The 144,179-nt window shown below is 40.2% G+C and overlaps 1 protein-coding gene and 2 non-coding genes across 5 annotated transcripts; 1 reads left to right on the forward strand and 2 right to left on the reverse strand.

The window, feature by feature from the left end:
- Positions 1 to 5,535: 5,535 nt before the first annotated feature.
- On the reverse strand, positions 5,536 to 68,960 carry SPOPL (speckle type BTB/POZ protein like). 3 transcript variants are annotated; one of them, XM_070423069.1, is made up of 12 exons: positions 68,738 to 68,960; positions 26,942 to 27,079; positions 26,640 to 26,761; positions 26,244 to 26,395; positions 23,437 to 23,564; positions 21,640 to 21,735; positions 18,039 to 18,216; positions 17,903 to 17,958; positions 16,138 to 16,260; positions 11,879 to 12,021; positions 11,740 to 11,793; positions 5,536 to 8,567 (listed from the first exon to the last, which is right to left on the reverse strand). In XM_070423069.1, the coding sequence occupies exons 2-12, from the start codon at positions 27,017 to 27,019 to the stop codon at positions 8,423 to 8,425; spliced, it is 1,275 nt and encodes a 424-aa protein (XP_070279170.1). In that variant the 5' UTR covers positions 27,020 to 27,079; positions 68,738 to 68,960; the 3' UTR covers positions 5,536 to 8,422. The 3 variants fall into 3 exon arrangements, with proteins under 3 accessions (XP_070279170.1, XP_070279171.1, XP_070279172.1); XM_070423070.1 differs by lacking the exon at positions 68,738 to 68,960 and adding an exon at positions 37,862 to 37,917; XM_070423071.1 differs by lacking the exon at positions 21,640 to 21,735 and having other exon boundaries at positions 68,738 to 68,958.
- On the forward strand, positions 54,145 to 54,329 carry LOC139015939 (U2 spliceosomal RNA). Its single transcript, XR_011472583.1, has one exon. It is a non-coding gene; the product is annotated as a U2 spliceosomal RNA (small nuclear RNA).
- On the reverse strand, positions 61,437 to 61,551 carry LOC139015889 (small nucleolar RNA SNORA13). Its single transcript, XR_011472539.1, has one exon. It is a non-coding gene; the product is annotated as a small nucleolar RNA SNORA13 (small nucleolar RNA).
- Positions 68,961 to 144,179: the final 75,219 nt, after the last annotated feature.

Raw genomic sequence — 144,179 nt, forward strand, 5'->3', positions numbered from 1 at the left:
AGTAGCCCATTTCACCAGCAACAAATGCAAAAAATAAAAATATTCATGTCCTAGCCAGTTTTCTCAGTGATTAGAGCATTGGCCTGAGGACTGAAGGGTCATGGGTTCAATTCCTGTCAAGGGCACATACCTAGGTTTCAGGCTCTATCCCCGGACCCGGTCGGGGTGTGTGTGGGAGACAACCAATCAATGTGTTTCTCTCACATCGATGTTTCTCTCTCTCTTCCCTTCCCTTCCACTCTCTCTAAAAATAAATGGTGAGGATTAACAAAACAAAATATTCACAGCACAATTTCCTGAGATAATAATGCAATGTTTAGCAGTAAAATGATTCATACTGGCACATTCTCTCCTTTGTGGCCTGAGAGATGCTTATTTTCAGGCTGTTTGAGCATGAAAGGGTTGTCAGGCCCAGAACTGAATTGTTCCAGATGGGAAACATTTGAGACTCAAGGTTTAACAGTAGTTACTTTTTCTTGGAACAAATGTAATTTTAAAAGTTAGTAGCAAACGTTTTTCTCATTTGCAATTTATACTGGTTTAATAGCATCATATAGCCTTCATCTAAAACAGGGTTTCTCAATCTTAGGTCTATTGATGTCTGAGACTAGGTAATCCTTTGTTTTATGGGTCTACCCTGTAGATTGTATAATGTTTAGTGGAATCTCTCCCTTTATCTGCCAATACCAGTAACACCCTCCTCCTCAGTTTGACAACCAAAACATTTCTAAACATTGCCAACTGTCCCCTGGGAGAAAGGGAGGAGTAAAAGCACCCCAGGTTGAGAAACACTTATCTAACCAAACCTATTTGGAAAAATGGCACCTCATTTTATTTTTTTTAAAGTTGGGTTTAAAAGAATATTTTGGAAACAAACTTTTAAAAATGCAGTTCAGTAATAAACATACCCTCGTAGAGATCCATGAACCCACAAACCCAGTGAAAGTCAGTGGTTATTATGCCAGTAATGATGTATGCTATTAAGTTATGTTGAAGAGCCTAATCTTCCTGCTGAGTATTGTGGTTGGACTGCCTAACCAAGATGGGCTTTCTTCACACAATTAATACTTTTGTTATTTTTTGGTAGGTATCGAAAAAACCACACTAATACTTTATACCTGATCATTATGTTGATATCTTTTGATGTCATTTATGTCAAGGAAATTCAGACTAAATATTAGTAGGAGCGTATATTTCAGAATATGACTCAGATATTCTGGTTCTGTACCTGTATAGACTACTTTTGAGTGACAGCAGGAGTCAGAATTTTATGAACATCGTGACTAAGTCATAATCACTGGAAACTGCATATTATTACTATTCCTAATATGATGTTCTTAGGTACCATTGAGTTTCGAACATTGGAAACCAAACTATAGCTATGTAAAACCTGAAAATTATTATTTAAAAAATATTGATCCCAGCTCTCCAAACATGCCAAGCTTAGTTTATCAACAGGTTTCAAAGACCAATTTCCCATTCCAGATGTCAGTTAGCTTTCTTACTAGCTTAAGAGAATATTGATCAAAGCGGGGGGGGGGGGGGGGGGGGGGGCGGGGAGAGGTAGAAGAGGGTAAAGTGGGGATAGATTGTGAAGAAAGGAGACTTGACTTCAAGTGGTGGACACACAATACAGTATAGAAATGATGTATTATAGTTACTAGAGGCCCGGTGCACAAAATTTGTGCACTGGGGCGGCGGGGGGGGGGGGGGGGGGGGATCCCTCAGCCCTGCCTGCGCCCTCTTGCAGTCTGGGAGCCCTCGGGAGATGTCTGACTGATGGCTTAGGACCTCTTCCTGCGGGGAGTGGGACTAAGCTGGCAGTCGGACATCCTTAGTGCTGCCACAGAGGTGGGAGAGGCTCCAACCACCACCGCTGCACTTGCCAGCCTTGAGCCCAGCTTCTGGCTGAGAGGTGCTTCCCCTGTGGAAGTGCACTAACCACCAGGGGGCAGCTCCTGTGTTGAGTGTCTGGCCCCTGGTGGTGTGTGTCATAGTGACCGGTCATTCTGCCATTTGGTCAATCTGAATATTACCCTTTTATTATATAGGACTAGTGGCCCGGTGCACGGATTCGCGCACATTGAAAGAATTAGAAGAAATATTTTAATATCACTATTCGCCCCTTCTCGATAATAGAAGTGTCAACCAAATTCGAAATCAACGACAGATTGTAACACACACGTGTGAATGACACCAGCAAGAGTTTTCTATGTATTGCACATGTACAAATCAACTTAGTGTTTTATATTTATAGAACAGACTTGCTTAATTAGACCTGCTTTCTGACTTAAACTTTTTCCAGCCCAATGAAGCACCACAACTTCTCTTTCAGGTAATTGTCAGCAACACAGCAATAAATATCAACACAAAGCAGATTATTATTGTAGATCACGCAGGGAGAACAAAGGGTAAAATATTTAACTGCAGCAGTGTTTGACTACATTCTGCGCAGTGAGAAAACCTGAAGTCATTTTCAAGGTCCACCATTTCTTACTTCTTTTCAGTTGGGTCAAGTTTCTAAACTTTCTAAATCTCCATTTTCTGGCTAATGAAAAAAAAAAAAGGATTCTGCAGAGACTCCTATCTACTTACTCCAGGACTTCTGTGAGGATCAAATGAGATGAGGCACAGGAAAACGCTTCACAGACATTCGGTTAATGTAAAATGTTTGCACCTGGCTATAAAGCAAGTCACGTTCCTGGGCTGAAAAAACTCCAACGGGGCTACTCACTAGGAGAGGAAGCTGGGCATTGATATGTGACATTACCCAGCGCCCACAGTGAGTGTTGCGGGGCTGGACTGCGTTTTGTGCTATGGGGTGTTGGCAGCGTTGGCTGCGATTTGGTGGGGTGTTGCTCCGGGGTGATGGCAGGGCCTGTGTCTCACTGGAGGGAAGCTGAGTGTTGCTTTGTCGGCGCCAGGTCTGTGGTGCCGTTTGTTTGTAAATGGCCAGTGTGAGTCACATCAACTCCTGTGTTGAGCGTCTGCCCCCTGATGGTCAGTGCATGTCATAGTGACCGGTTGGACAGTCAGAGGGACACTTAGCATATTAGCCTTTTATATATATACACCGGAAACCCATAGTTATATTAACCACTGTCACCCAATAAACTCAATTTTTTAAAAAACAAGAAAATATTGACCAAAGCATATTGCAAAACAGAAGCAGGTTGTAGTGATGGGCTACTTTTGCTGCAAAGACGATAGAGATGTATTATCCTTTACATGTGTCTATTGCTAACTTTGTGGATACACGTCTCTAAGGTTGTAGAAAAGATACTTACTGCTTCAGGAGAATTGGACTCACTTCCTCATCTATGATTTTGCAGTCTGTTTAATCTTCTTTTGGGGGACTATGGGCCCTCTTTGAAGGACTTATGAACATTAATAATTCCACTTTAATTATTATTATACAATGCTCTGCTTTGGTTGAGGTAGGTAGGAGTTTAGGATACAGACAGTGCCATTAAGTTGGGCCAGAAAGTTAGGGCCCTCCTATTCGCTGTCATACTATTGAACCTGCATGACTAGACCAGGCCCACCACTACACTGACTGCCATTTCCCTAGTTCAGTGATGGCGAACCTATGACACGCGTGTCAGAGGTGACACGCAAACTCGTTTTTTTGGGTTGATTTTTCTGTTAAATGGCATTTAAATATATAAAATAAATATCAAAAATATAAATCTTTGTTTTACTATGTTTGCAAATATCAAAAAATTTCTATATGTGACACGGCACCAGAGTTAAGTTAGGGTTTTTCAAAATGCTGACACGCCGAGCTCAAAAGGTTCGCCATCACTGCCCTAGTTCATCACATATTATATCTGGTCTGCGACTTCCCTTCTATCAGTTCCTGTGTTAACATTTGAATTTGTAAACTCTGCCAGGACAAAGCTTAGGCTAGCATTCCACACTATAAATGAATATTCTCCAGTAAAATTTTCTTATTTTTTTAGAAGAAATCCATTTGAGGTATCAGTGTTTGCCTCATGTGCTTTTTTTTTTTAAGATCTGAGAAATGAATATATACATATTCATTTACATATATGATCTGAGCCAAATTCCCCATCCTCATCATAACTAAGGAATGACATTGATAATGTGCCATTTCACAGTCCTTCCTGTTACCTCTGATTAAGGAAAGCTATACTGTCCAGATGGAGTTACAGGCACTAGATTTATCCCCCCACTTGTAATAACCAAAACCAAACGAAACCAAAAACAGATAAAATACATGAAACAATGGTTTTCATGATAAAATATGAGTTTATATTTTCAAATAAACACAAAATAGACCAATTAATTCTGAATAAGTAGTAACAACTTTATTTTAACACAAAGTGCTGAAATGCCAAAAATATTTTCAGCAACAAGATACCAAAAGTATGTATCTCATCAACATGAGCTGATTAAAAATGAGGCTGAAAAGTTCGATATAAGTCTTTATACATTTGAAACTTGAAAATCAATTTCCCCCAGAACTAATATTTAAATAATTTTAGCAGAATTTTATCTTCAAAAGTGGGACTCACTTAAGTTTTATCTTCATTCTAAAAACCTGAATGCACAATTAACTGGGTTACAGTATACAATGATAAACTCTAACAACAGAAAAAAATTTAAATATAAGAATTCCTTTTCAAACATTAAGTCCATATACTGCAAGCAGAAAACACGGTGTGATGATTTAATTCCTAGTGAAAAGGAAGTCTTGCATATGGTAGGCACTCTATATTTATTCAAATGGACCTAAAATTTACATCATTCCATGAACACTTAAATAAAGTAGAGCTCATAATCTGTATAAAAGAGGTTTGCAAAATACTCTTATTTGTGTGTGAAAGTGCTGTCTTTATAATCTGAAAACACTAAACCCACCCGCCCACCTTATTTTGCAAGAATATATTGAATATTTTTATTTTATTCACCAAAGAGCATGGAAGTCCAACTTGGAATAATTCAATACTTGAAGTATACTTGGCTATGAAAAAAGCTTGTGAGTTTAACAAAACAACTTACTGAAGTCCCCAGTGTTATATTTTAGTACACTGGGTAGCATCTATGATTCACAATTTTATAAAGAATTCTGCTTAGGTTTTAAAACTTATGCACAAAACTTAAATGGGTAAGTAAATTAGTAATTATACTTTTGGCAATTTAAGCTCTAACTTAGGTATAGTTTTTTAAAAGCCAATAATGTTCATGACAACATTTTAAGAGATCGTTAATATTTTAAACTTAATTTTAGAATTAATGATGTCCTAAAAAGGCACTGTTTGTCATGCAGTAAATTAGTCACATTTTTGAGAATTATAATTTCCTCTATCAATCAACTGTCCCAAGTAAAGCACATTTAAATGGTATATTTCAACTAGCCTGAACTTTCAATGTTTAACTGAGTCCTATTTTTAGAAATTAACTCTTTTGAATATATCACACACAAGTCCAAGTGAAAACAAGTACATGTACACTCACACACACACATGCACGCAAACGTGCACACAGATGCCTAAATAACCACATAATACATGCAAGGTTCTCCAATTACTATTTTAAGACAATGACACACAAATATTCAAGGAGGTAACAATGGCAGCCATAATATTATGGCACCTTCATATTTGTGCTCCAAATACCAATACACATTAAAATTCAAAAACAAAAAAGGCACAAATATAGTGTTTCCCTATCTGAATCTAAAGAACAGTTTTCCAATGGTTACTTTTGTATTTATGTAATGTTTAAAACCAGTCACTACTTTTTAAGAAAAGTTCTGTTTAGGTGACAAAAGAGAAACAGGAGCAGGCTGATAATCAAAAGGCAAGACTGCTCTAGACAGAATCTGTGCCTACTCAAAACAATGAATTTTAAAAACAAAAGAAGGCTATTAGAGCACTTATTTCAGAACACATTAACAGTTTTCTATCACAGCCTCAAGAACCCACACAATACCAAAAATATACATAATAAATAAAAAAAATAAATCAGTTACCATATGGTTCTGTTAGTATAAAGGTAGGCATTATATTATCTGAAAAGTGGACATTTCTACAAACATGGATCTTCTTACAGCACAGTGTTTGACGTTTTTGGTACAAAATGTACTACCAAACTAAAATAATACTTATAATAAAACCCTTAAGATTTGCAATAAACATGAAAACAAGTAAGTGAGGGAAATCTGAAATGTTCATTATATGGTGTTATTAGTGAAGTCACTATAGTTAGAAATGTAGATTCAAGCAGTGAATTAATTCACAATGTGCCTCTGTGCATTTGATATACATGGGTTCACCAGCGTTTTGTTTTTTTTATATATATATGACAACAAAATTCTATAGCCCGAGGAAGGAGTTTTTGTTTTCTTATAAGACCCAGGCAAAATTTAAATTAAAATCTTAGTATATATGTATGTGAGCATGTATTTTTTTAATTGTACATTACAAATTTAATTAATTCAATCTTATGGCGAAGTTAAGAAAGTGAATTTCTGCTCACTATAGCACTGATGGAGTCCACTAATATTTAAGAATCTTTCCTTTATCCCAAAGTATTCTTCCAATTTAAAACTTAAGTTAACATAACAAAGACTCAATGAAATTACAAAGAGCAAAATGAAGATATCTGAAAAAATAAGGTCTTTTAAACTCGTTTGTTATGGATAACAAATGTGTATTTGACAGTGTTGTTCAATGTAAATATGAATCACTCTTGATGTATTAGAATTGCTCAGGGAGTATCTAACAAAGAAATACAAAAAAAACCTATTTTAAGACCTCAGGCTTAATTATTTTCCTTTTGTACTAAATTAAAAACTAAATAAACAAATTATATAAATTTTAATCTGGAGAATAGTTATGTATGCAAATATATAGGTATGTGCATTTTTTTCCAGTGACACACTTTTCCCCTTGTGGTCCAACATCAATCTTGCCTAAGAAGCATGCTGTCCCTATTTCAGGAAACCAGATGCAGAACAGACCTCCACTGTGAACAGAGCTATCCAACACTGAGCATGTGTATGTGTTTAAAGCTGAAATTCATTTATAATAAAGAACTGGCCCATGAAAAGCAGTTTATAAAGTTTATCCTGTTCACATTATGCAGAATTTCAGTATAATCCACAATGTTAGTACAGTAACTGAAACAGAAAGGAAAAACCTAAGGGGATGGGGAAGGTTCAGAATGTGGCCCAACAAGTTTCTGAGGGTTCTCAGGAAAGGAGAGACTTTAGTCTGCAAATAATATCAGTTTGTTGTTTTTAGGAGAGTAGACCGTCCAGGATTCACTTATTGTTCAGATGCCTTCTCCAATGTGTGATAAAAAAAAGAGTGAATTTAATAATGATTAACTGAAATGGAAACAAATTTAACTATAATGAAGGATATCTTTCTTATCTATTATCACAAACAGCCAGTTACCTCCATCTGCCTTAAAAAATTATTTCAAAAGTTAAGACACAATTAACTATACCTTATTAATTCCCTCAAAAGCAAAAAAATATATGTACCATTCAGCATACAAAAGTTACACATTAAAAGTGCATATATATCTCTCTTAATTGGCCCACTCATTAAATTTACATTTGGTCATCCTTACTTTTAACATGTACAGAATTCTTCATATAAATGTAGGCCACTATAAATTAAAAAAAATTATTTCAGCACAAAACATGCTTTCTTATTGAAATCTTATCCTCAATCAGTTCTCAATAATTGTAAACTTGGATAAACCCACAAAGAAACACAAGCAAAGGTTTGTTATGCTTCTTAGTTTTCTGGACAGTTAACATATAAACATCACAAATTCTACTAAAAATCTGGACCAACTCATTGCATAATTGCCCCTGAAATGAAAAATAAATTAGAACTGAAGCAGTGTATTGCCATAACTTACCTTGAAGGCAAGCAGGTTCTCCTGTATTTATAGAACTTAGACTGGAGACATTAACAGTTATCTCCAATACAAGTGCTTTTAAGAACCTAGTCTTAAACTTTGAGATAGCATAGCACAAACCCTAGAAAATTAGTTTTGCTTTTCTGAAGCTAATGGAAGATCCTTTTGAAACTTAATATCTTCAGTTGTCAATATTACAGCATTATGGAGCTAGTGCAATCCTGCATAGCCTTGGTCAAAATGACAAGGCACAATAAAAAAATTAAAGTATCATATGAACAAGAGAAGTCACTGGAGATAATTTAAGGCCTTGAAGTGAATTAGAGTATAGTCAGTCTAATTTAAAGCTGAAGAATAAACCATAAATTATCCACCTGAAATGCAAGCCATACGCTTTTTCAGCTTCTGCTCTGTAGACAAGACAACAGAAACAACTCTTGCTTATGGTTTGTCTATTAGAATCCTTCTGGACCTGGAAGAATAAAAGTCAATTCCATTTTTCTACAGTTCATGGAAGATTTCAGGACTGTTTTAGCCGTTTGCGTGGAATGCCAAACTGTGGACACTGTGCAGATGCTAGTGCTCGGAAGGCTTCTGCTACTAAATGAGGGTGAGACTGAATCATGGACTTCCACCCTGATGTTTCCATTATGTCCGTTGCTTGGCTGAAAAATAAAATTAAGAGATGTTTGTTAAAGAATACTTTTCAAAATGCATTGTTGTATTGTCAATTTTTTTAAATATATGGATTTCATAATGTTTTGAACACTCTGCCTCTATATGTATTCAAACCACTTGAATTCATTAAAATATCATTCACAAAATACCTTAGTAGTATTTCAGTAACAAATGAAACTATTAGAATTTTCTGGAAATTCTATTCTCCTGAAGCATGTGACACTTGTCCCCATAGTTTAACTTTCAAGAGCTCTTTTCCCTGGCTTACACTCAGGTTTTTTCTCAAGTGGCAACTTTTGCCCTCTACTCTTTTAACATTCATTATTCATCCTATCTCATCCATTCTTCATAATTTTAGCTATCATATTCAATGATGACAACTATTGATTTGCTAAATCCTAAGCCTCCTAACAAGGTTCATTCCCAAACAATTGTTCCCTTTACTTGGATGCGTTTCAAGTTCCATAAATTCAGCATTGTTAGATAAGAAGAACTCAACATATCTCCCCAAACCTCAAATTCTTCCTCCCTTATTTCCAGTCAGCTAATGCTTCCACCATCATCCAGTGATTCAAGTCAGAAACCTGGGTATCATCCTAGACCAGTGATGGCAAACCTTTTGAGCTCAGAGTGTCAGCATTTTGAAAAACACTAACTTAACTCTGGTGCCGTGTCACATATAGAATTTTGATATTTGCAACCATAGTAAAACAAAGATTTATATTTTTGATATTTATTTTATATATTTAAATGCCATTTAACAAAGAAAAATCAACCAAAAAAATGAGTTCGCGTGTCACCTGACACGCATGTCATAGGTTTGCCATCACTGTCCTAGACCCTTTTCTTTTCAATCAAAAATCAAAGCTCTGATGATTAATAAAAACACAAACCTGATAGGGGCCTGGCCCAGGCTGCAATCTTTTATTGGATTAATCTTTGAGTAATGTCTTAAAAAGCCCTTAAAGTTAATTTATATGGCTTCCCAGGATCTTACCCTACCTGCTTTCTCTAGCTCAGCTTCTCATAACCTCTCTCTCACTCTATACTGTTGTTTCTTTTCACCCAATCTTTGCATACCTGATCCCCTTTTTCTGAGATACACTTTTCTACCTCTTCCCTCTTCTTTATCAAGGTAACTCCTACTAATGCTTTAGGTCTTTATTTTTACAATTCCTTGAAAAGGCTTTCTCTGACCCCTAGATTAGGTTAGGTTCCTTTGCTATATGCTCAGATGGGTATGCTATACTTTACCTATCATCACACTTTACTTCAAATACTTGTTTAATTACTATTTATCTCCTGCTAAACCACAGACTCTGGGAAGCCAGGGAAAACATTTATCATGTTCATTATTATATTCTTGATGTTGAGCACAGTGCCTTGGGCCATATTTACTGAATAAATATAAATACCTGTAAAATGAATGATCAATTACTGCCTTTAGGTTTCTGTACTTTAAGTTATCCTTTCTGTCTGCAATGCCTGTTATTTCTTTTTTAGTTCCTCTAATTCATCTTCATATTTTAAGACACATCTGTCATCTCCAGTAAGCCATCCCTAAACCTCCAGCACATACCTTCTTTTATCATACTGCTTACCATATTATAAAAAATAACATATTCATGTATTTGTTTCTTTCATTAAATTTCCATCTACATATGAATGACATATTCATATATTTGTTTCTTTCATTAGATACATTTCTATCTATATATAAATGACATATTCATATATTTGTTTGTTTTATTAAACAAATTTCTCAAGAATAGGGACTTTTCCTCATAACTGTTTTTAAAGGCAGCACATTAGCATGGTGCTTGAGTCACAGTAGATATGAGGTACACGTTTGTTAAACTAAACAGTAGCTAATAATAAAACTACCTTATTTGCCTGACATCAGAGTAACCGATGTGTTTATAATTTCAACTATAGTTGTTCAGAATCACACAGATATCTCTTAATATACCTGACATTTTCACTTATTTAACAAATATCTACTGAAGGTCTGTACATACAACAGCTTCTTCAGGGGATATTAAAATACTCTTGATATTTTTTGACATTGAAAAAGTTAAAAATGTAAAATATTTTCTTAACAGAATAAAACTAGAGCTTGTAAGTGGCTAAGTACAAAGGATTATAAATTGTCATTTGCTGCATACACATTATGTTTTAAGTTTAAACTGATTTTTGTCTAGATCACATACCATAACATATTGTCACACTGATCAATATTCAGAAAAACCAATAAACTAAAAAGAGAACTCACAAACTGACAGGAATTCAGTTAATTCACACATAGCAAAACAAGTTAAAACAATAGGAAATAATTAAGTAAAAAAACATTAATTTTATTGTCTCTAACACTGACTTCTCTGACTTTCTTTTATTCACTTGTCTTTTTTGACATACTTATATCAACTTCTGAAAACTTGCAAAAATGGAATTTAAGGGTTTACAAGCAGAAACGAATCAAAAGATGCAACTTTCAACCTATCAACTCTTTATCCTTTTTTATTTTGAATAATTATAAAGAATAGAAAATTCTCCCTAAAAATGAGAGAAGAAAACAAAGGAATAATAAGTTCTAATATTCAGAAAGTCTGGACTTAGAAAAGATATAAGAACTATGCTACCTCTTACAGTTTTACCAGGAAAAGTAAAGATCAAATTACTCCCATTTTTAGAATACTAGGCAGCTGAATTAATAAAGCATTCAATGCAAAGTACTTGGCTAACCTAAGAAGCAATGGGTTAGCATTCAAATGTGAAGACGTTTAGGGCAAATATGAAGGGTACATTCCTCAGAGAATAAAATGAACATTTTCCATATTCTCAGAAAGGCTTTCTGAAGGGACAGGAAAAGGATCTCCAGTTGCCATTGAAATACCTGGACTCAGGTACATACTAAGTGAGCATATAAGCTTCAGAAATGAGGGCATTCATCTCAGTTCACATTAGCAGCTGATCTACAAGGGGGCATAGCCTCAAGAATCCACTAAGTTAGTCAAATTTATTTTTTTTAAATAACCAGCAGTTTACTCCATATAAATAATATCTCGATTCCTACTTATTGTAAATGAACAAAAGGCCTATGCAAACACTTAATTCTATGTAGGCAGATCAACTTTGAGTCAGAAACTGATGTCATCTTACTTGCTGTTCCAGTTTTTCCCATCTTTACACCCAAGCTGTCGAAGTACACTGCACCTGCATTGAAGATTTAAACACACTTAAAAAAGTTCGGTGACAAACGCTGAAGGTGTCATGCCGCTGAAATATAAGCATAGCTTACCTATTAATAAAGTCTATGGCTTGTGCTTTCAACTGTTCTGCACTGTGCAAATCTGCAAGGACAAGGGTATCAGCAACATTTTCCACTGAGAGGTTACTACACAAAGCTTCTTCACACAGGACCTTCAGTCGTTCCAGTGCATACTATTCAAAAGGAAAACATAACCATTAAACATTCACTGAAAATACCAAGTTTTTAAATACACGAGAGTTGGACTTAGGAAATAAAGTTAAAGCACGTTATACTTTGAACAAAGTATATTTTAAAAGTCTCTAAATTATTTTTAACCTAATATGAAGAAAATATTAATGAATATATTCAAGAGAAAGACCAATTTTCTTTAGGAAATTTCAATTTCCATAGTGTAAAATACTATATTTTAAAAATAGGGTTTTATTCTTAAAAAACACACACACCTTATTACTTAATACTTTTAATGAGTACAGTTCTCTTATCTATTATGAACACTAGAGGCCTGGTGCATGAAATTCGTGCATGGAGGGTGGGGTCGGGGGGGTCCCCTCAGCCCAGCCTGCACCCTCTTCAATCCAGGACCTCTCGGGGGATGTCTGACTGCCGGTTTAGGCCCGATCCCGGGGACTGGGCCTAAACTGGCAGTCGGACATCCTTCTCACAATCCGGGACCGCTGGCTCCTAATGGCTCACCTGCCTGCCAGCCTGATCACCCCTAACCGCCTCTGCCGGCCTGATCGCCCCTAACTGCTCCTGCCCCCCCTGCCGGCCTGGTCAACCCTACTCCCCCCCGCCAGCCTGGTTGCCCCTACTGTCCCCCCTACCGGCCTGGTCACCCCTTACTGCCCCCCTGCTGGCCTGGTCGCCCCCAACTGCCCCCCTGCTGGCCTGGTCACCCCCAACTGCTCCCCTCTGCTGGCCTGGTCGCCTCCAACTGCACCCCCGCTGGCCTGGTTGCCCCCAACTGCCACCCCTGCCCGCCTGGTCACCCACGCAGCCTGTTCGGTCGTCCGTCTGGTTGTTTTGGTTGTGACAGCCCCTGGCTTTTTATATATTAGGATGAATGTACCAACCAGTACAATCACTGCATGTTGTCACAATCCAATGCATGTAATTCTTGAAGAATGAATTACAAAGCTAAAGAAATCATATTCATAACCACTAAAAATCTTTAGTGTATATGTTATAACATCTTCAGTAGCTTTACTGAGGACTAATTAACATATAATAAACTGTACTTATTAAAGTTTATACTTTGATAAGTTTATAGACATATAATCACCATTAAATCAAGATAGTGAACATATTCATCATCCCCAAGTTTCCTCCTACACCTCTGTAATCCTTCTCTTTCACCAAATCCCAAGCCAATGGCTCATATGCTCTCTACTGCTAAAATTTTATTCACAAAATATAATTATTTTGAGATTCACGCCTGTTGTTGCCTGTGCATCAAAAGGTCAATGCTTTTTATTGCTGAGTAATATTCCATTGTATATAAACACGCCACAATTTGTTTATCCATTCATCTGTTAATGAACATTTGGGTGCTTCCAGTTTTTAGCTATTACAAAGAAAGCTTCTATAAACCTTCATATATTAAGTCATTATATGGGCATATGCTTTCTTTTCTTTTCTCTTGGATAAAAACCTGAAAGTGGGTTCATTGGGTCATATGGCAAGTGTAAATGTTTTAGGGAACAGCCAGTCTTTCAAAATAGTTGTACCACTTTATATTCCCATCAGCAGTGTATGACAGTCCTAATTCTTCCACAGCTTTTGGTCTTGTAATTTCTAGTTATTATGGTATGTGTGTAAAACAATCTTGTGGTAATTTTAATTTACATTTCTCTAATGGCTAATGATGTTGAGCATCTTCTGACATTGATTGACATTATTTTGGAAAAAGGCTGTTCAAATATTTTCTATTTTTAGAAATAACACTGCTTTTTTTTAATTGAGTTTTGAGAGTTCTTTATATAATCTGAAATAAAAGTCCCTTATCAGATATTTTCTGAATAAAAGGCATTCATCAAATATATACCGTGCAAATATTTTCTTTCAATCTGTTGCTAGTCTTTTTATTTTCCTGTTTCTTTTGATGAAAAAAAGTTTTCAATTGTATTGAAGTCTAATATCAAATTTTTAATTTTATGTAGTGCTAGGGGCCCAGTGCACGAATTCGTGAACCTTGAAAGAAACTGTGGGCCACGAGGCTGCGGTGGGCACAGGGGTGGGTTTCGGTACATCCTCCCCGCCCCTGCCTGGCCCCTCCCGTCATGGCCTCCAGTCCTCTGCTGGAAGCCCCGCTCCCACTGCCATCGCTCCCTCGTGCTGATGGCGCCGGCCCCGCTTGCACCCACTGATGGCGCGGAGCTATTGGGGCCAGCTCCAGCAGCGGGTGCGAGTGGGGCCGGTGACAGCAGTGGGTGCAAGAAGTAGCTGCTGGCACCGATCACCCCTCAGGAGCAGGGGGAGATGGAGAAGCCCTGAGGGGCGATTGGGGCCTGCAGCTGCCACTCACACCCACTGACAGCGTCAAGTGATTGGGCCTGGCACCAGACACCAGCAGCAGGTGCGAGCGGCAGCTCCGGCGCCAGCAGCGGGTGTGAGCAGTGGCACTGGCGCAGGACTGTGGCGCGCAGGAGCCCCACCTTGGTCTGGTGCCCTCATTCACCTGCCCCACCATCCCACCGTGGCCAACGCCCACCATGTTCCACGCCCTGCCACCTGCTGCCAATGCCCACCATGTTCCACGCGCACCTCCTGTTGGTCAACACACGTCATAATGGCCAGTTGTTCGGTTGTTCTGCTGTTCAGTCTATTTGCATATTAGGGTTTTATATATATAGATGTTTTTGGTGTCATAGTTAAGAAGTCTTTGCCTAACACAAGATCACAAAGACTTTTTCCTATGCTTTCTTTAAGAAGTTTTAGATTTTTAGGTTTATAATCCCATTTTGCATATATTTTTATATATGATGAAGTTCATCTACAAAGGTCACTTTTTCAAATGAGTTCAATCAAAGTTCACTTTGGGGGGCATTTGAGTATCTGACTTTTCCAGCACCATTTGTTGAAAAGACTGTCTTTTCTCCACTGTGTTATTCTTGCACTTTTATTAAAAATTAAGATATTCATATATGTGACAGTCTATTACTGTACTCTCTCTTCTGTTCCAGTGAATTATTTGTCCATGTTGTCACCAATAAAACACTGTCTTAAATACTGAGGCATTATAATAAGTCTTGCTGTCAGACAGTGATAGTCTTTTAATTTGATCTTCTTTTTCAGTTCTTGATTATAGGTCCTTGTCAATTTACTGGGGGGAAAAAAGCCCATTAGGACATGTTAATTCTCCTAATTAATTTTAAGGAGAATTGAAATTTTAATAATATTCAGACTTCCAGTCCATAAACAAAATTTATCTCTCCATTTATTTTGGCCTGCCTGCATTTCATTTAACAATTCATTGTAATTTTCTGTATACATATCTTGAACATTTTTTGTCTACGTATTTATTTATGCCTATGTATTTAATATAGTTGATGCTAATGTAAATAGCATTTTTAATTTAAATTTTTATTGAGATAGTTATAGATTCATGTGCAGTTGTACGACATAATAGATTCTATATACATTTGGCTCAGTTCCCCTCAATGTTAACATTCCGCAAAACAAGTGTAATAGCACTTTACATATATATATATGTATGTATATATATACACACACACATACACATATACATTCACATATGCATATACATGGATGAAAGTCACATGACAATACTTTTGGAGAAAGCTCCCAATGTGCTCTCAGGATTGAAAACTACTGGCTTTAAGATTTTTTGGTATTTTTGCACTGTTTCCCTATATTAAAAAAATCACCATCATAAAAGAGCATAAAATTATCATTATTTTCTCTTTCTACACTATTAAATTAAAAAAATCAATCTATAAACAGAGAATTAAATTAGTCAATATAAAAAATTTTCAATTATATTTAATATTGTGTGTGTTCTTATAAAACAGTAAAGATACACTCAAAACTATTGAATTTATAATTTAATCTCCCATAAAAATGTACTTTCATATAAAGATATTTTTGTCTTATTGACTAAAAAAATCTCACTGTATGCTATTTTTTAATACTTTCAAAAGCCATCTACAAATAGTATAAATTAATCCAGTATTTCAAGTTATTTGGGGTTTTCATTTGATGACAGCATTCTTGATATATCAAAGGCTTGAGGACATTTTTCAGCTCTTTAAGACCTAATTACTTACTTTGTCTGCAGCTGCCAACAAGTTGTCAGCCATTTTGTCAAGGTTTGGTGCTTTCCCTGTGTAAATGAATCTCATCATTTCTTTAAAAACCTCGGGGTCTACATCGTTTATTTCCACTCGATTCTGATATTGAAAACAACACAAAAGAGTTATACTTAAAGAACGCAGACACACAAACAAACCAAGGAGAAACTTTGACAGTAATTTAAAAGCCCCAAATCTGTACAACTCAAATATAGATTAAACTCTATTTTAAAATTTATCTTCGGTAAGCTACACAGGCAAAGTGAAACAGGCAGGTCTAAAAGGAAAGTATATGCACCAAAAACTACCATGTAGAAATATAAATCAAATTTCTTAATTTAAAAGAGTAAAACAAAAATCTATAGGCCAAACGAAATACATCTGCATGCAGTTTCTGACCTCTATCTTAGAGAAAGATGTCTATTAAGTTTTTCTTTGCAGAATTCCTAAGCTGTACTACAATGCCTAAGATCCTGTAACCACCTTTAAGCAAAAGAATGGCCAGGTATATGAGATAATTCCAGAGCACCCATTCCATCTCAGAACTCTCCCTTTTGCAAAATGGCAAGTACTATTATCTATGGCACCTCACCTCTTTGCTTAACACATGCTCAAGTCCAAAGAGGACTAGTTCCTTTTTTATTCCTATATCTTTGTAAATTTGGTTTCTCTCCTGGGATTAATCAAGCTAAATATCAAACAATAAACAACAGTAAACTTTTCTGACCCTTTGCTGACAATAGCACTTGACACATCATTGATGTCTGCTTACTTGGAAGTGATCGGAAAGTTGATTATAGTACCTGCCCAGACCAACAATCAAAGGAAAGGAAGCAGCTATTTTGTTGCAGCCTCTAGTTCTGCAGAAAGAATAAAGCTGAACCCACATAAACCCTGGAGTCGTCCAATTGGAGCACTAAGAATCAATCACATGTAATGATGCAACCAGCAAAGAATCAACCTCTGAGCTTTAATCTGACATTTCAAGATGACAGGTGACAGAGAAACACCTGGGAAAACCAAATAGGTAATATCTTGATTATAGCTAATTTATAATAATGTAATTTATGCCATTTTTTGTTAAATCTAATAAATAGCAACTTATTTTAGTGGTTAAAATGTAGGCATTATTTTTGCTCTAGAAAACAAATTCCAAAATCTACTCATAAAATCTAGAAAGGAGAAATATACTTCTTTTTTAAATAATATGTTTTTATTGCTTTTTAGAGAGAAAGAGGGAGAGAGATACAGAAATAGAAACATTGATGAGAGTGAGAGAGAGAGAGAGAGATATTGATTGGCTGCCTCCTGCCCACCCCCTACTGGGGGTCTAGCCCACAATCTAGGCATGTGCCCTGACCAGGAATAGAACCAGGAACCTCTTGGTTCATGGGCTGATGCTCAACCAGTGACCCACCCCGGCTGGGCGAGAAATATACTTCTTAATCAGAGAACTCCCAAATAGCTATGGCCAAGAACAGCCCTTGGATAACTACCCTTCTGTATCAGAATTACCTACTTATTTTTCTACCAAATGGGCACCCAAATAGCTGTTATTTGGAATATTCACCCACTTTAGGTTACATCGACTGTTCTACTAGAGAACCCATTTTTCCCATCTTTCTATTCTTTTCTAAAATCATAGTATAACAATTGAGAACATGCACTGTTACTTTAAAAATATACAGTCCACTATTCTACTTTTGCACAAATTTATTGTTAACCCTTAAACTATGGTTACCTTTTTGCTTTCTTCCATTTCATGTTCAAACATTGCATTAAAAACTGGGGATCGAGCTGTAACAAGATTAAGCATCATTATTTAATGCACACATTTATAAGAGAAATGTACTATATTACCCAAAAGTAGAAAGTACCTGCAAGTACAGATTTATGAGCTCTAAATTCGTGTCCTCTCACAAAAAAACTGCAATCTGTAAATCTTGTGTTTTCCCAGAGATTACCTAAATCTTCTGCTAGTCGACATTCAGGAACCTTCAAAGTATTTGTATTAGTATGCCCTGATATATTTACTGAATCTTGGACCACACTCACCTAATAAAAAAGGGACAGTAAGAAAAACACTTTTACAATTTAATATCAATAATTAGTTACTAAGACTATACTTAAATACCTTATCATTAAAATTATTTGAATAATTAAATGCACTCCTGATAAAGATGCTAATACCTGATCATTGAATTTAAGGATACAATTTAAAGGTTATAAAACTACAGTCTATGATTTGCAATTTGGGAAGTATTTTAAGTGCTATTCCTACATGTTTCAACTCTGGTAAAACTGACTTAAATATATAGTTAAACTGATTTAAATTTTAAAGTATAAGAATTCTCACAAAAGCAACTGTAGTTATTAAAAGTTCATGGGATCTTTTATTTTTTTTAAATCAACAGTAAGAATACAAATATGATTTAGTTTTTCAGACCTTTTATTTACTTAATTCACTAATCAATAAAAACTGATATAATCTCAACATTGCTTTTATACAAACTCAAATTTAAAATATGGATTAAATTATTACTCAATGGAGATGACCACTGTCTACTGAATATAATCTTAGAACACTATTAAGTCTTGTACACCACTTTAAAAGAATTCTACTATAAGAAATTTCAAATTATGTTTAATAAACTGAAGAAAATACTACCTCAACAAGTAAAGCATATGTTTTAGAGTAAACAAATCATTTTTTACAAAACTGCTATGTTAGTTAGCCATTGTTTTTAAGCTTTTAAGTTTTGTGGTCATCTTTTTTTCTTTAAACCCTCATCTGAGGATATTTTTTCCATTGATTTCTAGAGAGAGTAGAAGGGAAGAGAGAGAGATAAAAGGGAGGGAAGACAAAGAGAGAGAGAAACATCAATGTAAGAGAGACACATTGATTGGCTGCCTCCTGCACATGCCCCTACTGGGGCTGGGGACCCTGCAACTGAGGTATGTACCCTTGACCAGGAATTGAACCTATGACCCTTCCAAGGTCTACGCCAACGCTCTATATATTGAGCAACCGGCCAGAGCTGTGATCGTTTCTTATGCAGCAATAGATATCTATGTTCATTTGAAAACATTTCATGTGGCTTTTATTAAATAAGAATAGGTATAAATAAGGACACATATAAATACAGTAAACTATGTAGAAAATGTAAATTACAAATAGGTAAATTGGACCAAATTACTAACATGCTAACACGAAAAGTATAATAATAATCTAGTATAAAATATCTGGAGAATATTAAATCTTGGAAGTTCTCATTCATCTAGATGTATGAGCATGTATCTCACTTATGTGAATGGGCACTTCTAAAGAAAAAATTTATTGAGGTATTTTTAATTAATCATTTTGTTTTTCCAACTTGCATTATTAACCTTTTGGAATCATATGTCATAGAAATCATCTAATCAATCACCTTATTTGGTAAAAGTTTTCACAGTGAGAGCAAGAGAAGATAACCAAAATGTCCTAAATCACACTGCTGGTCAATATCACAGGGAGACTAGACCTACATTCCCAGATTCCATTTTTTCAGCACTCTTTGTACTGCACAATATTTGTTTAGATATATGTTTTTTAAATTAGTCGTACTACTTTAGTGCAATTATGATTCAGAAAGGATTTATCACAACACTCTTTTGAGATGCTTTCCTAAATACAAGTGCCAAAATAGTGTGTATATAAAGATTCTCCTATTAAGTTTTTAATTATCCAAATAGTTTCTAAAATTTTAATAACTACAAAATAGAAAAAAGCATCATCAATCTTTACTTGATTGCCCTGTTACACCATTATAACTTAATGATACATAAACCAAATATGCTGGTGTTAATACTCAAGATTTAGTTAGGGATCAGTTTTTTATCACATAGTATTTATTTGTTCATAGAAAGCATTTCTCTTGAGATTTCTAGACAGCAGGAACTCTATCAGTTCAATTGCTTGCATAATGTATGCTGTGGAGTTATAAAAATGTAATGATATATTTAATTTAGGAATAGATTTCTTAAATTCTACACATTGCCTATTATCCTAACTCAAAATAACACATTTAATGTAAAGATTTGGCAAAAATCTGGTAACTGAAGAAATAAAAGCATCAAAAAATAAAGCCATTATTATCAGGCTAGAACGTGATGTTACATTTGTATTTTGCATATGTAATTATAATTCAAAAGAATTTATATTATTGACATACATATCTATTGTCATAGCAACCACAAATTTTAATTAAGACATTCCATTCTCCAAAGGGTATTCAAAGGACTATTTATTAGCAGAAGTTAATAATCTAATTAAAAATTGATATGCATTAAATTCTGATAATTATTTTCTTGATACCTATATTAAGAAGTTAGTTAAAATTTTAGTTTGTCCCTGGTACATATTCAAATACGGGTAATAAAACATTCTTATTGAATGGAACCTAGAGTAAAAAATTCAGAAAAAAGGCTGAGATTCTTTCCTGAGGTTAAATTGTTGTTCTTTCAAAATAAAAGGGCAAATGCACAATACTCAAAATTGACTAAATACTGCAAAGCAAAACCTCAAACTCATTTGACAGCTCTTTCCCAAATTTGTTTTTGGCTCAACTCTGAGACTACTATTCAGAATAAAAAGAAACATGTGCAGGCTCTTCTCAACTGTAAGTACTCTGAAAATCTGGGTCTCCTCAAGTGTGGAATTAGGTGACGGCTGGTTCCAATTTTTAAAAAAATCTCAATTCTCTAAATTAATTCTGAGAGCTAGGAATTTACAAAGGTGTATAGGACTACAAATTTTTCTGCTCTAGTTAACTACCTAACCATCCCTCACACTGGTTCCAAAGTAAGAAAGTTTTAACAGTGTGATTTCACAACATCTTATAGAATAGTGGGTCTTAGATTTTTTTATTTTCCTAATAAGTGGTATCCTGTTTTGAAATCTGGGTGAGAGAAACAATGTTGTCAACTTTTCATTTTGCTATGAAAGAGCTTTTTAGAGAATAAAAGCCAATGTTACAAGTATTTTAAAACTGAAACAATATCTTGGCAACAGAAAAAATAGGATGGGAAAAAGGTATCTTTCTAAATGAAATAAGTTAATTTTATGAAAAACTCATATATATGTGTGTGTGTGTGTGTGTGTGTGTGTGTGTGTATACATATATAATATATATATATATATATATAAAATAAACCCACTCCCCCCCCCGAATATATATAATAGAATGGCATGGGTCTGTAGACTACAAGGTTATTTAAAATCTTTTGGATTTAAAAAGATGAATTAACCTAAACAATTTTCTATTTTTCGTATTTTTCTACTTATTCCTCAATTCCTGCCCTTTGTACCACTTTGGGAGAGAAGGCATAGAGCTGTTTACACAGTTAGGAATTTCTACCCCTGGCTACTTGATTTACAGTATGGAACTTGCAAGATTAAATTATGTCTTGCACAAAAAGGGTAGCACCAAACTGCCTTACCTGTCTACAGCACCACTTGCAGGGGAGGGGGAGGAGGCAGTTCTTTACGTGGGCAGTGCAATGCTTCCTCCTCTTCTGCAAGCAGTGCTGGAGATGCTGTAGAAGGAAGGGCAGCAATGAGAGGTGTGAAGAAATAAATGGTGGAGGGCATGAGGAATGTTTGTTCAAAGTACTTTTTGCCTTCCTATGCCTAATATGGTGCCCAGGGTATAAATGTCTACATTGATAAAAGGGTACTTAATTACAGTATCCAAACTGAATCTGATCAAAGCCAACTTAAAATGTAAATCCCTGTGGGCTCTATTTTAAGGTCACTAGCGTGCACAATCTAGCAGATAAAAAGTATACCTCAAAAAAGTGTATTTTCAATTTCAGCCTTTATTCTGAATTTCTTGATTGTCTAGGTTCCAATAAAACATGCTTAAGAACATATCTGTAAATATTTCAATTCTAAAAAAAAAATACTACCTTAAAAAGTTAAAATTAAAATAGTAAAAGTCTTTACAAATAGACTTTTAGCTACAGTAGTTTTTAATTGGATTACATAGCTTTTAAGATTTTTTAAAACACTAAGATTTAAAAAAAAATTAACATGCTAAAATTTAAGATAACTACTAAAATTCTTGGAAATGTTATATTAAGAATACTAAAATTTTAAAACAATATGACATATTTATTTAGAATACTTCTTAGAATCTCTATTGATAACAAATGTTTAGTTATTTTTAAAAAAATTATTTAATAATCATTTATGCTCAAGATATTTGTGTTATGTACTTTATCAACCAAATAATTGTATTTATAACAAACTCATCATACAGTTCATTTAACTTGTCTAAGTAAAAATAAGATGTACTATATTTGCACTATATCGTCTCTGGGGCCATGTTTCAATTATTCTTCTAACAGCACAATGGAATACAATTAGTTTGTAATCTTGCCAAGAAATTTTCCACATTTTCTACAAAGAAATCAAAGCTAACTTAGTAGTAATTAAGGAAGTTACTAAGTTTCCAAAACACTCATCTGTCTACAATAACCTATTGAAATATATTTAACACTGAGTTTATCTGATTATATCCTATTAACTGGCACTCCTTTGAAAATTATCAACAACTTTAAAATTTTTCAATAAAACTATGTAACTGATGCATAGTCTTTATAGTAAACTATACTGGTAACATAATTCTTGAATTCACTCCAAAGCTGAATCTCAACAATTTGTATACATAAAACTACATGATAACATGCAGACATGGGCATACTTAAAAATTTGAGAAACTATTGCTAAAAACATTATTTTATTAAATGAACCCAACTACTTGAATGAATAAAAAGCTTCCCAATCTTTTTCAGGCAGTGCACTGTTCAAATATGGTTTCAAACTGGTAAACTACTAATAATGTCTTATGTTTAATATGTTCAATTTGAATATGACAAAAAGTATTCAGTATCTACGTCAGAATTATCCAGAATGATGAAGATATTTACATTTTTCAAATAAAGATATACACACCCATAGTCTTCATAAAAGAAAGGAATGTTCAGTATGTGTTAGTGTAACTGCATATATAACTTACAAGTAGAAATATGACCAGATTTTTTCATAGTGGGCTACTATACTGATTTCTAAGACAATCTAGTCAACTTTTATTAGTAAAATATTTTCAAATGAAACCTTATCAATTATCCCAGTTATTATTTTTTATAATATACCCAATATTGTTGTTGTTTATAATTTTGCTCCATTGCTAAATATAACCACGAAGTCCCTTGAAATAAAAAAAATGTACCCACCTCACAAAATAATGTAAGCTTGTCATCTGGTAAAAGACCATTAGCTTCATCAAGCAAAAAATCCCTTCGAATGAATTTTTTAAAACCCCAGTCCTTCCCTTGTACAAATCGATATGCTCTTTGGCTTTCTGGTGGGAAACAGAATACAAGTTTAAATAAAACAAGTATCCAAAAAACATTTTTGTAAATGATAACACAGTTAAGTGAATATGAAAAAATAGTAAGAAGTACAGATATTTGTATTCATAAATAAAATGTGTCATCAGAGTTATATCAGGTAGAGCCAGATCATTCCCCAGCACTACTCAAATTTTGGCCATCAAATGAGCTCACTTTCAGATTCCTGAATCTCTAGGTAGAAGAAAATGCAGATCAAATCTCATGGAGAAGAAAGATCTAGGCCCTATAATAATAAAGTAAGATCAAAATACACTGGCATGGGCATATTGTTCATCATCTACCATCAGCACCTGATTACAAACACAACTCTCATTTCCTTCTTCTCTCTTTAAAAGCAGATGCTCTAAGTCATCAGGAAATCCTTTAAGCTTAAGCTTTCCTGGGACATCCATCCCACTGACAAGTTTTACTGAACCAGAAGACAGAAGACACCCATTAACTGGTGAAAAACCTAAATAATGTCACTTATCATTCCCAGGTCTTTAGACATAATCCCCTAAAAACAATTTTCGTAAAAGTCTGAAAGACGGTTTTTAGTATAATTTAATTTAATAGATAAATGTCTGAAGTAAACTGTATACTATGAAATAAACAACATCCTCTACAATTAAGTATTCCCTGTCTGTTACACAAAAAATTATTTGGAGGTGGAACCAGTAGTGAATCTAATTGCAACACACTATGTTATGGACTAAATGTGTATATCCCATCAAAATTCTTATGTGGAAACCATACTGTTACAGGATTCCAGGGCAGGAAGAACAGGGAAAGAGAAAAAAAGTTAAAACAAGGCCAATTTTGCAGCCAGCTTGTAACTAATAAGCCATTATCTTCCCCAGCCAAGGACAGGCGAGCAAATGGTTTAAAAAAAAAAAAAATCCTCCCTAAGGAGAGAATACAGAAGGGGGCGGGGGGAGAGGCAGGGAAGGAAGGGAAAGGAAACAAGGGCAGTTTTACTCCCTAAGTGGAGAAGCCAGCGGTCTCAAGGCTTGGCAAGAAAAAGTTGCCTGGTGCTACTCATGATTTCTGGGAAGGCCACAATAAAGAAAAAATGGGACTTTGAGAATTAACCAGTATCAAAATATTCAGCAAAGGAATTTTGAAACCTATAAACAAGAAGGCATATAAAGCCTCAGACTCCCTCCCAACTCACTCTTCAGAATAGCTGAGAACCCATCTGTGCTTCATAACCAGATGTACAGTTTGCTTGCTTTGCTTCTTTAATAAAGGTGCATGCTTTAATAAATGGGCTTTCCACAATATAGTTAAGGTCTCTCGTATAAATTCATTTATATGAGAAGATAAGGATTGAGGTTGGGAACAGCCTTCTCCCACTGACTCAGGGCACTGTCCTGGAACACCTCTCTGGAGTTGGTGAGAGGTGCCTATAACAATACCTTCCAATGTGATGGTATAGACAGTGATGGCGAACCTATGACACGCGTGTCAGAGGTGACACGTGAACTCATTTTTTTGGTTGATTTTTCTTAAATGGCATTTAAATATATAAAATAAATATCAAAAATATAACTTTGTTTTACTATGGTTGCAAATATCAAAAAATTTCTATATGTGACACGGCACCAGCGTTAAGTTAGGGTTTTTCAAAATGCTGACACGCCGAGCTCAAAAGGTTCGCCATCACTGGTATAAGAGGTCAGTGATTGGGACTAGATAAGTTCATGAGGGTGGAGTCCTCATGAATGGGAATGTTGCTTTTATAAAAGACCTCACTAAGCTCCCTAACCACTTCCACCATGTGAAAACATGAGTAGTTAGTCCACAACCCCAAAAAAGGATCTTCATCAGAATCTGACCATGGTAGCACCCTGATTTTGGACTTCCTAGCTTCTAGGGTCAGTGAGAAATAAATTTCTGTTGTTTCTAAGCCATCCAGTCTGTGGTATGTTGTCATGGCAGCCTGGACTAAGACACTCCACTGTCTTAAATGCCAGATAATGTGAAACTGTATTACTTTGGCAATAAAAGATAATATTAAATAGTATGTATTTAGAGGAGGTTATTTTGTGATGTTAACTTGATTCTGTGAAAACACTTAAAATTTAATGCAGCAGTTATGATATACTGTCCTACTATGCACATTATACATCTTCTTTTGAAACTCCAGGTTACATGATTTCAGCAGGTTACATATGGGAACAAGTCTTAATGCTAAGAAAAACTGACTTCCTTTCAGTCAATGTTCTGGTCTATTATTTAAATAAAATTTTAGGGACAAAATAAGAAATTAAAAATCTTTCCAATATTCTTCAGATTTTATCTAACAAAAATAGCAAGAGAGAAGAGAAATATTTCCTGAGCACCTATTACATATGCCAGGCATGGGACCAGCAACTGTGTTTTCAAGTGACAAGTGAATGTCATTTTAGAACATGAGAAAATTAAGTTTTAGTATTATTTTAAATAATTTTACATGTCTATGAAGTCTAAAACTTACTACAAAAACTATAGCTCTACACAGGTGTTTAAAATTAATTAATAGCCAAATTAAATGTTTTAGGTTAAGCGGACTTTAGTGGGAAAATATATCCTAAGCTTTGTAGGCAAACATGCAGAAGTCACAGCAAGTAGTTACAGAGTCTTCAGTTAGTTTGCAAATCACTTACCCATTGCTTTTGTTTCTTCTCTTTTAGCGTTCAGAAGGGAAAATTTGAATTTTGCTCGAACTTCACTTTTTGGGCAGCTGACTAAAAGCAAATATAAGGACAAGTAGTCTTTACTTTCATCATCTAATCCTTTTGGATTTACCCTCAGGCACCTAAAATAAAACAAAACAACAGGCTCACATGGAGGAATATGATACTTGAAACATTCAGAAAAGAGAGGCAATACCAAAATCATTTGTTAATATCCCCTCAATCCCCTCCTAGTTCTTTACAATTCTCTATACTATTCTTAGAAATCTAAGGTAAAATAGACTATTATCTGTTCAGGTACAGTAACAACAAAACAATAAAGTAGCCAATGGTAACATCTAAACTCTAAGCAAACAAAAATCTTACCATTTCATTTTGTCACTTGGGCTAGATGAGAACGTTGAACTTTTTAACACTTCACCCATTTCTTCTCGACAAAAACTGAAGTTATTAATGGTCCACATGTAGGAAAATTTTACAACTTTAACCTAAGAGATTCAAAAAAACACTTTCATAATGAACTTTATGCTTTTAACCTGTCACATGTTAAACATCCTATGACCCAGTCTTTTAACATTTCTAATAACTATACCAAAGTACTTCATAATACTCTCAAATACGGTAAAATTTGTAAGTAAAATAAAGTGAGGCATTTCTACGACATGTACCTGTGTATAACACCAGCTTTCTGCTATAGGAGCAGTAGACATATCTCCAGGGAGAGGTGGGGTGGGTTCCCGAGACATTGCCGATTTATTTGCAGTCTTCCAAGGTTTATGCACTATCCCATACAGTTGAGTACTTTACTAAAAGGAAAAAAGTTTCATTTATTGATCAAAAAGCTTAACTGACTAAATTCAGGGAAGAAATATTTAAAAAATCATAAAACAATTATATGGGAACATGTGTTTCATTATTTTTATAATTTTAAAGAAATCAGCCTTTGTAATATAACTCTAGAAACATAAACAAACCTAATACTTGTAGATAAGACATTATTTTATAAAGGTAGATTTACCAAAATACTATGAATCAAAAATTACATAGCTTAATAGTATGATCATAAACACAAAATAATATAGAAACAATATTTGATTCACCTTCCTTCATCTTTTTATTGACTATTTGCAAAAATCCAAGGGGTTCTAAAGTCAGAAGAGCTTTGGAAATTACAAATATTGGTCACTCATATGGTAGATCCCAAAATTTTGACCAATGAAACACAAATGGGACCTAACTGTAATGCTGTGCAGTAAGAAATACATAGATTTCCACAAAAGTCTAATTTTATCTCACAATAAAACTCCATCCCTATCAGTTTGTTCCCTATTAAAGACTATGTGTCATGCGAAAAACCAAGATGACCGTATAGGTAAACACCGGAAATTGCTTCCTCGCACAACCACTTCAAAAATACAACTAAAAGACAAATCGGACATCATCCAGAACCACAGGAAGGCTGGCTGCGTGGAAATTCTACAACTAGAAGGAAAAGAGAAAAGCACACTGAGACTCAGAGGAGGTGCGGAAGTAAAGTGCAGAGGTACGGAGGCACACGTGGAAAGGGTTGGTAACTGAGGGCGCGGTTCTCTTTTTCAATCGGGAGGGAGTCTCAAGCTCCTGACGGCTCTCAACTCCAGTTACGGGAGAGTCTCAGGGGACCCAGACTCATACGGGGAGAAACTGGACTGTCTGGCATCGGTCGGAACTTGAGGGTGGCTTTCTCTCAGAGGTGCTTGCAGCGATTACCAGGACACTGAGACATGGGGCCTCTTAGGGTAGGACTGAGGATCAGCCATAGCTGTTTGCCCCACCCTGTTGATTCCCTGAGACCCCACCCCACCCAAGCTGTGTGCAGAGGTTTCTGCATATGAAAGGCCTGGCCCTTTGCAATCTGAAAATTACCTAACAAACTGCAGCTGGGTCAGAGAGACCCAGAACTTCCAAAAGAAGGCCCAGAGCAGCTTGCATTGCTTCACAGCTGGGCCTCATCTAGGCACTTCCAAACCCCAAACAAAGAAGAGGAATCTGCAGATCTCTCCATAGCTCGTGCTGGGTAGCCTCAGGCAGAGGCTAAATTAGCACGTCCTTAGAGATCCAAGAGCCAGTGTACCCAGTGGTCAGAGTGGGACCATCCAGATTACAACTCCTCAGATCCATAAGGGACACACTCAGGGGGCAGACTCAGTGAGCACCAAAGCCCCACTGAAGCAAGTCTTGCCCCAGAAGGGTGTCTCCAGCACAGAAATTCTCCCGCTGTGATTCTCACAGCCAATTGGCCTGGAGGTCAATTCCTCCCAGTGATACCTTCAACAATCAAGGCTTAACTACAACAAGGCTGTGCACAAAGCCCACAAAGGGGTGCACCAAGAGTGTCCACCTCAGGTAATTGGGGAGGCTGAGCCACTAGACCCTATAGGACACCTAGCACATAAAGCTACTCTATCAACACAGGGAAGCATAAAAAATGCAGAGACAAAGAAACAGGTCACAAATGACAGAAATGGAGGAAAGCAAACTACAGGATATAAAGTTCAAAACCACACTTATAGGTTTTTCAAGAATTTTCTAGAAACCGCCAATAAATTTAGTGAGACCCTCAAGAAATCTAGTGAGACCCTCGAGGTTATGAAAAAGGACCAACTAGAAATTAAGCATACACTGACTGAAATAAAGAATATTATACAGAGTTCCAACAGCAGACTAGGGGATCCCAAGAATCAAGTCAAAGATTTGAAATACGAAGAAGCAAAAAAACACCCAACCGGAAAAACAAAAAGAAAAAAGAATCCAAAAATATGAAGATAGTGTAAGGAGCCTCTGGGACAACTTCATGTGTACCAACATCCGAATTATGGGAGTACCAGAAGAAGAGAGAGAGCAAGATATTGAAAACCTATTTGAAGAAATAATGACAGAAAACTTCCCCTACCTGGTCAAACAAAATAGACTTCCAAGTCCAGAAAACGCAGAGAACCCCAAACAAAAGGAATCCAAAGAAGACCACACCAAGACACATCATAATTAAAATGCCAAGAAGAAAAGACAAAGAGAGAATCTTAAAAGCAACAAGAGAAAGACAGTCAGTTACCTACAAGGGAATACCCATACGACTGTCAGCTGATTTCTCAACAGAAACTATGCAGGCCAGAAGGGAGTGGCAAGAAATATTCAAAGTGATGCATACCAAGAACCTACAACCAAGATTACTTTACCCAGCAAAGCTATCATTCAGAATTGAAGGTCTGATAAAGAGCTTCACAGATAAGAAAAAGCTAAAGGAGTTCATCCCCACCAAACCAGTATTATATGAAATGCTGAAAGGTATCCTTTAAGAAGAGGAAGAAGAAGAAAAAGGTAAAGATACAAATTATGAACAACAAATACACATCTATCAACAAGTGAATCTAAAAATCAAGTGAATAAAAAATCTTGATGAACAGAATAAACTGGTGAATATAATAGAATCAGGGGCATAGAAAGGGAATGGACTGACTATTCTTGGGGGGTGGGGAGAAGGGGTGTGGGGGGTGCGGGAAGAGACTGGACAAAAGTCGTATACCTATGGATGAGGACAGTGGGGGGGAAGGGGGTAAGGGCAGAGGGTGGGGTGGGAACCGGGTGGAGGGGAGCTACGGGGGGAAAAAAGAGGAACAACTGTAATAATCTGAACAATAAAGATTTAATTTAAAAATAATAATAATTAAAAAAATAAAAGTTTAAAAAAATATATATATATAGACGTAGGTATATAATTTATATGTAGAAATAGTATGTCTTATACAGCACATCATTATAAAAAAAAAACCAAAACCTTATAGTAGTAGTGTCTTGACTGGTGCCTCTGGAACAGAACTAGAAGCAATACTCTAGGGTCACTATTTACTCACTGCTGTCCACTCAATGAAACAAGCAACCTGTTCATTATTATTAAAAGGTAATCAGATCATCTGAGTAAGAGAAAGCAGCTTGCAAAGAGGAATGGAGTCCAAACAGGAAATGGCAAGAAGTCTTCTGAAAACATCATCTATTTTCTAAGGACAAAATTGCTACATCAAATGGGATTGTCACTTTATAATACATCTTGTGGCTTCCATGTGGAAGAAGTAAAAAGAAAACTTCCACAGTTTCCTGGGAGAATCCAGTGACCTTCGGAAGGAACACAATGGCATTGGCTTTTCTTACTATGAACAATCCAAGTACAAGGAATGACTTCTTAGGTGTTAACTTTCTCCTCAGGATCTGATCTGAAAGCAATAAAAGTACTAGGAACCCCCCCCCCCAAAAAAAAAACAAAACAAAAAAAAAACAACTATGTGTCATATCATAAAATTTCCTCCCAGTTAGCTGTTCTCATACTATATCCATTTGGATGCATAATTATTTCCTGATAATCTGGCCACGATATTAATGTCTAGATGATTATGCTTCGTAACTTGGAAAGTCAATGAAAGAGTTGCATATGTAGCTTTGCAGTGGTAAAGGTGGGGGTGTGTGTGACGATTACATTCCAATATAGGAACTCAAATCTGGAGAACCCTCTTTTCATTTAAGAATAATTAATAAGGCCGAAACCGGTTTGGCTCAGTGGATAGAGCGTCGGCTTGCGGACTGAAAGGTCCCAGGTTCGGTTCCGGTCAAGGGCATGTACCTGGGTTGCGGGCACATCCCCAGTGGGAGATGTGCAGGAGGCAGCTGATCGATGTTTCTCTCTCATCGATGTTTCTGACTCTCTCTCTCTCCCTTCCTCTCTGTAAAAAATCAATAAAATATATTTTAAAAAAAAGAATAATTAATAAGGAAAGAAAACCTCACGAGTCCTATATAAAGAAACTACTCGGGGGGAGGGGGGGGAAGCGAGCATTTCATTTGCTATATGTCTATACCCAGTGAAATAACAGCATAAAATGAGAAAACAAAGACTGAAGAAAGCCATCTGAAATATACATAGAATCAGGTGGCTGGCTCAGTTGTTGAGTGTCAACCTATGAACCAGGAGGTCATGGTTCAATTCCCAGTCAGGGTACACGCTTGGGTTGTGGGCTCAATCTCCAGTGGGGTCTCTCATCGTGATATTTCTTTCTCTCTCTCCCTTCCTCTCTCTGAAATCAATCAATCAATATATGTGTACCATCATATATATATATATATATATATATATATATATATATCTCCAAAAAAGACATATGAAAGGTATGAAAACATTTTAAACTACAAATGAAAAAGTATGTTAAAAATGTGCACTAGACTTGAAGCTGTGGCCTCGTGTAGCAGATGAACCTTGTTGAACCCTGCCCGATCTCTTGATATCGCTCAAACCTTTGTGCTTGTCCAAGGAGCCTATTATTTTAAAACTAGAGGCCCGCTGCACAAAATTCATACACAGGTGGGGGGTGTCCCTCAGCCTGGCCTGCACCATCTCCAATCCCTGTGGGATCGGGCCTAAACCGGCAGTCAGACATTCCTCTCACAATCCAGGACCACTGGCTCCTAACCACTCACCTGCCTGCCTGCCTAATGCCACCAACTGCCCTCCCCTGCAGGCCTGGTAGCCCCCAGCTGCCCTCCCCTATAGGCCTGGTCACCCCCAACTGCCCTCCCCTGCCAGCCTGATCTCCCCCATAACTGTTCGCCCCTGCCGGCCTGATCGCCCCTAACTGCCTCTGCTTTGGCCGCTACCACCATGGCTTTGTCCAGAAGGAAGTCAGACCTCTGGAAGATGGCCAGTCAACCTGGTCTAATTAGCATATTACCCTTTTATTAGTATAGATAGCTCCCAGTAGTAAAATATATACCAGTACTTGTCAGTGTCCCAAATGGGGGGATGTAAGAACCTAGATACAGGATGATTGGCAGCCATGCTCTCAAGAAGCAGCTTTTAAAAGTATGCAAATATGTATACAGTCTGTGGGACCCTGCTACCCACCAGAGCCAGGTGATCTGGAGGTGTCCCCTGGTGGCAATTGCAAAAATAAGGGCTCCAGATGCATATAAATGCTTTTTTTCTGGAGCAAGGCAGAGGGAGAGCACCAAAAGGTGTTCAGAGCCTATAATCCTTAAGAACAGCTATTTAGGACACTAGACTTGTGCCAAGCATAAGGCCTGCCCCCCAGGTCACAGCTCCAAGACAAGCAAAAAGGTCGTGCCTGGTCAGCAAAGCTGCTGGCTGTCTGTCCTCTTTCCTTCAGACTCGGTTTGCTACTTTTAGCTGACAAAGCCATAAGTTCCCTAACAGCAGACCCAAATCCAATTCAACTATCGGGCAGCAAAGATACTTGGTTTTCCTGCCTAGCCCCAGGATGGTGAAACTGTGCTGGGGATGAAAATAGGAGTAGAAATACGAGTTGGATAGTTCTCTTAAGGAAATTCATCCTATCTAATGAAAGAGAAACATGGTAATTAGCCGTACAGCCGCTACCCTTCCCATTGGCTAATCAGGGAGAAATGCAAATTAACTGCGAGCCAAGATGGCGGCCGGCAGCCATGCACTGAAGCGAACAGGGAGGCTTGCTTGCTCCAGTGACTGCGGACTCCAATGTTCCCCGCCTGCCTTGCCGGCCTCTCAGCTGCAACTCTAAGCAACCATGTGGCAAATACAGAAGCTAAACAAAACCCCAGAAACCAGCTTTAGTCAGCCGGGCTTCAGCCAGCCGGACCGCAACATTGTATCAAATACAGAAGGTAAACAAAGGCCAGAAACCTGCTTTCAGCAGCCGAGGCCTCAGAGCTAAAGCTGGCCCAGAATAAAAAAAAGAAAAGAAAAAAAGGAGCGGTTGGGAGCTTCAGTCACCCGCCAGCCTGAAAACGGCCCTCAGCCCCTCAGCCAGACTGGCCAGGCACCCCAGTAGGGACCCCCACCCTGATCCAGGACACCCTTCAGGGCAAACCAGCCGGCCCCCACCCATGCACCAGGCCTCTATTCTATATAGTAAAAGGGTAATATGCCTCCCGGCACCAGGATCAGCGGAGCCGTGAGGCCTCCAGGCACCAGGATCAGCGTGACAGGGGGCAGTGCCCAAACCCCCTGATCGCCCTGAGGCTCTGTGTGTGACAGAGGGCGGAGCCACAACATCTCTATACGCCCTGCTCTGTTCGTGACAAGGGAAGGCGCCCCAACCCCCTGATCAGCCCTGCTCTGTGCCTGATAGGGGGGAGCTCCCCAACCCCCTGACCGCCCTGTGGCTGTGTGCGTGACAGGGTGCAGCGCCCCAACCCCGTGACCCCCTGATCAGCCCTGCTCTGTGGGTGATAGAGGGCGGCGTCCTAACCCCCTGATCGGCCCTGCTCTGTGGGTGATAGAGGGCGGCGCCCCAAACAGCCCCCCCCACACACGGGCCCTGCTCTATGTGTGACAGGGTAGAGCTATAACCTCGCCATCGGCCCTGCCCTGAGTGTGACAGTGGCGGCGCCCCAACCCCATGATTGGCCCTACTCTGTGTGTGACAGGGTGCGGTGCCCCAACTCCCTCCCCCCCCCCACAGGCCCTGTTCTGTGTGTGACTGGGTAGAGCCATAACCTCCCCATCGGCCCTGCCCTGAGTGAGAGTGGCGGCGCCCCAACCCCCTGATCGTCCGTGCTCTGTGTGTGGCAGGGTGCGGTGCCCCAACTCCCCTATCGGCCCTACTCTGTGAGTGACAGGGGGGAGCTCCTCAACCCCCTGATGGACCCTGCTCTGTGCGTGACAGGGGGGAGCTCCCCAACCCCCTGATGGGCCCTGCTCTATGCATGACAGGGGGCAGCGCCCCAACCCCCTGATGGACCCTGCTCTGTGCGTGACAGGGGGCAGCGCCCCAACCCCCTGATGGACCCTGCTCTGTGCGTGACAGGGGGCGGTGCCCCAACTCCCCTTATCGGCCCTACTCTGTGAGTGACGGGGGGAGCTCCTCAACCCCCTGATGGGCCCTGCTCTGTGCATGACAGGGGGCAACGCCCCAACCCCCTGATCGGCCCTGCTATGTGCGTGACAGGGGGTGGCGCCACAACTTCCCTATCGACCCTGCCCTGAGTGTGACAGGGGGCGGTGACCCAACCTCCCAATCGGCCCTACCCTGAGCGTGACTGAGGGTGGCATCGCAACCTCCCGATCCGCCCTGCTCTGTGCATGACAGGGGGCAGCGCCCCAACTCCCCAATCGGCCCTGCTCTGAGCCCGACCAGGGGCTGCACCTAGGGATTGGGCCTGCCCTCTGCCACCCAGGAGCAGGTCTAAGCCAGCAGGTCATTATCTCCTGAGGGGTCCCAGACTGCAAGAGGGCACAGGATGGGCTGAGGGACCCCCTCTCTCCCCTGAGTGCACAAATTTTTGTGCACCGGGCCTCTAGTTCTATATAATAAAAGGCTAATATGCAAATCGGCCAAACGACCAGTCACTATGACGTGCACTGACCACCAGGGGGCAAATGCTCAACGCAGGAGCTGCCCCCTGGTGGTCAGTGCACTCCCACAGGGGGAGTGCTGCTCAGCCAGAAGCTGGGCTCATGGCTGGCGAGTGTAGCAGTGGTGGCGGGAGCCTCTCCTGCCTCCGCTGCAGGCGGGCAGTAAGGAGCAAGGGGTCCCAGACTGTGAGAGGACGCAGGCCGGGCTGAGGAACCCCCACCCCCCTAGTGCATGAATGTGGTGCACTGGGCCTCTAGTAGCTAATAAATATACTGAAAGAGTAATGATTCTCAGACTTAACAGTTAGAAATATGTGAAAGGGTCTTACGCAATACTTCTGCCAGTGACTCTGCACCATGACCAATTTCAAAACAATAAACCAAGAGAAGTATTTGCAATGCATATAACACATAAAGAGTTCATTTCCCTAATATATAAAGAATTCCTAAAAACTATAAAGAAAAAGTAGACTATGAAACACACAGAAAAAGAACCTGACTCATAATTAGACAACTACAAATTAAAACTAAATTAAGACACAATTTTTTAGCCTATCAGACAAGCAATGATCCAAAAGATTGGTGAGAGTATAAGCACAGGCACTCTCATACATTTATAGTGGGAACATAAATTTAAAGTTGTTTTAATAATTTCCCTTTTTACTTTTTATGATGAAATTCCTGGCAAAATAGGAAGAAAATGATAATGTATAGCTAATTTTATATAAAAATGCCGACAGAATATTTGATGTCCACGAAAACCATCCTATCTAATAAAGAGGGAATATGCTAATTGACCCTCACACCGTTGCAAAGATGGTGGCGCCCAAAGCCAATAAGGAGTGAATATGCTAAATGCTGCCCCACCCTCAAAGATGGCAGCACCCACAGCCAATAAGGAGTGAATATGCTAATTGACTGCCATGCCCTCAAAGATGGCGGCCCCACAACCAATAAGGAAGGAATATGCTAATTGACTGCCACACCCTCAAATATGGTGGTGCCTACAGCCACAAGATGGTGGCGCCCAGTCTCCCCCCAGCCACCCAGGGCTGGCCCGAAGGACCACCAAATGACTGAACAGCAGGCTGCGTGGGGTGACCAGGCTGGCAGGAGGGCAGTAAGAGGCGCCCAGGCTGGATGGGGGGGCAGTTGGGGGTGGCCAGGCCGGCTGGGGGGGTGCAGTTGGGGGCAACCAGGACAGCAGGGGGGGCAGTTGGGGGCGATTAGGCTGGCGGGGGGGCAGTGAGGGGTGACTAGGCCGGCGGGGGGAGGGGGGGCAATTAGGAGCAACCTGGTTGACAGGGAGGGGGCAGTTGGGGGCGACCTGGCCAGCAGCGGGGGGCAGCTAGGGGTGACCAGGCCGGCACACAGAGGCAGTGAGGGGCGATAAGTCCAGCGGGGAAGGGGGCAATTAGGGGCGACCAGGCAGGCAGACCAGTGAGCGATTAGGAGCCAGCGGTCCAGGATTGTGAGAGGGATGTTCGACTGCTGGTCTAGACCAGCAGTCAGACATCCCCTGAGGAGTCCCGGACTGGAGAGGGTGCAGGCTGGGCAGAGGGCCCCCCCTCCGTGCACGAATTTAATGCACCGGGCCTCTGGTTTATATATAGTTCCTGACAACTAAGAATGCTTTCAGAAACATTCATAAAAAGGTAATTTATAAGAAAATAACTACAAAAGGAAGAAAAATCTTAACCTCATTTGTAATCAATGAAATACAAAAAGAACCCATACCATTTTTCAACAAGAGTATCATCAAAGATTCTTTTAAACTGTTAATCCCTACAGTCAACAAAATTGCAGACATTATTGGTAAGACTTTTCTGCAGGACAATTTTACAATTCGTATCAACAAAAATTCTTTCTCAGAGTCATCCTAGAAATTTATCCTGGAGAAATGTTACAACTGTGGGGAAAACATTGTTAGCTATAAACATAGTATGTGTTGGGATATATTTATACATGAAGAACTATGAAACCACTAAGAGTGTATTGACAGGGTAAATATGTAAGATATGCTATATATTTAAAAAATCAAAGAGTACGTATGCCTGAAAGGACCTCACTTTTAAGTAGAGATTGAGAGATGTTAGGTCAAAGAGGATGGTAAGTCAAAGAAAACTTTTATAAGACTCTAGTTAATTTAATACTAATAAAATACTTAAATAAGTTTTAAAAACCTGAAGAGTAAAGAAGAAAAAGTTCTTTAATACCTGTGTAGGAGTTATTACCTTCCTAAGTGTAACTCACAAAATAATCCTATATAAGAAAAGGCTAATATGCAAATAGACCGAATGGTGCTGAACAACAGAACCGCTCTCTCTGATGTGCGCTGACCACCAGGGGGCACGTGCAGAACATGGTGGGTGTCAGCAGCAGGTGGCAGAGTGCAGAAAATGGCAGGCGTTGGCCGCGGTGGGATGGTAGAGCAGGTGAGCAAGGGCGCCAGACCAAGGCGGGGAGCCGGTTGCTGTCATTGGGGAGGTTACTGAATTCTTTGTTCCTGCATGCCATGGTCCCACCCAGCACTCGCACCCACTGCTGGCACTGGCCCCAATCCCTCCGCGCCATCAGCAGATGCGAGTGGGGCTAGTGCCGTCAGCGCATGGGAGCAGCGGCGGCAGGAGTGGGGCTGCTGGCAGACAGGGGACTAGGGGCTGCAACAGGGGCACCAAGGATGGGCCGAGACCTGCCCCTGTGCTCACCACAGCCTTGCGGCCCACAGTTCCTTTCAAGGTGCACGAATTTGTGCACTGGGCCCCCCAGTTCATATATAAAAGCAAACTAAATAAAAGGTAAAAAAATTTCTGTTTTCATTCCAGGTACTCCTTCAAATGATATAGTTGTGGGATGGAGATATTGAGAATGCTGGTGAGCAGATTGCATTGGTTAGGACTTACAAGACATTCTGTACCAACACTGTTTATTCTTCAGCAACTCTATGAGATGGGGTAGTAATAATCTCATCTTAACCATGAGAAAATTATTAGATTGGCTAGATAGCTTACTTTACACTTTAAGTAACCAGAAAGTAACTGAACACAAATTTATCTGGCTCCAAACTCTATACTCTTTCCACAGAATCATGCTAAACCTCCTGATATTATAGAGCTATTTTAAGCCCTTAACTATCTGGTGCCACTCTTAATTAAGAGATGAGGATCAAGAAGAAAAATAGGTTAGACTAGAAAAATAAACTGTCCATGCTTACACTTAGATAATTAGAAGAAAAAGATGTCCCAATATTCATTTTAGTGCTATTTCCAGTATTCTATGTTTTCCTTCTCTTCAAAAAGAAAAAAAAAATAAGATAGTTGAATATCCACTACATTGAAGATGCTCAAGACTTACTATTCTTGTTCCTGCAGAAAAGCTTGAAGAAAGAGAGAGAACCAAAATAAGATCTAGAGAATATAAAACAAGCAATCTACACCAATTACCAATTAAGTAAAGCATTCTTCCATGTAATTTTTTATTTTAACAAAATATTTGCATGTCAGAATTAATGTTCTATATGCACATCATAGACACATCCACAGCTACAGAAATTATAAAGTATTTCAAATATTCAGAAAACATAAAGAATGTCAAACAACCATCTTTTCACCATCCTTGTGTATCCATCCCCGCCACTATCATCAAATCTTTTCCCCTACCAGAAGTTATCTGTATCCTGAATTTGTTACACCAATGAATTTCTTCACATTCTTATTTTTCTGTGAATCCTACACTGTAGAGAAAGAAGTTCACAGATATGTTATAAAGTATATGCACATACATGTCACTAAAAATGGCAAAGTGGGGAATTCTAAAACTCCATCCTTCCACAAAAGCAATGAATAAGCTGACAGTAACTATCAGAATCAGTTTTTTGGAACTCTGGAATCAAGTCAACAGTTACAATCTGGGTATTGCTTAATGAAGAATGCAGCTTCAGAATTTTAGGGGAAACTGGCATTTTAACATACTCACTTACCATGCCCCACTCCCCAATTCGGCAGCAGTCATGAAGACATCAGCCTGGTGCAGACTGCTGGTACCAGAGCGAACTACATATTAGACCTATTCGTAAAGAACTGTGTGGTTGTGTGCTTTGTCCAGTTTGGTAAGTCCCTAAAGATTCAGTTCAAGGTCTTAGCTTTGTTTCACCTTCCCTGGAGCTTCCCCAGGGGAGAATCATTTCTGGACAGCAGTATTTGTCAAAAGCATTTAAAGGCAAATGTATTAGCACAAAGAGTAAGAGTTGGGACTAGCAATAGCCAAACAGGAAAGCCTGGAAAGAAAGAAGCTGAGAAATATATTTGGGAAAAAGGGGATTTGAAAAGTTCCCATACTAGAAAAACTAGAAGGCTATGTGTATACCTGGGACCTAATACATGCTTGAAAAATATGTGAGAAGAACCTCAACTATCAACTTGGGTGACTATTAAAATGCCAAGCAAACAGAAAATGAAGACTAATGGGCAAAACTATAACTGGCCTAAGAGTTGAAAGAGTGTCCCAAAATAGAACCAATCTCTACAAATACAAACAGCAGAAAAAGAGCAAGTGGCGATCACCAGGTTAATAATTTTAGAAACAGCATTTGGGCTACCTGAGAAAAGTAGGGCCCTCTTCTCCCCTCCCCCAAGCATGGCAGTTGTGGCTTTTACCATCATACCAAAGCCCAAGAATTGTCCTCTAAAGGAACTGGGCCATCTGACTTTATAATTCTGGAGTGGGCAAATTTTTCTTAAGCAATACATATAGTAAGAGTACATGCAAGTTCTTCCCAACTGCACAGAACACATTTACCCAAACTGATCAGATGTATTATTGCAAGATAAAGAAAACCTTGCAAACAAATTTCAGATCACTGAAGAAATCACAGTGGAACTAAAAAATAAGCAAAAGATAACAAGAAAATACCCAAGTCTCCAGAATTAAACAATAGCTTACTAAATAATCTTGGGTAAAAAATTAAATCACATGGGAATCAGAAAATATTTTGAACTTAATGATATTAAAGATAAGAAATTTCCAAACTTGTAAAACATAAAATTTTATTTTATAACTATAGGCCCAGTGCACAAAATTTGTGCACTCAGGCGGGGGGAGGGATGGGGTGTCCCTCAGCCCGGCCTGTGCCTTCTCGCAGTCCGGGAGCCCTCGGGGGATGTCCGACTGATGGCTTAGGCCTAAGCCGTCAGTCAGACATCCTTAGCGCTGCTGCGGAGGTGGGAGAGGCTCCCACCACTCCTGCTGCGCTCGCCATCATGAGCCCGGCTTCTGGATAAGCAGTGCTCCCCCTGTGGGAGTGCACTGACCACCGGGGGGAAGCTCCTGCATTGAGCATCTGCTCCCTGGTGGTCAATGCACATCATAGCGACTAGTTGTTCTGCCGTTCGGTTGAATTGCATATTAGCCTTTTATTATATAGGATAAGCTACTGCATAAACAATATTGCAGAAACTTATCTGTTCTGTAAGAAAAGAGCTATCTAAAATGTATAACATTTTTCTGAATAGAAGCAATTTAATAAGACCAAGAGTAGATACGTTTTAAAGACTTTCTATATGCCAGGCTTAAGTATAATTTGATTCCCAAAATAACTCTATGAAGGTTATAAGTGCTTCTGCCAATACTATAGATGCGTAAATTAGCATACAAAAGGCTATGTAACCTGCCCAAGATTATAACGTTAAAATATGGCAATGCCTGCCTGGATTTCAGCCTAAGCTTACACTAAAGACATGTATGTTATTAAAGACACCCTTTCCAGCACATTAGTAACCCCCACCGGCCAAAAACACACACAAAACACTTCATTTTAAAAAAACCATAACAAGGGGGATTATTCATTCTTCCAAACTCATATGAGAAACACACACACACACACACACACACACACACACACACATCTGGATCAGATATTGTACTGAAGATGGAACTTTGAAAACAGTCCATTGCTCAAGGCACAGAAGTGAGAACACTTACGTTTCTTTTATTTCCCCAACATAACAATGAGATGACGATGAACATTTACAAAAGAATGAAGGTGCCCAGCCGGCGTGGCTTAGTGGTTGAACATCAATCTATGAACCAGGTCACAGTTCAATTCTCGGTCAGGGCACATGCCAGGGTTGCAGGCTTGATCCTCAGTGTGGGAAGTGCAGGAGGCAGCCAATCAATGATTCTCTCTCATCATTGTTGTTTCTCTCTCATCTTTCTCCCTTCCTCTCTGAAATCAATAAAAATATCTTTTTAAAAAAGAATGAAGGCATAAAAAGGTTGGAATATAAGAAAGGGTGATATTGGTGATCAGAAATTGAGAAATTCAAGGCAGGTATATGGAAACAAATTAGCAGAGAAATCAATCAGATGGGAGCAAATTAGCAGAGAAATTAAGAGAGAAAATCACAAACCAAGATAAGATAGGTATCTCTCCACATTTTTTTCACGGAGGCCGAAAGAAGAACCACCTCTTCATCAAATATAAACAACAGAAAAAGGGCAAGTGGCAATCATCAGGTTAATAATTTTAGAAACAGCATGTGGTTCCCAACCTACCCACAACCTACATTGAGTAATCACTACATTGAAACACTTTGCCTACTTATGCTGAATGCATCCATAGCCCCTTCCCTTTTAAGGGAGAGGCCTGCCCCAGGTCTACTTAACTTTAGAGAAAACCAAGCCAGATACCATTACTTATTAACTTAATTCTTCATCTCAAAATATTAATGGAAAACCAAAGGCAACAGATATTTGGGAAAAGATCCAAAGAAAAGAAAATAAACCAATTCAAGTAACCCTGGTAGAAATGGAGACAATTAAGGGTCAAAATGGTATACTTAAAGTAACCTGAATAAAACAAGAACAAGATGCTTTAAAAAAAAAAGGTCAGAAAACAAGAAAGGATTCTTGTTAATTCTCATTACTTATTAATAACTTATATACAAGGTCCAATAAAATATAAGCCTATCTAAATCTATATTAATAGCCATATCTACTTAAAATATATAAAGCAAATATTTCTCATTTTTAAAGGAGGCTGTTTATAGAAATCTTATAAAGACAGTATAGGGATTTTTGAAACATCAACTTTATTTAGTTGGTATGACAGTTTATAACTATGGTTAATAAATCTCAGGAGGTAAGATTTCAAATTATAGTAATGTATAAACTGTGGTGAATTAAAAAGGGGAGAGACTATAGCAGTCAGGAGACTACTCAATATATGGACAAGTTTCAAGACCTCTCTGATTCTTTCTTTTCAACCATTCATTCATTCATTTATTCTCTTTCTTTTTCTCTTATTCACTGACCCATCTGAATATTTTGGGAGAACCCACACTGAGGCAGGCCCTGTGAAAACAAAGGACAAGAGAAAGGCAACACCTGATCTCATAATTTGAACTAGATCTCAGAAGTCCTGTGGATAAAATCCTATGTAATAAAAGGCTAATATGCAAAAAGACTGAACGGCGAACAACCGAACAACCAGTCGCTATGATGTGCGCTGACCACCAGGGGGCGAGCATGGAAAAAGGCAGGTGTCGACTGTGGTGGGATGGTGGAGCAGGTGAGCAAGAGCACCAGACCAAGGAGTGTGCCGGTCGCTGCCATCGGGGCGAACCTCTGGTGGTTACTGAAAATTCTTTGCTCCTGCACGCTCCCACCTGCTGCTGGCGCTGGAGCCGCCACTCATACCCACTGCTGGCGCTGGCCCCAATCGCTTGGTGCCGTCAGCGGGTGTGAGCAGGGTAGGTGCCATCAGCACATGGGAGTGGCGGCAGTGGGAGCAGGGCTGCCAGCACACAGGGGACTGGGGTCCGCGGTAGGAGGGGCCAAGCAGGGGGGTGGAGGATGGGCCAAGACCCATCCCTATGCCCACCACAGTCTCGTGGCCCACAGTTCCTTTCAAGGTGCACTATGGGCCCCTAGTCTTCTATAACTTCAAATGTGCTTAAGAGAATAAACAACAGCAAAAGCCTGGTACCTTTTCTGATAAAAATTTCAAATAGCCGAAACCAGCCCTTCCTCTCCCATTCAAGCTCTAATCTACACTAATAAAAGAGAAACATGGTAATTGGCGTACGACCGCTACCCTTCCCATTGGCTAATCAGCGTATCCTTATGCAAATTAACTGTCAGCCAAGATGGCGGCCGGCAGCCATGCACTGAAGCGAACAGGGAGGTTTGCTTCCTCCAGGGACTGCAGACTCCAACATTCCCCGCCTCACTTGCAGGACTCTCAACTGCAACGCTAAGCAACTATTACTATGTTGCAAATAAGAAGCTAAACAAAACTGGCTTTCAGTCAGCCCGGGACCACAACATTGTATCCATGTTTTCAGCAGCGAGGCCTCAGAGCTAAAGCTGGCCCAGAATAAAAAAAAAAAAAAGAAAACAAGGAGCGGTTGGGAGCTTTTAGTCAACTGCCAGCAGGAAAACACCCCTCAGCCCCTCAGCCAGCCTGGCCAGGCACCCCAGTGGGGACCCCCACCCTGATCCGGGACACCCTTCAGGGCAAACCAGCCAGCCCCCACCCATGCACCAGGCCTCTATCCTATATAGTAAAAGGGTAATATGCCTCCCGGCACCGGGATCAGCGTGACAGGGGGCAGCGCCCAAACCCCCTGATCAGCCCTGCTCTGTGCCTGATAGGGGGGGAGCTCCCCAATCCCCCGATTGCCCTGCGGCTCTGTGTGTGACAGGGTAGAGCCATACCCTCTCCATTGGCCCTGCCCTGAGTGTGACAGTGGCGGCACCCCAACCCCCTGATCGGCCCTGTTCTGTGGGTGATAGAGGGTGGCGCCCCAACCCCCCTCCACGGGCCTTGCTCTGTGTGTGACAGGGTAGAGCCATAACCTCCCCATTGGCCCTGCCCTGAGTGTGACAGGGTGCAGCGCCCCAACCCCCTGATCCGCCCTGCTCTGTGTGTGACAGGGGGCGGTGCCCCAACTCCCCTATTGGCCCTACTCTGTGAGTGACAGGGGGGAGCTCCTCAACCCCCTGATGGGCCCTGCTCTGTGAGTGACAGGGGGCAGTGCCCCAACCCCCCTGATGGACCCTGCTCTGTTAGTGACAGGGGGCAGCGCCCCAACCCCCTGATTGGCCCTGCTCTGTGAGTGACAGGGGGCAGCGCCCCAACCCCTTGATCGGCCCTGCTCTGTGCGTGACGGGGGTGGCACCGCAACCTCCCCATCGACCCTGCCTTGAGTGTAACAGGGGGCGGTGCCCCAACCCCCCAATCAGTCTACCCTGAGCGTGACTGAGGGTGGCATTGCAACCTCCCGATCCGCCCTGCTCTGTGCATGAGGGGGCGGCGCCCCAACTCCCCAATCAGCCCTGCTCTGAGCCTGACCAGGGGCTGCACCTAGGGATTGGGCCTGCCCTCTGCCACCCTGGAGCAGACCTAAGCCAGCAGGTCGTTATCTCCCGAGGGGTCCCAGACTGGGAGAGGGCACAGGCCGGGCTGGGGGACCCCCCCCCCCCCCGAGTGCACCAATTTTTGTGCACCGGGCCTCTAGTCTACACTAATAAAGGAGAAACATGCAAATTGGTGTTACTTTGCTACGCCCACCAGCCAATCAGGAGAGTATGCAAATTAACCCAATAAAGATGGTGGTTAATTTGCATACGCAGACCCGGAGCGAAGACTGAAGACTGAAGGCGACTGAAGACTAAAGAAGCTTGGCTTCTCCGCTGTAGCAAGAGCAAAGGCCTGGGTCCTGGGTGCCGGAGGAAAATCGGTGCCGGCAGCCAGGGGAAGGATGGCCTATTGCACGAATCTCTTTGTGCAGTGGGCCTCTAGTTTATAAATAAGGTAATGCCCTTATCCAAAGCAGAGCAGTAAGTTATCTCAATTAACAAATCATAATTTAATCTTATCCCTTCTTCAAACACCAACACTGTATTGGAATCTGCCCACCTTTTTTTAAAAAAAATATTCAACTATAGTTCATATTAAATATTATATTGATTTCAGGTGAACAACATAGTGGTTAGACAAAGTCATGTACCCACCTGACACCACATACCATTATTACAATATTGTTGACTATAATCCCTACGCTATACTATAAATCTCAGTGATGATTTTGTAACTGCCAATTTGTACTTAGTATAATCCCTTCACCTTTTTCATCCAGTCCCCTAACCTCTCCTCCCATCTGGCAACCATAAGTTTGTTCTCTGTATCTGAGTTTGTTTTCTGTTTTATTTGTTCATTTATTTTGTTTAGATTCCACATAAAAGTAAAATCATATGGTATTTTTCTTTCTCTGACTTATTTCACCAGCATAATACCCTCCAGGTCCATCCATTTTGTCACAAATAGTTAAGGTTTCATTCATTTTTATGGCCCAGTAATATTCCATTGTAAATATGTGCCAGTTCTTCTTTATCAATTAATCTTTCAACTAAAACATTTAATCCATTTACATTTAAGTGATTATTGCCCTAGACCAGCAGTTCTCAACCTGTGGGTCGCAATCTCTTTGGGGGTTGAACGACCCTTTCACAGGGGTCCCTAAGACCACTGGAAAACACATATCTAATTACATATTGTTTTTGTGATTAATCACTATGCTTTAATTATGTTTAATTTGTAACAATGAAAATACATCCTGCATATCAGATATTTACATTACAATTCATAACAGTAGCAAAATTACAGTTATGAAGTAGCAAAGAAAATAACTTTATGGTTGGGGGTCACCACATGGTGAACTGTATTAAAGGGTCACAGCATTAGGAAGGTTGAGAACCACTGCCCTAGACGTTTTGTTTCAGTGGATAGAGCATTGGCCCCCAGAGGGTTTCCAGGTTTGATTCTGGTCAAGGGCACAATCCTCGGTTACAGGCTCTGGGGCATGTGCAGGAGACAACCAATAGATCTCTCTCACATCAATGTTTCTCTGTCTCTCCCCCTCCCCTTCCAGTCTCTCTAAAAATCAATGGAAAAATATCCTTGGGTGAGGATTAATAACAAAGAAGTTATTATTGATAGGTATGTAACTATTGCCATTTTATCGTTTTCTAATTATTTTTGTAATTCTCTGTTCCTTTTCTTATCTCTTCCTCTCTTCTCTTGTATGGTGATAATTTCTGTAGTGTTGTTTGGATTCTTCTCTTGCTTTCTTGTATAGCTCTTGTAGACTTTTGGTTTGTGGTTACCAGGTGCTTCATATACAAGCTATGTTTATAGCAGTCTATATTAAGTTGACAATCGCTTAAATTCCAACACATTCTAAAATCACTACCATTTTTATTCACCCCTTCCACATTTATGTTTTTGTCATTACTTTTTACTTCTTCTGTGTTTGTGTATAACCCTTAATTTATTGTTGTAATTACACATGATCTTCTTAATTTTGCCTTTTGACCTTTGTGTGTTAGTTGACTGCCTTTGTCGGTAAATTTTTTCTTCTCTTCTCTTAAAGAAGTCTCTTTAACATTTCTAGTAATACTGGGTTTTTCTTGTTTTGTCTTTTTTTAAAAAATATATTTTTATTTATTTCAGAGAGGGAGGGAGAGGGAGAAAGAGAATTGTTGATCTGCTGCCTCCTGCATGCCCCCCACTGGGGAGTGAGCCCGAAACCTGGGCATGTGCCCTTGAATGGAATCAAACTCAGGACCCTTCAGTCTGCAGGCTGACACCCTATCTACTGAGCCAAACCAGCTAGGGCTAGTAATACTGTTTTGATGGTGATGAACTCCTTCAGCTTTTTCCTGCCTGGGAAGCTCTTTATCTCTCCTGCTATTCTAAATGATAGCTTTGCTGGGTAATCTTGGTTGTAGGTCCTTGCTTTTCATCAATTTGAATATTTTGTACCAATTCCTTTGGCCTGCAAAGTTTTTGGAGAGAAATCAGTTAACAGTCTTATGAGAGCACCTATAAGTTATTAGGTAACTAACTACTTTTCTCTTGCTGCTTTTAAGATTCTTTGTCTTTAACCTTTGGCATTTTAATTATAATGACTGGGCCTCTTTAGGTTCATGTTGTTTGGAACTCTGCACTTTCAGTTCCTCCCTTTATGTCCAGGGCACTTTTCCAGCTGCAGTCTCTTCACTGTAGCTTAGGGTGAGTGTTTCTGAGCAGTGATTCTATGCACTATGCACAGAGGGCTGTCCTTTAAGAAGACGCCTGGGTCTGCAGCCCTCTGTCTCACCCAGACTGAGTTCCTGCTGATTTTCGGAGACAATTATTATGAGGACTCCTCTTTCCAGCAAAACTGCTCCAGACTAGGGAGCCTGGTGTGGGACTGAAACCCCTCGTTCCTTAGAGAGGATCTCCGTAGCCTCCTGATTCTTTTTTTTTTTTTTAAATATATTTTCATTGATTTCAGAGAAGAAGAGAGAGATAGAAATATCAATGATGAGATTCCAATATTACTAGAAATGTTAAAGAGACTTTTTTAAGAGAAGAGAAGAAAAAATTTACCAACAAAGGCAGTCAACTAACACACAAAGGTCAAAAGGCACACCTCCCACTGGGGATCAAGCCCATAACCCAGGCATGTGCCCTGACCGGGAATCAAACCCTGATGTCCTGGTTCATAGATCGATGCTCAACCACTGAACCATGCTGGCTGGGCCCTCCCAATTCTTAACCACCACAGGTGAATGTGGGTTAAGCCGCCCATCTGTGTCTCTGCCCCTTTTACCCATCTCAACATAGCTTCTTCTCTATATACTTAGTATAAGACTTCTGTTCAGCTAGTCTTCAGTTAGTTTTCAGGGGTGGTTGTTCTGTAATTCAGTTGTAATTTTAATGTGATCATGGGAGGAGCCAATTCAGCATTGACCTATTCTGCCATCTTGAGAACTTGAATCTGTCCACCTTAAATGTCACCCTTTCCATAAAACTTTTAGTAACCAACCGATGTAACCCCATACCATTTTCCATAGTAAAATCACTGAATTATTCCCTAGCTACCTAAACACTTTTATCATAAATGCCTCTCACATAGAATTAATCAAATTCACTGTAGTTGTTAGTATACTAATCTGTAAATCTTACTTCATACTTTAGAACTTTACTCTTATACATATTATCTCACTTGATCCTTTAAACTACCCTGTGAAGTTAGTTGTTACTTCAGATTCAAGTATGCATATAAGATCTTTAGTTAATCTCTTCCCGCCCTCCCTGCTTCCCTCTGAGATTCATCAGTCTGTTCCATGTTTCCATGCCTGTGCGTTGAGCATCTGCCCCCCTGGTGGTCAGTGCGCATCATAATTACCAGTCGAATAGTCGAACGGTCACTTAGTCTTTTAAATATATAGTAGAGGCCCAGTGCACAAAAATTTGTGCACTCAGGGGGGTCCCTCAGCCCGGCTTATGCCCTCTTGCAGTCTGGGACCCCTCAGAGGATGTCCACCTGCTGGCTTAGGCCCCCTCCCTGGGGGATCGGGCCCAAGCTGGCAGTCAGACATCCCTCTGGCAGCCCGGCAGCCCTCGGGGGATGTCCACTTGCTAGCGGGGAGCAGGCCGAAGCTGCAGTCTGACATCCTTAGTGCTGCTGAGGCAGGAGAGGCTCCCACCACCACCGCTGTACTGGCAGCCGTCAGCCTGGCTTGTGGCTGAGCAGAGCTCCCTCTGTGGGAGTGCACTGACCAGCAGGGGACAGCTCCTGCATTGAGCGTCTGCCCCCTGGTGGTCAGTGTGTGTCATAGTGAGCAGTCATTCCCGGTCGTTCTACTGTTAGGGTCAGTTTGCATATTACCCTTTTATATATAGGACAGAAGCCTGGTGCATGGGTGGGGGCCGGCTGGTTTGCCCTGAAGGGTGTCCCGGATCAGGGTGGGGGTCCCGCTGGGGTGCCTGGCCAGCCTGGATGAGGGGCTGATGGCTGTTTGCAGGCTGGTCACATCCCTTTCAGGGTGGGGGTCCTCACTGGGGTGCCTGGCCAGCCTGAGTGAGGGGCCGATGGCTGTTTGCAGGTTGGTCAAGCCCCCCCAACCAGTGGGGACCCTCACCCCATGGAGGTTTGGCCAGCCTGGGTGAGGGGCTGATGGCTGTTTTCAGGCTGGCCACACCCCCTTTAGCGTGGGGGTCCCCACTGTGGTGCCTGGCCAGTCTGGGTGAGGGGCTGAGGGCATTTTCAGGCTGGCCAAGCCCCCCGGCGACAGAAGCTCCCAGCTTCTTTTTTTTCTTTTATTCTGGGATTTATTTACCTTCTATAATTGAAAGTTTGTAGCCTTGAGAGGAGCTCAGAGCCGGCCAGGGTGGGCGAGAGTGAAGCCTCCTGCTCGCTCCAGCTCCGTGGCCACGGCCGGCTGAAAGCAGGTATCTGGGGTTTATTTACCTTCTATAATTGAAATTTTGTTGCTTTGAGTGGAGCTCAGAGCCTGCCGCGGCAAGCGGGAAGTTTGGCTTCCTCCATCATTGGGGCAACCAAGAATCCTGCTTGCTCCAGCTCTGTGGCTGCTGGCTGCCATCTTGGTTGGGTTAATTTGCATATAGTCACTCTGACTGGCTGGTGGGCGTGGCTTAAGGCATAGCAAAGGTATGGTTAATTTGCATGTTTGTCTTTTATTAGTGTAAACAGATAGCCAAGATATGAAAGTGACACCAGTGCCCATCAATAGACGAGTGGATAAAAAGTTGTGGCACATATATACAATAGAACAGTATTCAGCCATAAAGAAAGAAGAAAGGAAAGAAAGAAAAAAAAGAGAAGGAAGAAAAGAAAGAAAGAAAGAAATCTTGCCTTGCCCAGGTGGCTCAGTTGGTTGGAACAATATCCTGTACACTAAAAGGTTGCAGGTTTGATTCCCTATTAGGACACATACCTAAGTTTTGGGTTTAGTCCTGGTCAGGGAGTGTACAGGAGGTAACAAATCTATATTTCTCTCTCTCTCTCTAATCAATAAACATATCCTTAGATGATTAAGAAAAAAGAATGAAATCTTAACATCTGTGACAACATGAATGGACCTAGAGGGCATTGTGCTAAGGTGAAATAAGTCAGACAGAGAAAGATAAATGTCATATGTTTTCCAATTCATCCAATCTCCTTGAGATTACTATATTTTCATCTTTTTGTTTAAAGAAATGTATATTGATTTCAGAGAGGAAGGGAGAGAGAGAAACACCAATGATGAGAAACAGTCATTGGCTAACTCCTGTATACCCCACACTGGGGATTGAACCTACAACCCGGGCATGTGCCCTGACTGGGAATCAAACCCTGACCTACTGGTTCAGAAGTCGAAGCTCAACCACTGAGCATACCAGCCGGGCTATTTTCATCTTTATGTAATCACTGCCTAGTACAGAACTTGGCAGATTGTAAGCAAAGACACACTGACTGGGTTTGAAGTCAACAGTTGAAAAAATATTACATATTTACTAGATAGATAGTAAGTGTATTGCCTTCTAAAAATCAAAGTACCAAGTATAATTTAGTATTACAAAATAATCCAGAGAAAATCATCAGATTAAGAGTTTGGTTTCTAATATTAGACGTAGGTTCAAATCCTGAAGCTGTGTGAGCTCTCTGGGACTTAGTTTTCTTATTTGTAAAATGAAAATAATAAAGGGAATTATCTCAAATAACTGATATAGCAAATGGGAATGTATGGAAGACACCTATCATAGTGTCTGGTACATAGAAAGCACTCAATAAACTGTTTTAATATGTAAGAGTATTAAAATAAAATTCAAAGATAAAACTAGTTTACAAAGCAGTAATAATCTCAATGAACTATGAAGAGGAACAAAGTTAAATCTGCCTAAATATGTCTTTTGAAGTTTTACTTTTGCTTTTTCAACCTTGAAAACTTGGCTTTGCATCAGCTATTACACATCAGCTATTAGCTCTGTTACTCACAGACTGCTTATCTATAACAGATTCCATCTCCTTTTTCATGCAAATAATGTAGAGGTGTAGTTGGAAAAAGTCAGACTGATGTCCAAAATGTCTCTTAGGACTTGTATAACCTTCAAGGGAAGTTTCTGGAATAATGGAAGTGATCTATATCTTGATTGAGCTGTTGTTACACAGGTGAATACATCTGTTAAAATTATTGAAATGTAAGGTTTGTGTACAAAACAATGCAAATTTATTTTATTTTTTAGGTTTTATAACTCTTGAACAAGTTACTTTCTTTTCCTGGCCCTTAGCTTTCTCATCCTTAAAAAGGGAATAATTCCTTACTCAAAAAGATTATAGTGAGGCATTTGTTCTCTCTCCCTCTCTCTCCCCCTCTCTCTGGAGCAGGCCCATGCCTTTCCCCACTTCCTTCTCTCAGCATTTTCTTTCTCTTTGAAGCATGCCCCAGCCTTTCCCCATCTCCTTTCCCTAGGCCCTTGCTTTCTTTCTCCTAAGTTCCAAGGGACCTTCTTTTGCCTCTGTAACTTGTTTCCTGAGCCCATGCAGCCTAGATGGCTCACTTTTTCTACCTTTGACTTTCTAAATTAAATAAACTTTTGCTTGTATTTGAAAAAAGAAAAGATTATAGTGAGTAGCCCCAGGCGTTTTGCTCAATGGTTAGAGTGCTGGCCTGCAGACTGAAGGATCTCGGGTTTAATTCTGGTTAAGGGCACCACGTACTCGGTTGTAGGCTTGGTCCTGGCCCCGAACGAGGGGCATGCTGGAGGCAATCAATCAATGTGTGTCTTTCCCCCCTCCCTTCCATTCTCCCTAAAAAAAAAAAATCAATGGAAAAAATATCCTCAGGTGAGGATTAACAAAAAAATAACAAGATTATAGTGAGTTTAAATGAGATAAGGTCTGTAACATACTTATACTAGTGTCTGCATAGTTAGCTGCCAATTCTGGATCTACTAATATTAATCCTAGGCGCTTTTCCAAATTCATCTGAGTTCTAAAACAGTCACCCAAAATAAAACCTGTATTCTCTCCCTCTCCCTTTTCCAACCACTTTTGTTTTAGGAAAATATGGCTAAACGTTTAAAACTTTTGTCCCCATAGGTTTTTTGTTTTCGTTTTACCAAAATCAAGTTTTTTGCTTTCATTCTTCTCCTCCTGCTCATTTAGCAATATCTAGAAATTTTTACCTTAAATCACTGAAGACTTCTTTACCTATCCTGCCCAAAGTTAACCTGCTACAATTACTTCCTCAAAAGCCTAATATGCTAATGAAAGGAAAACCAAAATAACTAGTTACCAGCCCGGCCAGTGTGGCTCACTGGTTGAGCGTCTACCCATGCACTAAGAAGTCGCAGGTTCAATTCCCAGTCAGGGCACATGTCTGGGTGATGAGCTCAATCCCTGGTGAGGGCCATGCAGGAGGCAACCGATCAATGATTCTCTCTCCCTTCCTCTCTGAAATCAATAAAAATATATTTTAAAAAAATTTTAAAAAGTTGCCAGAGATTAGAGTTGTAATAATCACTGAAAAGTTTGAAAGATATGCATCAATTTTGCAATATCCTCTTACAAGCCTCTAAGAATCAAGAATAGTGCCCCAAATATCCTAGTTACCTTAAATAACCCATTAAGAAATTACCATTTGCCAATTTATGTTAAAGGTTATATAATTAATTTCCTACATCACCTTTTGAAATACAACATTAAAATTTGGGTAATTAAATCCATACTTTGAAAACACAATTGTATTAAAGTAACAGTACATCTTGTTAATTTTCAAATCACTTTTTTTTAATCCTCACCCAAGGATATTTTTTTCATTTTTAGAGAGTGGAAGGGGAAAGGGAGACAGAGTCAGAGACATCGACTGGTTGCTCCCCCCATGCTGGGGATCAAACCTGCAGCCCATCACCAGGAATTGAACCTTTGACCCTTCAATGCATGGTTCAACACTCTAACCACTGAGCGACACCGGCCAGGGCTCAAATCACTTTATTATAGTATTTAAGCAATATTCCTTGTTCTAAAATTCCAGAACACTGGAACAAATTCACATTTGTCTAGCATTTACTGAACAAACATGTATTAGGTATCTACACAGGTTAGGAACTAGACAAACAAAGCAAAGCTCAGAGAGGCAAATACCTAACCAAAGCAGAAGTAGAATTACTAAAATAATATCCTTTTATTACACATCACTTTTCCATACATTTGGCAACTGTATGAGTCCAATGTTATATTCTCTTAATGTCTTCCCTTTACTTTCATCTACCCTCTCTTCCAGTTAGGCTCTCTTAAGGAGGACTTCAGCACTTGTTCCACTGTCTTCTTCACTATTCCTACCATCACCTTGCATAATTTCACTCCTGCGGACTTCTGACCTACCATACATACCAGCACAGTTCCTTGACCTTTGTGAATGATCGATCTCATCCACTTTAGATATTAGCAATCTTTTTTCAAAGCTTCTGACTTGGAACTTAATACCTAGAATAGTTTGACCCACTATGAAAATAAACCTCAGTATATCATTTTATAACATAACTAATTCCTGATGTTATCAATTTAATGCCTAGTATCTCTATTACCAACCCTTCGTTGAGTCTTTCCCTTCTTCTTTTTTTTTGGGGGGGGGAGGGTTAATCCTCACCCGAGGATATTTTCTCCATTGATTTTAGAGACACTGGAAGGGAGGGGGCATGGAGAGTAAAATATCTATGTGAGAGACACATCAATTGATTGCCTTCTGCACGTACCCCAACCAGGGCTGGGGATTGAATCTGCAACCCAGGTACATGCCCCTGACTAGAAATCAAATCGATTTCTAGTATGGCTCAAGTGTTTGGGCCAAGGAGCCATATTGGCCAGGGCTTCCATTCTTCTTAAGTCATTATCCCCATTGTGACTTCACTTCCACATCAAACTCAAAACCCAAAATGCATCAGTTCAAATACTCTCTAGCGAGTATGCTTAACATTTCACTCTTTTTTTACCACAACCATTCTGTAAACCCTTCACTCTTCATCAATATAATTACCCACTGTCTGCTCCTTTATTTTCATTGCTGAGCAATGTATAAAACCTTTTAAAAAATCAACATAGCAACTTCTTAAGTGCATACTTTCATTAAATACATACTTCTGTTTTTTAACTAAGGGGTTTGTTGCAAAATAAGTCCTACCAAATTAATTAAATTAGAAATTCAGTTTCTCAGTTGTACTAGACTCATTTTAAATGCTACATAAACACAAGTGGCTAAAGGCTATCATAATAGAAAGTGGAGATTACAAGACATTTCCATCAATGCAAAAAGCTTTATTAGATAGTGCTGCTCTACACATTCTATGGCAGGCCTGCTCAGCCACTATTTCAGCTCACATAACCTCTATTTTCCCAGTGACACTACCTATTGCCATCTTTGTGACTTCATGAATCTTACAAGCTGCAGCATTAACATGAAACAATAGGCTGGTACCAAAGTGATCAATAAGAGCAATGGCATCAAATCTATCTCTTACCATCACTTGAGACCAAAGGATTTAGTTGCCCCTAATCATTTGGGTCCTGGCCCACTTTGAATCCCAATACTGTCATTAAAGGAAAGTGTTAGAAAGAGAGGTGTACTTCAGTTCCTTTCAGATTTTACCACTTGTTAAAGATGGAACTTATTACTTCTCAGCCTTTTGGCTAAGATCAAGTGAAGTATCTGTTATTAGTTTAATATCTGATATGTCCTCTGAGGACAATTATTTTACATGGATTTTTGGAACTAGGAGATGGAACAGAAGTTTGCTCCATCCATTCCACACATCGACCTGGTATTACAGTACTTCCAGGATCAGTGCACCAAAAAAACAACAAAAACAAAAGCAAAAAGAAATAGAACTCATTAATGCACTTGTATTTCACCTATTGCTAGACCAGTGGTTCTCAACCTGTGGGTTGCGACCCCTTTGGCGGCCGAAAGACCCTTTCACAGGGGTCTCCTGAGACCATCCTGCATATCAGATATTTACATTACGATTCATAACAGTAGCAACATTACAGTTATGAAGTAGCAACGAAAATAATTCTATGGTTGGGTCACAACATGAGGAACTGTATTTAAAGGGCCAGAAGGTTGAGAACCACTGTGCTAGACTATAGCATGACAGCAGCTGGACATAAAAATCTACCAAACCACTCAGGCTCATTTTAATTCAACTATTAATAATAGTGTTGTTTTTTCTAAATTATCTATTATAACCCTGGCCGGTGTGGCTAGGTTGGTTGGGTGTCATCCAGTGCATAAGAGGTTGCTGGTTGATTGCCCAGTCAGGACATATACCCGGTTGCAGGCTTGATCCCTGGTAGGGGGTGTGTAGTGGCAGCCGATCGATGTTTCACTCTCACATCAATGTTTCCCTTTCTCCCTCTGCCTTCCTCTTTCTCTAAAATAATAAATAAAAAAGCTTAAAGAAAATCTATTACAAGTGCTAAATCAAAAAAAGGTTACTGGAAAACAGACATAAACTAGTACTATTCTAGGCAAAAGCAGGATAAACCAGTATGCTTTAAAAAGATAACAGGAATTACTACATTTTGAACCTTTAAATTATAAAATCTAAGGGAAAAAATTGACAAATAGCATGCCTTAGGTTAAACAGTAGTAGGGAATAGATTTATATGCCTATATCATTACCATTAAAAATGGCTTAATTTTCCCAAGAAAAATTTTTGCCATATAGCTGCGTAGTTTACAGAAAAAAAGAAAGACAAAGAAATGAAAAGAGAAAAAGAAAACAAAGCCATATGATCCAGGAAGAACAATGTGTAAGGAGACCGTGGAATTTAATCCAACCTTTTCTGAAATGAAGTAACACTTAGTCAAACTAGACTTAATAAAAGGAAGCTATTGCCATCTAACTACCAGCCCTATCTATCTCTCTCACAAAGAAATACTTTGCAAAACAAAATGAATTGCTCTTGTACCTCACAGAAACTTTTTAAGGACATGAATGCCATCTCAGGTCCTCTGCTGATGAGTTAATAATTCCAAGATTCTAAGGGGACATCTGTAATACTTTCAACAATAAAGATAAATTAACAAAAATAATAATTCCAAGATTCTTATGACTAGCAATAATCAGTAAATGAATATGAATATGCAGAGCACAAGTATTTATCAAACAGCTGTTCTACCTTGAAATAGTACTTTGCAGCAGTAAGAAATGAAGTCAGATATAAAAGTATTAGCTACAAAAAGGCATATAAAATATTGAAAAGGAAAAACTATGGGCTTATCTGCGGTTATGAGTCTATGTGTGTTTTAACAGATGAAATCAACAACTTAATTATGATGCCCAAAAGGTACAAGAAAGGCGATTCGCTATGTATGATTCTAACAATCTACATTCATTGAGGACTATGAAGAGACTAATAACCAAAATCCTAACACTGTAAAGAATACACAAGCAGAAATGTTTTTCGCATTGTTTTCACTACACAATTTGATATGAAAAATACATATTAGCAACACTGCCTTTGTGACACAAGGAAAAAATCCAAAAGTAACAAGAAATTAAATATAAAAACACACTGCATGCTGTGGGCATACTTATGGTAAAATTATCTCAATTTTACTTCCAAGTTCTGAAAACTGAGTAAGCTCTACTGTGTATACAGTATTTCCCTCATTTAAGGAGTAGCAAACCTCACAAAATAATGAATGAATACAAATTACAATCTAGGTAGAGAGTCAAGTAAAAGCAAGTACATTTCAGCATTGTGTAATTAAAGCTTCAGGCCAATGTTGCAAACTCACTCAATAAAAGAGCCTATAAAACTTTCCCCAGCTTGCAAAATCTTAAATCCTTTTCCATATTTAGCATTAGTTAGGCAGAAATGCACCATCTGTCAGAAAGCCAATGAACTACAGTGACAAGGTAACCGGAAATATCCAATGGGTTTTGTAAAAATAAACATGTCTCTATTACTTTCCCTTGGTGAACGCATGAGATGGGTATGAGTGGGGAAAGGAATTAGATTTATTTTTTAAAACTAGCCTATCCACAATGCAATACCCTTTCACTCACCAGGATAGCTAAATTAATGAGACAATATTAAGCAAATGTTGCAGAGTAGTTGGAACAAATGGAACTCTCATTCCCTACTAATGAGACTACATAAATTGGTACAACCACTTTGGAAAGTACTGGATAATATATACTAAAACTAAATATAAACACACCCTACGGCCCAACAATTCCACTACAAGTTACATGTCCTAAAGAAATGTATGCATATGCACCAAAAGATATGTACAAGAATATTCAATAGGGGCACTATAATTTGTGGCTCCAAACTGGAAACCTAGATGTTCATTAGCAGTAGAACGGATAAAATATAGTATATACAGTCATATAATGGAATAAAATGCTACAGAACTACGAGAATGAATAAGCTACTACTACAACTACATGCATGGATAACATCAAAATAAATGTTTATGGTAAGAAACCAGATACAAGTGTGTACATGGTGTATGGGGCTGTGTGCATGTCTTTGAATGTACGTTATACTTCAATAAAAGTTTACTTAAAATTAAAAAGCAAACATTTAATAAATAAATAGGCAATCTTTATGCCAAGATAGATATCTACATATAATAAAGAGTGAATATGCTAATTGACCCTCACTCTGTCGCAAAGATGGCAGCACCCACAGCCAATAAGGAGGGAATATGCTAATTGACTGTCACGCCCTCAAAGATAGCGGCACCCACAGCCACAAGATGGCAGCGCCCAGTTCCCTCAGCCTGCCTCCAGAGACCCCCAGCCCCTCAGCCCCCCAGCCCCCCAGCCAACCAGAGCCAGCCCGAGGTGCAGGCAAGCCTCGGATGGCAGCTACCCAGCCGCCCAGTGCTGCCTGAGGCTCAGGTAACCAGAGCCGGCCGAGGCTTGTACTGCCGGCAGTGGCAGCAGCAGAGGTGTGATGGGGCATCTCCTTCCCCTGATCGCCGGGTCACCTCCAGCCCCTGAGGGCTCCCGGACTGTGAGAGGAGGCAGGCCGGGCTGAGGGACCACCCCTCCAGTGCATGAATTTTCATGCACCGGGCCTCTAGTCTATATATAAAAACCTAAGCGACCAAACAACCGAAAGACCGGTCGACCGGTTGCTATGAAGCGCACTGACCACCGGGGACAGATGCTCAACGCAGGGGTTCGGGCTCCCTCCTGTGTGGACTGGGCCTGCAGGGATCGGGCCGAAACCAGCTATCTGACATCCCCCAAGAGGGTGCAGGCTGAGAGACCCCACCGGTGCATTAATCCATGCACTGGGCCTCTAGTTCATAATAAAAATCCTGCTCCCAATGCCATGTTCCCATCATCCTAAATTTGGGAAAGAACACTTTTTTAAATCTCCCCTCATGCTAATTTAAAACATTTTTATATTAAACAAAGAATGCTATATTAAGGTAATAGAATGTAAGAGTCAAATCCTCTTTAGGAGCAAACACTAATTTGAAAAAATTTTAACACCTAAATACTCTCTCTCCACCACTACCTTGATCACATTTGACCTTCACTTTACTTCCATCTGTCAAGGTTATTCTTTTCTGCCATTTATTTAGTAGTGACATTTGAAAAGTAATGACCTACCCTAACAGGGTAATTATGAGGATAAAAAAAAAATGTGTAGTCCTGGCCAAGTAGCTCAGGTGGTTAGAGCATTGTCCCTATATGCCAAGGCTGTGGGTTTGATATCTGTCAGGGTACATACAGGAATCAACCAGTGAATACATAAATAAGTGGAACAACTCTCTCTCTCTCTCTCTCTCTCTCTCTCTCCCTCCCCCCCGGCTCTGTTTTACTCTCTCTAAAATGAATTAATTAAAAAAATGTTTTAAAGAATATGTATATAAAGATTTCAGCACTGGGCCTAAGCACTCAATGATTAGATGGATTAATAAACCCCAAATAGTAGATCTTCCAATTCTATTTCTAATTCATCACTGTAGATACAAAGCCTGGCATTTAACAGTTGGGTCAATAACTTTTTGTGGAGTAAATGAACGATGTGAGCTCAAAACAGGAGAAAAACAAGGCAAAAGTGGGAATAAGGGAAAAAAGCAAGTTCAAAAGGTCACAACCTATTTTTGTTATCAGGGTATATAACAAGATTTTTAAATCTCAAGACAAAGCAACAAAATCATATACATATAAAACCATTAAAATAAACAAAAACTGCCTCAGTATTACTTTTCTTCCATATACTTCACAATGGAGAAGTGGCATGTTTTAACTAAAATTAAAACATGTTTCCTTAATATTGAAACCTTTTAAAATATTTCTGAATGAATTCTTTATGAAGTTGACAGGAGTCATAAGTATATTGCAGTTATTTTTAAGACATTCATCACAGCACATCAATATTCTGACTAAATATGTCATAACAGATGAAAGAAAAGCAGATTTCAGCTGAACCTTCCTAAGTATTTTTTATGAAAATAGAAATGCAATTTAGGTATCAAAATTGTCAAGACTGCAATCTTACATTAGTTTTCAAAGACAAATGAAATACTTTAATATTAATTTTGTGCACAAAATATCAATTAATGATTTGATAAGGCTCTTTTCCCCTCCACCTTAAGCACATCATCTGCTGATGTATCTTAGATCAGACATAGCATTACTGTTTTTCATTAACCAACATTTAGACAAAGCACTAAACTATGTGGGAAACAATACTCTAACTGTAAATATAACTCATTCAGGTCTTAGACCAGCTTGAGATAGACACTGTTGTCATTTCCATTTTACAGATGAGTACATTAAGGTAGAAATACTAAGTAACTTGCCTAAAGTAACAAAACTAAAGCTTTAAATAGTAGACGGGTACACACTCTTAGCCTCTATGCTATGCTGTCTGGAGAGCTCTGAAATAAAGCAGAACAAAATTTGTTCTGACTTGATGTTGGCAGGTTAGCTATTTTGATGACCTTGGGTGATAACCATAAAACGATGTAGCACTAATGCCACATTTCATTAATTCTAAGAAACCCATTTTATGTCCCATATTTTAACATATCTAAAATTGATGGCATTTTAAAATTGTAATTGATAGTGCCCTCTCTCTTTGGGGTACATAAAATAATAGAGCATATGGTAACTAGTGACAAGTACCATTGAAAATTTATATTATCTACAACTCATGGGTTAGTAATAAGAAGTAAATGAAATAAAATAAAACTAAGGTACTTGATACTGTCTGGTACAAGTGCCTAAAAAAGGGTAGTTCATCCCTACCAAAATGACCTATGAGGAAATTCTATTAAAGCTATTTTTACACTAGAGTAAGTTATCAGTTACTCAGGTCCATGTTTAAATAATCCAGGTTATATTCTGATAGGAAAAAATACTGGTTTCATTACACAATTTGAATTAGAAAAAAATTTTTTATAAAGGACTTGGGACTTGGGACAAGGCAGATAGATGAAAGGACAATGGAAATAAAATACCTAAAAAAAAAAAAAAAAATCAACAGTGAAGCATAAATCAAGATACCCCAAAATACCACTTGATTCAAGCCAGTTCTCAAATGCAACTGATAAAATATTTACATGAAAGAATGTTTTCAAAAATACACTTGGAATACAATCAGAAATGACCAAATCTGTTTAGTGAGTGCCTATATCCCACTTGAGCTTCTCTAGCAAAACTAGACATAATTGAACTGCCATGTCAAATAACTGGTTAATAAAGGTTCAAACCGATCCTAAGAGTTACCAACAAAAAAAAATTTAACTAAATAAAATCCAATTTAGCCTGGCCAGTGTTGCTCAGTGGTTGAGTGTCGATCTATGAATCAGGAGGTCATAGTTCGATTCCCAGTCAGGGTACATACCTGGGTTATGGACTCGATCCCCCCTCCTCCCAGCTGATCAATGATTCTCTCTCATCATTGATATTTCTCTCTCCCTCTTCCTTCGTCTCAATAAAAATATATTTTAAAAATAAAATTAAATTTATTTAAGTATTTGATAGGTTCTTGTGTTGATATTTGCCTTGATAATTTCAGGATGAATTTATATTAAATTTTGTGTTTGATTTGTTTTTTGTTTTTTTTAAATATATTTTATTGATTTTTTACCGAGAGGAAGGGAGAGAGATAGAGAGAGTTAGAAACATCGATGAGAGAGAAACATCGATCAGCTGCCTCCTGCACATCTCCCACTGGGGATGTGCCCGCAACCCAGGTACATGCCCTTAACCGGAATCGAACCTGGGACCTTTCAGTCCGCAGGCCGACGCTCTATCCACTGAGCCAAACCGGTTTCGGCTGATTTGGTTTTTGTATTATAGGATGAAAACTATTTACTTTTAGGGGAATTTCCCACCGCAAAACACCAGAAATTGTATCCAAATTACAATGAAAAAAAAAAAAAATGCCTTGAGACAACTGCACTCTTTACTTTAGAAATCAATTATTTGAGTGGCAGAGACAATACAGGGAAGGAGGAACACAAGTATATTTTACACAAGAAAAAACTTAAATTTGTCTCAGAAACCATACCCAGATCTAGCTGGTTTGGCTTAGCGATAGAGCGTCGGCCTGCGGACTAAAGGGTCCCGGGTTCAATTCTGGTCAAGGGCACATGCCCAGGTTGTGCACTCGATCCCCAGTAGGGGGCGCGCAGGAGGCAGCCAATCAATGATTCTCATCATTGATGTTTCTATCTCTCTCCCGTCTCCCTTCCTCTCTGAAATCAATAAAAATGTATTTAAAAAAAAGAAACCATACCCAAACAGAAAACAATTTTTTCTTAGTTAAGAAATCTCAAATATTTAAAAAGCATTATACTAGTTTTCAGTTTTACTAAAACCTCTGAAATCTTGCATTACTAATACATGAGTGAAACCCTTCTTTTTTCGTTTTGAATTGTTATTTCCAATTATTTATTTATTTATTTATTTTTTGACCTGTTACTTACACAGCTCCTCCTCCAAAGACATCAAACTCAAGGGCAGGAAAGGGCTGCAAAGTGTGTAGTTTACGCCTCCAATTATTTTTACTCCTATATCTAATAAAGGGTGATAGCAAATATGAAAACTCCAAAGGAGTTTGTGCATGTCTGTGTGGAATATCTTCTAAGCACATTCATATTGCACAGATGAATTATAGTATTCCTACCATACTTTTGCTTCAGATATATAAACAACCTATCTCAACCATAGTTTGAAGGTAATGCAATTTTATATTTGTAGACAAATTTTTAAATCTATCTTTACCTATGTAAAGTTCTGTTTCACAACACAATTCAGAATATAATGCTAATAATTATTCTGGAAAAGGGAGTCTGTTTTTAAAAACCATAATTTTATATAATAAGAGCCTAATATGCAAATTATCCCCTCGGAGTTCGACCACTCACTATGATGTGAGCTGACCATCAGGGGGTAGTGCAGAACATGGTGGGCACCAGTGACACAGCGCTGGCAGCGGGTGGCAATGGAGGCCCCAATGAGATTGGGACCACAGTGGGATGGTGGAGCAGGTGAGCGGGTGGCGCCAGGCCAATGCAGGTGCAAGTGGGGCCCAATTGCCCCACCGATCGCCCTGCAGATGGCAACCAGCGTCCATTACAGAAAACAGGCAAACAGCAGTATTAAAATAAGAGGACCGATGCACGAAAATTAGTGCAAGAGTAGGCCTTCCTTCCCCTGGCTGCTGGCACTGGCTTCCCTCCAGCACCCAGGACCGGGCTGGCTTCCCTCGGGCCACCTGCAGGCACCTGGGACCTGGGCTGGCTTCTCTCCGGCCCCGGCTTCGTCAGGAAGGACGTCTGGAATGACATCCAGAATGACATCCAGTCTAATTAGCATATTACCCTTTTATTATTATAGATTTCTTCTAATTATTTTCCTTTCAATGTGCACAAATCCATGCACTGGGCCACTAGTAATATATAAAAAGCATAGAGTTCTTACAGGAAAATTTAGTTATATTTAAAAAACTAAAAACCAGGGAGAAGGCAAGAGTAAAAAAAAATATTAAAGCCAGTAAGAACTAATAAAAATAAATTTTGAAAGTTATAATTTTCTTGGTATAAAATTTAAGGAAGACTGCCTTAGCAGATGTTTCTACAATAACACAAAAAAGGTATATCCGAAGTTTTGATATAACCTACCCCCTTTTATTTTAAAGCAGATGTCTCCTAGCACCTTTATTTACTGTGTTTTCAAAATCCATTTTACTATCATTTTCCCTTCTAACACACTATTTTTATGAGACTTTGATCTTGCCAATTAAGGTTTTGCCAATTATAGTTTTCTTCAGAAAGTAATCCCTACAGATGAATTGTTTTCTACTATGGTGGAAAAGATAATTCTAAGGATGTTGAGATGTTGCGACAACTAACTAAAATAGCATTTAAGGTATCAAGGGACTATTATGATACTACTGAGCCTCTAAGCACCATCACTGGCCATATATCTGAGGTTTAGCAGTCAACTCTTGCCAAGGCCCTCATTTAACTCTCTAAATTGGAGAAAAAGTTATATGCATAAGATTTCCCCCATTTAAAAAAATATATCACTGAAGCATAACTGAAATACTATTTAAGTAATATTATTGGTTACTCAATAATTTTATACGTATAGGTGTAATATATGAAATATAAAGCTGACCAGCAAAAATAAAATAGCACCTTAGACAACAAATACCACAACAAAGGCAATCTTTAATTTTTGAAGATATTCAAAAGATATCTCCATGTTGGGTGACTGCGAGTGGTGATAATATTAATTAAAACAGAAAAAAGGTACAAGTTCAAGAGAAAAACTTTTGAATGGCATGGCCAACCTCACTAATATACCATCCCTATGCTATAGCCAAAATTCCTTGCATTTGCATGCTTTCAAAATACCTAGAATATAATTTCTTTTAACTCTTCTACCACTGCACTGCTGTCTCCACCTCTCCATTTGTCCTTTGGAAACACTCTGTGGAAGTGTCATTTTCCTTAGAAAACCTTCCCTAATGCACCTTTTCTCTGTGCTTCCAAGACAACCTGAGTAAACTGCTATGACAGCTCTGATCACACTGTAATAACAATATTTAATTGTTCATTGCTCCCAGTCTCTGAGGTCTAATGACATTCCTAAAAGTCTAGTATCAATGCCTAATAGTACTTAAAATATATATTCTGTTTGAATATGTCTTGAATGAGTTGAGATGCATATAAGAATATCCAGATGCTGATAAATAAAAATATGAGTCTGAGCTCAGGAAGGAAGATACAGATGATGCTATAGATTTCAGTTAATTCTAAATTTAGGACTATTGCTTTGGCAGATTAAAACAAAATTCATCACCAAATAGTTTATAGATGGACTGACTACTAAGAAATACATAATTTTGTTCATGTTGCTAAATACAATGTGTACTTTTTAGTTCCCAATTTTATTGATTTCTCAGTTTCATTCAACATGGTTGATTAGCCACTCCCTCCTTTTTCAAACAGTCTATTGCCTTGGCCTTCGTGATGCCAAGGAAAATTTCCCCCAACCTCTGGCTACACCTTCTCAGTCTCCTTTGCTCCATTTATTTTCCCCCATGTTTAAATACTGAAGATTCATAGGGGACTATTTCCCTGTATCTTCTCTCTAAATACTTTCCCCTTAGGCAATCACACTCCCCGCCCCCCCAACTATAACATCAATTATAAGCTATACTGACTATTCCCAACTGCATTATAATCAATACCCACTCCTTCCCAGAAACTAACAAACAAAAAACTGGTATTTTCCCAATATTCCCTATGTTAGGTACAAGAACCATTTACCCAGAAATCAGTCTTCTCCTCTCCCTAGACCCCCAAATCTAATCCATCATCAAATCCTATCAATTTTACTTTGCAAATATTTGTCAAATTTAGCTACTTTATCTCTATTACCGCTATACTGGACCAAGACTCCATCATCTCTTGCCTAAACTGCTATAAAGCCGAACTCAATTCTACTCAAAGTGGTCTGTGGCCCAATACTGTTTCACGAACTATTATTACAAGGTAAAAACTAAGAGGGAGCATTTAGAAATTTTTATAGTAAGTTGACACTGCCACAACATTCATTTTATTGTTACTAAAGTACCAGTACGCATTAGAAACCAAAACACAACAAAACAGGTCCTTAACCAGATAATTTGAGTAGCACTGGCCTAACTGGTCTTGGTTTTTACAGTTGCCTCTCCAATCTGTCCTCCACAGAGGAGCCAAGTGTTTTTAAAACAAAAATCTAAATAACTTACTCAGCTGTTTAACATTCTCCAGTGCTTCCCATTTCTTTTAAGATTAAGTACAAAATGCTTAGCAATAACTGACCAGTGTGACCTCTTCCAGTCTCATTTCACATCACCCAGCCTCACAGGCTAAGGTCCAGCCCCCACAGGACTCTTCAGTTCTAGAGAGCTGAAATCACCAGCAATACTTGGGTAAGTCCAGTTGATTCTTCAGGTTTCAGTCTAAAAGTCCTTTCTTCAGAGAAGCTTTCCTTGATACATTAGCAGGTTTTCACTGTTTACAATAATTTTCCTTTGTGGCAGTTATCATAACTGTAATTGTAATTTTTGTAATTATTTGTTTAGTTTCTTTATTCGCCAACAGACTTTTGCCTCCATGAAAACAGGTACACTCCGTTTGCATGTGTCACCAGAGCCTAGCACAGTGACTGGCACAAAATCAGTTGTTCAATAAACTCTTGCTAAGTGAATAAATCCAAGTCAGGAAACAAAACAGTGAGCAGGACCACCAAAGGTAAATGCTTTCAATATCTAGTCATATATAAGACTTAGGATAAGTCTGTGTATAGGTGCTTTACAAACGTTAAATCTTTTTTAGTTTCCTAAACAATCTAAAAATACAGAGAAACCTATAAAAAACAAACAAATGCAAAATAACAAAAAGGAAAAAGGAAAAAGCTTTTCAGAAAGATGAACAACCCTGTCTAAAGTAACCACCACGGAACTGGAGGGTCTGAGACAGCCGTGGGCAAACTACGGCCTGCGGGCCAGATCCGGCCCGTTTGAAATGAATAAAACTAAAAAAAAAAAAGACCGTACCCTTTTATGTAATGATGTTTACTTTGAATTTATATTAGTTCACACAAACACTCCATCCATGCTTTTGTTCCGGCCCTCCGGTCCAGTTTAAGAACCCATTGTGGCCCTCGAGTCAAAAAGTTTGCCCACCCCTGGGAGATGTAAGAGGTTCTACAACCATATTTCCTGGCTCTGCTGCTTACTTAGCTGTATGATTTTGTGGAAATTAAGCAATCTCTCTGTTTCTCAATTCCTCATTTGTGAGACAGAGACATAATAAAGCCTTCTTCAAAGGATTGTTATGATGTTTAAACAAGTTAATATATATAAATATTTGAAACAGTGCTTAGCATAGTGTTTTAACAATGTGAGATTATCATTATCTTTAATATTACCAGTATTCCCTGTATTATTGTCTGACGAAGCTTATGTCAACCAAGATTCTGTAAGAATTAAACTCTACAGAAACTGAATTAACTATTTCCTCAGTTCTCTCGCTCAAGTATGGTATATAGCTAGTACCATTTAGGTACATAGGAAAGGAGTTAATTCATTATATAGTTTGGACGCCTTAAAGCAACAGTTCTCAACCTGGGGGTCGAACGACCCTTTCACAGGGGTCACCTAAGACCATCGGAAAACACATATATAATTACATATTGTTTTGTGATTACTATGCTTTAATTATGTTCAATTTGTAACAATGAAATTGGGGGTCACCACAACATGAGGAACTGTATTAAAGGGTGGCACCATTAGAAAGGTTGAGAACCACTGCTTAAAGCATTAGGGCTTGATATTCACTGAAACCCTGGTTGGGAAGGGCTGTATCCCCAATTCCTGGCATGAAGAAGGTGCTCATTAAGTATTTTTGGCAAGAATGAATATTTACAAAACCAAAGGAATAGTGCTTAGCACAGAGTAGATGCAAATGCCAATTTTACTGCACCCCTTCAAAGTTCCCATAAACTTTAAAAGTCTGATTCCAGAGGCGTCATTTTTCTTGAATGAGACCTGCTTGTATTATTCAAAGCCAAAAATACAAAATACAGAAAGTAGAAAAGCCAAGAAACAAACCAATGTTGGCAGGAACCATGTGGAAATAATAAGAGGTAAAAGATGGGTAGAATTTGGATATGCAGGGGAAAGGGCAAAGGTTATTTATTCTAGGCCAGGAAATAGCTTAAGCAAAGGCAGTGTCACCTAAAGTTTGGAGTACATTCCGCTTGACACAAAAGTGACATTAAGCTACACATGGGCAAACATCTTTATGCTGGCAGTTGCAATATGCACATAATTTTATGTGTGATTAGGACAGCAATTTGACATTTCAAAATTTTACTATTTATAACACTAAACAGTACCTATTTGATATATTTTTAAGTGAGTTGTTGCAAAAAACGTATTAAAATAATAATACACAGAAGGTAGGCAAATAGCACAAACATTGTCAGAGTTTTAAAGAGTAAAATTTGGGAAACATCAAGGACTGGTCATGTGCATGAGCATAACATGTTAGGAGAGAAAAGCCACCAGTCTTCTGAATGAAGCCAAAGCTCTATCTTGAGTAGCAAGTCAACATAAACGACAGATGGATGTGGAGAATCTCACCAATTTTGAGTATTTAATTTGTAGTACTAAAATTCACATTTATAAAATCCTCATTTTCCACTATGATATTTCTGCTAAATAGTTCAACTTCATTTACTCTCAAAACAAATGGTTAAATTTTAAAATTTCTAAGCAGGTACCCGAAATTGGGACTGACCTGCTTGTAGCCTGGTAAACTTACCTGAAACTGGGGAGCTAAAACGCTGTATTTTTCACACCAGCAGGATTTATTTCACACAGTAACAAAATATGAATCCTATCTATATCAAAAAGGGTATTAAACGAAACAGAGCAAAAAGCCAGCTTTCGATCCCTACCTTCCTCTCTCAAGATTAAGTCATCAATAGTAAGACCAAGTCAAGAGATAATAATAAAGAACATCACTGGATGCCTACCACGCGCCAAGCAGGGTTGCATTTCACCTGCATTAAGTCCTGCGATTCCCAGCCCCTTCTTATGCAGTGCATCACTATCCCCCTTTTACAGCTGCAAGAACACTGAGGCACAGAGCGATTAAACGTCCTGCCCAAGGCCAGCGCTGGCAGATGGCAAGGCAGGGGCTTAGATGCTGGCAGTGTAGCTGGAGCCTGAGGTCTTCACCACCAGCCACCAATTCTCTCAAGAACAACAGGACAATCTGAAATACTCCACTTTTCCCAGTAAGGCAGGGGAGATGTAATTGTTTAAGGCGCGAGCCTTTTACGACTCAAGTTTCCAGTCTAAGAAACAGTGGACTCGGCTGTGAGTTAAAGCCGGGGAGACGAGTATTATAATGGCACAGCCTAGGCCCGGGGTGACTCCGACATAAACAAAGCATCAGAAGACCCAAGAGCACGGCCGAAGGGCACTTCACAGAGGAAGACGCCAGGGAGTTATGGTGAACAAACATGCATCTTATTTCTATTGGATCTACTGCTCCGAGGGGGGGGGGGGGGGCGGATCCCACCACCCCCTTCCCTTTGGGAGGAATCGGGAGAAAGGACAGCAGAAGGCAATGGAATGAGGAAGAGTCCAGACTTGGCCCAGAGCCGCCGGGTTAGCCTGCACCTCGGCGAACGGGAGACGGGAGACGGGAGACGGGAGAGGGCAGGGCGGCGGGTGCTCGGAGCCAAGGAGGCGGAGGCCGCGGCCGCCGGGTGGGTCCCGGCTGGGAGGGGAGTCACCCTCACATGGGTACCGGGATGGCCATTCCGAGCGTATACAGGCGAGATGGGGAAGCACAGATGTGGGCGCTGGAGGGTGGAAGAGACGGGGATAAACGGACGGAGGAGGATGGAGCCTGGGGAAGGGGAGGAAGGGCCAGGCTAGTGGGAAAGTCTGGGGGCTCCCGGTGGGCGGGGGCTGAGAGGGGGAGTCCCAGGGGAGGTAGACACTCGCCCGGGGGTGCGGCTGAGGGGCGGAGGAGGAAGACAAGCCTGAGAAGGGGGGAGGCAGGCCGCGGGAGCGGGGTCCGCGACCAATGGGAAGGGGCGCGGTGCGGGGAGGAGGCGGCGGCCGGCTCCAGCGCCGCCGAGTCCGCGGGCGAGCGGCCAGGGCTGCGGCGGGGGCCCCGGCGGGGGAGGGGCACCTACCCGGGCGTGCGGGGCGGCGGCGGGCAGTCCCGGCGGCGGCTCTTCTCCGCGGAGGCGGCGGCTGCGGCGGCCGTGGAGGCAAAGGTGATGGCGGCGAGTCCCTGTGGCGGCCGCCTCCGCCGAACCGCATCCCTCCTCCCGGCCCGCCCTCCTTCCCTATCTCCCGGTCCTAAACTTCTTCCTTGGGATAAACAAACCCGCCGCCAGGGGCGGCCGCCTCCGCCGCTCCCGCCCCCGCCGCCCCCCCACCCCCCGCCCCGGGCCCGTCCGGGCTCTGGCTTCCGAGTGGCGATTCCCGTCCCAGCCCAGCCCCGCGAGGGCGCGTGCGCGCGGCGACGACGGTGGGGCTCGCGAGGCTCTTCCTCCCTCCCTGCCGCGCCGGGACTTCCGGTCCAGCCCGGATCTTCCGCCGGGTTTTGGGAGTAGCCGCCGCCACCGCGCCGGGCACTTCCGGTCCATCCCGGATCTACCGCCGGGCTTTGGGAGTAGCCGCGGCCGCGGACGGGTTCCCGGCCGGCGGGCCGCCTGGAAGAGGAGGCGGGTGGCCCTTTCCTTGCGGTACCCGCGTCGGCCCGGCCTAAACCCTTCCTTCCCTGAAACCTCCGAACTGGTCTGGCTGAGCCCGGAGGGTGCGAAAGGCAGAAACAGTTCCTGCGCACGATGGCCCCGGGGCTGCCCGATTAGAGAGCCCCAGGTGCAGCTCAAAACCCTATAAACCGCTGAAACGGGAACAGCGGCACGCGGCCTCCAAGGAGAAGGAAATCCGCGCCGGAGCGGGAAGGGTTTTGTCGGGGGATGAGCGCCAAGGGAAGGAGGGAGGGGTCCGCCGAGGGGCAGCCAGGAGCAGGCGGCCTCCCAAGGTGGGACATGGGCAAAGAAAACTTTACCAACCTCGTCTCTTCAAACATTTGCTTCAAGTGTTCTTTGCCGGCCTGGAGTTTAAAGAAACAGGTGATAAAGAACAACTTTATTCAGCAGACAATGGGCAAAAGATTATGGATCCAATTGCCTAGAAGGTTTCATTAAAGAGGTTTGAGGGACTTGCCAGAGCAGGCATGAGTGTCATTTAAGGACCCCCAGGTCATTCCACCGCAATGGCATCACTCACCTGATGGCCTGATGGCCTATGTGGGTTTCCAAGAAGAGAATGAGGGGAAGTGGAGGAAAAGCACGTATTATTTTACTATGTATTGAGCATTGTAAGCCGACTTGTATGATCTTTTTTAATCCTCTCAACTTTACAACTTCCTGGTAGAAATCCTTCTCATCAGACGGTTCAAGCAACTGAGAAGCAGAAAGAATAGCTCATCCTGTTGTAGAATCATAAGAAGTTAAGGAAATTCCAGGACAAGTGGAGTAGGGAAACTGGGACAGACAGTTAAACAGCAGCTTGCAGCCACCTACTAAGTCCTGTCTTCCCTAAACCAAGGACACTTAAGAGTAAATGATTTGCATTTCTCCTCCCCAACCAAGGGTAAATAGCTTCAATCACCCTACCCAGGGAGACAGCTAACAGAAATCTAATTAGGTGCCATTCGCCAACCACACCCAAGGACAGACAAATTAAGAATAAAAGTCTCATTTTGATAAATCGGCATAAAGCTGATGAATGTTCTATTGATTCTCCCCTAAACGCCCAGCCTTTAACACTCCTGAAAATGAAGGTCCCAGCACATCTCAGCAGGCAAGTGCCATTCCCACCCCCACAGGTCCCTTATCCCCAACCTCTAAGGGACCCTATGAGACTTGCAATTGGGAGCAAAGGGCAGCAACAGCATTTCCTGGGCTAACCCTCTGAACCCGTCTCAGAGGCCCCCTTTCCTCCGACTTCCCAGTGAGCCAAAGCAGCTCAGCTTAGGCCCTAGGCCAGTGGTCCGTCGGCAAACTCATTAGTCAACAGAGCCAAATATCAACAGTACAACGATTGAAATTCCTTTTGAGAGCCAAATTTTTTTTTAAATATATTTTATTGATTTTTTTACAGAGAGGAGAGGAGAGGAATAGAGAGTTAGAAACATCGATCAGCTGCCTCCTGCACACTCCCTACTAGGGATGTGCCCGCAACCAAGGTACATGCCCTTGACTGGAATCGAACCTGGGACCCTTCAGTCCACAGGCCGATGCTCTATCCACTGAGCCAAACCAGTTAGGGCAAATTTTTAAAACTTAAACTATATAGGTAGGTACATTGTTATTAACTTAATTAGGGTACTCCTAAGTGTAGGAAGAGCCACACTCAAAGGGCCAAAGAGCCACATGTGGCTTGAGAGCCGCAGTTTGCCGACCACGGCTAGGCTCTTGCTACCTCTATGCCCTTCCTTGTTTCATGGTCCTAAGTATATTTTTGCTGTGGTCAATAAATTATTGCTTTCTTTTCTACACTTTGTCTCTTGATTGAAATCTTTTCCCCAAGAAGACAAGAACCGAGGTCTCCTCATTTCGTCAGTAACAATACCGGGTTTACTGAAATTCGAAGATCTCCATCGCTCAAATTAATACTACATTAGCAATCTTACTTATATATTTAACATACAAAATGTGTGTTTGAAAATAGCAGAAAAATGCCCTGCCAGTGTTATTCAATGGTTGAGGCTCCACCTATGAACCAGGAGGTCATGGTTCAATTCCTGGCCAGGGCAAAAGCCGGAATTGTGGGCTCAATCCCCAGTGGGGGGCAGTGCAGGAAGCAGCCAATCGATTATTCTTTCTTATCGTTGATGTTTCTATCTCTCCCTTCCTCTCTGAAATCAATAAAAATATATTTTAAAAATAACTAAAAATAGAAAAAGATCAGCCATAGAGGTCAAAGTTGTCTTAGGCCAAGAGTTTAAAAACAGAAGTGGAAATGAGCACTGGCGTGCTGGTGACATGATGGGGAGAGGAAATATTAGTGTAAAAATTCACATTCTCCAAACATGAAGAAAGAACAATTAAAGTTTTTTGCTATACTCATGTGGGCCTTGTTAACATCATGATATGTGACAGAAACAGTGAAAATTGCATGTAATTTTTGCCTAGGCCTGTTAATTATTTCAACCCCTTAACATTATACCCTGCCCTCTCTCCCACTGGCCAACCATTAGGCAGTAGTAAATGTAAAACGCTCAAGGAATCAAGCTCTCATAAATCTTTAAGTAGATTTCCAATTGGGAGTTAAGAAATGAGTGGTACTGATGACCCTTGACACTTGACTGAGTTCTAGTCCAGGAGTGGTTCAATAAACTAGACTATTATAATAGGCTTTAGTTTATTGCTGCTATAAAAATAAGAGTTTTATCACTGGTGTACAGTGTAGTTTACTTCCACTTGTCCTGTATCAGGCTTACATCGCTTATAACATTAGCCATTGCAATCACCCAACTAACTCCTTAGCTTAGACACCAAAATTATGGTATTCATTTTGCTGCTCTTTTGTCAATTTCCTATAGGAAACCATTCAGACTCCTCAATGTATGTGGCTGACTTGGGGGTTTTTCTTATTATAATTAATAGGTTGGCAGTTAGTAAAGATCAGAAGAGCCATTCTCTGAACTTAATGAGCACCTATGAGGACCACACTTTGGATCTTCTTGACTCAACCCTATGAGACTCTGTCTGAAGAGCCAACAGACCATCCCACTTTGATATTTAGGGACTGCAGCATCTTATTCTTCCTTTCTAAAACATCACGGGTCGACTCTCATCCATACTCGAACCAATGCAGAGCTTTCCTCTGCTCTGATGGCCTGCATGCCACAAAACCCTCTGTATTCCTTGACCCGGAAGTCTCCATTGATTTTTTTAGAGAGTTGAATGGAGGGAGATGGAGAGAGGGAGAGAGAGAACAGCATTGATATGAGACACACACATTGATTGGTTGCCTCCTGCACGCACCCAACGGGGACCAGGGATCAAACCTGCAACCCAGGTATTTGCCCTTGACTGGGGACCAGAAAGCAAACCTGCAACCCTTTGGATCAAGGGCTGACACTCTAGTCACTGTGCTACACCAGCCAGGGCCCAATTTTCCTTCATTTTGGTAAGTTGTGTTTTTCCAATGAATTTATTTCACTTACATTTTATTCATTTGAAATGTCTTCTTATCTCTTTAATAATTATAATCATAGTGACTCTTCTTCATTCCTAACATTGGTCTTGCCATTTTTTTCTCACCAAGAGTTTAGCAATTTTTTTAATATATATTTTTATTGATTTCAGAGAGGAAGGGAGAGGGAGAGAGAGATAGAAATATCAATGATGAGAGAGAATCATTGATTGGCTGCCTCCTACATGCCCCCTACTGGGGAGGGAGCCCACAACCTGGGCATGTAACCTTGACTGGAATCGAACCCGGGACTCTTCAGTCCGCAAGCCGACGTTCTATCCACTGAGCCAAACCAGCTAGGGTGCAATTTTTTTCTTTTAAAATAACTACTTTAATACAATTTTTTTTGCATGTTATACTTCCATTAATTCCTGCTATTATTTTCTTCCATTTATTTAACTTTAATTTGTAGTTATTATTCTGGTTTCTTAAGAATGTATATAGTTAATTCATTTTTAGCCTTTGTATTTTCTTTTTTTAAATATACTTTTATTGATTTCAGAGAAGAAGGGGTAGGGAGAGAGAGATAGAAACATCAATTATAAGAATCATTGATTGGCTACCTCCTGCACGCCCCACAGTAGGGATCAAGTCTGCAAATCAGACATGTGCCCTGACCAGGAATCAAACCATGACCTCCTGGTTCGTAGGTCGACACTCAATCACTGACAGCTGGGCTAGCCTTTCTACTTTCTAACTATGCATTTAAAGCTATAAACCTCCCTTTAAGTATGGCTTTAAGCACACCCCAAATATTTTGATATTCATATTTTCATTCAGTTCAAAATAATTTCTACTTTCCACTGGGTTATTGGGATGTACATTTCTTAACTTCCGAATTTGTAATTTTTGTTGTTGTTATTAATCCTCACCTGAGGATATTTTTCCATTGATTTTTAGAGAGAGTGGAAGGGGGAGAGAGAGAGAGAGAGAGAGAGAGAGAGAGAGAGAGACAGGAACATTGATGTGAGAGAGAAACATCAATTGGTTGCCTTTGCACATGCACCAACCAGAGCCGGGGATCTAACCTGCACCCAGGTACATGCTCTTGACCTGAATCAAACCTGGAACCCTTCAGTCCACAGGCAAACACTCTTTCCACTGACCCAAACAGGGTAGGGCAAAATTTTGTAATTTTTGGTACCAATTTCTAGTCAGAAGGGGGTTCGTAAGATATAGTTAGGGACCAACCACATCCTTTAATCCAGGTTCTGGGTCCTCAAATGTCAGACAAATATAGTCATGTGTATTAGTTTCCTAGGGCTGCTGTAACAACTTACCCAAAATTGGGTGGCTTATCAGAACAGGCCAGAAGTTCAAAATTGAGATATCAGCCGGGTGGCACTTCTGGAGGCTCTATGGGAGAATCTCTTGTCTCTTCTAGTTCTAGGGGGCTGTCAGCATCCTTTTATCTGTGGCTACATCTCTCTGTTGTCTTCACATGACCTTCTCTATGTCTATTATTTTCCTTTGTCTCTTATAAGAACACTAGTGATGGATTTAAGGCCCACTCACATAACCCAAAGGAATCTCCTCATCTCAGAATGCTTAATGGCATCTGCAAAGACCCTTTCCTAAAACAGAGTGACTTCTACAAGTTCCAGGGAGTAGGGCTTTGCATTTTGGGGTAACCATTATCCAACCTACTACACTTGTGTTTAATATTTTCCAAATAAAGGAATGAACTAGTGGAAAAATAAAAAAAATAAAAAAATAAAACATCACAGGTTGGCTGGGTACACACAATGGACATGGCAAACAATCCGCAAATACATTATTATTTTTTTAGAGGATAAAAACAGAAGTAACATGCTTGTTAGTAAATGTGGTATACTTCATGAATCCTAAGTGATGACTCTATGAGCTTCCCTGGACATTTTGTTCATCCTATTACCCTATTTAGTGTGGTTCACCAAGCTCTTCCTCCCCTAGTGAGCTGGCTTCCATATTTTTCTAACCTTCTATCTTAAATTTTCTTCGAGGGAACCAAACTCAGGCCTTACTGCCATAAGCTAACACTTGTGATCAGATATTTAAAATGACATTTAGCTTTTGGAATTTATGTGGAAAGAAAAGAATTACTACTTATTTTTCACTGTTTTAATTACTAGGCCTTTTATCTGGAAAAGAACACTAAAACCCTTTTTTAATAACATGTAAGTTATCTTACACATAATTTCATTTTCTCTTCCCATGTCTCCATTTCTTTATATCTGGCTTTTCACCTTGCTTGTGAATTCCAATTTTGTAGTTCTTTTGCATTAGATGATACTGTTTAAGGATCCAAAAACATCAGGACATCCCTACAACCCTTGTGTAGTAATGCCTATAACAAACAAAGGGCCAGTAAGTTTGATAGGCTTATCATTTAGAAATCATTCCTGCCCTGCTGGTGTGGCTCAGTGGGTTGGATGTTAACCTATGAACCAGAAGGTCACAGTTAGATTCCCAGTCAGGGTACATGCCCAGGTTGCAGGCTCAATCCCCAACCAGGGGTGTGCAGGAGGCAGCCGATCAATGATTCTCTCTCATCATTGATGTTTCTATCTTTCTCTCCCTCTCTGAAATAAATATATAGGTCCTTCATTGTACCCTTATTTTCATGTCCGCAACCACATTATGTCAAATATTTCAGGATGCTCCCTTGTTTCAAATTAAATAAACATTCATATATTTAATGCTTTGGTCCTTAGGATAATCTGTAGAATCAACTATGGGAGAGGTGATTTTTGCTGTTTTTCTTCTATTACCATGTAAAGAGTAAGGGTTGAGTTGTAGTTCACTAGTTGGTGTACTGATAAAATTTTATAGCTTTTCAATCAAATATTAATTTTAATCAGGTTTGAAACATTTGAGGCTTTTAATACTTTGGAATAATCCCTAGATTTTGGATCAATAATGTCCAATGTATGGGAAATAGCAATACCTCTATCTAGGCAATATAACATCTTGGAAAAATCTTGGTCACCCCACCTGTAGGTCCTTTACTTATACTACTAGAGGCCTGGTGCACAGATTCATGCACTGGTGGAGGGCATGGCCTGCAGGGATCCGCCCGCTGTGGGAGCACCACTCATTCTGGTCGGCCGAGCGGCTGTGGACCTGCCCTCTGAGCAGCTGCTCCTGCTTTGGGAGCGCTGCTCATCCTGGTCAGCCGAGCGGCCCTCCCATTGTGGGAGCACACTGACCACCAGGGGGCAGCTCCTGTGTTGAGTGTCTGCCCCTGGTGGTCAATGTGCATCATAGCGATTGGTTGACCGGTCATTCTTATTGTTCCTCCTTTGGGTCGCTGGGCTTTTATATATATACTAGAGGCCCGGTGCACAAAAATTTGTGCACTTGGCGGGGAGGGGGGGTCCCTCAGCCCAGCCTCTGCCCTCTCGCAGTCTGGGACGCCTCAGGAGATAACGACCTGCTGGCTTAGGCCTGCTCCCGGGTGGCAGAGGGCAGGCCCAATCCCTAAGTGCAGCCCCTGGTCAGGCTCAGAGCAGGGTCGATTGGGGAGTTGGGGCGCCGTCCCCTGTCATGCACAGAGCAGGGCGGATTGGGAGGTTGCGATGCCACCCTCAGTCATGCTCAGGGTAGGGCCGATTGGGGTTTGGGTCACCGCCCCCTGTCACACTCAAGGCAGGGTCTATGGGGAGGTTGTGGCGCCACCCCCTGTCACGCACAGAGCAGGGCCCATCAGGGGGGTTGGGGCTCCGTACCCTGTCACGCACAGAGTAGGGTCGATCAGGGGATTGGGGAACTCCCCCCTGTCACGAACAGAGTAGGGCCGATAGGGGAGTTGGGGCACCGCCCCCTGTCACACACAGAGCAGGGTGGATCAGGGGGTTGGGGTGCCGCCACTCTCACACTCAGGGCAGGGCCGATGGGGAGGTTATGGCTCTACCCCGTCACACACAGAGCAGGGCCCGTGAGGGGGAGGGGGGTTGGGGCACTGCACTCTGTCACACACAGAGCCGCAGGTCAATCGGGGTTGGGGAGCTCCCCCCTATCAGGCACAGAGCAGCGCTGATCAGGGGGTTGGGGCGCCTTCTCCTGTCATGAACAGAGCAGGGAGGATAGGGAGGTTGTGGCCCCGCCCCCTATCACACACAGAGCCGCAGGGCGATCAGGGGGTTTGGGCGCTGCCCCCTGTCATGCTGATCCCGGTGCTGGGAGGCCTCACTGCTCCTCTGATCCCGGTGCTGGGAGGCATATTACCCTTTTACTATATAGGATAGAGGCCTGGTGCATGGGTAGGGGCTGGCTGGTTTGCCCTGAAGGGTGTCCTGGATCAGGGTGGGGGTCCCCAATGGGGTGCCTGGCCAGCCTGGATGAGGGGATGATGGCTGTTTGCAGCTGGTCACACACTCTTCAGGGTGGGGGTCCCCACTGGGGTTCCTGGCCAGTCTGGGTGAGGAGCTGAGGGCTGTTTTCAGGTTGGTGGGTGACTGAAGCTCCCAACCGCTCCTTTTTTTCTTTTTTTTTTAATTTTGGGCCAAGGCCTCCGCTGCTGAAAGCAGGTATCTGGTTTGTTTCGGTTCTATAATTGAAACACTGTATCATCTCCAGCTCTGAGATCCCGGCCGGCTGAAAGCTGGTTTCTGGGGTTTTGTTTAGCTTCTATATTTGTTACAATGTTTCAAACTGCCAGCTCAGAGGCCGGCAAGGCAAGCAGGGAACGTTGGAGTCTTCCTTCACTGAAGCAAGCAAGCCTCATGTTCGCTTCCAGCTGCCTGGCTGCCGGCTGCCATCTTGGCTGACAATTAATTTGCATATCACCCTGATTAGCCAATGGGAAGGGTAGTGGTCATACGCTAATTACCATGTTTCTCTTTTATTAGATAGGATAGATAATGGGAGAAAATCACAAAAATAATCTCTTCTATAAGATTATCCAAAGCTCCTGCAGCATCTCTCCAGGCATGCCCTGAGAACTCTCATTCAAGGTCACTTACAGTTGCTGGAAATCTTTTACTGTGCCAGGACCCAGGCAGCCGCTGCTGCCAGGATCTAGTAGTCTCTGATGACCTTTACTTTAGCTTGGCCAGCTAGCTCTCTATGCCAGTGCCCTGGCCCTGCCCCTTCAGTGTTCTCAGGTAACCCGAGCCATTTTTGCTGATTCTGGATCCTGGAAAGAGTTCCAGGAAAAGCCTAGAGCTCTCCACTGTGCTCTTCAGCCAGAGGTCACCAGCCTCTGCAGCAGCCCCACAGGGCTCTGGTGGTGCAGCTGCTCAGTCTCCTCCTCTTTTAACTCTGCTCAGTTATCACAATGTCTCTGGTCAGGTTCTTTGATCCCCTCCCAGAGAGACACACCCTCTGTCCAGCAGGCAATTTCTGGCCAGAGGATTTAATTCAAAGATCTGGCCCTGCATGCCCACAGGATGGTTACCTGTCTCTTTATCCTTCTTCTCCCTAAAAATTGGTGTCATTCCATTCTACTCCCCTCTGACCCTGACTCAAGAAATGGCAACTCGACCCTGGCTGGTTTGGCTCAGTGGTTTAGACTTTAGAGCATCAGCCCTTGGACTTAAGGGCCTCAGGTTCAATTCCTGGTCAAGGGCACAGGTTGCAGGTTCCATCCCTGCCCCCGGTCCTGGTACGTGCGGGAGGCAACCAGTCAATGTGGCTCTCTCACATCAATGTTTCTCTCTCTCTATCCTTGGATGAGGATTAAAATAAATAAAATAAAATGAGTTCATGTTAAAAAAAAAAAAAAGAAAGGAAGAAATGGCAACTCTGTGGCTGTTTTCTCTGGTCACATTAAGGGGCCTTGCCTGCAGCATAAAAGATGACCTCCTGTTTCATTCAGACAAGGCACCCCTCCTCCTCACGGGGAGGCATATAGACTGGGCCCTGCTCTCAGACCAGCAATCTGGAGGTCCTAGAAAGCCCATTGGGTAAACTCCTATGACGTTCCTGGGATGGCCCTGCAGCCAATCAGATGCTAAGTGAACCTGGGAGTCTTGGAACCTCTGTGCCTCAGGGGACTTTATCTCCCTGATTTCCCACTCTGCTGCCTCAGAAGAACTCAGTTCTCCCACTCAGCCCTCCCTCCCTCCCTTTCTGCCACTTCCTGGCTTTGGAAACTAAGCCCTGCTGTCTAGCGGTTGCCAGTTCTGCACTCATACCCCAACAACAACGCTGAGGGGCCACCTGCCCCCAGATGGTTCTCTGCTGTTCAGAGCCCTTTGCTGCCAGCGCGCCTGCTGGATGGGAAACCCTGGTATGGCCATTTCCAAAATTAGAAACGGGACTGTGCTATCTCTAGGGACACTGCCTCTGCACCTCCTAGCACCTGGTACAGCCCAACCTCTGGCACCCATCCCCCAAGCCGCCTCCTCCCTCCCTCACATTGCTGTCCTTGGTGATTTGGGTTTTGGCTTCCCCTCCTGACCTGCCCATCCTTGCCAAAGTTTTAGCACACTCTTGACCTTCTCGGTCTGAACTATGCCAGGCTGGAGAAGGGCCAACTCAAGGCCATATAAACGCTGGATATGGGGCCTCATCTCACACACTAACAAACACTGGAAAACGTAACCGTATTCCACAGGAAAAATACCAGTACAATGCTTTGTTATGCAAAATGAAAGGTTTATATAATGTTTCTCTTGAAATATTTATTAGTTTCATTTTACAGTTTCTTTGTATTTGAGAGCCAAGATGTTTTCTCTTCCAGCTCTCAAGCAATTTGATAAAACCTGGAAAAGCTTACGGGCCTTGGGCGCTGTGCCTATAGTGAAAACCTGTGCCTTATAAAGATTAAAGAAATGGCTTGGCTGGGAGGGAGGCCAGCACTTCCATACTTGACTCAGTTCCAAGCTCCTCCCACACTCCAGGCATCCCTTAAATCTTTCTCTTCCCCAATTTTTAATAACATGGCTTCTGTGATCCCCTGCCTCAGTCACCCACCCTTTACTGGAGCTGCTCACACAGATACTTCCCTTATTCCAAATGCCTGGATTTCACAGCATCACCAGCCCCGGGATTTCTCTTCACTGACCCTTCCCACCTCTTAGGTCCCTAGGTTATTGCCTTCAAGCCTCTTTTCCCCAGGAGACTGCAGCTTTGGACTAAGGTATTTGTTTGCTTGACCTTGTAGATATGATGTGCTCCACACACTGGGCTCTGGTAAGTCTGCAGCTGCAGCAAGCTCTCTGCCCAACCCCCACCTCACCTCCCACTCAGGTCCAATACTGTCTTTTGGATGCTACATTCTTACCTTATCTGCTGGGACTGGCCCGCAAAGCTCACTTGTGTCTGAAGCATGATAGCTGCCAGAAATCACACTTTACATTTTCCTACTGAAGTGCCTGCTCACATTTCTCTGTGCTTTGGGTGTCTCCTCCTCTAAAGGAGGCCCTTTAAGCCTCAGTTACATGCAGCATCACTGATGCACTTCTCTGGAGGTTCTCCTGATCACTCATTATGCAAATTGGAACATACACAAGAAAACAAAAATGTCCCAGAAATTACCCCAGATTACTTCTCTTATAAATATTAACCATCACTTAGCTGAAAGACCATTGGAAGTTTGGCTTTTTTACTTTCCAGGATTTCCAGTTTTTACACTAGTGGTTCTACAATTTCAAAATACTTTTTAAAAATGAATTATGCATATTCAGAGCACACAGTGAGCCAGTTAAGAGAGAAAGTCTATAGCAATATGTTATTATCTCTTTGTCTCCCGTTTCAATTTTTTTTTCCTCCCAGAAAGAAAATTAGGCAAGCTTTTTAAAAATTGTGTTCTGCTACGGTCTACAATTTTTTTTTGACCTCCTGGTTCATGACCTCCTGAGCCTTGTTGGCCAGGCTACAGCCTACAATTTTGAGAGAAAAGGTCATGAATGTTTGTTTGGTTTTAATTATTTTTTAAATTATTTTTATGTTGTCAAGAGCTCAGCAAGAATTTGCTTCTATTTTGAATGTGTAGCCTATCGTGTGCAAAGCATGTGACAAACTTTCATCTTCCTTTCTGAATATCTATCAGAGCTGTTTTCTCTCTTTTCTATCTTATTTATCTCAGTTGTAATCACTTAATCATAAAAGATCTGGATATTTTCTAAAATATATTTTTATTGATTTCATAGAGGGAAGGAGGGGGAGAAAGAGAGAGCAACATCAACGATGAGAGAGAATCATTGATTGGCTGCCTCCTGCACACCCCACACTGGAGAGTGAGCCCGAAACCCAGGCATGTGCCCTGACCAGATCGAACTGTGACCTCCTGGTTCATAGGTAGACTCTCAACCACTGAGCCATGCTGGCCAGGCAAAGGTCTGGCTATTGACACAAAATAGCATTGTGCTTCGTTTGTCAAATTTCTTCTCTCTTCTGAGTTTTATTTTTATTTTATTTATTTATTTTTTATTGAGTTTAGAGAGAGGAATGGAGGAGAAAGAGAAACATTGATTTGTTGTTCCACTTACTTATGCATTCATTGGTTGATTCTTGTATATGCCCTGATGGGATCGAACCCGCAACCTTGGGGTATCAGGACAACGCTCTAACTATCCGAGCCACCGGGCCAAGGATATTTTACTTATTTATTTGTTTGGTCCAGGACTTGTTTTCCTTGATTTAAGTCCTGGACTGTTCACTTGATGCTTTGAGCTCATTCACAATGTCCTTATATTAGCATAATGCCCCAGGGCATGTGATGGTTCTGAGCTTGTTTGCCTTCAGATCCATCCCCTGCCTTCTCTGCTTCACATCTCAGTCAGCTCCTACAGGCTGTTTTCTGGGCTCCAGCTGGGCCAGGCTAGTAGAAAGCACTGTTTGGAAACTGGAAGGTGGAGGGAGGGAAAAGCCAGAATATTTATTTCTTCTGCTCTCTTTCTGCTTTAGCACCATCTACAGTAGCAGCTCTGTCTGCTCCCAGACCCCATCTCCTGCAGGGAACCAGCCCTGAACCCTGGCAGTATCACCCCCTCCTTTCAGCCTGGTTAAAAGTGTAATGGTTTCCTGTCATTGCCGAAACCTAGATTCTTCTCAGTGTTCCCATCACCTGTGCGATAGATTCCTTCTCTCAAATTCTCTGTTGCAAGTAATGAGTGTGGTTTCTGTTTTTCTGGTTGGATTCAGTACATTTATCCATTTTATATTTTCACCGGGCCTCTAGTTTTTATGTAGTGTTCTTAACAAGAATATCACAACTGTAAGATAGCAAAAAGTTCATATATTTTCCATCCAGAATTTGAACCTGTGTGACCTGGCTTGAATCACTGAGCCTCTTCCTGCAGACCAGTGCCTTTGACAGTAAACCAAGAAAAAAATGACTTCATCAGAGCTATGAGCAGCAAATGAGAATAAAGCACATGAAAGGATTTTGTAAATGATAATTCTTACTGTTTTATTTAAAAATAAGATTATGGGGAGAAACCAAGATGGCGGCATAGGTAAACACCTGGAAATTGCTGCCTCCGACAACAACTTCAAAAATACAACTAAAAGACAGAACGGTCATCATCCAGAACCACAGGAAGGCTGGCTGAGTGGAAATTCTACAACTAGAAGGAAAGAGAAGAGCACACAGACTCAGAGGAGCTACGGAAGTAAAGTGCAGAGGTACAGAGGTGCGCGGGGAAAGGGGCGGGCACCTGAGGACTCGGCTGTCTCTTTGAATCGGGAGGGAGTCACAAGCTCCCGACTGCTCTGAACTCCGGTTCCGGGAAATCTCTGGGGTCCCAGGGCTCATACGGGGAGAAACTGGACGGTCTGGCAGCAAGCAGAACTCAGAACTTGAGGACGGCTTTCCCTCAGAGGTGCTGGCAGCAATTACCAGGACACTGAGATGCGCGGCCCCTTAGGGCAGGGCTGAGAATCAGCCATAGCTGCTTGCTCCTCCCTTTTGATTCCGAGACCCCGCCCCATCCAGGCTGCTGCAAAGCCTTTTTCATATGAATGCCCGGGTCCTTTGCAACCTGACAACTACCTAACAAATTGCAGCTGGGCCAGACAGACTCAGAACTTCCAAGAGAAGGCCCAAGGCCCCTCAGCAGCTTGCATTGCTTCACAGCTGGGCCTCATCTGGGCACCCCCAGACCTCCCAAAAAAGGAAGGGGAATCTGCATATCTCTTTGTAGCTCCTGCTGGGTAACCTCAGGAAGAGGCTTAATTAGCACCTCCTTAGATCCAAGAGCCAGTGTATCCAGTGGTCAGAGTGGGACCATCCAGATTACAACTCCTCAGATTCATAAGGAACACACTCAGGGGGCAGACTCAGTGAGCACCAAAGCCCCACTGAAGCAAGTCTTGCCCCAGAAGGGTGTCTTCAGCACAGAAGTTCTCCCACCGCAGACACAGCTGATTCTCACTGCCAATTGGCCTGGAGGTCAATTCCTCCCAGTGACACCTAAAACAATCAAGGCATAACTACAACAAGACTGTGCACAAAGCCCACAAGGGGGTGCACCAAGAGTGTCCACCTCAGGTAACTGGGGAGGCTGAGCCACTGGGCCCTGTAGGACACCTAGCACACAAAACCACTCTACCAACACAGGGAAGCAGACAAAATGCGAAGACAAAGAAACAGGTCACAAATGACAGAAATGGAGGACAGCAAACGATATAGAGTTCAAAACCACGGTTCTAAGATTTTTCAAGAATTTTATGGAAACTGCCGATAAATGTAGTGAGATCCTCAAGAAATCTAGTGAGACCCTCGATGTTGTGATAAAGGACCAACTAGAAATTAAGCATACACTGACTGAAATAAAGAATATTATACAGACTCCCAACAGCAGACCAGAGGATCCCAAGAATCAAGTCAAAGATTTGAAATACAAAGAAGCAAAAAACACCCAACCAGAAAAGCAAAATGAAAAAAGAATCCCAAAATACGAAGATAGTGTAAGGAGCCTCTGGGACAACTTCATGCGTACCAACATCTGAATTATAGGGGTACCAGAAGAAGAGAGAGGGCAAGATATTGAAAACCTATTTGGAGAAATAATGACAGAAAACTTCCCCTACCTGGTGAAAGAAATAGACTTACAAGTCCAGGAAGCGCAGAGAACCCCAAACAAAAGGAATCCAAAGAGGACCACACCAAGACACATCATAATTAAAATGCCAAGAGCAAAAGACAAAGAGAGAATCTTAAAAGCAGCAAGAGAAAGAAACTCAATTACCTACAAGGGAATACCCATACGACTGTCAGCTGATTTCTCAACAGAAACTTTGCAGGCCAGAAGGGAGTGGCAAGAAATATTCAAAGTGATGAATAGCAAGAACCTACAACCAAGATTACTTTACCCAGCAAAGCTATCATTCAGAATTGAAGGTCAGATAAAGAGCTTCACAGATAAGGAAAAGCTAAAGGAGTTCATCCCCACCAAACCAGTATTATATGAAATGCTGAAAGGTATCCTTTAAAAAGAGGAAGAAGAAAAAAAAAGGTAAAGATACAAATTATGAACAACAAATACACATCTATCAACAAGTGAATCTAAAAATCAAGTGAATAAATAATCTGATGAACAGAATAAACTGGTGAATATAGTAGAATCAGGGGCATAGAAAGGGAGTGGACTGACTATTCTCAGGGGGAAAGGGTGTGGGGCGTGCGGGAAGAGACTGGACAAAAATCGTACACCTATGGATGAGGACAGTGGGGGGGCGGTAAGGGCAGAGTGTGGGGCTTGGAACCAGGTGAAGGGGAGCTATGGGGGAAAAAAGAGGAACTACTGTAATAATCTGAACAATAAAGATTTAATTAAAAAAAAAAAAAAGAACAGTAAGGAAGACACTTAGGAACCCACCAGGCCCAGTGTTATGAGGCACCCGAGAGAAGAAATTGACTCTACTTGTGAGGACTACAGAGGAAGCTGTTTTCCCAGGGAAGAGATAGGAGCATGTGGAAATGTGGAAATGCATGGACTAAGTTTTTGGCTGTCACAATGACATGTGACTGGAGAGCTATAGAAGTTTAGTGTCCAGGTAAAAGGGATGCTCAAAGTCTCAAAAGGTAGGGACAAATGGAAATAGAATACACATTAGGAAGTGAAAGGTGGAAAGCATATTGAGAGAAGAGGCCGAGGGTTCTCTTAGTTGGGTTCCTAGAGAAAGCAGCATTGATCGTAAGTAGTTTATATTGAGGTGCTGGGGAAACTAGTAAAGGAAGAGGAAAATGATCAGGGAAAAGGAGTCAACCAAGGGTGGGTAACTGGAGCAAAACCTTGTGGGAATAAAAAATGGGGAAACCTAAGAAAAGAATAAAACACACTCTTCACAATCTCAAGGGTGACAGAGCTAAGGTAAGTACACAACATCTGAGAGTCATTGATGTAGGACTGCGTATCTGAGGGATATGGGCAAGGTACTGACGGGCTGTAGAATAAAGGTTTATCTGTAGGACAGAAATGATAAACAGAATTGCAGGGTCTAAGGACAAGTGCATTTGTAATTTCGATAGACCTCTCCAAATTGTCCATCACATAGAGTATGCAAATTTACATTCAGAAGGAAAATGTGTGTTTATTTCTTCATACCCTCCCAAAGCCTGTTTTAATTAACTCTAATCTTCTAGTTAAGCAAGCATTTCAGTGTAAATTTAATTGATCTTAATTAGGAGTAAAGTTGACAATCTTAACATATGTATAGAAGCCTTTTTGTTTCCTTTTCTGAAAACTGCATTTCTTCCAGGTTATCAGTCTTTTTTCTTATTGAGCTGTAGAAAATCAACCCTTACTGATATGAAATGCAAGTGTTTTTCCAGTTCATTGTATATCTTCGGAATTTCCTTATGGGTTTCTGTCTATTTCTCTCCAACTCCACTGCTGGACCAAGGCTCCATCAGCTCTCACCAAGCCTACCAAATCTTCCTACCAAATCTCTGCTTTCATTCCTGCCTCTTGGATACTATTCTTTCTCTATAAGACACAGTGGCCTTGATGAAATATGAATCACATCATACTACATCCCTACTCAAAATGACCCAAGGGGCTACTCTCAGAACATTTAAATCTAAACCACACACCTTGCTTACTTCTTTGAACTAATCTTCTGCTGTTCTGGCTAGAGCAGCGGTTCTCAACCTGTGGGTCGCGACCCCTTTGGCGGTCGAACGACCCTTTCACAGGGGTCACCTAAGACCATCCTGCATATCAGATATTTACATTACGATCCATAACAGTAGCAACATTACAGTTATGAAATAGCAACGAAAATAATTTTATGGTTGGGTCACAACATGAGGAACTGTATTTAAAGGACTAGAAGGTTGAGAACCACTGGTCTAGAGAATACTCTTCTTTGGGACCCTTGGACAAGCTGAACTTGTTGTGTCTATGGCTTTTGTGCTTTGTGCCCTTTGTGGTCCAATGTTATTTTTGGAATTCAAACAGTCTGGTCCAAATTAATTGACGGGATTGAATGTTGAACTTTTTAATGTTCTTATTGCTCAACGTTGGACCTGCTCCTAGCGCCTGGTCTGTCGAGTCAGCCTTGAGGTTGGACCGAAAGGGTTTAATATTTCTTCTGACTGGAATGTCCCTCACCATATTTCACAGGGTTTGTTTCTCCCTCAGTTGGCCATCAGCATGCATGTCACATCATGAGAGAGGCCTCCCATTCCCATCAAGGTCAAAATGGCACACATGCCCTGATCGGTTTGGCTCAGTGGATAGAGCGTCGGCCTGTGGACTGAAGGGTCCCAGGTTTGATTCTGGTCAAGGGCGTGTACCTTGGTTGTGGGCACATACCCAGTAGGGAGTGTGCAGGAGGCAGCTGATCGATGTTTCTCTCTCATTGATGTTTCTAACTCTCTATCCCTCTCCCTTCCTTTCTGTAAAAAATCAATAAAATATATTTTAAAAAAATTTTTTTAAAAATGGCACACATATCTATACCCATACCCCCAGTTTCCATTTCTCCTCTGACTCTTTGTGTTATCTTTATTTTAGTGCTTAGCATAATATCTAGAATATAAGAAATTCTTAATATTTTACACAAAAGTATGCCTCAGAATAAAAGGATATTGTCTTACATTCAGATTCTTATAATTCTTTCATATTTAAGAGAATTTTTGAAATTATTTTATTTTAAACAGATATTGTTTCGAGAACACAAATTGAAATAGCCAAATTCAGTGCTAGTTTTAAATGCTTATACAGGTCATTTGAACTGTTTTAAAGGAAAAAGGGGGGAAAAAAGAAAGCACAATAATGCAAAAAGTTTAGTTTAGGGGCTTTTTTGGGAAGAGGAGAGGGTATGACCTTATAATTGCAAAAATAATCATGTAAACAAGCCTTTCAAATATCACTTAAAAAAGCAATGTAGCAAATTAAATATTATAATGATAGTGAAAAGGAAAAAAAACAACCACCTATCCTAACGTTATATAAGTAGACACTATAGCTTAGCATAAAAATTACGTTGATAGCATGCTATACAGATTAGAAGATGGTTGAAGCACCCTCAATTTGCCTGAGAAACAACCTTGATTCATAACAGACATATTAAAGAGAAACAAATTTTTTGTTGTTGTTAAGCTACTAAGATTCAGGGTTATGTTTTTTTATTTTTTTAAACAAAGCATAATCTAGCCAATACTTACAAATACAACGATCTACTGTACAATATAACCTTGAATTTCAATATAAAATCTAAAGGCAGATTCATTTGGTTTATTTATATCTTTTTGTTCTTCCCTACATTCTGTTAGGAACAAAGCAATGTGTAAAATGATTCTCTCTCTCTCTCTCTATATATATATATATATACACATATATATATATTCTGTATATGCTGCCCTGAAATATTCTCACTTATATGTATAAAATTTAAAAACTATTGCTTTTAAAAAATAAAAATAATTTCTTAATTTCATGAATCATATAGAGTTTCTATTTATTTGTTTTAACATATCATAACCACAGTGTTTAAAAATCAATTTTTGGATCTTATTTATGTATTTAGTTATTTATTAAGCATTTGTATTGATTTTAAAAAGGAAGGGAGAGGGAAAGATAGAAACATCAATGATGAGAGAGAATCATCGATTAGCTGCCTCCTGCACAACCCCCACTGGGGATTGAGTTCGCAACCCAGGCATGTGTCCTGACCAGGAATTGAACTGTGACCTCCTGGTTCATAGGTTGATGCTCAATCATTGAGCCAACCTGGCCGGGCAGGATCTTATTTTTTTAAATGTCTGCATTTTTACAAAAAATATGAAAACCAAAGATTTTATTCTAAAACAAAAAAGGAATACACATAGTCACATGCACAGGGAGCTGGTAGTGTAAATTTACCAGATAGAGGTCTTTGTCCACACTGTTCATGCAAATAATCAAATCTCTGGTTTAATAAATGTTGAACCCATAATATAGAAGTATATTCTTTAATTAATTTAATGTTTTATAACAAGATGTAGTTTTATAATAGTAAACTGTATTCTTCATATTCCCATTTTCCATTGGATATGAAGATTTCTCAAAAGCTAGTTGGAGATGGCCACCCAACCTTCTTGAGAGTATTTGTGAACAGACCACTTCCCTCTTCTTGGTGCATGTTGTGTGGTTATATGCTCCCTTGGAAAACCAGGGTTTTGACTGAGCTATGCTTAATGAAGAGTGATGGCATTATCTGCAGCAAGGGTAACTAACATAGTGTAAAGCCCATCATTCCGATTGGATGTGTTTAATTGGTTAAGTTTTCCAAAATAGAAAATAGCTTTCCCCTTATCCTTCTTTATTCACCCCTTCTAGACCCATTCAACAAGGGACACAGGGACCACAGCATATTTTTACCATATCGCACCAGCATGTGCTACCACATCTTTCTGTATGCTGTTTCATTTTTCTGTTTCTTTGTTTACAATTCTTAATTCTACAATTTTATCTCAGATTAGAATATATTCTAATGACATAAAGGAATTCTATAATTATATGCATTGGTATGAGAATCTAATAATTACCAACAATGCTTCTTAACATTATTTACTGTTTTCTTAAAAGAAAAAGATGTGTTTTATTGCCCACAATATTCTATGAAACCATTGTTTGTTTTAATTATGAAGCTATTATTGTGAAGACGCTCTTTAATCATCGTCATCCAGCTTGCAAATGTCACAGAACTGAATTATTAAATTAGTGTCCATGACCTATTTTATAATAATATGGCTTAAATCAGCCATTGTTCCAGAAGAGAAACAGCACGGTGTGGGCTAGATCAAGGCACTCCATGAGAGGCAGTTGTCCTGGACCTCATGTCCTCTACGTAGCAGTGAGACCTCAGCATGACATTGAACTTCACAACATAAAATTAACACATGGACATAACTACATTTTACTGGTTAGAACACAGGAGATAGGGCAAGATGATATCTTCAGGTTCCTTCCTTTTTTAAAATATATTTTTATTGATTTCAAGAGGAAGGGAGAGGGAGAGAGAGACAGACACATCAATGATGAGAGAGAATCATTGAGAATGTGCCCTGACCAGGAATGGAACAGTGATGCTCAACCACTGAGCCAGGCTGGCCAGGCTGCAGGTCCCTTCTAACACTAAAACCATTGGCTGACTTAGAATCAGGGTCACTCATATTAAGAATTGAAAGTTTTAGAAATTACTTGGCTTTTTTGGGTAGAGATCTATTTATCCAGAAATAATGTCTATTTATCTGAAAGCCCTAACTAGATTAAAAAAAAACCAAACCTATTCTTCTAAGAAGAAATTTTTTCAAAAGTATCAAAGCTACCAAAAGATCTTTTCAATTTGATTGTTAAATATTATGACTCCAAGAAAGAAAGAAAGAGAGAGAGAGAGAGAGAGAGAGAGAAAGGAAGGAAGGAAGGAAGGAAGGAAGGAAGGAAGGAAGGAAGGAAGGAAGGAAGGAAGGAAGGAAGGGAAGGGTGGAAGGAAGAAAGAAAGAGAAAGGAAAAAGCAGCCAAGGAGTTAATGTTTTGTGAGTCAAGACAACTCTTTAAAGGCACAACTCCATATTTTTTCCTTACAAATGTAACAGAAGGATGGCTAAGGATTTATTCCAAGTTTTCCAGTTCCAGGTTGCTGCAGTGTGGACTAAAAGGAAAGCAATAGGCCTGGATTGCAGAAGAAAGTCTTCTCTTCTCAAAGAAAGTCCTAGTAGAAGGACAGCACATTTAGATCAGGAAAAGTACTGATTGATAGAACATCCTCCCACTAACACTCGGATCAATAGGGATGGAACGGAGGAACAACACACAAAACCTTCAGCCAGTTCATTAAAAACATTTCTGTTTGAAATCTCTTTTTGATTTGTGGGTTTTCTTGATGACTTCTCCAGACATCTGCTTTTATTTTCCTACAACTTATTTCAAAGGATAATGAAAGGTGGGTAGAAAAAATTTTTCATGCTCTATGAGAAAAAGAAAGTATACATTATTTTTGTCCTTGCTTTGATCATTCTTTCCATGACTCTCCAGTCAGCTTCATAAACTATTACTGAGATCAAAACATAATTCCTGTTACCGCTCTGAATGAGTGTCTGCCCGAACACAGTGCAGACGTTTCTTTCATTGGTCAGCTCAGGAGCACAGTTTTTAGAAATATATAGCATAGAAGTCCTATAACCCTGTTCATTAAAAATGATTTGTCACTGACAAGGGTTCCTTGCAATCTCAGCTTATAGAACAGCTTTGAAATAAGACTCAAGTGTCATTTCTTTTCATTTAGCTACAGGGGTGTACCTGTTGTCCCTAATGATCTCATTTTCCCCATTTTTGTTGTCCTCAGTTTCTCCCAACTGGAGACAAGAATGTCCTCCTGCTGGACCCGGCTGACCCCAGTTATCTAGCAGAGCCTGGTCAGGTCAGGAGATCAGAGCGGTTTTGTTCGCACCACCTATCAATAGAGCCTAGAACTATCCTTCCTGCTTTATAATTGGCATGAATGTAGAAAACGCTTGGATTGGAGCGTAAGAATATTTTGTTGCAGGTTTCCCCCCCCTCATTTTCCACTGTATTAATACAATCATGAATTTACTCTGCTTTCTTGGTTGGACTTGAGATTCTCTCTGGGCTGGAGCTCACTTGGCTGACTCCAACTCCCAATTTGACTAGCATCAAGTCTCTTTCCTGTGGACCCTGGCTCCTGGCAAGAGGTTTGCTGTGAGGAAGTGATAATCAGCATCAGATATGGATTCCTGTTGTTGTTCTCCGCCTGACTGATGGGGACCCTTAGTTACTCAGCCTGTGGCCGCCATGACCTTTGGCTTTTGGGTGTTTGACTTTCTGGCTACTCCCCCAGAAGCTAGCTGCTCAAGACTGGTTGGTATCCTCATGCCCTGCTCTTCACTCTATCAGATTCTCATCATTTCTTGGTTATACATGTTGCTAAGTTACCAGGATGGCTCATGTTTCAGTCTGCCCAGTTTATGATACTATGACATTTTTCCTGATATGCACATATAAATGCATGTGTTCCATTATCTTAAGATACACTTACTAAAAATGAAGGCACTGTATCTCCAACTTTCCCTATCCTCAGATGCTGATGTGGAAGAAGGTAGTCTTGAAGCTACTTGGAAGCTCTTGAAGTGACTTCTCAATTGACTCTAGAGAACCATAGTTACTATTTATAACCTGTCCATCCACTTCAGGATCTACGACATGCCAGCATGACACTTCATGTATCTACCTGAGGCTGATAGAAATCACTTCTCAGAATTCCATTTCATGATGGTTTCTGGACTCCCCAGAACTTCACAAGGCATTCCTTCTCCTAACAACCCAATTGATTCCTAAGGTTGGTTTATATTTAGTCTCTGACTCAGTTAAGCAAAACCCATGATGTTGATATCTAAATAATATGATTTGACTTTATAGGTTCTGGTAGCTGAGATATCAAAGTTGCTCCTCTAGCACTGGAGTTTTATTTCCCACATCAGAACTTTAGTACTGTTGAGTTTCTTCCCATCTCCTAAAAGCATTCTTCTATCAACACAAGCTTTAATTCTCCTTGGCCTCCTAGAAATCATTTCTGGCATCTGGCCCAGATTATTTCTTCAACCTTATTCAGAAATCTTCATTTTCTCTAATATACCAAATCATAGCAAAGAATTCATTGCTCAGAATTTTTATTTTAACCATGTCCTTTGTAATGGAGATTAGATTCTTTTTGCAAACACAGAATATAAAGTTGATGATAATCTCAGGAAAAGGTATAGTTATGGCACATCTAGGTCCCTGGAAAGTGTTCTTGATGTCCCTACTTCCTGGGCTCACAGTGAACTACAAACTTATGTATTTGTGCAAATGAATGGCCAGGCAACTTGTATGTTTTTGTCTTGGTCACTAAGAACTCCTGTTTATAATATTGTTTTGGAATCTGTCTGACTTTTGTCTTCCTTTCAAGCTTCCAACCTGATACATATGAGTAATTTTTACCTTATGAATGTTTGTGTTTCCCTTATGGATGTTAGATGTCCTATCCAACATGGTCCCTGGAAATTTTCATCACTATCATCCTGGGACTGCCTTCATCTCTCTTTTAAATTGAATTTACAGGTTGCTTGATCCTAGTCTTCCTCTTCTTTGTTTTTGCTGAAGCATATTCTCTGGTAGTTGCTTGAGAAGGGTTTTGTGAGAGTATATTAGCGTTGAACCTCACAAAACAGAACCCATGGGAGAGAGACACTAAGGGATTTTGCAAGGAAAGGGCTTATGTGATGTGGGAGCTGAATAGGCAAGTCTGAAATCCATAGGGTAGTAGTCTTTCAGGAAAGGCAGGTTGGAAGTCTCAGCTACAGGCTGATGCTTCAGTCCACAGGTGGAATGCTTTACTAGTACTTCCTCCAGAAACCTCAGTTCTGCTCTTAAAGCCTTTTCACTGATTGGATCAAGCCTACCTGGTATATCTAAAATAATCTGTTTTACTTAAATTTAACTGATTATAAATGTCTACTTTCTTTATTTTTTCTTGATATCCTAAAAGTTGTCTAAAAGCAACAAGAAAAGCTTGATGAGCCATTCTTATTCAATGAGTGTACACCCCAGGTGACTTAAATACAGTATCTCTTTTTCTTAGATATTATTGAATAAGTTGCTATGAACCTTTACTTTTGGCTCCCTTTTTTCTAGTCTCAGTTTGAATCTCTGTGCTTCCATCAACACATCCCAGCCTTTCTACAGATAATAAATGGATATAATTAACTTACTGCTTTTTAAATTTACATTTGGTTCCTTGCCTGGATTTTTTTTTATCTCCTCAGGAAAAAGAAAAGACCAGGAAAAAGAAAAGATCTCATGAATATGGAACTTCTACAGCTGGCTACTTTCATCCACTGTAGTCTCCTCTTATCCATGGGGTTTATGCTCCAAGACCCCCAGAGGATGCCTGAAACCAAGGATAGTAACACACCTTATACATACTATTTTTTCTTATGTGTCCATACTCATGATAAAGTTTAATTTATAAATTAGGCACAGTAAGAAAGCCCTGGCTGGGTAGCTCAGTTGGTTAGAGCATCATCCTGATATGCCAAGGTTTCGGGTTCCATCCCCAGCCAGGACAAGTGAAACAACAAATCGATGCTTCTCTTTCTCTCTCCCTCCCTCTCTTTCTCTTTCCCTCTCACTCTCTAAAATCAATGAATAAAAATTTAAAAGAAAAAAGAAAGCAGGCATAATAATAGATTAGCAATGATAACAATAAAATAAAAACAATTAAACAATATACTGTAATAAAACATATGTGAATGTGGCCTCTCTATCTCTCAAATATCTTTTTGTATGTACTCACCCTTGGTCTTCTTGGGATAAGTTGTGATGATAAAATGCCAATGTGATGAGATGAAGTAAGGTAGATAAAACATTATTAAGTAAAATAAGGGTTACTTGAACACAAGCGATACCATGACAGTTGTCTGATAACCTAAATGACTACTAAGTGACGAATGGGCAGGGAACATACACAGGGTGGAGACACTACACAAAGGGACGATTCACACCTTGAATGGAATGGCACAAGATTTCATTACACTACTCAGAACAGCTAGCAATTTAAAACTTATAAATTTTTTGGCATTTTCCATTTAATATTTTCAGACAATCATTGACCATAAGTAACTGAAACAGTTGAAAGCAAAACCAAGGATAAGGGGAGAATACTGAACTGTGTTTCAATTCTTAATACATTCAGTCTCATATTTTGACCTTTTTTCTGATCTTGCCTAAGATTCTAAGAGTTTCTCAGTATAGCCATTCAGATAATATAAACTGTACATACATTTGAACTTCTGGTATGAAAATTCTAAGAATGTGGACATTCTGTTCTTTAATCATTAGAAAGAAAATTATAAAGTTTAGCATCCAATTTGCTACTTACTACTATGACAAATTCCACCGTAAATAGCATGGGAAAAATACATTCCAGCTTCATCCACATTAGCAATGAATTTCAATTCATAACCTTCCCCAGTTGGCTTTAGATGTACTAGCAATCCCTTCCCATATTCTTATCTATAGCTTCAGCTTCCAACCAAGTCCCTGAGACATATGGTTCTGTATTTCTTGGAAAGTTTACTGCAATTCATTACTATGTTCAAAATCCCTTGACTCCAGCTACAATGCTGGGGTAATTACTCCAATGTGGAAAAGAGTCAAATGCATGTGAACGTGCTTCTCCAATAATTTCTACTCCAAATCTTCGAAGCAACAACACATATTGTTGCTTAGATTTTAGAATTGTAGGGTGGAAGCTGTTAAGTGTTGTGCATAATGCTACTTTGGACAGTGAGTATTGGGAGTACAGGGGCTTTATTCAGCTTTGAACCCTTGGTATTTAAAAATATTCTACACCAAAGAAAGGGCTGGTCTGCATCACTGCTACTCAATAGTAGCTTTTTCAACAAGAAACTAGATCAACCAAATGAAATACTCACAATTATAAGTAGTTGGGGCAACATTACTTGTCAAACTATTTTAATGCTATGGAATCCATCTTACAAATGATTTATGTGGAACCCCAATATATAAAACAGATAAGGAAAGGATTGCTCAGGTTCAGGAGTATGAGATGCAAGTGAGTTTAGCTTTCTCTTCATATCACTGTGGTCAGCAGAGCACATCTGTAGAATTCAGAGCTCCTCAGAACAAGCCAGGAAAACCATAATCTATATTAGTTCCGAAAACACTTTGCTTATTTGCTTAATAATATATTGATTACTTTTTCTATGTAAGGTGTAGCCAGTAAGCACAGTTGGTGAGCCAACTTTTGGGAGGACTCATTGTACATAGCCTTAAAATAAACATCCAAGGGAAGAAATTACCATGGGAAATGAAATTTATGAACCTGGAGAGAATCTTCAATGTAAACATAAGAAGGGCACTATTATGGAAAAAAAACTTGGAGCAGAAATGAATATAATCACAACCAAATATTAAAAAACATACTAAATAGGGAACACCTGACCTTGTTTGATCTGGGAAACTATGTAGAGCTAATCTTGGTAAATATGTAGATAGGAAATGCCCAACGTTACCAAATAGTTTTGGAGCAAAGATGTAGCTGTGCTTACCAGGAAGTCATTAAATATAATGCTGTACTCACCAGCACTTTGGCACAGTTGTTTGGCTTGTTGCGAACACAAATATAACTGAGACACACCAGGATCCTAAAGTGCTTTATGAGTCACCAAGAGAAGATTACACTACATCCAGCAGAGGTATAGTTATACAATTATACTAGAGTATAATGTAATGTAATAATAAAGATGATTTGTATCATAGCTGTGTATTATTATTGTTGGAAATCTGTTGGGAACCTTATATGATATATCCATATAAGTAACCAGAATATCTATAAGGTCTGGCTATTGCATTAACTGACTGTACCACATAAGAGAAGTTCCTATATACAGTGCTGAAGAGAAGCTAAAGTCATTGAAGGGACCATAATCTCTCTCTATATAAAAGCCTAAGCGACCATTATGACGGGAATGACCAGTCGACCAGTCGCTATGACATGCACAGGCGCTCAGGGGCAGACGCTCAACACAGGAGCTGACAGCCAACCCCCTGCGGTCCCTCCCCCAGGCTGGCCAACCTCCCTTGGCCCTTCACTATCCCCTGCAGAAGGCCAACCTCCTGCGGTCTCTACCCCTGGCTGGCCGGCTGGCCAGCCCGGACCCCACCTGTGCACGAATTCGTGCATCAGGCCTCTAGTCAAGAATATAAAGCAAAAAGGTTTGGGGAACTTTAAAAGTTGAAAGGTTGGCAGAGAAAGGTAGAAGAGGGCATTAACTATAAGATGCATAAGTTCTAGGGATTTAATGCATGGCATGGGGACTATATTAACAATTCTGTATTGTATACTTAAAATTTGCTAAGAGAATAGATCTTTGTTTTTAACACATATGCATAGAATGATAACTATGTGATGCGAAGAGTGTGTTTAACTTTATTGTGGTAATTGTTTCACCATGTACTAGTATGCAAATATCAATCATCATGGGGTGCACCTTACATTTACATAATGTTAGTTGTCAATTATATTTCAATACAGCTAGAAAAAAATAAAATTAAAAAAAGAAGCGTGGAGGGACCAGGAGAGTATTATGCTAAGCAAAATAAGCCAGTCAGAGAAAGACAAGTATCACATGATCTCACTCATATGTGGAATCTAATGAACAAAATGGATGAACAAAATAGATCCAGAGACATGGAAATATGGAACAGACTGTGGAATCTCAGAGGGAAGGTGAGAGAGAGTGGGTGGGTGGGAAGTGATCAACCAAAGAACTTGTAGGCATATATGCCTAACCCATGGACACAGACAATAGGGTGGTGAAGGCCTGGGGTGGGGGTAAGGGTGAGGGGCTGAGGGTGGGCTAGAAAGGGTCAATGGGGGAAAAGGGGACATATGTAATACTTTCAACAATAAAGATTTAAAGAAGAAGAAAGAGAAGAAGAAGAAGAAGAGAAGAAGGAGGGGGAGGAGGAGGAGGGGAGGAGAGGCTCCTTTTGTTTGCATAGGTTTAAATTCACTTTGTTTTTCCATTGGCATTTATCTTCAAAAAGCTGGTTTGTGCTTCAATGACAATGGCAATAATGCTTCCTTTGTGAATCTATTTGTGTGACCTTGGCCAAACCAGTCTGAGTACAGCACAGACCACACATTTGCTTCTTCTTCCAAATGGTACTTGATTTTGGTGTCAGTGCCACGTAAATGGCACACAGATATAACAGTTGTATCTCCATACAGTGGTGGGCCAGTCCCCAGTGCTTCTAAAGGCTGAATGTTTTGATTCTGAACCAAATGATACGATCGTACAGACTAAGCCTATCTTGACCAGGCATGCATCCTCTCATTAATTAACATATGTAACTAGTTTTTTAAAGAGCTTACTTGGGCACTGTAGGGCATATCAAGATTAATCCAATATAGCTCTCTCCCCTAAGGATCTTGTTATGGTTATTCTTATACCTCCCCTTCTGCCCATTTCTAAAAATTTCTCACTTTTCTTCCTGGAACACCATATTAAGATTAGATTTGCTTCCAGGGACCGGCCAGGGCTTAGAAAAATGAATCTCCTGCTTGCCAGGATCCCCATACAGACTCTGCCAAATCAAATGTAGTGCCAAAGGGAATGTGTGCTTTGTTTGATCAGCACTGATTTCTGAGCTGGGGCCTGGAAAAAGAAAACATGGATTTTGTCAGTATCTATAGAGCCAGAGAAAAGTGTCCTGATTGCAATCTGTCCTAATTACAGCTGTGCTGGTACCAAATGTGGTGCTCAGAACATCTACTGTGGTCTCATAGCAACCCAACTCAATTTCTGCATGCAGGAAATGCTAGGGCTTTTAAAATAGATTAGCTGTACAACTTGTCAAGTATTCAATTCCTGAGTTGGAAGTGGCTTTGTCTTTGATAACTTCGCCATCCTCATGAAAATCCTGTCTCTGCTACCTACCCAGAATGTCAGGTTCCTCCTGATCCCCAGGATGATCCTTAAATATCTACCTTGAACTCATGACGATGATTGGATTCAACATTATAATTGCACATGCCTGACTTTTCCACTCTGTCAACAGCCTCTTTTCTGGAGTATCTCCCAATGTGCATGTCATACCCTGTTAGGTGGGCTTTGAGCCTATAGCAATACATCTCATAGTTTTATGAGGAAAGGTCACATTTAATTCTCTGTAATTTTCAGCACTTCACACATTGTTAATACTTTGAAAAGATGAAACAATTTCTTAACATATGTAGATGTAGGGCATTTATAAACTTTAAAATACTTATGTTTGTTCTCTTCTGCAATTCCCTTAATTACCCTGTGAGGTATGGCAAATCCCTCTTTGACAAATAAGGAAACTGAGGCATAGAGGCTAAGTGGCTTCACTGATGTCACACAAATGGCGACAGAACCAGATTTAGGATCAAGTTCCCCTGACTGCTAGTTTCAGACATTTTTTTGTTGTTAAATATTGTCTAGTCACATCCTTATTCTCTGACAGCTATCCCCACCAGAAATCTCATGTTAATTATATATTTCATCCCTTGAAACCTTGCAGTGTGGCTAGCATTTACAAAATCATGCTGAGTGGAGGCAGTGAACATTGTCTGGGTTGCTCAAAGTAGCAAAAAAGACATAAGGACAAAATCAGCAGACAGATTTTTTTCAATGACTCTTTGAGACAGGAGAGTGCAACCTCAGATCCACGTGGACACCAAGTTCTGATGAAACTGCTCATCACGAGACCACAGGTGCCTTTCCCAGAGCCACTCCAGCTTGGTTTTCCCACAGTGTTCAAACAGTGAGACTCTGTCCCAGAGCTCCGTTGAGCTTTCTGCCATATCTATGGATCTGTGATCCTGACTTTAATTTTAGAACATGGAAGGGATCTTAATAAGGATCAGGAATCACATTTCACAAATGAGGAGGGAGGATGTGAACCTGAGTGACCTGCTCTATCAGAGCTACGGGGCCAGTTAGGCTTCTTTATTCCTTAACTGATTCACTCAAAAAACATTTGTTTGAAAACTTATTTTGTTCCAGGAACTATTCTGGGTACTGAAAATATAGCACTGGGGGGAAAAAAGACAAAAATTATTGCTTCAATAGAGTTCATATTCTAGTGGAGGAAGACAAATAGTAACTAAAAATAAAAAAGTAAATTATAGAGTATATCAAATTGTGACAACACATGAGAGAAAAATAAAGCAGGCGTCTTTAGTCTGCTTGGGTTGCTATAACAAAATGCCACAGACTGCATAGCTTAAAAATAACAGAAATTCATTTCTCACAGTTCTAGAGACTGGAAGTCCAAGATCAAAGTACCAGCATGGTCACCTCCTTCTGGTTCATGGTTGGTGTCTTCTCATGGAAGGGCCTAGGGACCTCTTCTTTTATGAGTATAACCCCATTCATGAGGACTCCCCCTCATGATCTAAGAACCTCCCAAAGGCCTCCCCTTTTTATACATCACATTGGGCATTAGGATTTAATTTCTTTTTTCTTTTAAAAATATTTTCATTGAGTTTTAGAGAGAGAGGAAGGGAAAGGAAAGAGGGGGAGAGAGAAAGAGAGGGGAGGGAGAGAGATGAGAGTGAAATATTGATTGGCTGCCTCATGCATGCCCCCTCTCAGGGATCAAGCCCACAACCGTGGCATGTGCCCTGACCTGAATTGAACCAGCAACCTTTCTGTGCATGGGACTATGCCCAACTTAGCTACACCAGCCAGGGCTAAGATTTTGCTATTTGAATTTGGGGTGGGGTGGAAGATGGGCACAGACATTCAAACCATAGTAGCAGAAAGGGAAGGTATGGAATAGTTCTGGGAACACTGAGTACCTTTTAAATAGGGTAGTCAGGGAGGTATTTATTGACAAGGTGATGTTTTTGAGCAATAACATAATGGAGGTGAAGGAGTAAGCAATGAGTATGTGGGGAAAACCCGTGCAAAGCCTCTATAGGCAGGAACATGATGACATCTTTGGGAGGCCAGGACCAGGTGGCTGGGGCAGAATGAGCAAGGTGCCGAGTAGTGAGATAAGAGATCTCAGAGGTCATGGGAAAGCAGATCTATGTAGGGCCTGTAGGCAAGGGCAAGGAGGACTTTGGTTTTACTCTGAGTGAGTGAAATAAGGAGATATTGGAGAAATTTTAGCAGTGCAAGTAATACCTTTGGGCTTAGTTTTTAAATAGATTACTCTGTGTTTTTGTTTTGTTTTGTTTTGTGTGTGTGTGTGTGTTGAAAATAGATCAGAGTGAGGTCAGGTTAGAGCCTGGGAAACCAATTGTTATGAGACTGTTGCAATAGTTCAGATAAGAGAAGATGGTGGCTCAAATCAGATAAGGAAGGGTAGAAATAGTCAAAAAAGAGATTAAATTCTGAATATTTTTGAAGGTGGAGCCAAAAGGATTTACTCAAGGATTGGATTTGGGGTGAAAAAGAGAAAAATTAAAGATGACTCCAAGCTTTTTAGCCTGAGCAATTGGAAATGTAGGGTTGCATTTAACTAAGGCAGCAAAGGCTACACGAGAAGCAGGTTTGGAGGGCAAGGAGCAGTTTGGAGGGAGACGAACAGTTCAGTTTTAGGAATGTGTTGTGTGAGATGTCTGTTAGATATCCAAGCAGTGCTTTCAAATAGGCAGTTGAATTTAAATCTAGAATTTAGAGAAGAGAATTGGACTAGATAATTTAGTGGTCACCAGAGTATTGATTATAATTAAAGCCATGAGAATACCAAAAAAGTGAATGTAGATAGAGAAATAAGAGAGTTCCAAGAATTAGGCCCTCAGATACATTGAGTAGTTTAGTCTAGAACTCAGTCTTATACTGTCCTTACCAACATGAATACTGGTTTAAGGCTCATATAACTAGTTTAATTCTAAGGTGGGCTACTGAAGCCAGCATATTATAAAGGCGCCTCAAGAATTCAGTTTATCGCCCTAACCGGTTTGGCTTAGTGGATAGAGCGTCGGCCTGTGGACTGAAGAGTCCCAGGTTCGATTCCAGTCAAGGGCATATACCTTGGTTGCAGGCACATCCCCAGTCGGAGGCATGCAGGAGGCAGCTGATCGATGTTTCTCTCTCATCATCAATGTTTCTGACTCTCTATCTCTCTCCCTTCCTCTCTGTAAAAAAATCAATAAAATATATTTTTTAAAAAAGAATTCAGTTTATCATAAAAAAAGCTTGCCTCCAATTTGAGATGTAATGGGTGTTGTTCATATTCATGGGAGAAGATGAGGCAACATTTCACAAGGCTGCCTCCACCCCCCAAAATTCCCGGATCTGATGCTTGTTCCTTATTATCTTTGTGCACTTTCTCCATGTAAACTACAACCCTTTGAACAAATATCCCAACAGACTGAGTAGTGACCATGTTCTGGATTCCTACATCTATGTAAATGTAGTGCTTTGTAGGACGTTAGAGCTTTCAGATAACTTTGATTTTTTTTTTTCCTTGTAGAATGAGAAGATTTTCTGCGAGTAAGTTTAAAGGTGGTTCAATTCACTTTTTATTCCTATTACTTCTCAGATTATAGTCTATGTCAGCATCAAAAGGTGCTAATTAAAATGTAGATTCTCTCTGGTCTTATTTGCAGAGGTGCAGATTCATTAGGTTTGGAGTGGAGTCTATGGCTTTGCACAGCAGGTGATTCTGATGCTGATTGATAGAAGAAAATATTGTAGCTTTTTTGGGGAAGTTTATGGACAAATTATGACTTTAAAAAAGTCCTAAATGTGGATTATATTAAGTCAAACAAAATGTACATTATAGAAAAGATATGAGTCCATGTAAGGGAGATTTTTCTAATAACTAGCTTTATCAAGTCATGGGAACCCTGCATGTGAACAAATGTGTATTTTGTCTTTGAAATACAAAAGAAAACACGAGTCATCACGTTCCTGCCAAGAGAGACTTTGCACAGATTTCCTCTCTGGGAAATAAGGTTTTGCTACTTGACTTCTGAAACCACTATTAATTACTTCAAAAAATAAAGCAGGAATATCTAAACAAATAATCCGTTAGGTCCCTACCAACTTGCAGATTCTTTGAGTATTGTTAATTTACTCAAAAGAGAGAGAACTGGCTCATATTTTCATCATGATTTTTTTCCTACTTCTTTTAACCCAGAGACTTTGTGGTGGGGCTGAGCAATTTGAAACCCTTTCCAGATATACTGATAAAATTGTCCTTCCTACTGTGGGTAATGTAAGAATGAATCAGAGTTGATATGATTAGGATTGCTATTAATTTTGAACAAGCCATTTAAACTACATGAATAACAGCAAGAGGAACTGTTACATGAAGGGTTTGTACTGAATGATTTCTAAGCTCTCTCTCTCTAATTCTAAGTCCCCAAAGTTCTAAAACACTGAATTCACACAGTCCTTATCTATCCTTGTGAAAAACTGTCTTATTTGCTGGAAAATTCATAGAATCATATCTCTGTTCCTCACTCCCTCAGTAAATTCAGGGGCAACTAACCCATCACACACCAATAACCATTGCTCTTTATTCCATTTTTAAATAATTAATAGATAGCAAATACTTAATTCTACCAAATGCCTCATTATAATCAAGAAAAACAGTCATGGCAGTTTGCAAAAAAGAAGGTTTTAACTTGCCTGTAATATGCTGTTCAAAATTCCTTTCAAAATGCACTCAGTGTCTTGTTTTGAATTCTCAGTGCCATTTTCTTTCCCCTCTGAGTATTCTGTATGTAATGATTTGTCAGTCAATGGCATCCTATAGGTACATCTCTGTCAAAATTCCAAAAGCACATTAGCAGTGGTAAAACAAAGCCCTCAGAGGTAGGCATATTTTAGTCTCAGATAACATTCCCCTTTTAGGCAATGTTTGCCATGCGTCTTTAAACATCCAGAAATTATATTATCTCATTGTAGCAGAAGGCTCAGTGTTTTCTAATGTAATTATGTGATGAAAGAAAGTGTAGTTTAGAATGAGCTATATTGTGCTGCTTATGTTTTCAAATGAATTTAATAACAATGAAACAGGTAACCATAAGTAACATACTAAGAGGATAATATAAAGCTACATCTAACTTTCGGTACTGAGGACTTTCTAGAATAAGTCTCTGTAATCATCAAATGAGGTAATTTTGTTTGTGACTTACAGTGATATTTATTTACTTATTTTAAATTATTTTTGTTTTTCAATTACAGTTTATATACATTATTATACAGTCAAATCTTGGTTCTCGAACATCTCCCATCTTGAACAATTCACTTCTTAACTCAACAATCTTTTCATGCTTATATCGTTATGATCAGTCATGTGTCTCTCAGGCACCAAACAAAGGAGAGAATATGAAAGTATGAGTCAAGTTACTGCTGTTAACATCTCAGGAAATTGTGCTGTAAATATTTTCCTGATTTTTTTGCTTTTGCTGCTGTTTGTTATTATTAAATTCTCATTTTCACTCTATATTTAATTTCTTTTTTGTTAAATTTAATTCACATTTTATGTCCTTTTTGTTTTTAAACTATTTATAGATTAAAGAGTTTATTAAACATGTACTGTATATAAGAAAGGTTAAAACACAGAATCATTTGTGGGTCTGGAAGGGATTAATTCAATTTACATTATTTCTAATGGGTGAAGCATAGTAATCCCTCCTTTGGAAAGCTGCTGTTTGAAACTGCTGTTCGAACTACTCTATTATTCTTAGACAGTCTCTTATTCTGTAGGTCAACTCTGTTATTTTTAGACTGTAAAATAACTTTGTTTTTTTGCTTGAATAGAAAAGATAAACTTAATTGTCTGACCTTGCAAGCTATCTGTCTAACTGATATGCTGATATTGATGCCAGGGGCCTGTATAGATATGATACTCAAGGTTACAGGTGTTTGTATAGATATGATATGATACTCAAGGTTACAAGTTGTCTGTATAGATATGACAGGTGTTTGCTAGATATGATATGTACTTGAGGTTACAAGCTGTCTACAAAAATAACTTACACAAAGAACTACAAGGATATAAAAAGGAAATACTCCCTCCTGTGTTGGTTCAGAATTTGACAGAGGTAATCTTGCTCTGAACCTGTGTGCAATAAAGATGACTCCTAACTAAATTGGCTCATTAAGGCTTCTTGTCCAGCTCGCTGATTTGCGATACAACATGGGGAACAAATGCTTCAGTTTTCAAACAGCCTTCTGGAACAATTAAGTTCAGGAACTGAGGTTCCACTATATTAGTTTTAGGTGTACACCTCAGTGATTAGACATTGCCTAACTTACTAAGTGATCATCTCGATAAATGTTGTATCTATCTCATATCACACATAGTTATTATAGAATTATTGACTATATTCCCTATGCTGTACTTTACAACCCATGACTATTCTGTAACAACCAATTTGTACTTCTTAATCGCTTCACCTTTTTTACCCATTTCCCCCAAATCCCTCCATTTGACAACTATCAAAATGTTCACTGTATCCATGAGTCTGTCTCTGTTCTTCTTTTTCATTTATTTTGTTTTCTAGATTGAATCATTGATATATATGTATTTATTGTCATTTTATTGTTCAAATTTTTAATTTTTTTTCTTCTTCTTAAAGAAGACCTTCTAACATTTTATATAATACTGGTTTGGTGGTGATGAACTCCTTTAGAATTTTCTTATCTGTGAAGCTCTTTATCTATCCTTTGATTCTAAATAATAGTTTTGCTGGGTAGAATAATCTTGGTTGCAGGTCCTTGCTTTTCATCACTTTGAATATTTCTTGCCATTCCCTTCTGGCCTGCAAAATTCCTGTTGAGAAATCAGGTGACAGTCTTATGGGAGCTCCCATGTAAGAAACTGCTTTTCTCTTGCTGCTTTAAAAATGATCTCTTTGTCTTTAAACTTTTGCATTTTAATTATGATGTGTCTTGGTTTGGGCCTCTGGGTTCATTCTGTTTGGGAATCTGTGCTTCCTGGACTTGTTTGTCTATTTCCTTCACCAAGTTAGGAAAATTTTCTATCATTATTTTTTCAAATAGGTCTTCAATTTCTTGCTCTCTCTCTCTCTCTCTCCTCCTTCTGGCATCCCCATGAGGCAAATGTTGGCATGCTTGAAGTTGTCCCAGAGGTTCCTTATACTATCCTCATTATTTTGGATTCTTTTTTCTTTTTGCTGTTCTGATTGGGTGTTTTTTGTTTCCTTATATACTAAATCACTCATTTCATTTTAGGCTTCCTCTACTCTGTTGATTCTCTGTGAATTATTCTTCACTTCAGTATGTGTTTCCATAATTTTTGAGTGATTCTTTTTTATGTTGTTGATATTCTTACTTAGTACATTGAGCATTCTTATAACTCGTGTTTTGAACTCTGCATCTAGTAGATTGCTTATCTCCATTTTGTTTAGTTCTTTTTATGGAGTTTTGTTCTGGTCTTTTATATGGGACATGTTTCTTTTTCTCCTCATTTTGGCAGCCTCCCTGTGTTTGTTCCAATGTATTAGGTAGAGCTGCTATGTCTCCCAGGCTTGGTAGAGTGGCCTAATATAGTAGGTATTCTGTAGGGTCCAGTGGCACAGCCTTCCCAATTACCCAAGTTGGGCACTAGAGGTATAGCTGCTCCCCCACCTCAACCCCGGTGTTGGCTGTGTGCACCATCCTGTTGTAGCTGCACCTTGGTTGCTGTTGACACATCAACGGGAGGAATTTACCCCCAGGCCTATCAGATGCAAGGACTGGCTACAACCACTTACCACTGACCTCTGACCACCATGGAGGATTAGCTGTTCAGATGCCTACCCCATGAAGCAGGACTTACTTCAGCAGGGCTCTGCTGCCCACTGAGTCCACTCCTTGAGTGTGTTGCTTGTGGAGGTGGTTGGGTGGTGATGCTTCATTGTGTTATAAGCCTGTCCACTGGATGTGCTGGCTGTGGGGCTTCCTGAGAGGTGCAGGCCAAGGTCAGCTGTTGCCTCTGTCCTGCCTAGAGCCACTAAACATGAGCTACAAAGCGATCTTCAGATGGCTGTTACTGGTGCTGGGCTTAGAGGTGCCCAAGAGAGGCCAAGCTGTGAACCAATGTTTGCTGCTGCTAGTGCTGGGCCTGGGGCCACTTAGGGAGAGGTCTGGGGCATGCTGAGGCCAGATGTTGCTTGTTTGAGAAATTTTAGGAAAACCTGAAGCATGATCTATGATAGGCCATTCGTATAGAAAAGACACTGAAAATAGCTTGGGTGAGCCTGAAAATTGGATGGGCAAACAGTGTTAGCCAGGTTGATGGAGTGTCAGATATGGCACCTGTCTGTGTGCTCTGTGGGGGAGAAAGCGGCACCCCCAGCTCTCCACCTGATGCAGGACAATTCAGTTCCTCTCCCCCTATGTCTTTGGTACCTTTTAGCTGCAGCCCCAGCGCTGGAGCTCAGAGAGAGTGAGTCTGAGTAAGTCCATGAGTGGGCCCTTTAAGAGGAACTCCCTGAGACTCCCTCAGCCCTCTGTCTTTTTCAGCTTCAATCTCTGCTGGTTTTTACAGCTAGAAGTTATAGGACTTCTCTTACTGGCACTGGACCCCTGGGCTGGGGGTCCTGGTGTGGGTCTTGGACCCCTGCTCCACCAAGGGACCCCCACACTGAGATAATCCTTCCAACTTTTATCTGCCATACATGGGTGTGGGACCAGCCTGTTCTGTGTCTCCACCCTCCTACCAGTCTCCACACAGCTTCTTTAATTCCTTAGTTGTAGGATTTCTGTTCAGCCAGTTCTGAATGATGGTTGTTTTGTAGTTGTGATTTTGATGTGGTGGGGGAGGAGGTGACCTACATTTACCTATGCTGCCATCTTGACTAGAGGTCTCTAAATGGGGTAATCTTAACTCAGTTTAATACATTGGGTTTACCTGAGGCAAACCTTTTCCCTATAAAGTTTAGTAAATATAAATAAAACATTGTGGTATTTCATTTCATTTTTAGCAGTCCAGCATCCTTTTCTTCTGATTATAGCACCACGGTTTTCTCTTAAAAATTATTTCTCACCTACTATTTGCAATCTTGTTAACTGTTAACCAAAGTCCCTACTCTCACCTGGTTAAGGGATGAATACATGAACTAATTGGATGTTCTTTCCCAAGATTTGACTCGTAAAAGGAGTGATAGAAGATAGAAAAAAGATAGGTCCTATTTGTCACCACAAAGGGGAACTGGTTCCTGACTGGTTCCTGATAGCTGCTTCTTGCTACCTGAGTCCCTGGAGCTCTTTGCTGAGCACAATTGTTCAGTTTCTCCTTTGGTTTTGTGACTCACCTCACATCCTTCTGCTAAGTCCTTCTTTTATTTTCCAAGTTTTCTAGAGCTGGACTTTGTTGTTGCAGCTATACGTCCCTGACTAAAAACAAATATTTGCACCTCTTCTCAACTGTGTTTGCTTCCTAAACGATTATACAGAATTTTAACACTTTATATCATTATATAGATATAAAATATTTACTCCTTTCTAAGGGTGTGTGTGTGTGTGTGTGTGTGTGTGTGTGTGTGTACAGGCTTGCGTCTGTGTTTTGCAATTACCAAGACTCCACCAGCATCATTAAGAGATCTTGATCTTTCCCAATTAAGGGAAATTATTGGACTTAAAGCAGAAAGCAGGTGAATTCAGTCTCCCTTAACACTCCCTCCAGTTCATTGGTGAGTTTATAAGCCCTATTTTAGTCAAAAGAAAAGAGAAAAGCTCTTTTAAAGCTGGTAAACAATGCTAAACACATACTAATTTCATAACAAGTTTGTTCTTGATATCTGGAGAAAGAACTTAGCTAATTAAGTTCTATTAACTACTATGAATTCACCTTAGATATTTATTTCACCTTTTATGTCTATAAATTTCCCAACAGTAAAGTGAAAATAATTTATCTACCTTACAAGATTGTATAAAGACAAAATGAGCTACCTTCCCATCAGACAGAGAAAGATAAATACTGTATGACCTCATTTATATGTGGAAACTAAAAACATTGAACTCATAGAAACAGAGAGTAGAATGGTGGTCATCAAGGGCTGAGTGGTGGGGTAAATTGAGAGATGTTGATCGAAGGGTACAAACTTTCATTTATTTGATGAATAAATTCTGGGGAGCTAATGTACAGTATGGTGACTCTGGTTATCAATACTTTATTATATACTTGAAAGTTGTTATGAGAGTAGAGCCTTAAGTTTCTCAATGTAACAACAACCACAAAATGGTAATTATGGGGTGAAGTATGTATTAACTAACCTTATTGTGGCAGATATTTTACAAAAAGTATATATAATTATAACAATATAGTTATTACAATATTATTGGCTATATGCAAATCATTATAGTGTACATCTTACTCTATGTTATATGTCAATTATATCTCAATAAAGTTGTGAAAAAATGAGATACCCTCCAAGTAGTTCAATAGGAAATGTACTTTCAAATTAGAAGTCTGTAAAAATAAAATAAAAAATGACAAACAAAAGAGAAAATAACACAATCGCCACATGGAAGGAATTATATGATTTGCATGAAGGACCCAAACTAAATAAAAACACTGAAAAGCAGATATAAAACAATGCTAATCACAATTGCACAAAAATGTGGAGCTTATTCAAAAGGTACTTTATGAAGTAAGCAACCAATTTTCTTTTTTACAAGAAATACCTTTTACAAATGTGGATAGTGGGAATTAACATCTATCAACCATCTACTATTTCTTAAGTCCTCCATTAGCTATATTTTTACAGTCTCATTTAATCTCTCAAAATATGTGAACTGGGCATTATGTTCATTTTATGGAGGAGGAAATTGAGACTTAGAGAAATTAAATTACTTGTCAAGGTCAAAAATGATAGAGCTGAGGTTCAAATTCCTTGCATGTGCCCTTCCACATTGTGTCTAGGTTTGACCATGTGACTTGCTTTGGCTAATGAGTTCTTAGCAAGCATGACATAAGCAGAAGAATAATAAGTGCTTGCCCTTCAGGGGCTCATCTTCTTTGCAGTGCTTCCTCTTGGGACCCTGAGATGACTCAAGCTAGCCATGTGCAGAGGCCATGTAGAGGAGAATCAAGGTGCCCAGTTGAGAGTCAGACAAAGACTTCAGACATGTGGCCTCAGTTGAGCTGTTCCAGCCATCCCCCAGATATTTAAGCTACCTCACTTGAGGCCCCAAACATTACATAGCAGAAACAAGTCATTCTCACTCTGCATTGCCTAAATGCTTTACCTACAGAGTCATCCTATATAATAAGGAGGTAATATGCAAATTAACCCTGACACCCTCACAAGATGGCTGCCTAAGACCATGCTGGCAGGGGGGTTAGTGAGGGACGACCAAATGACAGAACAGCAGACTGCGTGGGGTGATCAGGCTGGCAGGGGGGTCATGAAGGGTGACCAGGCTGGCAGGGAGGGCAGTTTTGGGTGACCAGGCCAGTGGGGGGAGGGTGCAGTTGGGGGTGATTATGCTGACGGGGGGGGGGGGCAGTGAGGCGTGACCAGGCTGGTGAGGGGGACAGTTAGGAGCGACCAGGCAGGCAGGGAGGGCACAGTTGGGGGTGACCTGGCTGGCAGTGGGGGGCAGTTAGGGGCAACCAGGCCAGCAGGGGTAGTGCAGTTGGGGACAACCAGGCTGGCGGGGGGTGTGCAGTTGGGGGCAACCAGGCCAGCAGGAGGGCAAGTGGGGGGATTAGGCTGGCAGGGAGGGGCAGTGAGGGGTGATTAGGCTGGCGGGGGGAGGGGGGAGTTAGGGGCGACCAGGCAGGCAAGCAGGTAAGTGATTAGGAGCCAGTGTTCCAGGATTGTGAGAGGGATGTCCGACTGCCGGTTTAGGCCCAATCTTAAACCGGCAGTTGGACATCCCCGGAGGGGTCCCAGATTGGAGAGGGTGCAGGCTGGGCTGAGGGGACCCCCCCCCCCCCACTGCACAAATTTTGTGCACCGGACCTCTAGTAAGTATACAAAACAGATGTAATTTTATACCACCTAACTTTGTAGTAATTTGTTATGCAACAGTAACAAAAGATATTTAACTTAGGCTCAGTCTAAAGTTGGAATGCTCACCTGGCCAGTGTGACTCAGTGGTTGAGCATTGACCCGTGAACCAGGAGGTGGAAGTTTGATTCCTGGTCAAGGCACTTGCCTGGGTTGTGGGCTCGATCCCCAGTAAGGGGCATGCAGGAGGCAGCCAATTGATGATTCTCTCTCATTGAAGTTTCTATCCCTCTTTCCATCTCCCTTCCTTTCTCTAAAATCAATAAAAACATATTTTAAAAAATAAAGCTGGAATATTCTATCCTATAATATGTTAACTCAAATTATTGAACCTTTCCATATTTCCTCAAATAAAGTTTAGTATCGTGTTTCAAAGACATGAGACAAACTTTTATTAAAAAGCAAAAGAAGCCCTGCCTGTGTGACTCAGTGGTTGAGTGTCAACCCATGAACCAGGAGGTGGAAGTTTGAGTCCCTGGTCAGGGCACATGCTCAGGTTGCAGGCTCCATCCCTAGAAGGGGGTGTGCAAGAGGCAGCTGATCAATGATTCTCTCTCATCATTGATGTTTCTATTTCTTTCTCCCTCTCCCTTCCTCTCTCTGAAATAAAAACATATTTTATTATTATATTTTTCAGTTGTAAGACTATTCTTTATTTATTTTTATTGCTAAGAGTATTACAGATGTTCCTCATTTTCTCCCTATTGTCCCCCTCCACCCAGTTCCCATCTGACCCCAGGCCTTCACCACACTATTGTCTGTGTCCAGACGCTATGCATGAATGCATATAAGTTCTTTGGTTAATCTCTTTCCATACCCGCCACCCCCTTCCCTCTGAAATCTATCAGTCAGTTGTAAGACTTAATCTTTTATACACACTTGCAAACTATAAATCTCACATTCTATTTTTTTGAAAACAGCTAGAATTTTTTGAGCTATTGTATGCATAGCAGCATTCTAGGTGTAATAAAACATATTTTTAAAAAAGACAAAAGAAGACTTCCAAAGCAATTCATATTTTTCTACACAAATATTTAGTTGTTAACATTTTGGTTGTGTCCAGTTTTATTTTTAATAAAATATATTATTTTTTCTTGTAAATATTAAGTATATGTCTTTTCAATTTAGTGTTTGGGTTTTTTTTTTTTTTTTTCTGATAAATACCCAAAATTGGAAATGCTGGGTCCTTATGTTTTTCTAAAGTAACAAAACAAAACTCCCAAACAAGCAAACTTTTTATTTGCTCAAAAAAAAAAAAAAAGAATAAAAAAAAGAAACATTGTTAACTTCTAATAAATATTTCTTTCATCTCCATAAAAGATATTTCCTAAAAGAGTCTTCTAAGCTTATGAAAGAAATTTTGGAAAAACAAAAAAAAATTATGAAATTGGGATCTTTTTTTTTTAAGGTCCCAGTTTTAACAGTGTTTACCTACTGCATAACAGTGCTTGCCTACTACATTAGCAGTCACATATTTTCTGAAAGTTCTTTGGAAACACGGATTGTATTATGTATTGCTTGCTCATTCCAGTACAGCAGACCCCGAGATGATGTCTTTTCGTTCAATGGCATTTCACTATAATGTTGATGAGATGCTATAGGAACTTAATTCTTGCTTTTAGCAATTAGCCTTTTTCATATTATGGCACACATAAACTAATTATTAAAATTCTGTGACACATCAAAAAATATATCATATTTTTTGCTAATCTGACAAAAAAATTATGTATAATTTTTAATTCATTCACACCAGATGGCTATTGTTGTGTTGGCTGTTGTTATTTTTTTATTTGACAATCTAAAGGAAATGAGGTCAGTGCTCCTGACTAAATAGTCAGGTATTGCATGTTTTAAAAATTCTTGCAGCACACCGGTTGAAAATCACTGAATTAACCTATGGTAAAATTGATTTTGTTATAAGCCATTTCACTAAAAGTTACAGAGCTCACTGATGATATTAAGTGAAGACTTACTGTATACCCAATGCTTGGTACAGTGCTAGAAGACCATGGAGCCGAAACCGGTTTGGCTCAGTGGATAGAGCGTCGGCCTATGGACTGAAGGGTCCCAGGTTCGATTCCGGTCAAGGGCATGTACCTGGGTTGCGGGCACATCCCCAGTAGGAGATGTGCAGGAGGCAGCTGATCGATGTTTCTCTCTCATCGATGTTTCTGGCTCTCTATCTCTCTCCCTTCCTCTCTGTAAAAAATCAATAAAATATATTTAAAAATAAAAAATAAAAAATAAATAGAAGACCATGGAACTTAATATATGTTTGTGGCAGAAATTAGTAGCTTTATCTTAGGCTCAAAATCAGTTGACTTCAGTCTGATAGAAGTGTCTTGCTCAGAGAAATGACATAACAGAAGACTCAGAAAGGTTAGGAACCAAGTGTCAGCTTATAGCCTAGAGGTACCATTAGCTCTTGACCTATTCTGATATTGTTAAAAAATTGTCTCCAGAGAGAGGGAAAAAAACTGCACAATGTAGTATGCATCTGTCTTATATAAAAATATAATATTGTACTGATTTTGTGAATAACAAATGGTCTATTTTATAGCCACAAATTTTAATTTTTAAGCCATCACTTTGTGACTAACAATATTTTGCCTTTTAAACTTCTGAATGATGTGTCATGGGTATTCCATGAAAATGTAAACTTTGGAGGTCTGAAGAGAAACAGTACTTCATTCTTTTTAAATATATATGTACACACACACATATATATATATATTGATTTCAGAGAGGAAGGGAGAGGGAGAGAGAGATAGAAACATCAATGATGAGAGAGAATCATTGATCAGCTGCCTTCTTCATGCCCCACAATGGGGATTCAGCTCGCATGTGCCCTGACCAGGAATTGAACTCATAACCTCCTAGTTCATAGGTCAATAGTCAATCACTGAGCCACCCTGGCCAGGTCTCATTCTTTTTTTTTTTTGTTTCAATTAAAAGTTGCAAAGAATATTTTGAAATATTGTGATAAGGATCCCAAACACAGTTCAAGATTTGCTTATCTGATTGCTTGGCCAGTTATTCAAAATTAGGCAATAGGTTGTAAAAACATGACATCATCATTTGAGACAGACTTTGACAAGGTTATACAGCAGGAGAATTTCCAGATGGGAGGAGGGACTGAGGGTCTGGGTGAAAAAACTGAAGGGATAAACAAGTACAAATTGGTAGTTACAAAATAGTCATGGGGATGTAAAGTACAGCATATGGGAAATAGTCAATAATCTACACTAATAAAAGAGAAACATGGTAATTGGCGTACGACCGCTACCCTTCCCATTGGCTAATCAGCGTATCCTTATGCAAATTAACTGTCAGCCAAGATGGCGGCCGGCAGCCATGCACTGAAGCGAGCAGGGAGATTTGTTTCCTCCAGGGACTGCGAACTCCAATGTCCTCCCCCCCCCACCCCCCACTTGCCGGCCTCTCAACTGCAACTCTAAGCAACTATTACTATGTTGCAAATAAGAAGCTAAACAAAACTGGCTTTCAGTCAGCCCCGGACCGAAACATTGTATCCATGTTTTCAGCAGCGAGGCCTCAGAGCTAAAGCTGGCCCAGAATAAAAAAAAAAAGAAAACAAGGAGCGGTTGGGAGCTTTTAGTCAACTGCCAGCCGGAAAACAGCCCTCAGCCCCTCATCTAGGCTGGCCAGGCACCCCAGTGGGGACCCCCACCCTGATCCAGGACACCCTTCAGGGCAAACCAGCCGGCCCCCACCCGTGCACCAGGCCTCTATTCTATATAGTAAAAGGGTAATATGCCTCCCAGCACCGGGATCAGCGGAGCAGCGAGGCTCCTGGCACTGGGATCAGCGTGACAGGGGGCAGCGCCCAAACCTCCTGATCAGCCCTGCTCTGTGCCTGATGCGGGGGAGCTCCCCAATCCCCCGATTGCCCTGCGGCTCTGTGTGTGACAGGGTGCAGTGCACCAACCCCCTGATCGGCTCTGCTCTGTGTGTGACAGGGTAGAGCCATAACCTCTCCATCGGCCCTGCCCTGAGTGTGACAGTGGCGGCGCCCCAACCCCCTGATCGGCCCTGCTCTGTGGGTAATAGAGGGTGGCGCCCCAATCCCCCTCCACGGGCCTTGCTCTGTGTGTGACAGGGTAGAGCCATAACCTCCCCATTGGCCCTGCCCTGAGTGTGACAGGGTGCAGCACCCCAACCCCTTGATCCGCCCTGCTCTGTGTGTGACAGGGGGTGGTGTCCCAGCTCCCCTATCGGCCCTGCTCTGTGAGTGACAGCGGGGAGCTCCTCAACCCCCTGATGGGCCCTGCTCTGTGAGTGACAGGGGGCAGCGCCCCAACCCCCCTGATGGACCCTGCTCTGTTAGTGACAGGGGGCAGCGCCCCAACCCCCTGATCGGCCCTGCTCTGTGCGTGACAGGGGGTGGCGCCGCAACCTCCCCATTGACCCTGCCTTTAGTGTAACAGGGGGCAGTGCCCCAACCCCCCAATCAGTCTATCCTGAGTGTGACTGAGGGTGGCATTGCAACCTCCCAATCCGCCCTGCTCTGTGCATGAGGGGGCGGTGCCCCAACTCCCCAATCGGCCCTGCTCTGAGCCTGACCAGGGGCTGCACCTAGGGATTGGGCCTGCCCTCTGCCACCCGGGAGCAGGCCTAAGCCAGCAGGTCGTTATCTCCCAAGGGGTCCCAGACTGTGAGAGGGCACAGGCCGGGCTGGCCCCCCCCCGCCCCCCCCCCCCGCCGAGTGCACAAATTTTTGTGCACCGGGCCTCTAGTATTGTAATAACTATGTATGGTGCCAGGTGGGTACTAGACTTATTGGGGGAATCCCTTCATAAATTATATAAATGTCTAACCACTATGCTGTACACCTGAAACTAACATAAAATAATATTGAATGTCAACTTTAACTGAACAATTTTTTGCTGTTGTTGATCCTCACCCAAGGATATTTTTCCATTGATTTTTAGAGAGAGAGGAAGGGAGGGGGAGAGACACAAAGAGAGAAACATCTGTATGAGAGAGACACATCAATTGGTTTGTTGCTGCCCGAATGTGCCCTGACCAGGGCAGGGGATCAAGCCTGCAACCAAGGTAGGTGCCCTTGATCAGAATGGAACCTGGCACCCTTCATTCTACAGGCTGACGCTCTATCCACTAAGCCAAACCGACTAGGACTAATTGAACATTTTTTTTTTTTTTAAAAAGGAGGAAAATATAAGCAGGAGAATTCGATCTTCAGAAAAAGTCATTTTCTCTTTCTAACCTGATCCTATTTTCAGTGCTCTCTTCTTCCTTCTAGCTGACCCCAACTAAGAAGATAATCAAAACACCAATGTAGTCATGCTACTTTTGATGGAAAGTGGTCGTTGTCTCCTTGCAGTTGAAAAGAAACACCAGACCCCAAATGCAGTCACTTGTGGTAAGCCCCACCAAGACTTAATACTTAACCTAATTTCAGTTTCGGTCTCTCCCAGAAGTGACAATTTAAACCAATTGGTCTGGAATTTCCTTTTTTTTAAAAAAATATTTTTATTGATTTCAGAGAGGAAGAGAGGGATAGAGAGATAGAAACATCAATGATGAGAGAGAATCACTGATCGGCTGCCTCCTGCATGCCCCCTACTGGGGATCAAGCCCACAACCCAGGCATGTGCCCTTGGCCAGAATCGAACCCGGGACCCTTCAGTCTGCAGGCCGACGCTCTATCCATTGAGCCAAACCAGCCAAGGCTGGTCTGGAATTTCTTAATCAACATTAGTGAAGTAATAAGACTCCCTGCCTTCCCCTAAAAAAAAGGTGACCTTGCTTGAAATAATCCATTCTTTTAACCTCCTTGTCTCACCTTCCTTTTGCCTATAAAAACCTCCATTTTTAAAACTCCTCAGAACCCTTCTATTTGCTACATGGGATGCTGCCTGATTCATGAATCATTTAATAAAGCCAATTAGATCTTCAAATGTAATTGGTTGAATTGTTACTTAACATAGGATAAAATCCAATTTCCTTAGGATAAACACATTTGTTTTTTTGATTTGGATCTTTCTTAGCTCAGGGATTTGCCAATGTATTTGTTCCTTTTCTGAATTCACAGTTGTTTCTTTCGTCTCACACTTTGTCAAAGAGTCTTCTAAATAGCATACTTCTTCCTCAGCTAAGTAAGGAACCAATTGAGAAATAAGACAAAAGTATAAGGCATATGGGGAACGAAATATGATTTTTGTTACCAATAGAGCTGATATTGAAAAATTTCCCATTGGTGGACAAGTGGGCTTCCTAATAGCAGTTTCAGACGTCATATGTCTGAAAATATCTTTATTTTTCTCGAACTTTTGAAAGATTATGTAGTTGGTTTTCAGAAGTTCCACAGATCTTCCTCAGGAAAAGCTATGGTGGGAAAGGGAAGGAAAAGTGCTAACCTGGAAGTGGGGGGTGGGTGGACTAGCCCAGGTCCTACCTTCCCGCTACAGCCATTCTGTCTTGTTTATTATTATTATTTTTACATATTAGGTTTCTGCATATTATTTTGCACAAAGATCTTATCAATAGATAAAGTTTAAAATTATGATTGTGGACTAATTTTTCTTATAATAATATTAATGACATCAAACACTTAAATAGCATTTATTAGTGAGGTACAAAATTAAGTGATGTTTGTGTGTGTGTGTACAAGCATTAATTTAATTCTCAAAACAACTCTGTGAAATAGTTTAATGACATCCCCTTATTTATTTATTTTTAATTGGGGAATAGTATTTTATCATCATTTGCCTAAGCTTTTATTATTGGCAATCCAAGTAATTTACATTTTTATTTCTTATATTCAATGTTTTGATGGTTTAATCATATCAAAGTATTAAAAATAAATGCTTTCTTTGAAATTCTTTTATCTATAATAAAAGCAATAATTTAGAATTACATTTTCTAGTGGTGATGTGAATTGGTGGTGAAAAACAGGGACTTTAAAGTGTAAGCTAAAATCCAGTGAAAAAAGCAAGAACAGAAGTTTCAAAGTTGGCTACTGACAGGGTAGATACCTACACTGAATTTGAAGCAAAGATGTGCGGACCCTGAGAAAGAAGACACCTACTAAGAAAAGACTCCTGTTGGCTAACTGGGTTCAGAAGAAGAAGGAGGAGGAGGAGGAGGAGGAGGAGGAGGAGGAGGAGGAGGAGGAGGAGGAGAAGAAGAAGAAGAAGAAGAAGAAGAAGAAGAAGAAGAAGAAGAAGAAGAAGGAGGAGGAGGGGAGGAGGGGGAGGGGGAGGGGGGTGGGGGAGGAGGAGAAGGAGGAGGAGGAGGAGGAGGAGGAGAAGGAGAAGAAGGAGAAGAAGAAGAAGAAGAAGAAGAAGAAGAAGAAGAAGAAGAAGAAGAAGAAGAAGAAGAAGAAAACAGAAACAAAACTGGAGCCTAGCAGCTGTTTCTAACAGGGACCTCTCAGGCAAGCCAGCTTCAGGGAGAAGCCTGCACTGAGCCTGCCCCTACCCTGACGATCTGCCTGCACTCGACATCCCCTTCTTTAGGTGAGATTAAAACACAGAGAAGTTAGATACTTTTCTGAAGTTATGCAGCTAGTTAAGAAGTGATCCCGGTATTCTAAATTCAGACTGGATATTATAAATAGTTGCATCATTATGAGCTCTAGACAGTTAGAATCAATACCACGTCTAAATAATGGAAGGGGAGAAAAAAGAATCTAAATTTCCTTACTTTTTTTTCAAGACTTTTCTTACTACGCCACACCTTTTTCAGGGCGGCCACTCACTCTGTGTACAGGTCATGTTGACGCTGGCCTACGCTGTGTTCACTGCTGTTGATTTAATGGCGATGACTCCAGACTTGGACATTCAACATCCTACTGGATTTCACCAGTTGGATGACTCACAGGCTTCTCAAACTTAGGAAGCCCCAAACAGAACAGGTGATTCCACACCCCACAAACCTGTTCCTCCTACCCAATCTGCTTTCAGTAAATCGCATCATCTTTTGTCACTTGCTCAAGCCAGAAACTTGTTCGTCATCTTTCATTTCTCCCTGTCCTCTCACCTCTCACATCTAGCCCACCAGCAAGCCTTTTTTCTTTTTAATTTTTGTTGATTTTAGTGAGAAAGGTAGAGGGAGAGAGAGATAAAAACATCAGTGATGAGAGAGAATCATTGACCAACTGCCTCCTGCATGCCTCCTACTGTGGATCGAGTCCGAAACCTGGACATGTGCCCTTGATTGGAATAGAACTCGGGACCCTTCACTTCGAAGGCTGACACTCTATCCACTGAGCCAAACCGGCCAGGGCCCACCAGCAAGGCTTTTTGATACCAACCCCACAATATGGCTGGAATCGATATCCTTCTCTCCGGCAGCACCGTGCCACCCTAAGCAAAACAATACAGCTATTACCACCCATATCCTTTCCTATCTCCACAGAATGAGCTCCCTCTATACACCATCTGCTTTTCCAAATGTTTACACACGCAGTACACTCAATAACAGCACTCTAATACCTTTTCTTGTTTTGTAACCTTATTTTTTGTGGAAAATAAATTTAAAGTTCACAAACATTTCCAAATTTATACCAAGAAATCACATTTCCACAAAAAGTTCTTTCAAAAAGCATTAAGAAATTGTAAATATACACATACTACAACTGTCTTATCCCCAATTTATTTTATGTTTGATCTAATTTCTAATTCATATGGCTGCAAAGTTGTTATATTTGAAGTAAGCTATTCAGGCATATTTCCATAATTTGTCACGAAACTCTTTTGCTATCTGTCTCAGTATTTAACTTTTCAAGATTTCATATCAAAATATATACTTAGGAAAGTTTAATTTCCAACAAAGTACTTAAGCTGTTTTGAACTTGTTTAGTTTAGGCATATTTTAATCTTCTTGCTATTATATTGGCATGTTACAATGAATGGCCTATTTGAAATTTCATTAAATCTTCTATTATTAGAGGCTCATAACTGCAGCATAAAAATTTTCTCCAGGCTGAAACTTGTTACACAAGGTCTCAGGCTAGAACCAATTAAAAAATTAGTCATTAAACAGTTTATTTTTTAATGCAGACTTGTCATTTTCATTAATTTTTTTTACTAAGCTGCTTAACCAGGTCTATATTTCACATGCTAATACTCTAAAAATGCTTTTGAAATGTTCATAGGAATCGTGTTGGAAATAGAAGACACAATACTTTCTCATTCTAGACTGAGGAATGGCATGGCTCCCCTTGCCCAATGTCCTCCAGCCCGGTATTCGTCTGGCTCACTATTGCCATCAATACAGCTGCATTCCTCGTCCATCACCTATCTGAGCAGGATAGAGAGTTGAATTCTAATAATATTTTCAATACATATTCCTTTTTTCAGCCCCACATTCACATTCTGTTAAAGGGGGTACCAGGTACCACTAGTTTCTAAACCCCCTCAGGGTTCTGCAAAGAAAATCAAGTTGTTTCTTGGTTAATCAGATGGAATAATGGTAAAGAAAACAGTTACTTGAGTTTATGTGGTAGTTATGCCTACTTCAAACAATTTTGATGATATTTCCTTTAGTCCACCAATATTTATGGAATGTCTGATATATGCCAGGCACTGTTCTAGGTATTGTTGGTATAGCACTGAGAAAAACAGAGATAAGAAATGCTAATGATTTTTCTAAATGTCTGAGATAGAAAAAGCATCAATAAATGTATGTTGCTCTCATTGTTATTTTCACCTTCATTATCATCATCATTCTCATCAGCATCAATATGGACTAAAGAATATCTGGAGGGGTCCAAGGTCATGAAATATTTGTAAATCTGGAATATAATAAATGCTTGAGAGAACAGTGAAAATTGAGAAAGGGGAGTAGAATTAATACATTTTTCACAGATTAGAACTAGGAACCACAGGTAAAAGAAGGGAAAGTATGGCTTGATATAAAAATGAATTTTCACAAGTTGAATGAGATGGCTGTGAGGGAGTGATGAGCTCTCATAGGTGCTATTCAGGTAGCACCATCAGGAATCTTGTATTAGGTATTTCTATTTGGGAGTGATATGTTAGACTTGGGAGTTTCTAAGATCACTTATGGATATAAAATGAAGAAAATCGATAACATTTCTAGAAATATAAATTAATCATTCTGCTTTGAATTTTGACTCATTTGTTCTTAGATGAGTCACTTAATTTCTTTGGGTGTCAGTTTGGGGTTCTCATCTGTAAAAGATGAGGCCACTCTCAGAGACATTTAATGGCTTTTTAGTTCTAAAATACTGAGAGTAATTAACGAAAGCCACCTGAGAAATCTTTTCCCACTTGTTTTCAGTTTCTACATTTCTTTGGACTAGGAATGTGGAAAATTCTGGCCCACATATAGTATATAATTCTTACTTTTATTTTCCATTTAACTTTAAAGATTAAAAATATATGAATTATATTTGAAAGAAACCTTGAGCTTTGCTAACAAGCAAAGATGGCTTGTTAGCCAAACTGTATTTCAGAGAGAATAATGTGCAGTGTGGGTAAATTCAAACATTTAGTCTTGGTTCTGAAACCTAAGTTATTAGAAGTGAGCAAAATTGCAAATCATTGTTGTTATTAGAAACAGCTCCTGCTTGACAATCTTAGGATGCTAATTCTGATCTGCACTGAGGGCTAATTCCGTGATGCCTGGGAGAATTATTGAGAATAAGGCAACCCTTTCTAGCATATGTAGTTTTTTAAAAAAATATTTTTCTGTTTTTCTTCAGTGCTCTCTCTTCCTTGTCTCTTACTTTCCTGTGCTATTTATGTTTGTTCTATCTAACTCAGTAATTATTTGAGTGTATATTATGTGCTCAGTATAACTGATGAAGGATAGGGCAAGGGAATATAAACAAGTGTAAGACTTGGTCCATAATTTTGAGGGATTTATAGATTATTTAAGGAAAGAAGGATGGAAACTGAGCTCTTAAATTGACCTTGGCATTGTACTAAGTGCTGTGAAGAGAAAGATTCAAGCCTTCAAATAGGTTACAATCTAGTATTTGGCAGATATTACTCTTTTTTTCCTTCTGTTTCTTTTATAAATTAAATTTTTTGGGGTGACATTGTTTAATAAGATTGTATATATTTTAAGTGTACATTTCTATGATACACGGTCTGTATATTGCATTGTGTGCCCACCACCCACAGTCAAATCGTCGTCCATCACCATATAATTGGGATATTATTCTTTTAATCCTCTCAACAACTGGTGAGATACTTAGCATATCCTCATTTTGCAAGTTAGAAGATAAGAAATGTGTCCATGTGTATCTGAATCTAAAGCCACATTTCTTTTTACTACATTGTGCTGCCTTACAGGAACAATAGAATATAATTAGATCAAGTGCACTGTAGGGTGAAGTAAGCTATATTTATAATAGGCATCTGAGGAAAGGAAAATAATATTATAGGTTGTTGGAAAAGATGGGTGAGGACTTTATGGAGGGGTGGGGACTTGAGTCATTTTCTCCCTTCATTTTAAAAATATTTATTAAGTACTCTAGGCCAAGCACAGTGCTATACCTGGTTTAGCTGCTTGTGACATACAAATTTTCAAAAGCACTGATGCCTACAGAGATAATTATAACCCAAGTTTTATAAAGTATGCTGCATAATGAATAATAGCCATGTTTCATAATATTTTTATTTTCTTAAGTTCCATAGACATAAATTAATTTCAATTTCGTGAATTAAGATGAATACCTAAGATCTTAAAAAAAAAGTCAACCAAGCTTTCTGCTTTATATTTGGGTTACACTTTAAAGAATATTTAGTACAATTGTTTCTCAAATTAACTGAGCATAATATTCACCTAGAAGACTTCTTACAACTAGGAATTCCAGAAAAAATCTGGAAATCTATATTTTTAACAATATCACAAGGTTATGTTTATTATCAGTAAGTTTGGGAATTACTAATTTAGCCCAAAGCCATTTGAAATTTAGCCTTGAATTTCTTTTCTTTTCTTTTGTTTGTTAATTCTCAACCGAGGATATTTTTTCCATTGATTTTTTTAGAGAGAATGGAAGAAAAAGGGGGGGGGGGGGAGAGAGAGAGAGAGAGAGAGAGAGAGAGATATGAAAGAGATACATCGATTGATTGCCTCCTGCATGCTTCATGACCTGGCCAGGGATTAAACCTACAACCCAGGTATGTGCTCTTAACCCGGAATCAAAACCAAAACCCTTTGGTGTGCAGGCCAACACTCTAACCACTGAGTAACACTGGTCAAGGCTAACGTTGGATTTCTTTCTTTCTTTTTTTTAAATTTTGTCTTATTGCTTAAAGTATTACAAAGAGTAGTACATATGTCTCTAGTGTTGGATTTCTTGATAATCAATTCAGACTTGCCCAATCTATGCTGGTTTGATGCAGAGCTGCAAACATCAGTCAGATAATTGGGACAGATGGACTTGAAATTGGCCTTAAATTTTGATGGGAAAACATCATTCTGAACAGATTTAGATGAACAAATTAAACATAATTATTTTTTAACATATTAATGAAAAGAAAAACAACTGAACTCAAATTGGTGCCATTTCAAAATGCTTTTGAGAGAAGAGACTCAGATGGGGGAAGTGAAAAGATAGTGGCAGTAGTATTCATTTTACTTTTATGCCTGAGTATATGAAGCAATTCAAGTATGTAGGAATTATGGAATCTTGTTTTTTGGAAAAGGTTATTGGTGTGTTTTTTTTTTTCATTTTTTTTTTTAAGTTTTAACAGAATTTCAGGCTGGATAACATAGGAGTAACCAAGAATTTTAGTGAAAAAATTTTCAGATACTGCACTAAGGCAGGTTAGTAAAGAAAAAGATCTGTTTTACGTATAAAATACCTGATACATATTTCTTAATGGTGATTATGTTAAACTTTCTTAAACCCAGAGCTTTTTCTTTTCTTTTTATTTTTCTGATTAAGCGGCAAAGGGCTGGCTTGTGGTACAGGGAAGAAAAGGTACTTTAGTTTTTCAGGCCTTAGTGGTAAGGACTAATGTGATCTGCCTGGGTGTTATGCAATATGCTAGGTTTGAGTTGGTCTTGGAATTAACTTTCTGTGCTCTTCATTTTCAATCTCTGTGAAAGAAACTTCACTAACAATACATATTCTATGTATTTTATAGGTGACTGTGATGGTTAAATGAGATAATGAGTACACATTCCAAGAGTTATGAAACTCCATTGATAATAAAAAAAAAACAAATTCCGTATATTTTGTTTTCAAAATGGTCTGAAAATCATGATTCCACACTGTTTAAAAGGATATTTGGCCAGGGAACCCAAGTCAGGCAAAGCCAAGTCCCCCAGGAATTCTGGAGATCCTCCCAGTGCCTAAATTCTCTCAGGTGACACAGTTATAAGTGCACCTCATCACCAGAAATCATTTCAACATCCAGGAAACAAGCACCGTGGTGTGGGAGCCACTCTCGCAAACCTTCCTGTTCCCTGCTCTACTCGTTTAGCAGCTCAGGAGAGACTGGCCCTATCTACTGCTGGCCATTTGTACCCTTTTCATGAGCCTGTAACTCAGCAGCTTATGTTCCTTCCTCATTTAAATGCTAAGCTGTTGCTCCCTTGGAATGCCAAGTGGGAAAATGCTGGCAATGCAAAGGTTAATAGAAGCGCTGGCACAACCCTAATTACAGCAGCTCAAACCTATCTCTATAATTGTAGTTAACACTTATCTCAGTTTCTCATACTTGTTCAGCCCATTGAGATCTGCCTCAAGCTGAGGATGAAAAGGCGGCCTCTGGAGCTGCTTGAACGAGCAGGGTGTGATAGAGCTCTCAGGCTTTTGCAGATAGAATGCCTGCCACTGTTGGATACTTGTCATAATCAGTATTTAGGCAAAACACCTGGACTTCTGCAAGGACCACCACTCCCCTCCCCTCCTCAGCTCTATACTGGTGTCTCATCATTCCACTGACTGGGAGGGACAGATGAAACTGAAAAGGATAAAGGTGCCAGTCTGAACTGGTTGTCAGACGCTTGACTGAAAGTTTCCCATTAGGTCATTGTTTATCCTCATTTGAATATATGTTTATTTTCATTCTTAGGATGGCATTGGAAACGTGCCCAACTCACCTACAGTAACTGAGCGTAGCATTTAAAGCCCATGCATGCTGATGCTTGTTGAGTGTAATTGGCCATGCTACATAGGGATGGCTTTGGGAGGGTAGAGATGCTAATTTTGCAACTTTGGGATTGCGAGTCAGCTAATTTAATGAGGATCCAGACTCCTTACTGTCAAAAGAGACTCTTCTGAGATTGACTATCACCATTGTTTATCTCATAATTAGCATGGAACTTTTACCTAAATTCTGTACCATTATGGTGCCAACTAGACCAAGTTATTCGATTAATATGTGTAGGGAGAAAGGTTAGTAATGGTTTTCTTAATTTTAATTTTCCTAATCTTTGTGTGTTTGGTTCTGCTTAAAGATTTCATGGAGGTACATTGTATATGAAATTATCTATCTATTTACCTATCATCTACCATCTATCATCATCTAGCCATCTATTTATCCATATCCATCTTTCTTTCATTTATGTATGTGTGTATGTATGTATGTATGTATTTTGGGGTTTGCCTAAGCTAATTATAGGTTACCTGTATGATACTATTATGTATATGATTGAAGATATATATGTTCAATATTTTTACCCTAATCCTGGGGAGGTTATGGAGCTAACATTTTCAAATGAAATTGTGTATATAGAAAGACACTTCTGTCACTATGTTGAATACCTGAAAATAATATTATATTGTGTAACAATTGTAATTGAAAAATTAAAAGATACATTTAAAAAAAACACTTCTGCAACTTCCTATTGATTTTCATTCAAAGGCAAAGGCCCTTGCCACCTTTTACAGACTCATGTCTAAAGCACAGGTTTGCTTTTCCCACCTCAAGTCACTCTCTTTCCCAGCAGAATTCAATGCACTCAAGATCTCACTTCTGTCATCCAGTTTGATAATTTATTCACACTGATGGTTTCGTAAGTTATCCATTTACAGTAGCATTCTGTTTGAAAGGTGGAGTGTAGAGAGAGAGGAACTGATCTCATACAATAACATAAGCACTAAAAATGGCCGAACTCCAGCGACGGGAGGCAACAATACTCTCAGCAATAGGGCCCTCCAAAGTAATCATCACTCCTGTGATCAGCTTTGGGAAAGAGGCCCCCACTCTGGACCATGGATATTACAACCTGAGTCATGGGAATCAGCGGGTGTATGAGTATTTGGGTTTGTATGATCAGGGAGATGAAACACATGTCGAAGAAATAGCGACCGAAAATCAAAACAGCTCTACAAAACATCGTAAAGCATGACATAAAGAAAAGAAACACCCTGAGTAATTAAATATATGTGCAAATGACAGGCCTAAAGCTCAGTTATAGCATTCTCACATGGCTGATAATATTAATAATTATAAGCCAGCATTTATTGAGCTTTTATTATGTACCGGAACTGTGTTAAGTGTTTCATTGTGCAATAAAATTCTTGCAGCCACTCTGTGAGGGAGGTTCAGTTTTTATCTCCACTTTAGATGAATACCTGAGGTGTAGGGAACTTAAATAAATTGTCCGACATAGTAAGTTGTCAAAGTTGGATCAAACCCAGGTGACTCTCATGCCAAATCTGGGGTTTCCAATCAATCAATGTTCTATGCTACTTCCAACAAAGCCAGTTCAGAGTTTTCTTTAATTTTCATTCTCTTCTTAGAGGATGATATAGGTATGTTCAAGTCAAGGAAGGGAAAATGGCTAACTAGGAAACAAATTACATGTATCTAAACCATGATCTCTATAAACTACAGCACTACTTAAGTATCTATGCATTATCAGGATCAGATCAGATAAAGAGAAAAAAGTTATATTTGAGACCCATGAAGAGAAATTTTAAATAAAGCACTGAATAAAATGAGTGGTAAGGCTCTACTTTGAAAATGGTGCTTGATCTCTATATTTTTTGAGAAAAAAAAAACATTATATGTGCTTTGTTTTAATCAGGAAAATTGTATATTTACTTCTTTGGGCTTTATGTATAAACTGATTCTTCGAAATTCTGAGATTGTGAGGCTCATTTGGAACTGGAGTTATCTTTTCCTCAATGAATTTCAACTCTAGGACAGGGCTGGCCTTTTGAGGCGGTGGGAGAGTGACTTTCTGACATGAGGAAGTGGGATGCAATAGAGGTGAGGAAGTGGGATGCAATAGAGGTGAGACTGGCATTGGATGCCTGGATTCAAATCCCAGCTCTGCCTTTCCCATCTGTGTGTGACCCTGGGCAAACCAAATCATTTACACTCTCGAAAGCAGTGGTGCTAAAACTTTAGCACCCTTTTTCAAACACGGAGTGCTAGGCCCCTCTCCAGAGTCTGATTCAACAGGTCCGGTTGGACCCAAGAATTTGCCTAACAAGTTCCCAGGTGATGGTAACACTATCGGTCCAGGGTCACACTTTGAGAAACTCACAGTAAATTTTACATGTTATCATCTTTGAAATGGAGACAATGGCACCTATCTCATCAAGGTTTGGAGACAGAATTTTAAATGGATTTTCTTACCTATGTGTGTACACCCCACAATATGACCACCAGTTTGTTTAGTGCTTAAAGTCTACCATTCACATCTTCTACTTAGATTTTAAAAAGGATATTGACAATTCAAGTGTCTTTGAAAAGGTTCACTGAAAACTTATCAGCTACCAGATTTGCAAAAGGGGCAGACATCTGAGAAGGAGGGAGGACAGAACCCGAAATCTATGCTTATGCAGGCAGGGAGAAGGTTCCTGGAACAATCCTTCTTTCCTTGACACATAACCATGGGGAAGGTCTCTCCTGAGGTTCAGCATATTCCAAACAAACAGTAGAGAACGGATCTGACTTCATTCATTTATTTAAAATGTATTTACTGTGTATTTGTTTATCCCTGTGCTGTGCTGTACTCCTACAACACAAGGAAGAGAAAGATGTGATTCCTGGCCCTAAGAAACTTCATTAAAAAACCCTTTGAATCTTTGTCCCTAGATTAAATTTCCCAACTGTTATTTTAGTGCACACAATACTTTATAAGACTCACTAATCTAAATTAATTGTCCACATGCATTGAACAGCACATTGTTCTCTGCCCTTTATTAGGTTTTGTAGATGGTACAATGAAAATGCAGTAAGGATCTCTGAGCTCAAGGAGCTAAGAGTTTATTAATCAACTAGAGGCCCAGTGCAGAAAAATTTGTGCACTGGCGGTGGGGGGGGGGTGTCCCTCAGCCCGACCTGTGCCCTCTCACAGTCTGGGACCCTTCAGGAGATAACCACCTGCTGGATTAGGCCTGCTCCCCGGGTGGCAGATGGCAGGCCCTATCCCACGGTGTCTGCCCTGCCTCCCCGGGTCGCCCACGGCAGGCCCGATCCCTCAGGCAGCGTGGGGCGCTGCCGGCCCCGCCTCACCGGGTCATGGATCCAAGGCCCGGATCCTGGGGGCAGCGTCTCGCGCTGCCCGCCCCACCTACAGTATGCAAATTTAATGGCCATCTTTGTTGTGTTAATTTGCATACTCTTCTGATACATCTACACTAATAAAAGACAAAGATGCTAATTGACCATACCTTCACTATGCCTTAAGCCATGCCCACCAGCCAATCAGAGCGACTATATGCAAATTAACCTAACCAAGATGGCAGCCGGCAGCCACGGAGCTGGAGCAAGCAGGAGGCTTGGTTGCCCCAATGATGGAGGAAGCCAAGCTTCCCACTTGCTGCGGCGGCTCTGAGCTCCATTCAAAGCAACAAAGTTTCAATTATAGAAGGTAAATAAACCCCAGATACCTGCTTTCAGCTGGCTGTGGCCACGGAGCTGGAGCAAGCAGGAGGCTTCCCTCCCGCCCGCCCTGGCCGGCTCTGAGCTCCTCTCAAGGCTACAGGTTCAATTATAGAAGGTAAATAAATCCCAGAAAAAAAGAAGAGGCTGGGAGCTTCAGTCACCGGGGGTTTAGCCATCCTGAAAACAGCCCTCAGCCCCTCACCCAGACTGGCCAGGCACCCCAGTGGGAACCCCCCACCCTAAAGGGGGTGTGACCAGCTGCAAACAGCATCAGCCCCTTATCCAGGCTGGCCAGGCACCTCAGTGGGACCCCCACCTTGATCTGGGACATCCTTCAGGGCAAACCAGCTGGCCCCCACCCATGCACCAGGCCTCTATCCTATATAATAAAAGGGTAATTGCAAACTGACCCTAACAGCAGAAGGACTGGGAATGACTGGTCACTATACACACACTGACCACCAGGGGGCAGACGCTCAATGCAGGAGCTGCCCCCTGGTGGTCAGTGCACTCCCACAGGGGAAGCTCTACTCAGCCATAAGCCAGTCTGATGGCTGCCAGTACAGCATTGGTGGTGGGAGCCTCTCCTGCCTCTTCAGCAGCGCTAAGGATGTCCAACTGCAGCTTAGGCCTGGTTTCCGCTGGCAAGTGGACATCCGCCAAGGGCTGCTGGGCTGCCAGAGGGATGTCTGACTGCGAGCTTGGGCCCGATCCCCCAGGGAGCGGGCCTAAGCCAGCAGGTGGACATCCTCCAAGGGGTCCCAGACTGCAAGAAGACATAGACTCGGCTGAGGGACACCCCCCCCCCCCAAGTGCACAAATTTTGTGCACTGGGCCTCTAGTATTTAAATATTACACACTACCAGTGCTTAACTGTATATATGTACTAAAAGTAGAAGAATGGTCAGAGAAGGAAACCTAAGGAAGGTTTCCTTGTGACTGAAACTGCTTCCCTCATGTGGTGGGCCCTGTTCCCTTACAATTCAGAGGTGACTTAAGATTGAGTCATTAAAACTATGCTTTTAACCTTAATCCAAACTTGGAGCCTACCTGAAATATAAAAATTGCTGAAGTATATGGCAAACAGAAATATGTTTGTCATTTTTAAAATTTTTATTATTTTTTTAAAATTGAATTTACTGAGGCGGCATTGGTTAATAACATTATATAGGCTCCAGGTGTACAATTCTATAATACATCATCTGTATATTGTATTGTGTGTTCACCACCCCAAGAAATATGTTTGAATTTTCCCCATATAAGTACTATTTTAAACTTCTATATCCACTTTTTGTGTTCTAAAAATTCCAATTCGTCAAGGCATTTACTGACAATACACATGAAGCTCCCTAAGTTTGTTTCTTGACTCTGAATTCTAAGTGACTCTACCCAAAGTTGGATAAAATTTTTACTTGTAACTAGCTTTGCATATCAGAAAAAAATGAATACACAAAGCTTACTGTATAGTTTGATTTCAGTCATAAAATCCTCTCAGTAAATCTCTGGATATTTAATTAAATGTGGCATCCTTGATAGGCAACATTGACATTATTGATATAAGCATATTATTATTGTGTTCATTCAGTAAATAGGTACTTAAAGTCTATTTTGTTTCACCAGAAATGGTTTTGTACTAATTTTTGCACACGTTCTAGCTTGACTCCATTCAAATTGGAAGGCTCTCGTGTTCAAATTTTCAATTGGAACTAAGGAGATAGGCAGAAGACACAAAACAGGTCTGTCATCATTTATTATAAATAAATCTTATATAATAAATTAAATATAAAATACATAAATTATATATAATTTACATAACATTTATTTATTTTAGACTTGAGATCAAGGATCATTAAATTTATGTAGTTTAATATATTTATACTAGAGGCCCAGTGCATGAAATTTGTGTATGGGTAGGATCCCTAGACCTAGCCAGCAATCAGGACTGATCTGTGGGGTGAATAGCAGGGCGATCGGGGGGGCCCCCCACTGGCACCCACCTTGGCTGGCCTGGTGCTGCCCACTCACTGGTCCCACTCCCCACCGCCACCTTCTTCTGCAGGGCAACTGGCGGGGTGATTGTGGGGCCCCCACTGGCACCTGCCTTGACTGGCCTGGGGCCTGCGGGCTGGGAACAGCTCCTGCATTGAGCATCTGCCCCCTGGTGGTCAGTGTGTGTCATAGTGACAGGTTGTTCTGTAAGTCATTCCACCATTTGGTAGATTTGCATATTAGACTTTTATTATATAGGGTAATGTATATTTTACATATATATAAAATTTATATATTTATTTATAGCATTATTTATATCATTTCATATAGTATATATTTATTGTACATATATTATATTAATTATATTATATTATATTTTTACATTAAATTTGTATATTATAGTTTGCCAACACCTGACAAATTAAAATAAATTTATGAGACCAGTTGAACACTAACCAGTTAAAAGAATAGGGATAGGACAACAAGAGTAATTCCTGCTATCAGGAAAGAAGAACAATGGGAGGCACAGGGCAATTACTGGCCACAGACATTTTGCAATACCATTGAGCAAGATGCTCTTCCTTTTCTGGAGGGGGCACTGTTCCATGTGTACACCCTTGCTTCTGTTCCTGTAAGTAGATTCTCAGTCTGTCGTGTTCTCCAACCTTTAGCTCTATCTTCTGGGAGTTCCTACATTTTCCATTATTATCCTTGGGCATATCTGAATATGATCTCCTTGGGGCTAACCCACCTCTCAGCCTGCTTCCTTCTGTGCTAAATTGTCTATTGTTGACTTAGCACCTGGACTCTTCTTTAAGGCTGGAAACTAATTTCTCGGAGTCCCCTTCTGTGTATGGCATAGGAGAAAGCTGGCCAGTTAGATGAACGTCTATGACAGGGGTGGGCAACCTTTTTGTGAGTGCGTGCCAAAACCAGCAAAATCTCTGACTCAAAATTCTTCTGCGTGCCAACCCTAATTTTTTGAGAACATGTTATGCCTACTTGATATCTCTTAAGGTATACGTATGTGAAGAACCTTGAAGAAATAATAAAATTCATTCGAGCGACAAAAACACAGTATGTGATGATGAAAAATACATTTATTTTTTAATGTATACATGTACACTGATATCCGACAAAAAACTTTATGACTCCGTTTGATATTATCAGTGGGACTTTTGCTGCTGCGTCACTGATGACAGAGATTTTACATCAGATTTATATTTCATGACCTTCAGAGATATGCACGAGCTACTACTTTCATCTGTCAGGCTACTCCTATTATGAGATTTAACAAAATTCATCACTGAGAACAAAGATTCACAAGTGTATGTGGACGAAACCAAAACACTGGTCGGATCTAGGAAGGCAGGGAGAGTTAAGGCAGAGGCATAGAAATTGCTCTTCCCCTCTCTCGTCAATCCATGTCTATGGTCTTTAAGATAACTTGTTATGTAAAATTATTTATTTATCTAAGATGCACCTACACTGAATTTATCTGAAAAATAAAAAGTTGATATTAAGAAAAAAATTGTAAATGGAAGATTATAAGAGAAGGTTTCGCATGCCAGCAAAAGTTACTGGCGTGCCATATTTGGCACTCGTGCCAGGGGTTGCCCACCCCTGGTCTATGAGATTTGGAAAGCAGAAGAGAGCAGAGGACTACTCGTGGAAGGTTTTTATGCTCAGACATGAGAGATGTTTGGTGGGCCTCCTAGGTTCTACTCTTGCTCCAGCTCATCTTGATTGCTAGTTATACTGGCCAATAGCTGCCTCAAGTCCACCAATCCTGAATATAGGCCCACAGAGGCTGGCACAGAACTCTCCCTCAGCTCCTCCTCTGCAGGTCCTCCAGTCTCTCTGGCAGTGAGATGCACAGGCTTCTTGTATTTCCTGGAAGTCCTAATTTGTTCTTCTATTCCAGTGCTTCAGGATACACTCATTAGTGACTATTTCTCTGATCCCTCAAGTCCTACTTCCAAGCTCCAACCACATTTAGGTAAATTCAAATTACTATATTAAATCTCTTACTCCTTGTAATACTTATAGAGGTTCTGGTTTCCTGAATTAATCTCAACTGATACACTGTCCATAGCAAGTTGAGGGCTACGAGTCATGTATGTCTCAAATGGTCATTCTTTTTTAGTCCAGAATGAGTGAAATTTTGGAGTACAACTCTCTAAAAACTGAGATGGCTTATTCTTATCTAGTTGATTTCATTTAGTTCCTTATACCAATGCCCACACCAACATTTATTTTTGATGCCTGCTTCTTTCTCTGAAGTTAATTGTGGACACTTTAAGCCTATCAGATTTTCATGGGGGAGCCACACCTTTAGTCCATTCTTCCTCTGCTATTAGTCCAACTGCAAGGACTTTTGTTTGCTCTCTAAATTGATTCAGAAGTTTTAAAATGAGTTTTATGGTCATATCCTTGATTTTATCCTTCCCATGGAGTTTCCTTTGAAAAAAATATAGATTTTTTTTTATTGATTTCAGAGAGGAAGAGGGAAGAGAAGGAGAGAGGGAGAGATAGAAACATCAATGATGAGACAGAATCATTGATCGGCTGCCTCCTGCATTACTCTCCCCCCTCCCCTCGGGGCAGAAATCAAACTGCAACCTCGGGGTTCATAGGTCAACTTTCAACCACTGAGCCATACGGGTCAGGCTTAAGTTTCCTTTTTAATTGGTCTTTTTCACCCAAAGCTCTCTCTTTTGGCTCAATTTTTTCCCAGTTGGAGAAACAGTTGCATCTTTCAACACTACAAGTCCCAAAATGTCTGTACTCTATTTCCTATTACTCTTGCTTTTATGCTATTATTTTCTGAGTTCATGTCTTTCTTGTAGTAACTTACACCAGGTGTCAAATACAACCAATAGCAACCAAGGCATTGTACTAACATTATATCTTCACTTAAAGGCACAAGCTCATTTGGTACATCATCTTTGTTCCAGGTTATTTCAGTTTGCCACTACATAACAAGGGTCAATCTCTCACTGCAAACAAGATTCCTTGCTCTCCATACCCAGCAGTGAAGCTAATACCACGTATTTTGGGTGTTGTTCTGGTAGCACCTCATTTCACTTTGGGATCAATAAGAAACTTACTTCTAGAGCAATAACGTTAGGCTATACTGTGTTGTTCTTATGCTATTTAAGCAATTGTTTAAAATGAGAAGGATTTTTTTTCTCACTCTCAATACAGGTTTATCAAAGGTCAGCCAACATCTATTCTACAACATCTTATGACTAAAACTGAGGAAGCAGTATTGATGGGAGATGTGGGCAGTCTCACCATAGAGAGAAAACAGCACAATAGAACCACACACAATGGCACCCAAATCTCCACCGTGGCAGTGAGTTTATCAACACAGGGACATATCACTTTTCCTGCCAGAAGGTATTTGTCAAATTATATAGTCAAGCCTGAAGTCAATAGGGCGGGGCTGTGTAATTCAACCACAGGGTGGGCACTGTTGGTCACATAGCTATGTCTGATATTTCAAGAGGTGAAAGGTGTAATCCTCCCCAATGTAGTGGAAGACAATAGTTTGACACATAATACAAACTGTTTCATCACTTCTCACAAGCAACATGGTCAGTTAGTTTTATGCCTGTGTTCCAGCTATGGTGTGTTGTAACCTGTCTATTGGATTCTAAACTCAATGATGCCAGATACTACCTGGTGTCAAAAAAAAACTCATACTCATAATTAAACTTGAATTAATGAAAAAATATTATTCATTTAAGAAATTTCATTGTAAATAATTTTTGCTTGGTAATTAATAAAAAATGTTAATATTAAAATTTTTCTTTCTAAAAAATATTTGTCTGCAGAGTATAGCAAGACATCTGGATTTTCACAAATTTCCTAGAAGCTATTTGGAAAAAAATTTTTACTACAAATTATATGCTTGCCTGAAATGTGGATTTAAAAATGGGACATTTGCCCTGGCTGGTGTGGCTCAGTTAGGTGGGCTTCGTCCCATGCACTGAAAGGTTGCTGGTTCGATTCCTGTCAGGGCATGTGCCTGGGTTGAGGGCTCAATCCAGGTAGAGGACCATACAGAAGGCAACTGATTGAAGTTTTGGTTTCACATCAATTTTTTTTTCTCTCTCTCTCCTCTCTTCCTCTCCTTCTCAAAAATAAAAATTAAAATAAAAAAAAGAAGTGGAATATTTGTTATGATTTTCTTTATCCTCCCAGCTTATATTGCACAACTCTACACATTCTTAGCTATTTTACCATTATTTGTGGGTTTGCCCTTTACTGTTGAGTCAGATAGTAGACATCTTTTAGTAGGAAACATTATTTCATGGTAGACTGCAAGCTGAAGTGTATTCATTTTTCATCTTCCAAACATTTGTTTGGCACTTATTATTTATCATTTTGCAAAAGGTGACACATTATTTTGCAATGGGCTTTTAATTATTACAGTTTTTGTAAGATTACTCCTTTTACCAAGCAACAAATTTTAAAATAGCCAGGACATGCCATGAAAATAGCCTAGGTGCAATTTCCAAGGCCAATGTACTGTGATAGAATAGGAAGAATTGTACCTTTGAGTGAGGTGGATAGAATAACTGATTTAAAATCTTCCCTTGCACTAGTAAAAGAATCTATTAATTCCTTTACCGTGGCCTTGTTTTAGACAGAATGTGCTCCTTGCCTTCTCGACTTTGGCTCTATGACTTGCTTTAACCAATGGGAAGTTAGCTAAGATGGTAGAAGCAGAGGGTTGAAATGTGCTTGCAAGGCTGGGCTTGCTCCCTGTGTGTCTGCATCAGCAGGAAGGACATGCTGCACAGGGCTGTTCCACCAGCGTGGTGGGTGGTCCCATGGGCTCATGGCCAGACGCCTGAGCCAGAGCTCCCCAGCCCTCCTGCAGGCACATGAACCCGAAATATATACTATGATAGTTATATTTGTAAAAATAGGAAGATAAGACATTTTATGTAATATTTTTAAGTTGATTTATAACATTTAAATATTTAGACATATGTATATAGGTCTCCTTTTTTTAAAATCTTGCCCTGGACTTTGCAAAGGTAAAAAGCTGGTCTTCAGTAAGTCAGATAATAATCCATCACTTCAGTGATGCCACTTCTATTTGTAGTCTGATTCATATACCTTCTCTGCACGCACCTGTGTGTGTATGTGTGTGTGTATGTGTGTGTGTGTGTGTGTGTGTGTGTGTGTGTAAGAATATGTGGGGCCGCCTAAAGTATGGGACCTAAGGAGAGGCCTGGACTCCCTGAGGGAGGAGATGGTGAAATAGTAAGGTCATCACAACGTTAGTGACACTTTGAAGAAATTGGGTGGTGGGCCTTTTAGTTGTGGCTTTGTGGGATTTTATCATGTTAGGGGTAATTGACCAGAAGCATCGCATATATCATTACATTTGAAAAAGTATGGCAAGTACAATAGATTAAATGTTTGTGTTTCCCCACACGCCCCAAGACCAAATTCATATGCTGAAAGCGAATCCCCAATATAATGGCATTAGGGGGCGGGGGCGCTTTGGGCGGTGACTAAATCACAAGGTTGGAGCCTTCATGACTGAGCTAGTGATCTTATAAAAGAGGCCCTAGACAGCCCTTTGCCCCTTCTGCCGTGTGAGGACACAGAGAGCAGAAGACCATCCGTGAACCAGGAAGTGAGTTCTCACCAGACACGGAATCTTTTGGCTCCTGGACTTCCAGCCTCCAGAATTAAGAGAATTAGAAGCCTGTTGTTTATAAGCCACCCAGCCTGTGGTATTTCGTTACCGCAGCCTAATGGACTCAGGTCTAAGGGATCCCCTTTCCTTTCCTCACCTAGAAGCCACCTCTTCCTCTGAGGTGCCTCGCGGCGTGCTGCTCTTTGCCCTTTGTGGCTTGTGTTATCCTTCAAGGCTGTGACGGATGTAGATTTAAATTTAAATCTAATTACTGAGTAAACATGCAGAAACCCAGAAGACCTAACAAAACAGTTTGTTCTAGACCTTGAAGTCCTAGGGATTGTTTTTAGTTCATTCGTCAGGGGGTGGGGGCTGGGAGGTGGGGGGTAAGAAGCGGGCGGGGGGCGCGTTAACAGCAAAACAAAAAAACCCCAAACATTTTCTCCTCTGAAAAAGATTTCCCCAGAATTCAGGCAGTGCAGATTTTGTCTCTTGGCCTAGACAGATTCTTCATACTTAATTCTGGTTCTTCCTTTGATTGTTTTGATGGAGATGTAACTCACTGGATTTTAAGCATTGCATAGTTTTCCAAATAAGTTTATAATGTTAAGGACATGCCCAGAACAACCCGGACGGGGAGGGGGGGCAGATAGCGGCAACACTTTCACATTGCAAGATAATGACATATATATATAACCCTGCTTAATCAAATTCCCAGCTAATCATAAATTTCAAGGTCATTTGAACAAATGAATTGCTTTTGCATACTGAAACTCTGATTTAAATTCTCAAGCCTTCATAATTTTAAAATCAATAAACATTTATTATTGTTCCCATTTGTACCTCTGAATAAATCACTGTGTAATTTTACCTCTTAATTCTCAAAGGTGTAATATAAAAATATTGATTTTAATAGTTTCTTGTGCTAGTAAAAGGATATGTAATTTATACACACACAACCTTTTGGTATAATGCCTAAGGCAATGAGATTGTTGCTACAAATAAAGTGTGGAAACCTTTTATTTTAAAAATCTTTTATTGACGTATAAACAGTCATACGGAATTGTGCATGCAAATGGTAAATTTACAACTTGATGGATAGGCACAAGATAAACACACCTGTATAGTCAGTTTCCAGATTAAGAATTAATAAAGAGTACTAGCTCCTTAGAAACTTCCATTTTCCCCCTCCAGTCACTATTCCCTGAAAAAGATAACCCCAATCTGATTTCCAATACTATTGATTAATTTATCTTGGTATTGAACTTTGCATAAGTTGAATCCCACCATAGAAAAAACTTCTGCCTTAGCTGGTTTGGCTCAGTGGATAGAGCGTCAGCCTGTGGACTGAAGGGTCTTGGGTTCAATTCTGGTCAAGGGCACATGCCTGGGTTTTGGGCTCAATCCCCTGTAGAGGGCATGCAGGAGGCAGCCAATCATTGATTCTCTCATCATTGATGTTTCTATCTCTCTCCCTCTCCCTTCCTCTCTGAAATCAATAAAAATATATTAACAAAAAAGAAAGAAAAAATAACTTCTGTCCTGGCCAGGGAGCTCAGTTGGTTAGAGAGTTGTCCCAATTCACCAAGCTAAGGTTGTGGGTTCAATCCCCGGTCAGGGCACATACAGGATTCAACCAATGAATGTATAATTAAGTTGAACAACAAAATCGATGTTTTTCTCTCTCTCTCAAATCAATCAATAAAAATTTTTTAAAAATAAAAACTTTTGTGCCCACTTAAAAAAAATTCTCAACATTATGTTTATGCAATTCATCAACCTTTTTTGATTTAACAACAATTTGTTTATTGCTATATAATATGCATTTGTATGAATGTGCCACAATGACTTTATCTATTTCCCATTGATGCACATTTGTTTCTAGGTTTTAGCTATTATGAATAGGGGGTTATAAACAGTCTTGTACATGTCTTTTGATGAGCACGTGCATGCATGCATTGATAGCTGTGAATTGCTGCTGGGTCGAAGACTATGCCCATATTCAGCGTCAGCTGATACCACCAAACTGCTTTCTGTAGTGATTGCATCAGTTTATACCCCTAGTAGCATTCTTGTTCACTTCCTCAACTACTTTGTCAACACTTGATTTTCCATCTTTGTAAACTTAACCATTCTGGTGGATATGTTGTGGTATCTTATTATGGTTTTAATATGCATCATTTCTCTGATGACTAATGATGCTGTGCATATTTTCGTAACTTTATCTGCCATCTGGATATCCCTTTTTGGGCAGTACCTGGTAGAGTCTTTTGCCCATTTTTCTATTAGGATGTTTGTCCTTTTATTTTTTAATTGAATTGTAGGTGTACACTTTGTTTATGAAGTCCACATATAATCTAGAGAGTCACATTCAGTATCTGAACATACAGTCACGCAGGATGACACATTAATGTGTCATTTGGTCAAAATAGAATTGTCTCGTAACAAAGAGAAATTGTACTAAAATGAAATTTGATTGTATATGCCATTTTATGTAATCATATTTTTGAGCATTTGAGAGACGCTTTGCAAGTATATTTTTAGCAATTTACATCTTTTCCAATTTGTTTTGTATTTTTTCTGACTTTTTTCTATGTTGCTCTCAGCCAATAATTGTACCTCTGACATATCAAATATAAATATTAGTGAAAAATCTAAAAATAAACATTTAATGGATGGAAAATTTCAAAATATTAGTGAATTATTACTGGATATTTATTTAAATACTTTTGAGAAAGACTGTTAATTGTTTCCTAATATTATTTCTCCCTTTATTTAATGACTAGAGGCCCAATGCACAAAATTTGTGCAAGAGTAGGCCTTCCTTCTGGCTGCTGGCACTGGCTTCCCTCTGGCACCTGGGACCGGGGCTTCCCTCGCAGCCCCAGCTTTGTCTGGAAGGTTGTCTGGTCTAATTAGCATATTACACTATTATTATTATAGATTATTATTATAGGTAGGAATTCTTATTTTTACCTTGGGAAAACATAAATTATCCTCCCATCTCATGTTGCCATTTGCTAAATTCTAACCAACGGGTATAATAAGACTATAGTTATAATATCTTAGAAATGTTATTAAAGGGTATAGGCATATTGTTCTTCCCACTTTCTTCCTCCTGATAAATGGAATTCATGACTAGTATCTGGAGCTTGAACAGCCTTCTTAGGCCACAGGCTTTCTGTCCTCATGAAGCTTCCAATCTAACAATTATTTTTTGACAAAAATTATCTGATACGAAGGAAAGCTATGTTTTCTCAAGAAACCCAAGATAGGGATATTTTTGGAGGGCCATCATGTGTTTATTTAAAACAAATTGTAATAAATTAAAAATTAAAACAACATAAATTGATATTACATAAAATGGGAAATTTCTCCATCATTGCCACCCTCATACCATAGTCCTGCTACAAAGAAGTAAATATAGTTGACAGTTTGATAGATATATAGTTCCATATGTCACTTATAATAATTAACAATATGTCACACATATTATCTTATGCTAGTCCACTTAGATTTTCCTCATTCTTTTTAACAATCACTCAGTATTTCCTATTTCTATGTATTATTATTTATTTAACCATTGGTGGACATTTAAAAACTTTTCAAAGTTTTCCTCTATTACATGTAATCCTATCTAATAAAAGACAAAAAGGGTAATTGACTGTACCTTTGCTAAGCTTCCCATTGACTAATCAGGGCGATATGCAAATTAACTTCAAAGAAAGATGGCGGTTAACCGCCAACAAAGATGGGGGTTAATTTGCATACGTAGGTGCCAAGCAATGGAGCGAAGCCGGCTGTCCCCAGGCAGGAGCAGCGAGCGAAGGCCGGTGTGGCCAGTGAAGAGCAAAGAGGGAAGCCAGGGCCCGCACGTGGCGAGCAGCGAGGAGCTAAGCCCCTTGCACACCGCGCCGGCCCCTCCCGGCGAAGAGCGAAGGCCTGGGTTCTGGGTGCCGGAGGAAAACTGGTGCCAGCAGCCAGGGGAAGGGGCCCCCGAGGGGCCTCAGACTGCAAGAGGGCACAGGCCAGGCTGAGGGACCCACCTGAGTGCACAAATTTTTGTGCACCGGGCCTCTAGTCTACTATACACATCTATGTACATCTCATTATTGGTTTATGTTACTTATATTAACAAGCTAATATATGGGAAAATAAATTTATGGGTCAAAAGTATGCACATTAAAAATTTGTTGGACACTGCCAAATCCCATCTTTCAAAGGTTGCACCAATTTAGAGTCCAACAATAGTGGATTTTATTAATCTTCTTTTTAAGCCCTTGACAAAATAGTAGGTTTTATTAAATTTTTTATTGTTTTCATTAATCCTACCTTAGCATATTTTTTCCATTGATTTTTAGAGAGAATGAAAGCAAGCAGCTGAGAGAGAAACATCCTGCAAGCGCCCCAACCAGGGCCAGGAATCAAGCCTGCAACATACATGCCCTTGACTGGAATCAAACCGAAGGCCCTTCAGTCTGTGCAAAACTGGCTAGGTCAGGTTTTATCAATCTTTATTTTATACCAATCAGCTGGGAAAGACATGGTACCTTTGCCTGAACTTTAGTGTTATATGTTGGCCATTGAATTTGTGTGCCTTTCTTCCTTTGTTCCTTCCTAACATCAACTATAAATATTAAAATAGTATTGAATGCAGTGAAGCAGGCATTGTTCTAGTGACAAGAACACTGTGATGATGCCTGGTGTGAGTGGCTCAGTTGGTTGAGCATTGTCCCATGCACCAAAAGGTTGCCGGTTCAATTCCAGATTAGGGCACATATCTGGGTTGAGGGTTTGATCCCCAATCGGGGAGCACATGGAAGGCAACCGAGCAACTGATCGATGTTACTCTCTCACATCTCTCTCTCTCTTTCCCTCCCTTTAAAGATGTCCTCAAGTAAAAATTAAAAAAAAAAAAAAAAGAACACCAATAAAAAAAAGAGGCAGAATTCTGCCTTCACAGAGCATACACACTATGTAAACAAGGAAATAAAATAGTTCCTAGGAGTGGTATGTGCTCAGAAGAAACTCATAGAGCAGTATAGGGGCTAGGAGCATAGGGGAGCTTGGGGCCCAGGAACTCAGTTTCAGAGAAAGTGGGCAGAAAAGTCCTTTCTGGGAGGGAATACCAAGAGAATAACAAGCAGAGATTGAAAGAGGGAAGAAATGCCCCTATGAAAAGTTGGGCAAAGACAGTTCATGTAGAAATGTCCTGAAGGGTCCACCTTGGCTCTCCTGAGGAATGGTTGGAAGGTTAGAGATGTTGGAGAATACCCAACGAGAGGAAGAATAATAGGAGATGAGGTCAGAGAGGTGATTAGTATCTGAAATTACCCCCTCCCAAATTTTTTACATTCTTAGAATAATCTACTAAAGGCCCAGTGCACGAAATCCATGCACAGTGTGGTTCCTAGGCCTGGCCGGTAATCGAAGCACGAGCATCTGGTGTGGAAGGGCAGGTCCCAGCAGACCTCTGGGCCCTGGGCAGCACCTGGGTCTTTGGGCCCCTGCACACCCGCCTCCACCTGAGTCATTGCCATCTGCTGGTTGCCATCTACAGGGCAATTGGGCCCTGCTCATACCTGCCTTAGTCTGGCACTGCCCACTCACCTGCTCCACCATCCTGATGCAGTCCCGCTCTTGTGGGGGATCATTGGGGCCAGCAGTGCCTCCACTGCCACCCACTGCAGCACTGCATCGCTGACTCCTGCCATGTTCCTCATTGCCCCCTGGTGATCAGCACACGTCATAGCAAACTCCTGGTTGAACTCCTGATCGAGGGGACAATTTGCATATTAGGCTTTTATTATATAGAATATGAAAAAGACTAAATTTTGAAATCAACGTATTCTCTCTATTTTCCTTAAACCTGTGTGCCAGTCTCAAATCACTCTTTGCCTTACTTACCTCACTTATTCTCCTAGAGTCTCAGAAACAATTTTCTCTACCTTTATACAGAATATGATATTATTTGCTCTAAATACAAAATTTATCTTAACCCAAACATGAAAGAAAATTTGCTTCTAATCCCACAGTTGCTTACACCAAACTGACTGATAGAACTGGAAAGGTCCTCTATGGCGGTTTACACCTATTGTGACTTCTTTCCTACACAATCGCTTGCTCTTAAAATTAGTCTCATTGCTTTAAATTTACATGTAATAAAAGTGACACACTTTGCTCTCCACCAAAATAGCACCACATTGGGAATTAGAAGATGGGCATTCCAGCTTATTTTTACTCTTTGCCACACTGTATCTCTTAATCTTCCTGGAACTAAGTTCCAATAATTCTCTAAAAGAAGATGTCAAAAATGATTTTGAAAGGATTAAATTATCATTATCACTATCATTCCCAGCACCAACTATACTATTTGGCACATGGTAGATAATATTTTAATGAGAGAATGAATTCAACAACACTGGTTCTCTAGGCAGCAGTTAAATGCCCCATTAGACACCTACTGAGTGATCATGACATTTTCTTCCCTATAATGTTTGATGGATGAACGAAGGATCAAAATGGTGTGGTTAACTCAGCAAACATTCATTAAGTCCTCCTATGTGCCAAGCTCTATGCTAGGTACTGGAATGCCAGGAAGGAGTAGAAAGAATCTTTGCTCACAGGTATTTATATTTATGTTGATCTACATAAGGAAACAAAAGATCTACTTGTTGATAGGTTTTCTTATATTTCATATATTCTGTGAAATGTTAGGACTATTAAAAACCATTAGAATTATTTGACTTTGAGGGCAGATAAACTGAATAAACAACCCTATCATGAACTGGGTTTAGTTTTAAGTATTTTTCTTCTTAATTCAGCAAAGCCAGATTTGCAATAAATGAAGATCAGTGAGCCCTACTAAATCAGTGGGTGGCAAATAGGCTCTTTATTGGAATTATCTGGGGAGACTTTAAACATCACCAATTCCTGCCCCCCCCCCCCGAGAGAAATTCTGATTTAATTGGTCTGATATGGGCCTGAGTGTGTTTTTTAAAAACTCTCCAAGTGATCCTAATATGTGGGTAGGCTTTCATAATTATGAACTATATGTATAATATATAATTTTGTTTTGATAAAACATATGTTTTAAGGATTTCATTGTATTAATTCTATGCATTTTAGGGGCAACAAATTTCACATGTACATTTAAAATTGTTTTATAAATAAACAGGATTGAATTTCTATTTGGTCTTTAATAACCAGCAGTCAACAGTACTGCTGGTTAAGGGAAAAGAGATGGGGGAAGCAAGAGAGGGAAAAGGGGGGACAAATGGTGATGGAAGGAGACTTGACTTGGGGTGGTGAACATACAAACAATGTATAGATGATGCATTCTAGAACGCTAGCCCTTAAACATATATACTTTTAGTAACCAATGTCACCTCCAATAAATTCAAATAATAACAACAAAAAGCACACAGTGCTGCTGGTTACACATGTGAGTTTTGTTCCCTAAGCAGTGCAGCTTGGTTACCAAAAGCCCTTTGGCCAGGAGGTCTCTGAACATGGGCAGTGCTTAAACTGGAGAACTCTTGGATTGCAGCCCCTGTGCCTACGCCATTTAGAACCTATGCCCCCCTCATACCGAGAAATACTATTTGTTCAGAGGAGTCTCCAGGAAAACGATCACTGATGGTCTTCCATGAACCCTTGACATTTAATGCAACATTTTCTTTCTTTTTTTTTTTTTTTTTAAATATATTTTATTGATTTTTTACAGAGAGGAAGGGAGAGAGATAGAGAGTTAGAAACATCGATGAGAGAGAAACATCGATCAGCTGCCTCCTGCATACCCCCCACCGGGGATGTGCCCGCAACCCAGGCACATGCCCCTGACCGGAATCAAACCCGGGACCCTTGAGTCCGCAGGCCGACGCTCCATCCACTGAGCCAAACCGGTTCTGGTTGCAACATTTTCTATGTGCTATTTTGTGGGTGTTTGGGGAAGGGATGGTCTCTAATTTGAATCATATATTCACAGGGAACTGTGAACTCTTCTAGGAATGCTAAATGAATACTGCCCAGTAGTATGAAAACACATGGAACATCTTATGTTCAGGGAAGAAAGTGGTGGGTGCTTGGGGGAAAAGTGCTTGATGTCTCTAAAAACCAGTCTGATAAGAGTTAATAGGGTGGTTCTTGGCACTCCAGAAGAAATTTCAGAGTGCTTTCTCCTTCTTCCCACCACGTTTCTAAGAATGACTCCATGGTAGGGGAAGGTGAATGTGAAAGTTTCAATATATTCACGTATCTTTCTTTTCTGGAAGTGAGTCATTACAGTTTCTTCCTACTGCACTTTCTCTTCCTTCAGAATTTATTCACTTCCAGCATTTTGAACCTTTGTCATGTACTTATTAGTGTTTGATATTTCAATTATGTATATTTGTTTCTTTGCTTATTATCTATTTTGCTCAGTAGATAAGCACCATTGAGCCAAGACATGCTCTTATTTCCATTATTCAATTTTTCACTGATGCTGCTTAGGACGGTGCCTGGCATGTATTAGATGCTCATGAAATGTTTGCTGAATGAGCCATGAATCAATGGAAGGTGTCATCAGCCACTGTCTACTTCCTCTCTTGACTCTGGGAAAATTATTGCAATGTCCATTCACTGTGCCCATTCACGGATCTTTCCAGGCCAGACGATACTAATAGAAGGGGTATTTCAGACCATGGATAAGGAGATAAATATATACAGCAGCACAACTTGCATGTAGTGATGGTTGATTCCAAGCCATTCAAAGGTCTGGCATGCCTCCTAAATGATTGCTTGATTAACTGAATGACAGAGAACACTTGACTTCACTCCCTGCAGTTTATGTACAAAGACTGGCGGGAAGTACAGAGAGGTTCAGAAAAAAAAGCAACAACACATTGAAGTGGGAGTCTAGATATTTGGGATCTAGATTTGGCTCTGCTGCTGTGAGACCTAAGAGTAATCAGTTTCAGGAAGTGGGTGGAACCAGCTGATATATAAGGTTCTTTCAAT

Source organism: Myotis yumanensis, unplaced genomic scaffold (genome assembly GCF_028538775.1).
Source record: "Myotis yumanensis isolate MYYU_CA2020_CCGP unplaced genomic scaffold, mMyoYum1.0.hap1 SCAF_8, whole genome shotgun sequence".
Lineage (NCBI taxonomy): Eukaryota > Metazoa > Chordata > Mammalia > Chiroptera > Vespertilionidae > Myotis > Myotis yumanensis.

Coding starts and splice junctions, on each gene's coding strand:
- SPOPL (XM_070423069.1), bottom strand. CDS start 27,019: ATGTCTCGGGAACCCACCCCACCTCTCCCTGGAGATATGTCTACTGCT. Junction 26,762..26,941: donor AAAGCTGGTGTTATACACAG/GTACATGTCGTA, acceptor TGAATCTCTTAG/GTTAAAGTTGTAAAATTTTC. Junction 16,261..17,902: donor AAATGGAAGAAAGCAAAAAG/GTAACCATAGTT, acceptor TTTCAATATCAG/AATCGAGTGGAAATAAACGA.